Source organism: Balaenoptera musculus, chromosome 11, assembly GCF_009873245.2.
Source record: "Balaenoptera musculus isolate JJ_BM4_2016_0621 chromosome 11, mBalMus1.pri.v3, whole genome shotgun sequence".
NCBI lineage: Eukaryota > Metazoa > Chordata > Mammalia > Artiodactyla > Balaenopteridae > Balaenoptera > Balaenoptera musculus.
The window spans coordinates 102332272-102443628 of record NC_045795.1 but is presented as its reverse complement, the minus strand read 5'-3'; the positions used below and the strand labels follow the sequence as shown (position 1 = coordinate 102443628).

At 49.3% G+C, this 111357-nt stretch overlaps 2 protein-coding genes and 1 pseudogene across 2 annotated transcripts; 2 read left to right on the top strand and 1 right to left on the bottom strand.

Moving 5' to 3' along the window:
• The first annotated feature begins 53188 nt into the window (after positions 1-53188).
• On the top strand, positions 53189-57108 carry LOC118904308. The gene is made up of 3 exons (XM_036870205.1): positions 53189-53616; positions 53803-54668; positions 56856-57108. The coding sequence occupies exons 1-2, from the start codon at positions 53189-53191 to the stop codon at positions 54293-54295; spliced, it is 921 nt and encodes a 306-aa protein (XP_036726100.1). The 3' UTR covers positions 54296-54668; positions 56856-57108.
• RPN1 (ribophorin I) lies at positions 55416-72969 on the bottom strand. Its single transcript, XM_036868420.1, has 10 exons — positions 72639-72969; positions 69670-69734; positions 67928-68234; positions 64275-64484; positions 63064-63256; positions 61881-61980; positions 60952-61090; positions 60592-60711; positions 57115-57360; positions 55416-55984 (listed from the first exon to the last, which is right to left on the bottom strand). Exons 1-10 carry the CDS (start codon positions 72900-72902, stop codon positions 55802-55804), a joined length of 1827 nt encoding a protein of 608 aa, XP_036724315.1. The 5' UTR covers positions 72903-72969; the 3' UTR covers positions 55416-55801.
• A 10624-nt stretch (positions 72970-83593) lies between these two features.
• LOC118904307 lies at positions 83594-105818 on the top strand (annotated as a pseudogene).
• The last annotated feature ends 5539 nt before the right edge of the window (positions 105819-111357 follow it).

The following is a 111357-nucleotide window of genomic DNA, read 5'->3' as shown; positions in this document are numbered from 1 at the left end:
CCAATTCAGGCCCCTGGGTCAGGGACGTGTCCCTCATAGAAATACTGGGTGCTGTGGCTGTGTTGCTTTCGGCCTTCCTTCTCTGCGCGCTTTGGGGGTATTTCCAATATCTTTCTCCCTCCAGGTACTGTAAACCACTTAGTAATTGGTTAGTTAATAAGTCCAATCAGCACTTTAAAATGATGTGCTAGGCCACACTGTTTTGGACCCTGGGTGTACAGTGTTGAACAAAATGGCTATGGTACCCATCCATGGATTGCCTCAGGGAGCAAGCCGACCTGACATCAATTAATACATTGTCACAAATTGTGATAGGAACTGTGAGGGGGAAAGACCACAGATTTACAAATATTGAACCCAGGCTTTTTTGCAGAGACCTACTCTGGGCCAGGTCCTGTGCTGAGAGATCAGGGACGTGGACTGACACCGGGTATGGTCACTCTGTGCAGGCAGCTCACAGGGTGGTGGAGATGCAGGCACATCAAGAGATTCTGCTCATTCTAGTCTACGGGAATTGGAATCCCAGGTGCCTGCTTGAGGAAAGGCACTTAACCTAGTCTGGGAACAATATATAAAGAGTGTCTGCAAATCAATAAGAAAAAAGTACAATTAAAAAATGGGCAGGGACTTCCCTGGTGGTCCAGTGGTTAAGACTCCATGCTCCCAATGTAGGGGACCCAGATTCAATCCCTGGTCAGGGAACTAGATCCCTCATGCTGCAAATAAGAACCCTCCATAACTAAAGATCCTGCACGCCACAACTAAGACCCAGCACAGGCAACTAAATAAATAAAATTTTTTTTAAATGGGCAAAGGTATGAACAGAAAATTCATAGAAAAGGAAATAGAAAGGGCTCTTAATGAAAACATGCTTAATCTCAGTCAGAGAAATGAAAATTTTAAATACATTGACGGGGACTTCCCTGGTGGCGCAGTGGTTAAGAATCTGCCTGCCAATGCAGGGGACACGGGTTCGAGCCCTGGTCCGGGAAGATCCCACATGCCGCAGAGCAACTGAGCCCATGCGCCACAACTACTGAGCCTGCACTCTAGAGCCCTTGAGCCACGACTACTGAGCCCACAAGCTGCAACTACTGAAGCTTGCGTGCCTAGAGCCCATGATCTGCAACAAGAGAAGCCACCGCAATGAGAAGCCAGCGCACCGCAACGAAGAGTAGCCCCCACTCTCCGCAACTAGAGAAAGCCTGTGTGCAGCAACAAACACCCAACACAGCCAATAAATAAATAAATAAATAAATAAATAAATTTATTTAAAAAAATAAAATACGTTGACAGATTTGGGATGAGAGAAATGTTCTAAAATTAGATTGTGGTGATGGTTGTAACTCCATAAACTTACTAAAACTCATTGAAATGTATGCTTAAGTTAACTTTATGGTGTGTAGATTATACCACAATAAAGATGCTTAAAAATAAATAAATTAAAAACCACTTTGAGATACCATTTTATACCTATCAGTATTAGCAAGTATCAAAACTTCTGGTTACATATTATGTTCCTGAGGGGGTGGGGGAGACAAGCTGGCGGGGTGTCAACTGATGCACTCAGAGTGGCGTGGGAAATGTGGCACTATCAAATTTACAAATGCACTTACTCTTTGAGCCAGGAATTCCATTTATAGGCCTTTATCTGATAGATAGGCTCTTACACTTGTGAAATTTGTAAGGAAATTCATTGCAGCCTTGTACATTATGGCACAATTGGAAACAAAAGATGCGCATGTGGAACAGACTCTTAAAAATATACAGCCAAACAGTGGAGTGTTGTGCTCCTGAAGAGAGAGAGAAAGAAAGAAGGAAGGAAGAGAAAGAAGGAAGGAAGGAAGGAAGGAAGGAAGGAAGGAAGGAAGGAAGGAAGAAAGAAAGAAAGAAAGAAAGAAAGAAAGAAAGAAAGAAAGAAAGAAAGGGAGGGAGGAAGGAAGGAAGGAGAAAGAGAGAAAGAAAGGAAGGAAGGAAGGAAGAAAAAGAAAGGCAGGACGGAAGGAGAAAGAGAAAGAAAGGAAGGAAGGAAGAAAGAAAGAAACAAAGAGAGAAAGAAACAAAGAAACAAAGAAAGAAAGAAAGAGGCATAACTAAAAGAACCAAGAGAAAATGATATAAACAGAACAAACAGAGAAGGTATTTTATGAGAGAAAGGGAGAAGGGGATAAGGGAGAAGTCACTCAATGACTGAAAGTAAGACAAAGTAAGGAAGGCAGTCTTTAAGGGGGGAAGGAAAGAAGGAAGGAAGGCAAGAAAAGAAAAAGGCAGCTCTTTCTGTAATGGATATCAAATGATCCCAAGAGAGAATTAGTGGAACGGTGCAGAAGCCTAAGTATGGTGTGATTAAAAATGGGGATAAGGAGAGAAGATACATACAGATTTGTGTACATATTTATAGAATTTCTCTGGATGGAAAACAGAAGAAACTGTTAACAATGGTTGCACCTACAAAAGGATCTAGGTTTGTGGGGCTGGGAATAGAGAGAGGAGACTTTACTGTGTAAGCTTTGATCACTGTTGAAATTACACAGATGATAGTTAGATGGAGATTGAGACAGGGATAGATATACACACACATATACATATATATATCCTATATAAAAAATAAAGATTAAAAAACAAACAAAAAAATCTTTTGATTGAAAAATAAAGATGGAGAACCTGCTATATAAAAAAATAAATAAAATAAAATTCAAAAACAAAAAAATAAAGATGGAGAGGAACAGAAGTTTGCCAAGAAGGTAAGTGGAGGAGAAAATTCCACCACTGGCTGGAACACAGGGAAACAAGAATTCTCTGGCCCTCTTGGCTGGAATGTAAATTGGTACAAGTATTTTGCAGAGTTCTTTGGTTGTATCTAGTAAAGTTGAAGATATAGATGCACATGACCTAGCAATTCCTCTTCTAGGCATTTGAGAAGCCCTCCCACATGAGCAGAAGAGATGTGGACAAGGGTAGTCATGAGGCACAATTAGTTAAAAAAAAAAAAATTTTATAAAGAAACTCTGGATGCGAGCTAATGGCTTAACCCAAGAGTGGGACCTTCTTTGGATGGAACGCCGTGCAGTGGGGACCTTGTGTGAATGGATATGAAGCACAATGCTTCAGTCAGAGGAAGAACTGGCAGAATTTTAAACACAAAACAGAACTGTATATTCTTTATGGAAATGAAGCACATGAAGTAGAAGTATAGAGACACAAATGGGATTACATCTTCTGGAAGATTTCAAAATAAGATCTGGGAACTTCCCTGGTGGCGCAGTGGTTAAGAATCCACCTGCCAATGCAGGCGACACAGGTTCGAGCCTTGGTCTGGGAAGATCCCACATGCCGTGGAGCAACTAAGCCTGTGTGCCACAACTACTGAGCCCGTGTACCGCAACTACTGAAGCCTGCGTGCCTAGAGCCCGTGCTCCGCAACAAGAGAAGCCACCGCAATGAGAAGCCCGCACACCGCAACAAAGAGTAGCCCCTGCTCACCGCAACTAGAGAAAGCCTGTGCTCAGCAACAAAGACCCAACACAGCCAAAAATAAAATAAATAAATTTATTAAAAAAAAAAAAGGACTTCCCTGGTGGCGCAGTGGTTAAGAATCCACCTGCCAATGCAGGGGACACGGGTTCGAGCCCTGGCCCGGGAAGATCCCACATGTCGCGGAGCAACTAAGCCCGTGCAACACAACTACTGAGCCTGTGCTCTAGAGCCCACGAGCCACAACTACTGAGCCCGTGTGCCACAACTACTGAAGCCTGCACGCCTAGAGCCTGTGCTCTGCAACAAGAGAAGCCACCGCAATGAGAAGCCCACGCACAACGAAGAGTAGCCTCCTCTCGACGCAACTAGAGATAGCCCGTGCACAGCAACAAAGACCCAATGCAGCCAAAAATAAATAAATAAATAAATTAAAAAAAAAAAAAAAGATCTGGAAGAGAGCAAGCTGGGCCATGTTCTCAGATGGGAAAACTTAATACCATAAAAATGTCAATTCTCCCAAATGTTCTGCACAAATTTAACATAATTCAAATTAGAATACCAACAGGGTGAATTTTTAAAAACTGGATAAAATGACCTCAAAGATTATGTGGCAGAATAAATGCCTAAGAATAACCACGGAAAATTGGAAAAAGAGTAACATGGGGTTTTTGCCTTACCGGAAATAAGAACATACTATAAAGCCACTATAATCAAATCAATGTGGCATTGGCAGAGGAACAGACAATGGAAAAGAATAGAGAATCCAAAAATAGATTCCAGTGTACATGAGAACATAATATACGACAAAGGTAGTATTTCAGTTCGGTGGGAAGAGGGTAGATTGTGAAATAAATGGTGCTGGCACAAGTGAACCTCCATCTGGCAGAAAATGAAACTGGACCCCGCTTAGATATATCCAAACGAATTCCAGATGGATTAAAAATGTAAATGTAAAAAATAAATGACTAGCAATCTTGCAAAAAAATCTCGGAGGCGACACATGAGACCTGGACAGAGGAAGTGCAAAGGCCAGAGGGTGGGCGAGCTCAGACACTCCTGGAAAAGGCGCTGTCCCACGTGGCTGCACAGGGAGAGAGGCCCAGGTGTGCCCAGAGCCTCCCCAAAGCACAGTCACGTCCACTGCCATCTCAGGGCTTTCTGCCACACCTCTTCACCTCCTGTGCTGTTCGGTGATCATTTTCTTTAAATCAATTCATGTCTTTATAAATTAAATTGTTACTAAAAGATAATTTTATATTACTGACAAAATGATGGGTTCAATGGGCTAGTTATATATTTTCTGAATCACATGGAAACAAATGTATTGACTATTATGATGGAAAAACCGGCCTGGAGTTACCTTGGTGGGCGTGTTACATTTGCATTTTGGAAGTCATTCTGCCACCTTGTAAGCCAAGGTCACGGGGACGTCCCCCCCCCACACACACACCCGCCTTCAGTCTGTTATTCCAAAATCTGGCCATTTCCCAGCGTCAACACAGCTACTGCCCTGGTCCAAGCTGCCAACATCTTACCTGTATTACTGCACTAGCTTTCTTGATGGAAGCCTACAACTTCCCTACTGTCCACTCAGACCACCGCAGCAGAGGGACCCTGTGAAGATGTGAGCCTGGTCCTCCTCGCTCCGAGGAGCCCACACCATCTGGACCCGCGTTGCCCCTTGGATCTCATCCTGTTTGCTTGCTCACATCCAGCCCATCTGGCTTCCTGGCTGCTTCTCAAACATACCTGGCACACATCCACCCCAGGACATTTGCACTTGCTGTTGCTTTTGCCCAGATGTCCACATGGCTTCCTCACATACTCCCTGAGAGACTCCCTAGACCACTTCCTGGTGGGGGCCAAGCCAGCTGTGGGTGACAGCCAGGGTGCAGATGGGTCCTTACAGGCTTTCCAGAGAGAGAGAGACAGGGAGAGCGAGAAACAGCCATGGAAACGGGGCTGGTTTCTGCCTCCACTGCCCTCTGTCCACTCTCACTATGGGCACAGCGGCCTGCAGTACCACATAACAAGGCAAGGCCGGGGGAGAACATGACTGCTACTTCTTATTAATCGGGCCTTCCAACCCCCGGCAAGGGGAGGGGAGGTGACCACACAGTGCACACGACCCACAGCACATCTCAAGGCTTGCTAGCAAGAACCCTGGGAAACATGAGACAGAATCACCGTATTCTTTACACCAGCAGTCCCCAACCTTTTTGGCACCAGGGCCCAGTTTCACAGAAGACAATTTTTCCACAGACCGGGCCGGGGGTGGGGGCTGGTTCAGGTGGTAATGGGAGCGATGGGGAGTGATGGGGAACGGCCGACGGAGCTTTGCTCACTTGCCCACCGCTCACCTCCTGCTGTGCGGCCCCGTTCCTAACAGGCCGTGGACCAGTATCGGTCCGCGGCCGGGGGTTCTGGACCCCTGCTTTACGCCATCGGAGCAACGCAACTCCTAGGTATGCACCCAAGACGCAGGAAAACATGTCCACACACAAATGTGTACACTCATGTTCAGGATGGCCCCAAAGTGGAGACAACACAAATGCCAACCCATCAGCTGATGAATGGATAAACAAACTGTGGTCTGGCGATACGATGGAATATTACTTGGCCATAAAAAGGAATGAAGGCCTGCTACATGCTAAAACATGGAAAAGCAGATTAGTGGTAAGTGGCTTTTAGTCTGTTCACAGAGTTGTGCAACCGTTACCACAATCTAAGTTTAGAAGATTTGCATCACCCCAGAAATGCTGTATCCAGCAGGCACTCTCCTTTCTCCGTCCTCCCAGCCCCTGGCAACCACTAATCTGCCTTCTGTCTCTGCTATGGACGTTTCATGTACGTGGAACCACACACTCTGTCTTCTGCGGCCAATTCAATTGCCCCAGTTCTCCTCCCTGGGAGGCTGCTCCCTGCCCGCCCCGCCATGGCCATGTCTGCGGTGGGCATTGGAGTTCTTCCTCTCTTTAGTAAGTAGCCAGTTCCTGACGGTGCCGATTCCAGACATTAAAGACTGTTTAGGCTTAGAGATAACGTCACGTAGTCTTGTTTTGTTTGTTTGTTTTTGTGAGTTTGTTTTTACCAGGCCTGGAGTTTTTTCTGGCAGTGCAACCCCATCAAATATTTATTTGGTTTTCCCCTCTCTTTATTTCTTTATAAAAACGTATTGTGAAATATTTCAGGTACACGAAAGTACCTGAATAATATAAAAAATACCTGTGTAACCAACACCTAGCTGAAGTGTTAAAACATCACCAATATGGTTGAAACACAAGAATTCACTACATACTTGAAGAAAAGGAACAACTTTTTTTGGTAACTTTGAGGTAGGGAGGGGTTTTCTAAGCATCATGCAGAAAGCAGAAAATATAAAGGATTGATTCATTGGACTACAAAAAAAGTTTCAATTTCTGTATAGTTAAAGGTGCTATAAGCAAACTTAAAAGATAAACAATAGACTGGGAGAGAGTATTTGCAATGCATGTAAGGAAGTAACAGTCAATATCTGTAATATGCAAAGTGTTCCTAAAAATCAATAAGGAAAAGGCAAATAACTCAATAGAAAAACAGGCCATTCACTCAAGAAGAAATATCATGGTCAATAAACATATGAAAAGAAAGCATGCCCTCATTTGCAATCAAATAAATGAAAATTTAAAACAACAATGAGATACCATTGTTCGTTTAACAGACTGGCCACTCAGACAAAAAATTACACAAGCAACAAGAGTGATAACATCCATTGACTGCGAGCCCATGGGAAGGTAAGCACTCTCCTCCGCTATTGGTGGGATATAAATTGATACAGCCTTTCTGCAAGAGCAATTAGCTGGAAGCCATCTAAATGTAAAGTGTACATACCCACAACCACACACTTAGTAATAGATCATGCAGAAATACTAGCACGTGAGAAAATGAATGTACCAACATCATTTGTAAAGCTAAAATACTGCAAACAGCTTAATGCCCATAAATATGGACTGGTTAAGTAGATTTTGATACAGCCATTACTTGGCTTGTTATGTAGCTTTTTAAATGGACGAGTTAGTTATGCCTGTGCTGATGGGGAACGCTGCTGTCCACAATTTATTTCAAGTGGGGGAAAACCAAGTTATAGAACAATACGTATATTATAATCCCATTAGTATCTTTAAAAACCCTATATGATAATCGTGTATGCATTCCTTAAGGTTCTCTGTGAGTGGCGTTGTTTGAATTGTAATAACAAATATATTCCTTTTGTAATCCAAAAACAAGAAAGAACTTTTAAAAACCTAAGAATGTGTACTAAGTAGGTGACTTAAAAATAATAAAGACGAGGTCTATTTTATTATTTTTCTTTCATAGATTGTGCCTTTTGTGTTCTATTTAAGAAATCCTTGCCTAACTCGATGTCACAAAGTTTTTTTTTAATGTTTTTTCCTAGACATTTTTTTTTCTTTTAATATATTTATTCATTTATTTATTTATGGCTGTGTTGGGTCTTTGTTGCTGCGCGCGGGCTTTCTGCAGTTGTGGCAAGCGGGGGCTACTCTTCCTTGCGGTGCGCCAGCTTCTCATTGCAGTGGCTTCCCTTGTTGCAGAACAGGGGCTCTAGGCGCGCGGGCTCAGTAGTTGTGGCTCGCGGGCTCAGTAGTTGTGGCACACGGGCTCAGTTGCTCCGTGGCATGTGGGATCTTCCCGGACCAGGGCTCGAACCTGTGTTCCCTGCATTGGCAGGCACATTCTTAACCACTGCGCCACCAGGGAAGTCCCTCCTAGACTTTTACAAGTTTTAGCTCTTAGGTTTAGATCTCTGATCCCTTTTGGATTGTTTCTGAGTATGGTGCAAGGTAAGAGTTGGAACTCATTTTTTTCCATAACGATATTTAATTGTTCAACCACCATATGTTTAAAAAACAGTATTTTCCCCCATTGAATTACTTTGGTACGTTTGTAAAAAAAAAAAAAAAACCTATCAACCGGGGGTGGGGGGATAAATTGGGAGATTGGGATTGACATATACATACTACTATATATAAAAGATAACTGATAAGGACCTACTGTATAGCACAGGGAACTCTACTCAGTACTCTGTAATGGCCTATATGGGAAAAGAATCTAAAAAAGAGTGGATATATGTATATGTATAACTGATTCACTTTGCTGTACACCTGAAACTAACACAACATTGTACATCAACTATACTCTAATAAAAATTTTTTTTTAAATCAATTGACCGTATACATGTGGGTCTATTTTTTGACTCTTCTTTTTCATTGATCTATAGGTTTATCCTTACACCAATATCACACTGTCTTCATTGCTATAGCTTTATAGAAAATCTCGAAATCAGATTGTGTAAATCTTCTGACTCCACTCTTTCATTTTTTCAAGATTATTTTGGCTCTTCTAGGTCCTTTGCCTTTCCATATAAATTTTAAAATTCGGTTGTCAATTTCTCTTTTAGTAAAGCCTATAAGATTTTGATTTGGATCATATTGAATATATAGATCAATTTAAGGATAATTGACACCTTAACACTATTGGGTCTTCTGATTTATGAATATGGTATATATCTCCACTTAGTTAGTTCCCCTCTAATTTCCATTTATAAGGTTTTGTAGTTTTATTTTAGATTTTTTAAAATCAAGGTAACATTGCTTTATAAAGGTTTTTCAGTTTTGAGTGGACAGGCCTTACACATATTTTGTTAAATTTATCCCTAAGTATTTTGTCTTTGATGATGTTGTAAATTGAGTTAATTTTAAAATTCCATTTTTAATTGTTCGTTGCTAGTATATAGAAATACAGTGCATTTTTGTATATTGATTTTTATCCTGAAAACTTGCTTGTATTCGCTTTTTAGTTCTAGCAGCTTTTCTAAAAAAAAATTCCTTAGGGTTTTCTGGGTATACAATCATATTGTCTGCAAATAAAGACAGCTTTCATTTCTATCTTTGTGCCATTTGTCTCTTTTTCTTGCCTCATTACACTGGCTAGGATCTTCAGTGTAAATGTTGACCAGAAGTTGTGAGAGCAGACATCTGTGCCTTGTTCCTAATCTTAGCATTGAATCTTTCACCACTGAGTATGTTAGCCATTGGTTCTTCACAGACATACTTCATCAGACTGAGGTGGTTCTCTTCCATTCTTAGTTTGCTAAGAATTTTAGTTGTGAACTTGTGTTAAATTTTGTCAGATGCTTTATTTGACAAATGATCATATGGTTTTCCCTTCCTATTCTACTAATATGGAGGATTACATTAACTGATTTTGGACTTGAAATCAACTTTGCATTCCTGGGATAAGCCCCTTGTGGTAATGATGTATTATCCTTTTTGTATACTGCTATATTCGATTTGTTAAAATTCTGTTAAAGACTTTTGCATCTATGCTCATAAGGGATTTCAGTCCATAGTCCTCTTTCCTTACGATGTTTTTGTCTGTTTTATGGCATCATAAAATTAGTTGAGAAATGTTTCTTCCACTTCTATTTTCTGAAACAGTTTGTGTAGCATTTATATTATCTTTTTAAAATGTTTTCTTTGTGGGAAGGTTTTTAATGACAAATTTAATTTATATAGATTTATTCTACATTTCTATTTCTTCTTGAATCAATTTTGGTAATTTGTGTCTTTCAAGGAAATTGTCTGCTTTATCAAGGCTGTCAAATTTATTGGCACAAACTTGTTCATAATATTTCCTTATAATCCTTAAAATATCTGTAAGATCTGTAGTGGTGTCTCCTCTTTCATTCTTTTTTCTTTTTCTTTTTCTTTTTTTTTTTTTTTTAAGTTTTTGGCCACACCACGTGGCATGCGGGATTTTAGTTCCCCGACCAGGGATCAAACCCATGCCCCTTGCATTGGAAGCACCAAGTTGTAACAACCGGACTGCCAGGGAAGTCCGTCTTTCATTCTTGATACTGGTAATTTGTATCTCTTCTCTTTTTTCTTGATCAAGTTCATCATAGGCCTATCAATTTTACCGATCATTTCAAAGAACCAGATTTTGCTTTCACTGATTTTATCTATTGTTTTTTAAATTTCCCATTTCATTGATTTCTTCTCTTTTTTATTTCCTTTTATCAACATTTTGGGTTTAATTTGTTTTTCTTTCTCTAATCTCTTAAGGTTGGAACTTAGATCAAGCCCCAGACTGAGAAAAATATATATATCTGGTAAGGGTTTGTAACCAAAATTTATTTTTTAGGACAACTCCTACAACTCAATAATAAGACAACCTACCTGATTTTTTAAAGTGAACAATTTGAACAGCCACTTCATAAAATGGCCAATAAGAATATGACAAGATGCTCAACATCACTTGTCATCAAGGAAATGCAAATTAAAGGCAGTATATACCCACTAAAATGACTAAAGTTAAGAAGACTGACAATACCAAATGTGGAAGATGATACAGAGCAACTAGAATTCTCATACCTTGCTGATGGGGACGCAAAATGGTATGTCACTTTGGGAAACAGAGAGGGCTAAAACCAAGTCAATCAGGCCAAGCAACATGAATCCCAGGACTTCCGTTTAAGCATCTGGAAATAAGATTCACTTTCCCACTGAACTTTTCAACTTGGAGGTGTTCGTCCAGAACCGTTGCCGCTAACTTGCCACCTAAGACAAAAGCCTGCCTGAGAGCGGAGTCTCAGAGAGAAAACCAACAGGGTTTTGATGACATAATTTAAGCCCCTGCATCAAGCCATACCTAAAGACCATGCTTAGATTTTTCAGTTACTTGGAGCAGTATCTCCTCCTCCCCTTTCTTTTTTCTCAGGAAGGTTTGGGATCCCCAACTGCTCTGATGAATCACAGAAGGGCACTTGGTAAGTGGGTCAGCCCCGTACACGTGTATGAAGTCATTCCTGCTGGATGGGGCTGCAGATGGTGAGTTCTGGTTTTGCTCTGCCTGGAGCCGGTGCAGTCAGCGGTAACCTCTGCTGTGGGAATTAAAAGGCAATCAGGGGACTTCCCTGGCGGTCCAGACTCTGTGCTCCCAGTGCAGGGGGCCCGGGTTCGATCCCTGGTCAGGGAACTAGATCCTGCATGCATGCCGCAACTAAGATGTCCGCATGCTGCCACAAAGATCCCACGTGCCACAACTAAGATCTGGCGCAGTCAATAAAAAAAATAAAAATAAGTAAATAAAATATTTTTTCTAAAAAGGCAATCGGGTGATTTTCCTGTTCCAAAATAGTCTAGGGATCTCCAACATAGAGTAATTAGCAAGTGTTATACCCAAGCAAAACCGGTGTTCACTGTTTCTTCTACACTAGAAAGTCTCAGTTAGGCACTGATGCATCTTTAAGTCTCCTCTTTAGTGGTCAACTGCATTCTCTTTCCAAGCAGAGGGTTCTTTTCTTTGTTTAAGGCCATCAAAGGCTGCCCCGGCAAGGGTGGCCAGGAGAACAGAATTGGCTGGAGCGGACTCGCAGCGAGGATACAGCAGACGTTCAAATTGGTTTGGTCTACACCCTCGAGAACAGCAGGACTCCTGTGTGGCTCAGTGCACTCCCCTAGGTTGGGTCCCCGAGAGGTTTGTTGGGGAGCCCTGAGAATCGGCATCTCGTGAGGGAAGCAGGGAAGCAGAGAGAAGCTGGGCTAACATGCAGTCACCACAAAGGCTCAGCCAACTCGCCGGGGGGAGCTGGAGCCGGGGTGGTCCTCGGGGCTGCCCAAGTGGAAGTGGGGGTGGCTGGGCCTTTAGACCCCTGCATTAGCCAGCCATCGGATGCAGGTCTGGCCTCGGGAGAGACGGCTCTCTTTAGCTGCAAGTGACGGACTCAGCTGGGAGCCGTCGGCAGCCAGCAGTGTCCGCTGCGCTTCCTGACTCTGCCGAGAACCTTTTCAGGAAGTGGGAGCGTCCATGTCCTCTCTCCGCACTCGGCTCCGTTTTCCCAGAGACCGCAGGCTTTTGCTCTGGGAGCACCACGAAGCCGTCGGGATCACCTGCCAACCCCTGGAGCATCGGCCCACCCGGAGCTGTGGCAGAGGCCAGCCTCAAGGCCCTGGTCCGCCCTCGCAGCTGTCCTTGGCCAGCGGCGCACAGCCTGGTGGACTTCCTCTCTCTTGCTCCGTCAGCCGGTGGGCGCCCCGCTCCCCCCTCTTAGAACGACCCTTCCTCAGGATTCGCTCTGCCGTGCCGCACCTCGTGCACCGTGGGGTCTCTCCAGCGATGCCTGCAGGATGCTGCCTTCGGGGTGACGTGCGCGGGTCTCCCTCCAGTGTGGCTTCGGGGCCTATCTTCCCTTGAACACCAACAGGAGCTCTTGGCAGGTGACAGTGGCTCCTCAGATGCGCACACCTGCTGGGGCTGCTCCGTGGACTTGAAGCTCCCCGTTCTGGCCGGAGGACACTGGGGCCCCGGGAGCGTCCCTGCGGACGGAGAGGAGCAGGTCCTGCGGCTGACAGGTCCCGGGCAGCGCTGTCAGTGTGTTTCACTCTCAGACTTCCTCCGGCCTCTGCGGGAGGCCTGGCAGTGCCAGCCGACACGTGTGGCACAGCGGGCTGGGTTGCAAAATATATCCGGCATGGCAGTTGGTGAAAGAGTTATGCAATCGCCACCAACTTACGGAAACCACCGCGAGGCGCTCCTGGGAGGAGAGGAGCCTGGCCGTGCCACGCCAGCCACAGGCTCGGGGTCTGCGTCGGCCGCCCGGAGGGGTCCAGACTGGGGGGTATCAGGAACTGTGACGGATCTTCCCTGAAGTCACCCTGGGTACACGTGACCACTGGACCCCATGACGCTGGCATCTCCTCCCCCGAGGGACCCCGGGGCTCCTCTCTCCTTCACACTCTACAAGCTCCAGAAGACAGACCCCTCAGACCCCCAGACCCCCAGACAGGAGGTCCCACCTTAGAGAGGGACGGGGCCAACCTGGGGAGGGGGGCTGGAGGGGACGGCTGGAATGGGGAGGAGGCTGGGGACGCCTCCTGTAAGGACCAGAAGTGGCTCAGCCTGGAGAAGGTCCAGGCACCAACCCGCTAAGTCTCTTCAGGCCTGTCCCAACGTGGCGGAAGCAGGTGGCATTCGGGGGACACGTGGGGAAGTCCCAGGGAGGCAGATCCCAGCCCTACGTCAACGAACGTCCTGTTCAGAGCCCTCACGGGTGGGATGCGGTGACTAAGGGAAGTGTCCACCACACACGTCTCCCTGCTGGACGTCACAAAGGTCATCCAAGCAGTGTCTGCTGGGGCCACTCGCCCGCACAGGCCATCCCTGAGAAGCCAGGTGAGCAGTAAGACCCCGCAAGCTTCCCTGAGCTTCCACATTCCCCTCCACCAGCAGGGAGTGGACCCAGGATGGGCTTTGAAATCAAGCGCACCTGGACCAGCTCTGCTGCTTACCCTCTGTGTGACCCCAGGAAGCCATTTACCTTCTCTGAGCCTACGGCTTCTCCTCCGAGGATTACATGAGCTGAAGAACGTGGGGACCCCAGGCACACCGTTAGTGCTCAAGAAAAGGAAAGTTTGTTTAATTTTTTATTTATTTCAATCTCACCAGCCGACCACATTAAATCCATAGACTCAAACCTCACACTTAAGGCTCACCACCTCCAAAAGTGGCTTAAATTGACACCAGGTGGGAAAGCATCCTTGGAGACTTTCAGGTGCCTTTTCCGTTTTCTTAGGGAAGGCTAGCTATGACTGAAGCTCTATAAGTTAAGAGCTCTATAAGTTTGTGCGAAACTTCAATGTATGCACTCCCATCAAAGAGGGGATTATTAAGTAGCTGTTCTTATACTTTGCATATTATTCTGCACCTTGCTTTTTTCACTCAAAAACTTTCTAAAGCAAAAAGTGTGAGTCCTCCTACTATGTTCTTCTTCAGGATTGTTTTGGCTACGCTTGGTCCCTTGCAGTTCCATGTGAAATTTAGAATCAGTTTTTCGATTTTTACAAAGAAGCCATCTGCGATCCTGATACGGACTGCGTTGAATCTGTAGATCAATTTAGAGGGTATTGTCACCTAAACAATATTAAGTCTTCCAATCCATGAATATGGAATCTCTTTCCATTTATCTAGACTTTAGTTTCTTTCGACAATGTTCTGTAGTTTTCAGAGTATACATTTTGCACTTGTTTCGTTAAATTTATTGCTGAGTCTTTTATTCTTTTTGGTGCTATTGTCGACTGAACTGTTTTCTCAATTTCATCTTCAGATTGTTCTTTCCAAGTGTAGAGAAATACAATTGATTTTTGTATATTAACCTTGTATCCTGCAACCTTGCTGAATTTGTTTATCAGCTCTAATAGTCTTTGAGTGGTTTCCTAAGGATTTTCTATATACAATATCATTTCATCTGTGCATAGAAATAATTTTACTTCTTCCTTTCCAATACGGATGCAATTTTATTTCATTCAGTTGTCTAATCGCCCTGGATAGACCCTCTGGAACAATGCTGAATAGAAGTGGCAGGAGTGAACATGGTTGTTCCTGTAGTTAAAGGGAAAGTTTCCAGTGTTTCACCATTAACTATAACGTCAGTGATGTGTTTTTTTTGGTAGATGCCCTTTATCGGCTAGAGGAAGTTCCTTTCTATTCCAAGTTTTTTCGTGCTTTTATCTCGAAAGGGTGTTGCATTTTATCAAATGCTTTCTGCATCTATTGAGATGATCACGTGTATTTTGTCCTTCATTCCACTGATTGATTTTCAGATGTTAAACCAAATTTGCACTCTTGGGATGAATCCTGCTTGGTCATGGTGTATAATTCTTTTATATATGTTGCTGGATTCAGTTTGCTAGCATTTTTTTTTAGGACTTTTGCATCCATATTCGTAAGAGATATAGGTCTGTAGTTTTCTTTTCATGTGATGTCTCTGTCTGCTTTTGGTATCAGGGTGAAGATGGCCTCATAGAATGAGTTGGGAAGCCTTCCCTTCTCTTCTATTTTTTGGAAGCATTTGTGAGGAATAGGTATTAATTATTCTTTAAATGTTTGGTGGAATTCACCAATGAAGCCATCTGGCCCTGGGCTGTCTTTCTTTGTGGGTAGTTTTTAAAAAATTCTTATTATTGTAATTTAATCTCTTCACTTGCTATATAGGCCTATTCAAATTGTGTATTCATTCTTGAGTCAGTTATGGTATTTTGTGTCTTTCTAGGAACTTGTTCATTTCATCTGAGTTATCTAATTTATTAGCATGCAATTGCTTATGGGATGCCTTTATAATTCTTTTTATTTCTGTAAGGTCAGTAGTAATGTCTCTTTCATTTCTGATTCTAGTCATTTGAATTTCCTGTCATTTTGTCTTGGTCAATCGAGCTGAAAGTCTACTAATTTTCTTGATATTTTTCAAAGCACCAGCTTTTGATTGTCTCTGTTGTTTTTCTAATTATATATTTTCTGTGTGTATCCTGTCCTTTAGTTCCTCTATTCGTTCTTTACTGCTTTCGTCTGCATTAAGTGAAGGTGGCATTTAAATTTCTTTAATGATACTTTCACTGTATCTTTTTGAGGTATTTCTGACAGCTTCAGATTTATACTAACTTAATTCCAGTGAGATATAGGAACATTAGTCCTACATCATACTCCCTTTTCCTCCTTAACCCAACATCATGTTACTACAGTTATTACTTTATATAATTTCATATCTGCCTCCCCCGCACCGTCTATCCCCCTCCATGGAGGCCCAGGTCCTTCCACAGAGGGACACAGGCTCAGGTGTGGGGCTGATATGGACCGTCACCAAACTTGGATTGCACACCTATCAGTAAAAGCTTTTGAGCAAGCAGCTCGACATCCATGTATTTATTTACGACTTATATACTTGGCAACAGTATCTGCATTTCATGTATCAATAAGGCTTCACTAATTCCTTTTTTTAGATGAAGGCTTAAATAGAAATTCTCTGATTCTCTTCCCTTGTCTTTTATGTCTGCTTTGGAGACCTCGGGCGAGGGTATGGGTGGGATGGGATGCAGGTGGGGATGGGGCCACGGCCTGGGCTCTCCTTCCCGCTGCCCGCAAGTTGCTTTCCAATATTGTGAGTAAAAGGAGGGGCCCTGCCAGGGGAGGTTGGCTGATTCACCCCATGGAAATGTTGGCGCCCTGGGCTGGGGGGCAGGGTGGGCCCAGTTTCCAGGAAGGACTTGGGCAGGAAGCCAGGCAGGAAGGGGCTGGGAGTTTCTGGAAGGGCAGTCTGGAGAGGCCAGGCCGGGCAGCCCTGGGCCTCACCACACACTGCAGCTGGCTTCTTTCAGAGATGGGGAATCCTTGGCACTTCCTGGCACATGCCAGGGATGAGGGAGGGAGGGAGGGAGGGAAGGAGGTTCTGGGCCCGAGAACAGGACGGGGGTGGTGGGCCGCTCCTCAGCAGGCCTCCAGGAGGTATGGCCGTGGACAGAGAGGAGAAGGTGGGCAGGCTCACGGGGCAGTGACTGGGGCACCTGGCCCTCGCTCTGAGCCTACCCCCCGCCCCCCACCACTTATCCTGTCCTAGGAGCTGCACTTCCAGCCAGGAGGGACCTGACATAGGAAGGGATGGAGAGGGGGCCACGGGGGCTTTGCTTGGTCAGGGGCAGGGGTCAGGTTGGAAAGATCCTTGGGCAGAGAATCCACTGATGGGTGGGCAGGAGCTGCTCCCCGAGGCCCCCGTCTCCACTCTGTGCCCCAAGACACCCAGCCCCGGCGGTGCCTCCTGCCTACGTTAGTTAGATAAGATATAGGACAGAAATCCAGAGTGAGGGAGGTGCGAACAATATAGAGGTCGTTTCTCTCTGAGGACTAGCCTGGGCAGAAGCCTTCCGGGGCTGACAGGGTGGCACCACGTGTCAGAGACCTGGTTCTCCCTGCCTGCGGCTCCCCGGCCCCGCGAGGTCGCTGCCCATCCCCCGTTCAGAAGGGGGACGGGAGACAGCCAGGAAGCTGCCCGCGGCCACGCCCACCTGAAGGGATATAGGCTGTAGCATCCCTCAGAGGGTGGTCCCCTGCTTCGCTGCAGCTCTTACCCCCCAGAAATAGCAGAGCAGCTGTGGGGCGGCTGGAAGCGTCCGCCACGCCCCCCCAACACGCGAGCCCACACACAAGCCAACTTCTCCCTCCAAACAAGACCCCCGCCGAACACTGAGTGAAAGCCAGCTCCGGGGTCATCATGACAGGAAGGCAAACGGTCCAGCGCCCCTGCAGCCCCAGTATGGCCTGTGGCCTCTTGTCCCCCGGCCCGGGTCCCCGCACCCCAGCCTGAGCTCGAGGACCTGACTTAGGCCTCCGCCGTCCGTCTCCTCTGGGCACCTGAGGTTCAGCCCTGAGTCCGCTCACCCACTGGGCCAACAGTCAGTGAAAACCTCCGAGCCCCAGCCTGCGGTCGGGGTCCTGCCCCTCCGGACGCTGTGCTCCAGGCTGGTCCTTCGCGCACACGGCAACCGGTTCAGGGTAGAGCCGGGCCACTCGGGCGGCTCCAGGACTCAGGCAGGCAGCACAGGCCAAGGATGCAAACCTGGGAGAACGAGGGACCGGGGTGGGGGATGGCAGGGTGGGCCATTCGTCACCCTGCGGAAAACTGCACCGAGAGGACCCGACAGAGAAGGAAAGGGGCCCACGAGTCGCAGAAGGCCTGGCTCCTCTGGTGTCTGAGCCCCAGGGAGCAAGGGCTGCCCTGGCGGGAATGTTCGCGGAGGCTGGTTTTCTGCTGCCTGCGATCCAAGTGGGCGGCTGTCCAGATAGGGCACCAAGGACGCCCAGGCCTGATGGGTGAGAGGACGGTGGGAGGGCAAAGCCGTGGTGGGCGGGCTGCCGGCTCTAATCTCGCCCTCGTCACGCCACCTCCAGACCGAGATCCACCTGCCAGAGCCACCGGGGCCGTGGGGGCCATGGCTCTTGTAACTGACAACCGAGCTGAGAACTGAAGGATGAGGACACAGCCACGGGAGGGTGTGACGGAAGGACAGTCCAGGGAGCGGACAGAGGGGGGACGGCCGGGACGGAGCAAGCAGGGGAAGGGGGGAGGCGACGGGTCCCAGAGGAGGGCTGGAGGGGGCGTGGAAACTCTCGCAACCAGAACGTGTGATTAAGCAGACGCAGCCTCCACCTGCCACGTTTGCTAACAAGGCTCTTGCCATTAATTTGACAAATGAGCCAATAATGTGTTAAAATTCAGACCTTCTAAGTTCTGGTTCCCCACGAGGGCAGGAACCAAACACACCTGGCACCAGGGGCCAGACAAATAGCCGGGGAGGAGACCAGACTCAAAGACAGGAACCACCGGTTGCCAAACGCCAGGACAAGGGGCCAAAACAGGGCCTCTTGGACAATAGGGAGGGGAGGGCACGGAGGGGGGTGAGGGAGAAAACTTCCAGAGGGTTCCAGGTCAGATTCTAGATGAAGCAGGACTTTTCTGTGGCAAGTGACAGCGACCCAACCTGAACTGGCTTAATTAAAATGGGCACCACTGACGTAAGTACCTGGAAAACCCAGAGGTGGGTTCGGCCCAGGTGAAGAGGGTTCCAGACACCATCACTGTTGCCCCGCTCGGCTTCTTCCCACCTTTCAGCTTAGCTCACCTCCTCCGCTGACTTTACCCTCCTTCCGGTGGAGACAGCTGCAGCAGCTCCAGCCCTTACTTCAGGAAGCGGGAATGTCTCTGGTCGACTTTGGGTCATGCCCATCTCTGAGCCCCTTGCTGTGGGTGTGAGGAGCGGGAAGGGCCACTGCGGCTGGGGCGGGGGCTGAGGTCAGAGGGGAGGGCCGGGGAGGGAAGGCCCTCCCCCTGGACAACACGGGAGCCTCGGAGGGTTTGGAGCAAAGAGGAGACATTGGTTTAGAACAGGATTCTGCCACCTGAGCTTGCTTGCCGTGTGGAGAAGAGGTTGTGGTTGGGACAAAGGGGGCCGAGGAGGGAGGTGGGGGCCCAGGGAGGGCCAAGACTGGGTGGCGGCAGGGGTCCGGCGAGGGGGCTGCATCTGGGGAAGGTGAGCCGGCAGGATTTACAGACGGACTGGATGAGGGGGAGGGAAAGAGATAATCACACGCAGCTGAGAGAAGCGGGGCCCGAGCTCGTAAGAAACTTGCTGTGGGCTGAGTCAGCACGGCGGGCTGTGTGCAGTCGCGGCACCTGCCTGGCGTGGCGGCACCCACAGAAGGGGCTTCCTGGCTCTACTTTGCAGGTGGTGGCGTGCCTGTCTGCAGGAGGCCAGGTCCCGCTGCCTGGCCCACCGAGGACGGCCCGCTGGCCCACAGGCTACTGCGAACTGCCCTCTCACCCGTGGCCAGGAGTCCAGGGCGGGGCTGGGCCCACAGCCGGGGGTGAGCGGGGGGCGTTTCTCTCTGGAGAGAAACATGAGGGGCAGAAAGCAGAGGCTAGTGTGTTTTTCAGGAAGGAAATCTTCGCCGCTGTAACAGTCTGGGAGCCTCGGCCCAGCAGTCCGGCCCAGCCAGGAAGCGCCCCTCCCCCGCCTTCGGGTCAGAGGCAAACAGTTTTGAGGCCAGGAAGGGAAGAGGTGAGGTGAGCATCAAAGCAGCTGTGGAATCCGGGGGCCGGTCGGCCGAGGAAGGGGGTCCTTGCCATCTTACATGCTGATGGTGACTTCCAAGCCCCCAAACTGGGAACAGGCCCGCTGGGGTGGGAGTGGGGCGGGGGCCGGAATTCCTGCAGGACGCTTTGTTCTCAGACGGCAGCCCTGCTAGGGCCGTGAGGCCTGTGCCGTGTCCGGGTGGCCGGCCAGAGCAAGGCCCAGGAAGCCCTCAGCCGGCCACGGGCTGGGCACTGCCCCACGATGCCCACCCAGCCACCATCGGGCACCCTCCACCCCACCGGCGCCACCGCCCCTCCTGGGACCCCCTCCCTGGAGCCGCCTGGAAACTGGGCCCCGTCCAGCTGGACAGGCTGTGTAATTCCAGCTGGTGGGATCCGCTGAGGCCACCCCTGTTTCCTGCAGCCATGCCCACTGCCTAAAACGGAGACCACGTGTCCTGCTTCCCCTGTCCTCGCTAGGTCCCCCACCCCGGCCATAACCACCACCCCCTTCCTCTCCCCGCCCCCCCCCCCCCCCGCCATGGTAACCTCCTGGGCGCTGTGCTGGAGACGTGCCCTGGGTGGCTCACAGTGGAAACTCAGCAGACCCGCCCTGGTCTCCAGCGCACTGTGCAACATCAGGAAAGCAACTTAACCTCTCTGTGCTCCAGCTTCCTCTGCTTTATGGGAGGCCCCAGGCTCCACGAGGGGACAAACGTTCAACCTCAGGGAACTGCTTCACAATTATGCAATCAGAAAAGTCTGGAGGAAAATCCAGATTTCAGCACCGAGTTCTGATGTTACTTGGATTTGCCGGAATGTTTTTAAACAAACACACACGGCACTTTGCTCTGGGCACCACTCTCCACACTTTGCCTGTACGGGGGCGCCAGCAGCGGCCCCACCGCACCGTTTCACAGAGGAGGAGACCGAAGCTTGGACAGGCAGACAGGCTGCCCAGAGGTGGAGGCTGCAGAACTGGGGTTCAGCCCTGGCATCCGGCTCCAGGGTCTGGCTCGTAAACACTGCTCCGCATGCCGGGTCCTGAGGGCCGCAGACACCCTAAGCTGACCTGCCCCTGCCCACCTCGAGGACTAAGGTCCCCACTTCAAGAAGAAGTCGTTCTCCAGAACTGTGTAAGGGGGAGGCGTGTGTGCGTGTGTGTATGCCTGTGAGTGTGTGTGTGAGGATGTGTAGGTGTGTGTGTATTGTCTGAGTGTATGTGAATGTGCACACGAGTGTGCGTTGAGTGTGAGTTGTAACCGTGCGTAAATGTGAAAGTGAGCGTGTACTGTGAGTGCATTGTGTGTTCGTGTGTGTGTGTTTGAGAGGACGTGTGGGTGGGTGTGAGTGTGGACAGGAGGTTGGGGGTGTGTGTGCGTGTGTGGCAGCCTAGAGACTCCTGAGAAGAGCTGGCAAAGAAAGTGGGGGGCGGGGGTGAGACTTTGGGATGCGCCTGGAAAAATTAAAGAGCGATTAGTCAAAACTGAATTGTTTTTCTAAACTCCTAATGCAAACAACATGTGGGGCAGCGCCCAGATGGTGCCCGGGAGCCCCTGACAGGGTCCTCAGGAAACAGGTGCTCTTGGAATGTTTCCTGCCGCCGGCTTGTGGCAGGCGAGCGAGGTGGCCATGATCCTCATTACCGTCAGGCGGGCCCAGCTGCAGCCCCGTCCAGCTGGGTGGAAGCCGCAGGCAGCGGTCACGACAGCGCAGGCCTCAGCTGGGCCGGACCCCGCAGCCTGCGTGCCCGGCCTCACCAGCCGGCACGAGCGCGTCCCTGGCCAGGGCCGGGGAACAGGGCTCTGTTGACCCCGTGGGATTGCTGGCAAGGGGTCTATGAGCATCTTTACTTGGGAAAGCCATTGTCAGTTATTCTCCCAGGCACTGCACCGATGAACGGTCCCGCCAGCTGTGAACGTGCAGACCGGTCTCCCTACACCTTCCACAGACGTGGAGCCTCCGCCTCCTCTGCCTTCTTCATCCTTGTTCATCTGATAGAGGAAAACGGCATCTCCCAAGGGGCAGATTTCCAGCAGAGGAGGGCACAGTCATGCCTGTTTTAGGAAGACCATGATGGGGGCTAAGCTGATGACAGACTGTGGTACAGCCTGGATTGTGTTCAGGCACAAAAAATATCTCAGCAACTTAAACAAATAGGGATTGATTTTTCTCACATAATGAGAAATCCAAAATGTTCAATGGCTGAAGCATGCTTGGACTGAAATCTCTGTGCTTCTCTTTCCTCAGGGTCACAAGATGACTGCTGTAGCTCCAGCCAATAGATCCATGTTCAAGGCAAGGAGAAGGAGGAAAGAGGAAGGGCTGGACCAGCTGAGTTCATCTCTTTTTATCAGGAAAGAAAGACTTTCCTCAAAGCCACCCCCAGCAGATAGCTGCTAATATATCATGGGCCAAAACTACCACCTCTGGCTACAGTGGAGTCTGTGGAAGTCTTGCTTTCTCGCCTCCAAAGTGGAAGGCTCCAAGGAAGCAGAAGGTTGGGGATGGGTACTGGGCAGCCTGCGCCCCGCCCACCTGGCTCCGTGGTGGTGAGCCTCTAGCCACCCACAAACTGTGTGCCCCGTCCTGGAACCGGAGAGAACTCAGCCCACAACGACACCAGGAGATTTCTTCCAGCTCAAGGCAAGAAAATTGCCTCCAAACTCCTGGTGAGAGTCACAAGGCAACTCCTTGTCTGTCCCAGTGTGGAGCCAGTCGGTGGCGTATCAGGCCCCTTGACAGGCCATCTGCCATGGTCTCTGGGGTATCAGGCCCCTTGACAGTCCCTTTGCCATGGTCTCTGGGGTATCAGGCCCCTAGACAGTCCATCTGCCTTGGTCTCTGACACCCAAAGAAGTCCAGCCCTGTGTCTAAGAGACCCACCAGCTCCCACCAGCCTTCTCCCGGTGTGGCCTCCTGCCTTGAGTGCCCATCCTGGCCAACAGGCCGCTGCTCTGACCGGCCACCCTGCCCAGCCATCCCACCCACTTCCTGGGCTGGCCATTGCGCCGTCCACGCCCTGCCCCCCTCACACCCCTAAGAACGCTCCCAGACACGTCCTGCGCACAAATGTCCTCCCAGATCCTGTTTTCTGGGAAGACCGAGCACAACAAGAAGATGTCCACGAATGTATTCACATAATTAAAAAGCCAAGTACCCAGAAAATGGACCGGGGGTTGCAGGAGCTGGGGGAGGGGGAGGGGCACTTGGTGTTTAACGGGGACAGAGCTTCAGTTTGGGAAGATGAGTTCTGTACATGATGCTGGGGATGGTTGCACAACAGCGTGAATGTTCTTAATGCTCTGAAGTGGGCACTTAACAATGCCTAAGATGGGAAATTTTATGTTACATGTATTTTACCACAATAAAAAAAGGTCAAGTAGCCCAAACATAAAGTAAATATCCACACTGGTATCAGTAAATGATTGAGTACATTACTAAGAGCAGAAGAATTTCAAATAAGGTCTCAAGCTGTCCCACACCAAAGGAGGGAGCGCATGGGCTGTGACATCCTTCCCAAGCACTGGGCGTGGAAAGGGGGAAGAGTAACTCACATGGAGACACCTGACAACACGGCCTTGCCAGGTGGTCAAGGTCAACACCGACGGTGATACGACATGGTGACAGCAGGCACCCTTGATGTGACATGGTGAGAAGGCCCCTGACCTCTGTCGTCTTCCTCCCAAAAACTCTTTATCTTCCAGTGAGATCACAAAGCCAACACAGAGAGCTCTCATGTACCCCTCACCCTGTCACCTGTGTTACAATTCGCCACCGAACATTGACGTTATTATTATCATTAACTAATTATATTATTGTTAATTATTAACTCAAATCCATACTTTTTCAGATTTCCTTAGTTTTTCCCTAATGTCCTTATTCTGGTGCCTGCATCCCGGGGCTCCCAAACCTCGGTCACTGTCACACCACCTTCACACTGTTGCTGCATCCGTCCAGCACCGACCTGTACTATCATAACTTACTATTTATCCTTTCCACTGGCTTGCTTTTAAAATGAAAGTATTTTAAAAGAAAGCCTTTATGTCACTATCACTGTTTAAATCTTACACTAAGACACATTTAAACAAACATCCGTGTCCTTTGGCACACCACCGAAACCCTCTCCCTCACCCCGAGGTACCTGTCTCACACCTTCAATGTTAAATCATGTGACTTGAACCTCAGTTCTCCTCCGTGTATCGTAACAGCTCCGTGTGGCAGCTGCCTCTCTCCTACCTTCCGAGCTGCTCCTCCCTCGGAACTCCCATCCTGGCTGACAGCAACTCCATCTTCCCCATTGCTCGGGGAGTCACCCACACCCACCTGGCTGTCTGATGGGCCCCGCAAACCTCGCCTGCCCCAAAGTGTGGAGTCCGCAGTGGGATATACGAGTCTGGAGTCAGGGGAGAGATCAGGGCTGGAGATGATTCATCTGGAAGTCACCAGCGTGTACAGGTGTTTAAAGACCTGGGACTGAGTTCCCAAGAGAGTGAGTAAGACGGAGGAGAGGCCTAAGGACTGAGTCCTGGGGCTGAAGTTTAGCATTCCAGAACGAGGAGGAGCCAGCTCCGGGGCCTGACTCAGAGCAGCCAGCAAAGGCCAGGAGAGGCAGGAGAGAGTGCGCTTCCAGGGCTGGTGAGCCTGCCCGCTGAGCGCAGGCAATAGACAGGAAGATGGCAGACAGGCGATAGACAGGCGATAGACAGGCGATAGACAGATAGGTGATAGACAGACGATAGACAGACGATAGACAGACGATAGACAGATGACAGACAGACGATAGACAGATGATAGACAGACGATAGACAGATGATAGACAGACGATAGACAGACGATAGACAGACGATAGACAGACGATAGACAGATGACAGACAGACGATAGACAGACGATAGACAGACGATAGACAGACGATAGACAGATGACAGACAGACGATAGACAGACGATAGACAGACGATAGACAGACGATAGATAACAGATAGATGATAGATGATTGATAGATAATAGATAGATGATAGATAGTAGATAGATAGATAGATGATAGATGGATGATAGATGATAGATAGATACATGATAAATAGATAGATGATAGATATATACATAGATAGATAGATAGATAATACATGGATAGATGATAGATGATAGATAGTAGATAGATAGATAGATGATAGATGGATGATAGATGATAGATAGATAGATACATGATAAATAGATAGATGATAGATATATACATAGATAGATAGATAGATAATACATGGATAGATGATAGATGATAGATGGATAGATGATAGATAGTAGATAGATAGATAGATGATAGATAGATAGATGATAGACAGATAGATGATAGATAGATAATAGATGGATAAATGATAGATAATAGATAATGGATAGATGATAGATAGATAGATAATAGATGGATAGATGATAGAGAGATAGATGGATGGATGATAGATAGATCCATAGATAGATCCATAGACAGATGTACTGACTTGTAGTGTTTTCCAATTTCTATGGTGAAGCACTTCCACCATGGTTCATTTCAAGCTACCATTGTGGTGTCACTGAACAGGTTGTTGGCACACAGTCAACACTTGCAAGCTGATATGAGCTGGCTCCTGCTCAGCACTGCCAGGAAACCAAGTGAAGAAAGAGTCACAAGAAAGAATTAGAAGAACGGAAGAGTGATCCTCATATTAAATTCTGTTGACATGTCAAATTAGATGAGGACTTCTGCAGTGATGTATATAAAAATTTGTCATACAAAAATGTTAAACTTCATTCAGGCAAGATGCAAAAATAGCATGACCTCATACCCTGTTTGTAAAGTCAAGTTCTCCCAATGTGACTTAAAAACCAGAGAAAGGAGGAGAAATAACCGCTCAGCTCATTTATTTTCAACCTTTCCCCTTTTTTCTAATATATGTATTAAGGCTATAATTTTCCCTCTAAGCATGGCTTTAACTGCATTCCACACATTTTTATGTTTGGTATTTTATATATCATTCTCTCAAAATATATTTTTTATTGCCATAGTGTTTTTTCTTTGGCTCTTATGGTTTGGGGTTTGGTTTTTGTTGTTGTTTTGCTTAATTTTTTAAGCAAAAATCACTTAATATTCTTAAATTCAGAGACAGGAAGAGGAAGTATTCAAAGAAACAATGGTTTGACCCCAGGCTGATTCATTTTCACTTGGGCCCACTTTTTTCTTCAGTTTCTTTCTTCTTGATGGAATTACTCCTCATGTCTTGTGCTTAGTTAACATCTGGAAATTTTAGTCAGATTTAAAGTGACACACGCGGGACTTCCCTGGTGGCGCAGTGGTTAAGAATCCGCCTGCCAGTGCAGGGGACACGGGTTCAATCCCTGGTCTGGGACGATCCCACACTCCACAAAGCAACTAAGCCCATGTGCCACAACTACTGAACCTGCGCTCTAGAGCCTGTGAGCCACAACTACTGAAGCCCGTGAGCCACAACTACTGAGCCCGTGAGCCACAACTACTGAAGCCCGCACACCTAGAGCCTGTGCTCCGCAACCAGAGAAGCCACCGCAATGAGAAGCCCGTGCACCGTAACGAAGAGTAGCCCCCAGTCTCCGCAACTAGAGAAAGCCTATGCACAGCAACGAAGACCCAATGCAGCCAAAAACAGATAAATAAATAAATTTATTGAAATAATAAAAAATAAAGAGACACACTCAAATACTTCTCCATAATCTTTAGATTGTTTTAGGACGTACTGTTTTATTACTGCAAAAACTTTGAACTTTTCTACTGTAAGCATTAATAACATTTCAATTAAATGACTGTCTACGTAATGGGTAACATTTCATTTTTTTTAAAAAAAGGATTTTTTTAGTTTTCTTTTAAATCATTATTTCTAACTTAATTTTATTGTGCTCAGAGAACACATACTGTAATATTCCAATTCTTTGAAACTTTTTGAGACTTTCTTCCCAGTATGAGTACATTTTTGGTAAACTTCCAACGTGTGCTTGAAAAGAGTGTTTTCTAAAGTAGTTGTGTGTCCAATGTACTACACAGGTCCAACAGGTCAAGTTCACTGATCCTGTTATTTGAATCTTTTATATCCTTACTGAGTTTTTTCTGCTTGTTCAACATGTTACTGAGAGAGGTAAGAGGTGTATTAATACCTCCCACTATAGCTCTGGACTTAGCCATTTCTCCTTGTCTGTTTTCTGTTGTCTGTTGTTCCTCCTAGTTTCTGTTCGTGTGGTCTTTTCTCTGTCTGGCCTGGTTACTTTTGTCGTGTGCTTGATATTAAAATTTTAAACATTGTTGGTAGAAATTATTTGAGGCCTCGAATGCTGTTACCTTCTTTCAGAGAGGTATTTAAAGGTAATAAATACCTCCAGAAAGGTTTTTCTATAGTGCCTTAGACCCTAAACTCTAAATCTAGTCTTGGGGTTTGAGATTATGTTAGACTGGGCAGCAGCTCCTGCAGGGCTGGTGGAGGTCTGCCTGCAGGTCACCCTCGGTCCCGGAGGTGCTGCTTTAAGGCTCTGAACCAGCTTCACCAGCTCTTCCCTTCCTTATCCCCCCAACTGCCAAAAGCACTGCTCAGCTCCCGCACCCTCTGCCGAAATCGGCAAACAGCCTCAAGGAGAAGGTGATCCCAAATGTTGAACTCACATTTTTGGAATTTTTACTTTATACTAGGTTCTTGGCCCAGTAATTCCTCACGATGTTGTTAGCTCTCCAGTGCCTTCAAGCAGGCATTTTGCTTTGTTTTGTTTTGTTTTCTTTTGTCTGGTTTTTCTAATTGTCTTCAGTGGAAAGGCTGGTACCAATCACTCAGTCACCTTTACAAAAAAAGCAAAACTCTTGCCTCATTTTTCAAAGGAAAGAGTCATGGCTTCCTATCCCCCAGAAGAAGGAGTACCTTATTTTCATTCCCAGAGAGTTCTCTTCCATGATGAGTATCTCCACTGATGAAAATTTGAGGGAAGAGGTTTGCTAGTAAGGACTCTTAAAGGCAGACAGTATTAAGAGCACAATGGGCTACTACCAGCCAAAATGCTAAATGCAGAATTCTGTTTCCACACACAAATTGTTAAGCTAATTTCTTCAATTCCTGCAAACCTCAGCTACCATTAAACCCTGGAGCAATTAGGCAAGACGGAAATAGCACAGCCACTTGGTGACAGCATGTCCTAACTATAGGAAATATACCTAAGTGGGAACCAAAGGTCCAAAATCAACTCACAGGTTAGGACAACATCACTACAGGAGGTTTGACAGCCAAGCCCCTGCCTCAAAATATGACAGGGAAGGGATGATGTAGAAGACAGATCCTGGAGAAGAGAGACTCAGCACAGCCCCGGGCCAGCACCTCCCCTCCCCCGCACCCAGCTCAGCCCATCTGCCCACAGTCCTCACCCCTTAGCTCTCACCAGAGGGAGGGACGTATTGGCACTTGAAGCTCTAGGATCTCAGGAGAAATCTTGGTGGATATTTTAGCCCCTTCCTTACATTCAGCCTCATTCAAGATCTCTCTTCATGACGGCACTGTCCTAACCCACTTTCCCACTGATAAAAATACCACTTCTAGTTCTCGTCCTAACAACCAGAGAAACTTGGTGTTGGAACTGCTACTGGGAAATTTCTAGTGACCCTTCATGTTAAGAAAGGAGGAAGGGGAAATTCAGAGAGCCTGACCGACCTGCCCAAAGGCGCAGCCACTCAGGCAGGGCCGGGGGAGCTGCTGCCTGGCCATCGGTCGCCGTCCACGTGGCCTCAGTCACAACACTTCCTACCAGCCCAAGGCTTGGGGACCGGGCCAGTGGGCGCCGGGCTGGGGAACTGACTTCCCAGGGCTATTTCAGTAGGGTCTGCCGAGACAGAAGACGGTGTGGTGAGAGCAAAGGCGAGGGTCAGACCCCCCCCCCCAACCGGAACCGGTGAGGGCCTTACGCTCCCGCCAGCCCTCAGCCTGGCCTCCCGTGCCACCCGCCAGCGCCACAGAGGGGACGCAGCTGGACTTCAGGCACCCGGCACCTGGAGTCTACGGACTGATTCCCTCCTGAGCAAGACCTTTCCAGGCAAACAACAGCCTGGTTCCGCATTTAACTCGCTGTGTGACTCTGGGTGGGTGGCTTCACCCCTCTGGTCCTTCCTTCCCCCTCTGTGCCGTGGACACGGTAACAACACCCATCCACGAGTTATTGTGTGTCACTCGCTTGAAGCCGTGCCTGGCTCACAGTGAGTGCTCAGGGCATGGTAGCTTTGCTGGCAGAAAAGGAAAGTCGAGGGAGGTGTAACGCCGCGTGGGAAGGATTTGGTCAAACCCGGAATCAGCACGGGTCAAGGGCCTACCCCGGGCCAGGTATTTCTCTCAGTGGCTACTGTGCGTTCGCTCCTTCAACAGCCTCTGCTTGAACACCCTCAGGGACGGGGAGCTCACTGCCGGGCGTTCCATTTTTGAAGCCTTGATGGATTAGGAAGCGTTTTCGTCAGGAGAAATGTACCACCTACAGCTCCCTGGTCCCGGCTCTGCCATCCTGAACCACACAGCCTTTGCCTCCATGCGAAACAACAGTAACAGTAATAATAATAATATAACGGCGACAATTTTTTGAGTCGGTCTGGTGCGCTAATCGCCGTGCTCCAGACCTTTGAATGTATTATCTCACTTTAGTGCTGAAAACCAGCTATTGTGCCCAACCCCCCACCCCAACAAAGACAGGAAGTTCCCAATTTATGAACTAATTGTGTTCCTAAAATTCTTTCCTACGGCTGTTGTTTGGCCGGCGGAACCGCTTTCCCACATAAACAAGTTCTAAATGGCTGTGGGCGCCCAAGGAGGCCCCCGAAGCCTGGTTAACCCACCACGCCCGATGGGCCACCAGGCATCTGCGGAGACACAACGGACTCGGCCGGGTTACAGGCGCAGCCATTAAACAACGCAGGGAAAACGGACGTCGGGGGAAAAGACGTTTGTTCGTCTTCAACGCGGCTGCTTGACGAAGCGCCGGCCTGGAAGAGCACAGCCGACTTTCCACACCGGGAACCAGCCCCAGAGCCAGCTCTCCACCACTGAGAGACCCGGACAGCCATGCTGGGAACTGGACCCAAAGGCTGGCCCCTGGTGGTGGGCATGGTGTGGGGTCCCAGAAGAGTCGGCCGGCCTGGCTTTGCCACCTCCTGCACGTGTGGCCCTGAGCAAACTTCCTGCCATCTCGAGGGTCCTGCGTGGAAAGTGGGGTCACCACACACCTTCCTGGGGGCAGTTTTCACCCGTTCCCCAAGCCCCTCTGACGCCCGGCCTGCGGGGGTGTCTGGCGGCTGGGCGGCTGGGAGAACCCAGGTTTGTGGTCAGCAGGTCTGCGTGACTCCAGCAGGTCACCCAGCCTCCCTGGGCCTCAGTTTCCCATCTCTGCGCTGGGCACAGACATGCTTGTGTGTGTAGGGCTAATCCTGAGGATTGGCAATAATGCCTGTAAGGTGCCGGCACGGGGCCGGGCACACACACGCTCAGTAACTGGTACTTGGGGTTGGGAGTCGGGAGCTGGGAGAGGCCGCCCCGGCCAGCATGAAACAGAGGGACAGCCGAGAGCGGCCGAGAGGGCAGCCGTTTTCCCGGGGCAGCTCCTTCCCAGATGGCTCCACCCAAAGCGCACAGGTGCTTCCTGGAGGGGGCGCACCTTTCACCAGGGACCTGGACATGGCTTGTCACTTTAGCTCTGAAAAATGGGATGGAGGTTGTCAAGAGGAAATCCCTTCTTACCAGAGGTGAGACTAGAGCTGGGGAAACCCTCTCCTCTTTCTCCCCCCCCCCACCTGGCTCTGCCTGAAGCTCACCCCTGATGCAGCCTCTCCCAGGAAGACAAGGACGCTCACCTGGGGTTCAGAGCCTGCTGTGTGTTTTGAGCAAATCACTCGCCCTCTCTGAGTCTGAGAGCCTCATCTCTTACTACGGGGAGGAAGGTGACAACCATTCATTCATTCAGGAGATTTTTACTGAGCATCTACCAGGGGGCGGCGGAGGCGGCGGTGGTGGGAGGGGGTGAAACCACAGTGAACACGGTCGAGGCAGCCTCATCCGCACGGTGGACCGTCCAGTGGGAGAGCCAGGCTTTAGTCAAACCATCTGCAAATGTCTAATTGCAAAACCAAATATCTAGCTGAGAAAGTTGTGGTCAGGCAAAGGTTCTTCCAACAACTTTTTAGCAGCAGAACCCTTTGTTCAAATAAAGTCTTACACGGAAAGTGAGCATGGAAAATAGATCAGAGGAAAGCAGCTGGGAGGGCTCCGGGGCGGGTATGTCCAGGACCCTAGGCCTTCGAGGAGCACGGCTGGAAACTGTGCTGGCGGGGGGGAGGGGAGGAAATGTCTGCAGGTGGCCGAGTGGTCCTGGCCCGGGTGGCACTCGGGGATCAGTGCTGTCATCCCTCTCTCTCTAGGGGAGAAGAGGGCCGCACTTCAGACGGTAGTGGCGGCAGGGGTGCTGGGTGCCAGGGCAGACTCAGCCCCGGAGCCCAGTGTCTCTCAGCTGGCCGAGGGTGCCCTGGGGGCTGTGAGTCGGGGTCACCGGGTGGCGGGGACGCGTTGATGCAGGGGGACTCACGCTGGAAACCAGCTCCGTGCAGTGGCCGATTATCTGATGGAACGCTTCCTTCATCAGCGCTAATATCCATGTAGTGAAACAATGAAAGGGTTTCCTATCAGTTCCAAATAGGACGTGAAAAACTCTCAGTGCTAAGAGTAGAGGATGCTCGAATAGGGCAATGGGAAACGCCTGAGTCACCAGAGGGCTCTTTGATTCCAACGGCCAATCGGTGAAAGGAAAGAGAGAGAGAGAGTGGCTCATCAGTGGTCACGGGGAGGACAGGAAGGCCGGTCTTTCACGTGGGACCCCCGAGGGCCGAGAGCGGGAGGAGCCCAGCTGTGAGGATGCCCCCTGGAGAGAGGAACGGAGCCCCCAGCTTCACCGGCCCCCACCTGCGCTCCACAGCAGCTACGGGGGCCTTGTTTAAGGAGGAACTTCCAGGACATGCTCGTCTCAGAGCACCGCTCACCCTGGAGCTGGACGGCTGCAGGGCTGACCCGGGGCGAGGAGGCCAGTCCGCCAGTGCCTTGTCCTGGGGCTCGGGGCAGCCCCCGGGGCCTCACCCGCAGCTCAGATTTTCTGCAGGAGAAACGGGACAGCTCCTCAGGCCCGATTCCTGCCCAAACTTTTCGGAACCGACCTCCCAGCCCCCTCTGGCTGGACGCGGGCCGTCTTCTCCCCCTTCTCTAAGATGGCACTGGGCCATTTTTCCGGAAAAGACGAAGTGTGTACCTGCCCAGCAGGGCAGAATGGCGGTTAGCTTCGTGGCTACTGCGGGCACTCAGACCTGTGCTCCTAAAGTTAACTGCCTGTTAAAGTCAAACTACAGGCCTGGGTATCAGCCTGGGAAGTTACAGGGGTGCCTGGCGTGGCTCGAGCCTAAGGGAGCCTCAGCCTTCACTTTGCTTCAAGGAGCCGGCCTCCTCCGGGGCTTGCTTGGCCCAAGGAAACAATGCAGGCCAGAGTCTTGCTTACGAAATGATTCTCTCTGGGGTCAGAAATTACTGTAATGAATGACTTTCCCTTTCTTGCTGGTGATGTTAGACTGTACCCACCTTTAAGCTTCCCAGTGAGGCGAGAATGTTTGAACCTGCCCGTGGCCATATCACCTGGGGGTCTGCCTACACCTAGGTGCCCGGGGAGGGGCGCACGCAAGCCGAGCTCTGCTCTGCGTCGACAACAGCTCGTAGGAGAAACATTTGGGTGATCTGCTGGCACGGGTCCAGGTCCTGTGCACAGTAGGGGCTTTCTGAGCGCGCGTCAGATGAACCCGAGCCGAAGGGAGCTTATTCAACACGTGTCATCCAGGGTCTCCTTCCCCGGGAAATGGCATGTCGGGTGGAGGGAAGGCTCCTTGGGCTCCGTTCCAGATCAAGCTGGAGGCTCCTGAGAGAAAGGGGCCCAGCTCAGCGTCGGGCTCAGAACAATGCCGAGCGCTCAACGCGGTGCAGGTGTGTGTGTGCTGGAAGCTCCTTCCTGAAGCCTCTGAGGTCAGGGGCCAGGGCCCAGCGGGCTGGCTGCCTTTATTGTCCACGGTCCTGGCTGGGACGGGAAGCACTTTCTGTTCCCGATTGCTCGGGTGGATAATTTACAGTGGGAGCTCAGGGTCAGCGTGCCAGCACCTGCTTTCCCACCGAGAGGCCCGCTTCCGGACTCGGGGGCCTTCAGGAGGGGTCCCCCTCTGCACAGATACAGCCTCCCCAGACCCCCCCGGCTGCCCTCTCTGCCACGCTGGCCTGTGGGCCACCGGACCTGCTGGGCTGCGGCTGAGGCTGCCGTCGAGCCCCCCGCCCACGGGGGACAGTTCAGCCCACGGGGTACATGCCACACTGGCCCGGTAATGAACAAGGACCACCAAACCTCACAGACCATGTCCTCCCTTCTGTTGAGGACCCACTCCCGTGCCTGGAGCGGCTAGGTGACACACACACGCTCCTCCCCTTTTCACTTGATGGGGATTGTGGGTCCCATTTCACAGACGAAGAAACTGAGGCTCAGAGAGGCCACTACCCAGGTCGTAAAGGGAAGTGCTGGGATTCGAGCGCAAGTCTGTCCGGGGCCCTGGGTTCTCTTGCAAACTCAGATGCCTCCAGGTCCCAGGCAAAGCACCCCATGGGGAGGTACTGGCCGCAGGCAAGCACGGGGCAGTGGGTGAGGAGAGCCTGCTGTGACCCTGAAGCAAGGTAGGCCTGTGTGGCCAGATTTCTATGTGGAATCTCCACATGTTCCCATGTTAGTAACTGGCACTAAACACTGGGTAGGTCAGAGTAAGCCTGTGCGCCGTACCAGTGACAGCAGCGTGCACCTACTATATGCACAGTGGTCCCTCAGCCTCTCCATGCCCCCCTGCAGCTGGTTCCCTATCGGACAGACAAGGAGACTGAGGCCCAAGAGGCAAACCAGCTGACCACGGGCACCCGGCCAGTCCCGGTTTGCTCGCTGCATCCCTGCCTGATATATTGACATCACGTCCATCTAGAAACAGGGGAAGAGTTTAGGGGTCCGGCGGAGGATGGGGACGCCGACCTGTTTCCATAGGTCATTTTCCTGTTCCTGGGACTGGCCCTGAGACCGGCACCCAGAGCCCACACTAACCGCTGGCCGGTACCACCAGGACTGGCCCAGCAGAAGCTCGGCTCCCGGACTCCAGTGGCCCGAGATGGCCCCAGGCTCCTGCTCTCTGCCCGGGGCCCCTGCCCCTGGCCCGGCTTCCCCCAGCCCGAGGCAGGGTGGGTGCATCACCGCGTGCCCGGACCCAGGCCCGCCCGCTCCCCTGAGTGACGGGCTGCCCTTTGTGGAGGGGGAGATTAGGCGCGGGTGAGGGGGCCGCGCAGCCCTCCCGGATGACAGGGGCCGTCAGCCCTACACGCCACGCAGCCCAGAGCGAGGGAGCCTTGACAGGCCTGGAGGGGATCCAGGAGGGAGCGCGAGGGGGGCGCACCCCTCAGCACAAAGGCCGGGCCTGTCTTCACACCTGCGGGAGGATCCAGCCGGCTAGGGGGGTGGGAGGGGGGCTGGGGCGCATGAATAATTCGCTCTGAAAGAAGCATGTCACGGGGAGATAGCTCAGCCAGACACTTCAAATAAAGGCAAGCAGCCGCGGTGACAGGGGACATTCTTTCCCACCGATGCGCTGCTGGGACCTAAGTGCTGGGATGTCGTGAAAGAAAGGCGTCTTGAACCCTTCATAGTTATTTTTATTAAAAAAAAAAAAAAATGAGCGCCAGAGAGAAAGAATGAAAGATACCACCATGACGCACGGATGAGCCTGCAGCCCTGAGAAAGGCCAGATAACAAGCGCGGCACCTCCGTTCTGCCCTTGCTGGCACTCTCGCGGTTGGGGTCAGGCCCGCCCACCCCGGCGCCCTCCCCACCCCCGGCCCAAACCCGCAGACCAGCCCCGTGACCCCTCCCCTCCTGCTTCACAAGGACCACCCCGGTCAACCACCCCGCCTCCTCGCTCCCTCCTCCCCCGACACCATCATGTGGGGCTCAGGTGTGACCCCGTCGTCCACCCAGCCGAGCCCTCACAGCAAGGGCCCTGCTGCATTTTACTCCATGTCCCCCATCAAAGCACAGGGTCCTGTACACAGTGGCCACCACTAAATGTCAGCCGATGGGGACAATGGCGGTGGTTTCTTTTTTCTTGGGAGAAAGCGGCAATGAGCCTACAAATAATAATAGTGGCGTGAAAAACTGACCCTCTCAGTGTCCATTCATAGAGGAACTAGAGCCCAACGGGGGACCCCTCTGGGGCCCCTCAAGACTGAGGCAGGGCTTCCCTGGTGGTGCAGTGGTTGAGAGTCTGCCTGCCAATGCAGGGGACACGGGTTCGAGCCCTGGTCTGGGAAGATCCCACATGCCGCGGAGCAGCTGGGCCCGTGAGCCACAACTACTGAGCCTGCGCGTCTGGAGCCTGTGCTCCGCAACAGGAGAGGCCGCGATAGTGAGAGGTCCGCGCACCGCGATGAAGAGCGGTCCCCACTTGCCGCAACTAGAGAAAGCTCTCGCACAGAAACGAAGACCCAACACAGCCATAAATTAATTAATTAATTAAGTTAAAAAAAAAAAAGAAGACTGAGGCAGTCCTGTGTGTGTCCACGTGGATGAAGGCATGTGGGGGGGCCTTTTCCCCGAACCACGGCCTGGGGCTACCTCTGCCGAGTCAGGATTTAGTGGGAGAAGGGGGCTGAGGGACTTGCACTTTTTATCATAGGCACTGGGTATATTTGGATTTTTTACATTGAGTGTGTATTACTTTTGTAACTAAAAGTATATATTCTCAATCCCTGTGGTTTAGCAAGAGCTAAACCCTTTCCCAAGCTGGGTTCCAAGGCATTCTTTGCTGGCGGAAGAAAGAGGGGGTCTGAAGATGGTGGCTTTGCATCCACCGTCCTCCAGCCGTGATGCCTGGCGGGGAGGCCGGGAGGCCAAGACCCTCGTCCTCAGGAGGCTCCAAGAAGCCATCCTTCTTCCTTGGTTTCCTCCCTCCCACTCCAGCCCTGCGGGATCCCAGGTACGGGGAAGGACCTGGGAGGAGGCCTGCAGGATGTCCAGTGTCCAGCGTCCAGCGCGAGCCCCTGACAAGAGCTCTTGTGGGAACCCAGCGGGCAGGGCCGTGAGGTCAGGGGTCCTTTTTATCGAAGCCTTGCTTTCACAAAGGACCTCGAGTTTAGACTTCTTTTATATTGCCTCCAAATTAGGTTCCACTACAGAAGGCTTTTTGCTGGGGCGTTAATCTTTGTTATTTAAACAATTCATCACATGCTGTTCTGTCTTGTCTTCATTGTTAGTATTCTAGAAGGCCCCTCGCTCCTGGAGGGAGCGGTCTTGGGACACACCTCCCAGCGTTCCCAGAGGACACTTGCTGCTTGTACACAGGGGACCCTCGGGACTTAATGCTGTGCCCCTGAGGCCAGGCCCGGAGCCACCAGACAACCCCCCAGAGAACCGGGAGAGACCCGAGCCCAAGTGTAGTCATACCGAATTCTCCTTTTGGGGGGAGGCTCATCCCCAAGCCACTGTCCCTTCAAAGGCCACCAGGCCGGCCCTGGATGTAGAAGATGGGGCCCAGGGCGCCAGCAGCTGCACCGGGGCTGGGCCGTCCCTTCCCTGAGCGGTGGCTGCCCCCACGAGGACAAACGCGGGCGGCCAGGCATTTCCGGGGCAGGGGAAGCTGGCCGACGGGGGAGAGGGGAAGAAGGGCCCGAGGGCCGGACACACTGGGCTGTGAAAGGGGCTGAGCAGGGGCCCTTCACCTCACGCGTTTTAGTTTAACAAACTACAGCTGTTATGGGAAAAATTAAAACATGCCACCCGTGATTATGCTCACACAAGGTAATGAGGAGATTTACAGAAATACGTGTATATGGTTGTTTTTTTTAATTAATTAATTTATTTATTTTTGGTTGTGTCGGGTCTTCGTTGCTGCACGTGGGCTTCTCATTGCGGTGGCTTCGCTTGTTGCGGAGCACGGGCTCTAGGCGCACGGGCTTCAGTAGTTGTGGTGCGTGGGCTCAGTAGTTGTGGCTTGCAGGCTCTAGAGCGCAGGCTCAGTAGTTGTGGCGCACGGGCTTCGTTGCTCCACGGCATGTGGGATCTTCCCGGACCAGGGCTCAAACCCGTGTCCCCTGCATTGGCAGGCGGATTCTTAACCACTGCGCCACCAGGGAAGTCCCAAAGTATGTGTATAGTAACCTGGAGTCGCTCTAAGGAGTGAGTGCAACTGTGGAACACGAATCAGTGGAAATGCTGAGTGAGGAACAGCATCTTCTTTCAGCCCTGTCAGTGGGTTTCTGCAGTTGTGTTCAACCTCGTTTTTGTTTTTGTTTGGTGCTAATTTTTAAACGGCTTTATTTTTTGAGCAGTTTTAGAGTCATAGCAAAATTGAGTGGAAAGTACAGAATTGTAACATGGTACATTTGTTACAATTGATGAACCCACATTAACACATCATAAGCACCCAGGGTCCATAGCTTACATGCAGGTTCATTCTTGGTGATGTACATCCTGTGGGTTTTGATAAATGTATAAGGACACATATTCACCATGACAGTATCATACAGAACAGTTTCATTGCCCTAAATTCCTCTGGGCTCCACCTGTTCATCCTTCCCTTCCTGCAACCGCTGGTGGCTAGTGACCTTTTCACTGTCTCTACAGTTTTGCATTTTCCAGAATGAAATATAGTTGAAATCACACAGTGTGCAGTCTTTTCTGATTGGCTTCTTTCACTAAAGAAGTGTAGGTTCACTGATTGTATCAAACACTCTACTCTGTTTTAGTGAAATAGACCACAGTTTATACATTCATTCACCTGCCGAACGACATCTTGGTGGCTTCTATTATTATAAATAAAGCTGCTATAAACATACACATGCAGGGTTTTTGTGGACATAAATTTTCAACTCCTTCGGGTAAATACCAGGGAGCATGATTGCTGGATAGTACGGCAAGAGTATGTTTAGTTTTGTAAGAATCTGCCAAACCGTTTTCCAGAGTGGCTGCACCATCCTGCATCCCCACCAGCAGTGAAGGAGAGTTCCTATTGCTCCACATCCTGGCCAGCATTTGGTGATGTCAGTGCTCTGGATTTTGACCATTCTGACAGGTGTGCAGTGGTGCCTCATTGTTGTTTTAATTTGCCTTCCCCTGATGACATATCAGGTGCAGCATCTTTCCATGTGTTTATTTGCCATCTGTAGGTCTTGTTTGGTGAGGTGCCTGCTCAGGCCTCTTGCCCGTTTTTAAATTGGCTTGTTTGCCTTCTTATTGAGAAGAAGAGGGCTCTTATTGAGCCCTCTGTGTATTGTGGACAACAGCCCTTTACCAGATGTAAACCTTTTGCAAAGGTTTCCTCAGCCCGTGGCTTGTCTTCTCACCCTCTTGGTATTTCACCTCTTTCAGGGAAAACGTTGAAAGTCTGAGTTTGAGACCCACCCACATGCAGTATCATTGGGACCCCTGCCCTCCTCATGCCCGGTGGTCCCTGAGGGGAAGGGAGGGGCCTGTGAGGAAAGATTAGTCCTCACAGGGAGGGACAGAGATTCCTCCCTTGTGGGGGACGGACGTGGGGGAGAGTCGGGCCTGGAGGAAAAAGCTAAGTGTGAGGAAGGGGAAGTAAAAGGGTGCGGGGATGGGGGACACTTGGGATGGGCAGGGAGGCCGGGTGGGAAGCAGAGTCCACCTGAGGCTTCTGTCCCGGAGGCTGGAGTCCTGGAGACAGATGCACACGGACTTTCCTCTGCCAGGCGGGGAGGACCCTGGAGCCGGGGTCCTACGCTGTCACTAGGGGGCCCTAGTGAGCTGCTCCGAAACCTTGTCAAGGTGCCCTTGTCAGCTGAGACCGAGTGGAGAGGCCATCCCTGGTACTTTCAAAGGTCAGACCCTAAAAGGGCCCGTAACCAAATGCAAGGGTCAGATTTTGCTATGTTCACCCATGCCACGCATCCTGGGCATAAACCAGAATCCAAATTCAAACCATTCCTGAGGCCCGAGTTGGCGGGTAGCGCTCCAGGGAGAACCTTCACATAAATATTCCCTGACTTGACAAAACAGGCCACTTTAAGGATGTCCATGAAACTGCTGGCATTTGATTTCGCTTCTCAAAACCCATATCACCAAAAATAATCAAAGAGGTAAACGTAACGCCAGGCTGGAGCCCAGCTGGTCTCTGCAGGCCTGAGCTGTTGCCAATTTCACACAAATTCATCAACTGTCAAAGCAGAACTGTGGCTCCATCTCCACCTCCCCAGGAAGAACCGAAGTCGTCACCGGGCCCTGATCATAAGATCTCAAATCGGAAATCTTAGCCAAATTTCCTCAGCTCCCAGGTACCGAGAAATAAGCCCAATAAGGAACCTAAATTCTGACAGTCCTGGTTCGGGACGACTTTTTCGAATCATTAGCCCCTGGAGGTCCTCACAGGACCTCAGGTTTGGTCCTGATCACCGGGTGGGAGGATGTAAGAAGGAGAAGCTGGAAAAAGTGAAGCGCAGAAAGGAAGTAAGATAAACACTGAAGAGCATCTGAGTCACCAACCTGCAGATGTCACGGGCAGGAAGCACGCTGATACCCGCACCCCCGCCCCCGGACAACTGGGCAGAGACCCCTGGGCCTCCGGGCACCTGACCTCTGTGGGGACGTGTGCCCCCAGCAGCACCCGGAGCCCCGCCCCCAAGGCTTTCTCAGTGCCTGTCCTGTGCCCAGCATCCCACCACTGAAGGCTCTGATCTCCTCTGGGACGCACACAGAGACACAGGAGTCCGCCTAGACGGACACAAATGAGAGACGGCTCAAACAAGTGACGGTGCCTACATCACAATGGAACGTGACACAGCTGTAAAAGAGAGGGGAGAAACTCATTATTGGTGGGTCTCCAAGAGACATCGTTCAGGGAAAAAAATCAAGGTGCAGAACCCTGGTGTAAGAAGCAGGGAGACAGAAATACTATTCAGCTGTAAAAAAGAAGGAAATCCTGCCATTTGCAACAACATGGATGGACCTCGAGGGCGTTATGATAAGTGAGATAAGCCAGAGAAAGACAAAGACTGTATGATCTCACTTATATGTAAAATGTTAAAAACAAACAAACAAACAAACAGAAAACCTGAACTCATAGAAAACAGAGATTGGTGGTTGCCAGAGGTGAGGGATGGGAGGGTGGGCAAAATGGGTGAAGGGGGTCAAAGGGGACAAACTCCCAGTTATAAGATGAATAAGTCCTAGGAATGTAATGTAGAACATGGTGGCTATAGTTAATAATACTGGGCTGCATATTTGAAAGCTGCTAAGAGAGTAGAACTTAAAGAAAGATCCCAAGAAAAAAAAATCTGTAACTATGTGTGGGGATAGGTGTTAACTAGACTTACTGCAGTGATCATTTCGTAATATATACATATATTGAATCATTATGTTGCACACCTGAAATGAATATAATGTTGCATGTCAATTACATCTCAATTTAAAAAGAGGATCTAGGAGACTTCCCTGGTGGCGCGGTGGTTAAGAATCCACATGCCAATGCAGGGGACACGGGTTCGAGCCCTGCTCCAGGAAGATCCCACATGCTGCAGAGCAACTAGGTCCGTGCGCCACAACTACTGAGCCTGCGCTCTACAGCCCGAGAGCCACAACTACTGAGCCCGTGTGCCACAACTACTGAAGCCCACGTGCCTAGAGCCCGTGCTCCGCAACAAGAGAAGCCCGTACACCGCAAGGAAGAGTCGTGCCTGCTCGCCGCAACTAGAGAAAGCCCGTGTACAGCAATGAAGACCCAATGCAGCCAAAAATAAATAAACAAATTTATAAAAAAATAAATAAATAAAATAAAATAAAAAGAGGATCTACAGACACATACACTTGTTCCTAGGAGAGCTGTCTCTAGAACTCACCAGGGGCCAGTGATGCAGGCTGTCTCTACAGAATGTAACTGGGGGACAGCGGGGGGGAGGGGGCTTTCCGCTGTGTGCTCTTTTGTACCTTTTGGATCTTAGATCACATGAATGTGTTACCCTTTAAAACATATTTGGATTTTAAAAGGAAGGGAATGGAAAAGATCTCCATGGAGAGACGTTGAGAGTGATACAGATTCATGATTAAATGAAAGCTGTTAACAGGGTGTCCAGGGTGCATCAACCTGTGTTTAAAAAAAAGAAAAAAAAGAAAAAAGAAAATATTCACAGATTTTCTTTCCTTTCGGAAAATCAAATTGATGGAGCAGGATTCTGTAGTCTTTGAGGGCGTCCCTCCCACCGTTTCCTAGAGCCCCTTCCCTTTAAGGAGGAAACACCCGGAAAGACAAAACTGTTCACCTAAGAACATCACCAGCACGCCCCTTTCCAGGAGAGGCCTCACTGGGGCCGCAGTCCCTAACCCTAAAGAACACTTCCTGGCCCACACGCCCTCCACGTGTACACGTGCTCACCAGTGCCACAGCCCCCACCACTCCCTGTTGCACCCTGACACTGAAGCTGAGATACTGCTTTCATCTCTAAAGGCCTTTACACAGTTGCTCTTCCTATGGTGGAGACATAGCTCGTGGTGCCACATCTCCATCAAAAATTGGAAAATAGAAAGTACCACGGGTGTTACTTTACGGACACGAGGAATATGCACATGGAGTCAACCTGCACACACCGTCCTGTGCCTGCTTACCACGTGCATTACCAGCTCGGCCAGAGCTGCCTCATCAGGTTGTCAAGGTTGTGCACTGCTCATTCCAGGGCCCCGTCCAGTACGGTCTGCCCGGAGGGCAGCTCCTGGAGCCCACCACCTGCACAGCTGACACGGCAGAGGCCCAGGTCCCAGCCCCTGTCCCCGGTCGTGCGCTTAGGACTGTCTCTCTGTGTGGTCTACACTCGCCCTCCGTGGTGTGCATCTGTCTCACGAGAAATCCCAAGGCAAGGCCGAGTTTGGCCATGTCGGTCTCTACTGGGCCCTCGCGCTTCCTGAAATGGCCTCAGATAATGCAGTGCAGATGACCATAGCAATAATGACGCCTGGGACCTCGGCACTTCCCATCAGCCTCTGAAAAGTGATCTAAGATACAGCTTCTGATCTATGACACCCACATGCAGCCTCCACAAACGGGAATTCCCTTGTTTAAGGCTGGGCTTCGCACGAGAGCTGCCGGGAACCATTTGGAAAATTCTTTTAATTTATCCCCCTTGCCTTGTTCACCTATTTCTGGAAATCTAGCCTCAGAAAGGCATAAAAGAAAGAAAAAGAGGAGAGTGGGAGGGAGGGAAAGTTACATTCGTGAAAACGTCCATTGGGCAAAAACACGTCCAATGGTCATGACGGGTATGTAGTTGTGCGGGCAAAGATTTTGTTTATTCGTTTTGTTCCTGTTACTTTGAAAACTTTCTGCAATGTTATGTTAGTTTGATAATTCAGACTAAATCGATGCAACCTTACAACCTGATGTGCCTTAAGGACTCCAGGCTACCCACGGTCCCCAAGGGCAGGACTCCGGAGCTGGACGGCCTAGGCCCCTGGCGGCTCCTCCACTCCCAGACCGAGTGTCTCCAGAAGTGCCATTTTCAAATGGGCACAATAACAGTATCTACCTTGTAAGGTTGCTGCTAGCATCCAATGCGTTAATAAAGGTGAAGGCACCAGCGTTAAATAAGTCCTTCTCAGTTGCTATTAGTGGTGATAACAGTGGGTTGTGCCATCGTTCCCGACCCACCGGCTCTGCCCAAACCCCATCACTCCCCAGCACCAGCCTGGTCATCCTGCAGCCCCAGGGTGGCCCAAACACAACTCTCCCATGAAACGCCCGAAGCACTGGCCTCCAGCTTCAGGTGACTGCCCAGGAGGGAAGACCCGGCGCCGCAGGACCGCCCTGCACCCCCTGCCGCCCCCTGCAGGGCCCTTCGCCCTCTCCCCACTCCCTGCACCACCTCCTCACCTCCCCACGCCCTGACTTTGACCAGCCCCCCCCCCTTCAGAGCCTCCTCTTCCTCAGCCTGTCCCCAACCTCATGACCTACGTTCACAGTAGCACTATTCATAGTAACCAAGACATGGAAGCAACCTAAACGTCCATGGACCTAGAGATGATCATACTAAGTGAAGTAAGTCACACAGAGAAAGACAAATACCATATGACACCACTTATATGTGGAATCTAGAATATGATACGAATGAACTTACTTGCAAAACAGAAACAGACTCACAGACATAGAAAACAAACTTACGGTTACCAAAGGGGAAAGCAGGGAAGGGATAAGTTAGGGGCTTGGGATTAACAGATCCACACCACTATATACAAAATAGATAAGCAACGAGGACCTACTGTATAGCACAGGGAACTATATTCAGTACCTTATAATAACCTGTAATGGAAAAGAATCTGAAAAAGAATATATATATATAACTGAATCACTTTGCTGTACACCTGATACTAATACAACATTGTAAAACAACTATACTTCAATAAAAAGCTGTTTTGTTTTGGAAAAAATACACATATATAACCGACATTCACATTTTCTCCAAAATAGAGGGAAGGAGTCAGATGCTGCAGGCTGTGTGGTACGCACACTCTGTTATTTGTGGAAAGGTCCACAGCCATGGATCTGAGCCCAAGATGTGCAGACCAGCTAGGCAAGCACTCAGAGGGCAGCAGTGGGCGTGGGGTGGTCATCCCCAACAAGAAGATAGATAAGGGGGTGGGCTCTAGCCTAGTTAGCCCTTGGGACTTGCCACAAGGATGGGACCTGGGTCTGCTGGGACCATCCTGACTTCACATGCTGCCTCTGTCACTCTTGTCAGTGCCCTAGACGTGGCCATCTGGGACCCCAAGCTGGGCCTTGCCAACTGCGTCGCCATAGTTTGGGCACGCGGCTACGTGGCCCCCGCAGGCCCTGTCCTCCCCTCGGGCCCAGGCAGGAGGGCAGGGCTGGCCCTGGGCCTGGCTCTGGACCTTTGCATCAACCCCTCGTGCTCCAGCCCAGCCTGGGCAGTGCTGCCCGGGTGCGTCTTGCTGAGCAAATGGCCCAGAATCCTGGACGCTGTGGGGAGCACGTCCTGTGCCAGCCAAGCCTGGGCCTCTCTATCGCATCCCACCCAGACAAGGCCTCTTCACTCGTGGCTGGCGGGAAGCCTGCAGAGGAGATGTGACTGGCCCTCCAATCTCTGCCCTGCTCAGGCCCCCCTGCTGGCAGAGGGGCCAAGACCTACAAGAGGATTCGGGGGAGCAGGAAGCGGAATGGGGACCCCTTGCCCCGCCACTTTTCACTCCCGCCAGTTGGGGCCAGAGTAACAAAGACGCTTCTTCTCAAGGGCACAGCCTGGTGGGTTGGCAGTGCTGGCGGAGCGCTGTGAAGGGGAGGGTTCTGAGGCCCTGTCCGGGCTTGAAGGAAAGAGCGCAGGGCTGATCTACGGGCCACGTCTGCACGGCGTGGAATGGGAACCTGGGAACGTACAGACCATGCACTTCCATCCCCAAAGCGGGGTCTCTCCTTTTCCCCAAGTTGTAAGCATGACCTCAAGTCGGGGCGGGGGGCCTTTAGGAGAATGATTGCTACGGTGACTCCTGTTACTATTGTGAGTAGTGTTACTACCACTATCATCACTCTCCCTAGAGCTCTCGCTAGAGCTCGTTGGCAGTCCTCCGAGGCAGGCACCTTACAGGTGCGTCCCCGTAACAGTCCTAAAAGTGTTAAAGAATTAACGAGGGCTGGAGTCCTACTGTCTCTGAGTATCTATTGAACTGAGGGGTGAGCGTCATAACCCCATTTCCAGATGCGGCAACGGAGGCTCACAGAGCACTTGCCGGGGTCCCACTGCAGCAGGGGGGATCCCAGAGTGGACCCCAAACCTGGCTGCTTCCCCCCCCCGCCTCTCCCCCGTCCACCCTTCCCATCCCAGGGCCTGGCCCCGCGCTGCCTCTCCTGAGCCCCTACCCTGGGCCTGAGACCCCTGCAGACACGGGGGACATCTGCCTGCAGGACCTCGGGTGCCACTGGGCGGGGGGGGGGGGCGCAGCAAGATGGGCGGGGACTCGCCGCCCCTGCAGGCAGTGGACCCGGCCACCCTGCATCCGTTACGGCCCCCGGCCCAGGCTCTGCCCACCACACAGCAGTGATAGATAGTTTGTGAAATACCCCGAGTTTGCGGTTGACCAGAATTCTGAAATAATTCCATTGAGACCGGAATTCATGCAATGTTCTGTATCCTGATGTGGTAAAGAAGGCAGCCCGCGGCGGGGGTGAGGGGGTGTGAAGGCCAAGGACGCTGAGGCAGCCTCCAGGCCCTGCAGTAGGGGCTCCCGCCGCCCCCCTTCGCCCACGGGCTCCGGAAGGCCCATCTGACAGGAGCGGAACCCTGATAAGCACCACCTGACCAGGAGGCCCCAGGCAGAGAGATTAATGCACAAATTGCCAACAGCCTCCCGCTGCCCCCCACAGGGGAGCAGGGGCAGGTGGGGGGCACGCCGGGAGAGGAAAGCCAGACGGGGCCTTGGCCAGAGCAGGCAGGAGGGCGGCCCAGCCTGCCCCACGCCTCAGCCTCGGCCTGGCTACCCGGCCTGCAGCACCAGCCCTGGCACCCCGAGTGGGACGAGGCCGAGGTGCGAGGCCAGGTGAGCATCACGGCAGCCCCGGTTCGCGGCCCAGCTGGCCCTCGCTGCGCGTGGGGAGGGGTGGGAGCCGGCAGAGACCCCCTCGGCCTGGAAGCTTCCCACGGCTGGGTTGACGCCTGAGCCTCCGTGCCCAGCACTGGGGCCTCAGGCCGACCGGGGCTCCACCAGGCCCTGCCAGCTCCTTGGCCAATGTGCTGGAAGGGGATGGGGGCTTCTGCTTGGCTGGGTCTCCCTCCCAGTGCTGAAGAACACCCCTCTACGTCAGCAGCTGGGCAGCGACCCCAGGCCTGGACTTGACGGGAGGAGGGCAGGCCCGGGGTGGCTCTGGGGTCACACCACGTTCGGGGCCCCCCTCACAGCGGTCGACAGGCTCAGGCCGATGGCACCTCCTCTCCTCGCCGGGAAACCAGAAGCCTGAGGGCAACCCAGTGGGTTTTCCGTAAAGCAAACCGCATTCGTGCAACGGGCCTCCCTGTCCTCTGAGATTAGGAGTATCCCCCTCTTTAGGGAAAAAAAAGAATAAAACCTTTTCTCAGAAGAAACGATGGTGCTAGCCATCAGACACGGCAAACCGAAGGCCCACCGGTATGTTTAGTTTCCTATGTGGGTTTCCGTCTTTAAATCTCTGAGTCCACTCTTAAGTTATATTTCCAGCTTCGTTTTGGAAGCTCTGAGCCCCAGGCCCCATCTCAAACTTTTAGGGACTATCTCCTGACTTTTAAATGTGGAAAATGAACTCAACTTTCCATAGTGATAATAACATTCTGCAAGAAAAGAAAGCACATCTGCGTCCAGCAACAAGGTGACTCACCAGATCCCAGGCTGCACACAGCCAATCGGTGCCATGAGGATGCAACACCAGCCCTAGCAATATCTTCTGAGCAGCCCCGGGCACCCACGCAAGGCAGCCCCCATCCCAGACCTCGGGAGGTAGGCATGGAAGGGTGGACAGAGACAGATCATTAAAAAGCAGTGAAGGGGGCTTCCCTGGTGGCGCAGTGGTTGAGAATCTGCCTGCCAATGCAGGGAACACGGGTTCATGCCCTGGTCTGGGAAGATCCCACATGCCGCGGAGCAACTAGGCCCGTGAGCCACGATTACTGAGCCTGCGCGTCTGGAGCTTGTGCTCTGCAACAACAGAGGCCGCGATAGTGAGAGGCCCGCGCACCGCGATGAAGAGTGGCCCCCGCTTGCCACAACTAGAGAAAGCCCTCGCACAGAAACAAAGACCCAACACAGCCATGAATAAATAAAAATAAATTAAAAAAAAAAAAGCAGTGAAACAGCATGAACATTCTTGTGCAGACGTGGAGAGTTTCCTGGGGAATTTACAAGGAATTGCTAACAAAGTTTTCCCCTGGAAGGGAGGTTGGCCCCTGGGGGCTGGTAAGAAGGTGGGAGCTTCCACTTTCCCTTTCAACACTTCTGATCTGCTTAAATGTTTACCACGAGCAGGTATTACTTTTACAATTTTTAAAATACAGTGTACATTTTTTAATGAATCTGAATGCAAACCAGTGCAGCGATACTGTTATGACACTGTAACTCAAATGTACAGAAAGCCCAGCGAGGCAGTAACTGTCTCAATATAGGAGAGAGGAGGAGAGTGGCATTAAGCCTTCCCAGGGGCAACGCTGGCAGCTGGGTTTTAGAGAATGAATAGGAGTTTTTCCAGGCAGACAAGGAGGGAAGCTTCCCTGCAGGCCAAGGAAATCAGTGGCTATCAACCACCAGATGCGGTTTCATGGAGTTAATGGCGGGACGGGCTTCGGCTGGATCTTGGCGGATACAGAGGATTTGAATGAGAGCAGTCAACGTGGTGGGCACAGACCGAGCATGGACACAGAGGGAGGAATGAGCCTGGCACATGTCAGGGGCTGTGGGCTCTAGCTGGGCTCCAAGAAGGCCATCTCCTGGACCACCTATTCCAGCACCGAGCCGTAGCCTCCAAGCTACCACAGGGCAGTTCCGGAGCAGGGACCACAGCCTGAGGACGTCCCCAGGTCCCCACAGGACCTGGCCCAGAGCTGCCACCCAGAGTCCAGGAGGCCGCCTTGGGCACTCTGCCCACAGGTGTGTCCCGGGCTCTCAGGGGAGCCTGGGTCGGCAGCAATGGTTGTTGCAAAGGCCTGAGCAATGTGGCATGACCAGCCCCCAACTGGGAGCCAGTCACTGGGACCGAATCCCAATGGGACCCATACTCGGCAGGCGGGACCCTGAGCTGACTTTCCCTAACCTCCAGTTTCCACGTAGGACCCTCCACCCGTGGGGCAGCTGTGAGGACCCAGGGGTGTGAGGACCCGAGTTCCCACCGCAGGACCTCTCCTGGAACAGGTGCCCAGCAATAGCTGCTGACACGTACCCAGCGCCCACCCCTCTAAGAGCTCCACCACCATCGGCTCGTTCCGTCTGCACAGAGGCCTGTGAGGCAGCTCCCGTGACAATCCTAGGTGACAGGTGAGGAACCAAGGCAGACAGGACTGCACACATCTGGGGAGTGTGTGAGAGGACCCGGCGGTCGCCACCTCACCCGTCGGGCAGGCACCACGCTGCTTCACCCTCCCAAGTAGAATCCGTCCCCCCCAACAGAGCTCCTCGGGGCACAGCCCCCGCAGGCGGCACAAAACGTGCGGCCCCTGTGCTCTGGGCAGCTCTGCCCGCCTGTGTGCACAAGTGTGGATTTCCTGGGCGGGGGCGCCCTCTAGAGGCAATGAGGCCACAGTCTCCGCCGGCCTCGGAGGGTCTTTGGAGCAAAGAGAGGCGAGTCCAGCCCTTACCTGAACCTTGCTCACCACTCAGGGGTCGGGGTCCAGCCGCCCTACTTTGCAAAGGGGAAACCCAGGCCCTGAACACCGAGCAGTAACTCTGTCCAGAGCCACAGAACACGTCCCTGGAAGGACGACAGGAAGCCAGATGGGTGTCCAGCGGCCGGCCTGGGGGCTGAAGTGAGACTCCAGCATTTATTGAGCGCCCACTGTATGCTCTACAACTATGGTCTCCCATGACCCCTACCAAGGAAAAAATTATTCAAGGCCCTTGTTAAAGACAGTAAGGAAGACTGTTATCAACAGGCCCCTACAATGGGGTCTTGCAGTGGGAGAGTGATGGGGCCTAACCCTGAACGCAACAAGGAAAAGGGAATTTACCGCCCAGGAGCAGGTGGGGGCAGTGGATAGAAAATGACCAAGAGGAAACACCGGGGGACCGGGTTTCTGGCTAAACCAACCTCACAGGATTCTCGCTGAAGGCGGGCCAGGTGATCAGACAGCAGCTGCGGGAGGTGAGGGGTGAGGAACCGATCAGATATCCAGGGTGGGGGAATTCCAGCTAAATTGACCTAGCAGGATTCTTGCTAAAATGGGACAGTGCAGAGAGGGACACAGAAGCCCGAAAGTCAGGGCCTAGGTGAGAAGAGGGTTCAGAGGACCCCGACTGGAATCTGGTCAAGGAGAAGGTCCCTGTCGCACCCACAGCAATCCTGGGAGTATCCCATCCTATGTTTGAGACCCAAGGCTCCGAGGCCAGGCTCCCAGAGAACCGCCTCTCAGCTGCCCCTGTGTCCCCGGGGTGCAGGGGAGTGTGGCACACGACAAAAGGGACTCAGTTCCCCTCCGCAATGGCAGCTAAGTTAGAGGGTGTTTGGTCAGCAGTCGACTCCCCCTTCACAGCAGTGCCAGATGCTCACACCGCCCCCCCCCCCCCCCCCCCCCCCCCCCGTCTAAACGTTCCCATAGACAACAGACCCCACCCAGCACTTACTATTGGCCACCGCCCAGCCTGTCAACTCCTGTGAGCCTCACAGCAACAATGACTCTCAGAGTTAGGAATGAATATTACCCCATTTTATGGATGGGGAAATCAAGGCACAGGGCAGTTGAGTACCTTGTCCTTGGTCACACAGCTAAGTGGTGGCAAAACCAGCAATCCACCCCAGCAGCCTGCCTGGAGCTCTCTGCCATCTCGCACCCTCCCTACTCCGTCTGGCGGGTCTCTAGCCTAATTTAGTTTCAAATGAAAGTTTGTATCCCTACCGTAGTGGAAAGCCAGTTTCACTTGCCTAAATAAAAAGTAACTGTATCCGCAACAGGAGGGGCAGCGATGGTGAGAGGCCCGCGCGCCGCGATGAGGAGTGGCTCCCGCTTGCCGCAGCTAGGGGAAGCCCTCGCACAGAGGCGAGGACCCAACACAGCCAAAAATTTTAAAAATAAATAAATAAATAAATAAATAAATAAAAGATTACTATTAAAAAAAAAGAAGTAACTGTAAAGAGACACTGTGTTGCCAGGTGTGAGACTCACACCACCCCAGGGTTTCTCTCATGTCACTCGGCTGCTGCACCCCCAGACTCTCTTTCCCAACAGCGGGCATGGCTGCTCTCTGGGGACCCCGATACTTCAGAGCAGCCAGGAACTTTGCAGCGGCGCCCCTGTCTTGGGTCAGGCAAGGCGCAGCTCCCAGCGCTGGGCGGGTGGCAGCAGGTACCAGTCATTTTGCAAGTCCCTGCTGCCAGCCTGGCGCCTGACCCGCCTGATGGTCGTGTGGCCCCAGAAGAGCCACCTCTCCTCCCTGGGGTCCTGTTCTCATGGAAATGGAAATGAGTTACACCCCCCTCCCCCCAGGTCTGCTGTAGGGACTCAACAGATACAAACTGCACAAAGCAGGGGGGACACGGCTGAGGAGGGGCCACACCGTGGCCATGCTGGCAGAGCCTGTGAGCTCCCAGTCCCCCTGCAGCCTCCTGTGGGGCACAGGGAAGATGGACCCAGCCTGCAGAGTGGGGTCACATCACTGCAGGCCGGGTGGTCAAGAGGCAGAGGACACACAGCAAGATACTCCGGGATAGGACATCCCAGATGTACACACGGCAACGTGAATCGACCCAAAAACCTGACACAAGTGAGACCAGCAAGAAACAGGGTGAGCTCTAGAGCCAAGTGGACACACACGTGTGGAGACATGCCACATACTTCACCAGGGTGCACGCACACCTGCACCGTGGGCCCTGGGTAAGGCCATGTCTCCGGGTACCTGTGTCCACGTCTGTCAGATCAGAGCCCTGCGGCAGGGCTGCTGTCTGTGCCAGGTCCACAGGCGGTGGCTCTGGGACCTGAGTAACAGGTGGGCTACGCACCTAGAACCAAAGGACGGCCACGCTGGGACGGGCCTTCGAGACCAGCTCTGCCAGGACCTGCAATTCACAAGCCTGGAAAGGGCCCCAACACCCTGCCCCGACACACACACACAAATAAGTCACAACTGCCCTGTCAAGACGCCTGCTTGCACACTTTTCACCCTCATAACACAGGTATTATGTGGTCTGTAGCCTGAGTCAGGAAATGTGTGCAAAGGACCCAAGTGACTTGCAGAACCAAGACTCAACCCCAGGCAGGTCTGAGGCTCCCCCTTCCAACTGGCCCAGCTGCTGCCCACAATTTGGCAAAACAAACAAAGCCCCATGTCTCCTCCCTCCTCAACAGAGGCTGGGCCAGCATCCCTCCCAGAGTCAGGGCAGAAGGACCCTCAGACATGGGCTTGTGCAGGAAGACGTCAGGCTGGGGAGGGGAAGGCACTTGCCCAAGGAGAGGCAGCGGGGGGCACCCCGAGGGAAGACTTGGAGGCAGGAGGTTCTGCCGCCACCAGGGCCTGGCTGGGTGGAGCGGAGCAGACGCCCGCAGGACGCAGCAGGGCTTGGGGGGCTCGCTGAGCCCTAGCGCCAACCCTGCCGCCGCCTCCTCCCAGTGAGCCGCCCCAAGCCTGCAGGCTAAACCCACTGATCACATCACCGTATTTTATTTCCTCAATAGCACTGCCCGCAGTGATTTATTTTCTAGTTTCTTGTCCTCCTGAAAGTCACACAGGACTTTGCCTACTTGCTGTATCCCCAGTGTCTAGAACTGTGCCTGAGACAGAGTAAAGATATCTGTGAAATGCATCAATCGCAGCCTCGACATGCTGCCTCTTCAGCCCCGCAGAGAGACAGCTCTCAGGCTAGGGCAGCAAGCAGTTGCTGCACCTCAGAGAGCAGTGCCGATTGGTGTAAGGTAGGGGCCTCCCAGCCACCTGGGGAATCGGGAAGGTCACCTGGGAGGCAAAGCTGGACGGGGTCTCTGCCGCTTTCCTCCACGGAGCTGGGGGGAGGCACGGCCAACTGCTCAGAGATCTCCCTTGAAATCCCCGTTCAGCCCTCAATCCCGTCCAGTCCTGCTGTTCGGGACTCCTTCTCTGGACCGGCGCCTTCTCTCCTGGATCTGCAACCTTTCCCTCCCCATGACCTCCTTCCTTCCCTCCAGCATTGAAAGGGGCTCCTGTCTTTCTCATCTTAAAACATATCTTTCTGGATTCCACCTCCTGAAGGAAAGGCAAAAAGGGGGCTGGAGTCTGGGCCCCTCCCTCCCCATCATCCCCACCTGCAAATCCTCCACACCCTTTGACCACTCCTCTTAACTATGTCCCATGCGGCCTGCTCTTCCCCACGGCCAATACCGTGGCCTTCTGTTCACTTCTGTTTCCCTGCAGTTGGTTCCGGGCCTGTCACAGTGACCATGGAACCAGCGACGGCAGGGACGCTGGGAATGTAGACGGCTGGGTCGGGGGCACCACGAGGGCTTGGCCATGGGAGGGAGAGGCTGCCCTTCCTCTGGCTCAGGTCAGGCCCAGGCCGCAGGCTCCATCTTCCCTCCATGTCACCTCCAGGCAGGTGACAGGTGGGTCCCCAGGTCCGGGTCCCGGTCCCCGGCCACTGGGCTCCAGCCTGGCCCCGCCGTCGGGGCAGCAGCCGGCGTAGTGAGGCCGCGGGCCGGGCGCGGGGGCCTTTCCTGTCTGGGCCGCGGCCCCAACCGCTGGCAGCGCTTCCGGCGGGGCTGCGGCCGGGCTGCACTATCAGCTCGGCGCCAGATGCCCGGCCAGGATACTTGTGGTGAAACTGTGAGGGCGCACTTGGCCCTCTGGGGTTTCTCCGTGTCAGCCTCCAAGACAAATGGAGGGGGAGACTGACACCCGGCCCTCTTCTTCAGCCACCTTTTCCTCCCTCTGACCACCCGCGGCCGTGGGCAGCTCGAGGCCTGTCCGTGGAGGAGGAAGGCTGGACGATGGGGCTGGACAGCGGGGCTGGAAAACGGGCTGGACAGCGGGGTCGGATGATGGGCTGGACGGTGGGGTCGGGTGATGGGCTGGACGGCAGGCTGGCCTGGGTGCCTAGACCACACGTGGCCCAGGAGCGCCCACTCCCCACTGTGGGCCCAGGGAGGAGGCTGGTCCGCGACCAGTGAACGTGTCCGTGTCTTGGGCACCTCGCCGCGCACCACGGGCCAGGCCAGTCCACCCTCGCCCCGGGCTTAGGAGGGGGAACCAGGCCCCGCTGGCCACCGGGGAATCCAGGACCAGGTAGGAACAGGGGGGCCCGCGCCCCAGAGCTGGGGATGCGCGGAGCTCGGGCAGCGGGCGCGCAGGCCTATCCCGGGCCCCGCTGGGGTGATGGACGAGGCCCTGGCTCGGCCCAGCGCAAGTCTGGTCCAGGCCGGGAGGAGGCTCCCGGCCCCCGCCCCTAGGTGGCAGCACCGCTAGAGCCCTCGGCTTCACCGTGGGTGCGGCCTTGCGCATGCGCGGCTCCCCTAGCCGCGTCTCCCCGGCGGGCCCTCTGCGCCTGCGCACCCGGCGCAGCCCGTGTAGTGTCGGCGGGTTTCCGGGAGTCGCGCGGGCGCCGCGCAGCTTGCTCCCCGGCCTGCGCGCGGCCCGCCGGCCCAGCAGAGGGCGCTCGCCGGCACGACCCTCGGTTTCTGCCCCCGGTTCTTCCCTTCCCTGCTCCGAAGTGAGGGATTTACCCGAACTAAGCGGGCGGGGAGGCTGGAGAAGAAGCTGCCTAACGGCCGGCCGAGGCGGCCACCGCCTGAGGGGAGCCCGCCCTGCAGCCCGGGGCCCCGGCCGAGCGCAGCCCCGCCTGCGGCCTCGAGAGCGGGACCCGAGGACCCGGCGCGGCCAGAAGCTCTTCGGAGGAGCCAGCATTAAGGCCGAGGGAGCGGCCGCGAGGTACCGTCACCTGTTCCCTCCCGAGGGCTAACCGAGCGCCGCCCGTCGGTCTCTCAGGCTCCCCGAGACCACAGTGCCGGTGGGCCCGGGGGTCGTGCAGCCCCGCTCTGGAGCGAGCGTCTTCCGTACCCTCCCCGACCCCCGCCTCAAGCCCTCACACTGGCCTCCACCATTTCCTCTCTTCAGTCTCCCCCTCCCACCCGACACTCCGCGACGGCAGTTAACACATCTGAACGCGCCCATCCTCAACCTGTCAGTTGCACCGGGAAGCCTCTCCCGCGCCCGTCCCCACCGCCCAGCCACGCAGCTCTGCAGTCACCACCTCAACGACCCGCTCCGAAACCCCACAGCCTCCTCTTGGTCGACCCGAGACACGCACTGCCGAGTCCACGCGGTCCTGCGCTCCCTTGCCGCACCCGCCGCAGCGTCGCGCTCCAGGCGGCCGCGGCACCCTGGGGCCCTAATGCTCAGTCCTGGGTCTCCACCACCCCACACCTTTCCCCGGCAGCGGACCCGCAGCCTCCAGCTCGCCGTTTCCGCAGCCGTCTCCACGCCGAATATCCAGCTCCCACGGACGGTCCCACCGGGCGGCTCAGGCACACACCCCCTCACCGGGTCTGAAACAGAACTCATCACCGTCTTCCTCGAAACTGGCCTCGTGCAGACTGCCCCACATTAGGTGAATGGCACAGCCATCTCGCCACCCTCCCCACCAAGATGTAAGCCACCAACTGGGTGTCACACGCTGATCTGAACGTCTAGCTGATAACACAAGGGTGAGCGTATCAGACGAGACCTCTGCCTTATCAGGGCTGGTCCAGTGATCGCACACGTTCCGACCGCGCTGGACGATGTGGAGGACGGGTACAGGGTAGCACAAGAGGGCACAACAGGATGGGTCCCAGAGGTCGTGGAAGGCTTCCCGGGGGCCGTACTTAAGCTGTTCCCTGAAGGACGAGCAGGACTTCACTAGGTGAGGATAAGGCGTCCACCCCAGGCGGAGAGGAGAGTGGAGTGGAGGGAGTTGATCACTCGGCAGCCGATTCCCCCACGTAAGTCTCTCCACTCCATCCGTGTCCCTACATCACCACCCTGGCCCACGCCTTCAACTTCTGCCTGGGTTACAACAGGCTCGCAGGCCTTCTCCCACATCTACTTATAGTCTTCAGTTCGTTCTCAGCCAAAACCAAAGCTAAGCATGCCTCTCATACACGGGTCGGTCTTCCCTTGACTTTAGGGTCAAGCCAAAAGCCTGGGCGGACCTATAAAGCCCTGTCTTGTCTGGGCTCTTCCAGCTCTGCAGTCCTGTGTCATACACTTTATACCCCACTCTCTGGATTCCCTTCAGGTCCTCAAGCCCCAGGGCCTTGGCACATGCCGCTTTCTCAGGGAAACTTTCCCCAACTCCCATCCCCATCCAGTGCTCTCCTGTATTTACCATCAGAGGACCCTGTCCCTCTTCCTTACAGGGTTATGTCAGTTTGTGACCATGAGTCTGTGTTGATCACGTGACTGTTCTCCACAAGAGCCATCTCTGCTCTGCTCATTGTTTCCTTAGTGCCCAGAAGAGCCCATGACACAAGCACTCTGACACCCCACCACTCTGTTCTGGGACCTTACCTAGGCCACTTTACCTTTGTGGCGTCAAGTGTTCTAATATGTAAAATGTAACCAATACTCGCCATGCAGACTTGCTCTCAGGAGCGAATCCATTATTTAATGGATAAAAAGCACTTGATAAAAGTACTATCCCCAAAGTTAAGAAATAAGTTATGAGAGACTTTCAACAGAACAGAACAGATGTTCACAGTTCCAGCTTTATTTTCATTCGGTCACACATGCTTTAAAAAACATACACGCCTGTAAAATACCCAAACATCAGGAATTAGAAGGGTATAAAACAAGGGGCTTACAGGTGGAAAGAATATCCTAGGCTTCAGAACAAATAAAACCAACTCAAAAATTTCTTTGTTCAAAACACAAAAATATTTTGTTTTTAATGACATTTAAGTTTGTTTTTGTTTTTTTTTAAAGGAACATTTTAGGGACAAAAACTAAGCTTCTTGTATTGCTTGAGGCAGAGCCTGGCTTCTTTCTTCCTTGAAGGCCTTCTGCAAAGTACAGAAGCCAGCATTTTCCGGCCTTGATGTTCACCACTCTCACCCTGTCCTCTGGAAGTGCAGGGCTACAGGGCATCCAGGATGTGGTCGATCTTGGTGACCAGCTCCTGTCGCTTTCCCGAGATGAGCTTCTCGTTCTCGATGTACGTGTCTTTCTTGAGCTTGCCAGCCACCAGCCGCTCGGCCTCCACTGCCGACTTCAGTACCAGCTCCTTGACCTGTGCGTCCAGTTTCTGCATTTCGCTCACCTGGCCGAGGCAAGAGCAGGGCAGGGCTCGAGTGTCCTCCGCGGCCCTGCCCCACAGACCCACCACCTCCCGGGGCAGAGGGGCTGCTGTGGAGGGAGAGGCCAGCTTCACCCCCTGAAAGGCCTGTTCCTGCAAGCTCTGGCCCCTGTGAGCCAGGCCCTTCACCACCCCCGGCCCCAGATGTGGAGAGACTGTAAGGACCGAGTGTGGAAATATCGACACCCCCCAGCACAGTGCCGGACGCACGCAGGCACTCGGTGAATGTTTGTTCTCTTCCCTCCCACGGCCAAACTTGGCCAGGGACTTGATCAGGCAGAGGGCCAACGGCAGCGGGTGGGCGACTCCTGTTATCACCAACTGGGTGTCAGGCTGAGGCCTTTTATAGCCACATTCATTCAACACTCAACAAATACTTGTGAGCCATGAAGCCAGGCATGACTACGCTCTGGAAAACAGCAGTAACGACACGGGAAGCTGACGCACAATAAATACTTAAGCACACGAATATGTGGTTTCACAAAGGAGCGGGTGTGCGGAAGAAAACAGCACAGGGTGCGGAGAGGGAGCAGGAGCGGGTGGGGGCGCGTGGAGAGGGTGGTCGGGGGCTCAGAGGGGCACCCCGGGGGCTTTCAGCCTCATTTACAGGCGCCAAGAACTCATGCAGCACGTCCTAGGCAGGATTCCCAGCGCTTCACATGCACTAACTCATTTCACATGACCGCCGTGAGCTCAGTAAGGATTAACAGCTCCCCCATTTTAGAGATGAGGAAACTGAGGCACACAAGTTAGGCAACCTGCTCAGGTTCAGAAAGTCTGAATCACAGCCTGGATTCAAACCCACAATTCTAAGTCTGGGTGCTCCTCCCTGCAGCCCGAGCAACCTGGAGCCTCGTCCAGTCTGGCCTCCAGGAGAGGAAGCAGCTGCTCTCAACACCAGTGCTGTGGAGGCCAGCAGCGCTTCCTCCAAATCCAGCTCACAACCGAGAGCCCAGACCTCGTTCCACCCCAAGGGTCGGCACCACGCGACGCGGCCACCACTGGGCGCGCTCACCCCACAGGCCAGCGGCGAGCAAGGCCACGTTGGGCGAGGCAGGAACGAGCCGGGTGACTCGGCGACGGCAGGCACTTACTCTGTCGCACAAGTCGGAGCCCTCCGTCTTCAGCCTGGACTGCAGCAGCGCCACCTCGCTGGCCAAGGCCTTGTGCTCCGTCTCCAGGCTCTTCCTGCCGCTGTTGAGGGTGGACACGTCCCGGGACTGTTTGTACCTATTGACTGTCTCGTCAAAGTGACGGTAGAGACCCAGTCTCTTGTTGACCAGGGTCAAGACCTGCTCTGTGATGCAGGCCACCTTCATCCTGGCTTCTGCAGCCGGATCCTGGGGGAGAGACACCGTGTGTGATGACGTCCAGGCCTGAGCCCACTCCGACCTTCTCCTCCCAAGGAGCACCCACCACTAGCACACAAACGAGAAAAGCCGCCATCTTGGAAAGTCAGAGAATCACACTTTCACCGACACTGACCCTGGAACGGTTCAGCCATGGGCAGGACAGGACGGGAAGATGAAGCAGACGTTCACGTCCAAGTCCAGCAGGACAGACAGACTCGTATAAAAGGGATACTAATGCCAGGGTGCACCGTGAGGGGTATGAGGTACTGAGGGAGGAGAAATCCCATCTCAGGCCGGGGAGGGCTTCCAGGACGTGTTTCCAGGGCCTAAAGGGTGAAGCCCAAGCTCCTTAGCCAGCCATGGCCCTTTAGACGCGGCCCCATGTACTCCCCAGAATCCCTCACCAGTGGGCCACTGCAAAAGCCCTAACTGGGCATGCTCAAAGGCTGACTCTGGCCTGCAGAAGGTCGGTTTGGCCCACAATTAGTTTTTCTTTCCTCAACAAATTATCAAAGCTTTAAAATAGAGATGTATACACAGGAAATCGGCTGAATAAACTATGACCTATCCATACAAGAGAGTCCTCTGCAGCTATAACAAAAAATAAATAACGAGGAAGAAAGCTCTCTATGAACTGATATGAGTGATTTTCAGGATACATTAGTTAAGTGAAAAAAACAAAGTGAAAAGTAGATATGCTGTTGCTACCTTTCGTGTACAAAAGAAGAAAATAAGAAATATCTGCCTGTTTTCGCAAAATCAGAAAGGCTACCTCAGGGACTGATGAAATTGTTCCCTACAAGGCAGGGTGGGACAGGGTGGAGGAAACCGCACCATTTTCAAGTTCTCAATTTTGAACTTTGTTAATGTTTTACAGTATCACAACCAACATTAAATATTTCCAATGATGGAGGAAGAAACCAGAATAAAATTCAAGCATAAATGAACCTAACTACCTTTCAAATGAGTAACATGGGAAAGAAGAACAGAGCAACTACCTTGGGATCACAGTACTTTGACACTATAGTCTCAATCTAAAGACAAAAAGAGGGCTTCCCTAGTGGCACAGTGGTTGAGAATCCGCCTGCCAATGCAGGGGACATGGGTTCGATCCCCGATACCGGAAGATCCCACATGCCATGGAGCAACTAAGCCCGTGCACCACAACTACTGAGCCCATACTCTAGAGCCCGCGAGCCACAACTACTGAGCCCACGTGCCACAACTACTGAAGCCCAGGAGCCTAGAGCCCGTGCTCCACAACAAGAGAAGCTACCGCAACGAGAAGCCCATGCGCCGCAACGAAGAGTAGCCCCTGCTCGCCGCAACTAGAGAAAGCCCGGGCGCAGCAACGAAGACCCAATGCAGCCAAAAATAAAAAAATAAATAAAATAAATTTATAAAAAAAATAAAGACAAAAAGAACTGCCAAGAAACCTGGCGCTCTACTGGTAGGTTTGGTGTTTGTCGTGGTATGAGTGCAGCAACTGTGGAACTGTTTTGTTTTGTTTATAGACTTCAGCAAATAAACACACTGATGTTGGGATCCAGGCAAAGAACCCTGCGGTGTTAGACTGGAATAACTCTTATTTCAAATACCACATGTATTTATCTCCCGGCTCTGTCTGCTGAAAGGGCTGAGGAGCAGAGATGCTCCAAAAGCAGTCATCACAACCAGCTCCCAGATCATGGTCTCCAGGTACCATTCTGCACTGAAAGGAACCGGAGCTCCTTGGAGAAAGTACAAGATATGCCGGAAACGTATTGCTGCACCCTACAATAAGGAAGTGCTCAAAAATACGATGTAGACAGAAAGACAGTCAAACCTGGGACACTTGAGCATCAAAAGGAACAGCACAGTGGACAGTAATCCAATAACACATGAATCCAAACGAATAATGAACCAACCAACCAACAAGAAAAGCTTTTCCTTACAGTAGGAAACCACCTAGTAAGGTAAAACGCACTATAGTTTTTCAGCCACCACAACTATCAGATTCAGATAAGAATTAGTAATAAATACTGTAACTAATGGGTGAATATATATGATATTTATATAGACTCAAACAGATTATATATTAATTGCAAAGAGAAAAATAGTAACTTTACAGTGAATAAACCAAGAAAGGCACCAACTCAACCAAGGAGAGTCAATATCACCAACCCCGGACCAAATGACATCAGGTACCTCCCGACTTGATGCACTGCAGACACAGCACCACTTTATAATGTTCTTGCCAAAAATGCATCATCTGAATTTTCAAGGAGAAACATAAGAAACCTAAACTACATACAAAGGCTGAGGAATGTCCCAGAGTAAAGCGGACTAAAGAAATATGACAACTAAATGCAACGCATCATCCTCAACTGAATTCTGAAGTATGAAAAATAACGGCTACAGAAGTTACCCTTGGGGTGATCAGGAAAATTTGAGCCTGGACCGGGTGCTGGTTGTTACTAGAGCAACGTCACGTTCCCGACTTCAATCGTCATGCTCTGGCTGTGAGAGACGGGGCCCTCGGGGTCAGGCTGTGCACACGCCTAAGTATTCAAGGGATGTGGGCAACTTACTCTCAAACAGCTCAGGAAGAGTACACACGACAGAGAGGCCAAATGTCAACCACTCCGTCCAGGTGAAGAGTGCACAAGAGTTCGTTTTACTCTTCTTGCAAAATGTCTAAATGCAGAATCATTTTAAAACTCGGCATTTTTTAAATTAATAAAACAAAAGCAATTTTTATAGCGTAGAAAATGGGGATATGTCACAATAAAACCTAGACTCAGCCCTTCTGCGTGACAAGGCTAGCAGCTGCCCCGGTGGCACCCCTACCCCGGGGCAGCCTCGCTGGTCTACGGAACCAGCCAGGCCAACGTCCTTGCTCGTTCGTACCAACTGCCACCCACAGGCCCCAGCGAAAGCCTGCCATGCTGTCCCACAAGCTGCTCCCTCCAGCCAAAGGCCCCGCCCCACCTCTTCTGCCAGTCACTTCCCCAGGAGCCTTTCTGGGCACACGCTCTGCCCACCGCCTCTCCCCACGGAACTGGCCGCCAGCAGCAACCTGTCTCCTTCAACAGCGCACGTCCGTGACCACAGCAACCAAAGGAGGGGTCTCTAAGGTAACGGTCAGCTGAGGCCACAGGCAGGGCAGAGGCGTATGTCGCGCAGCCGGGCGCTGGGAAAGCGAGTCAAGCGCACTCTGCAGGCGGCCGAGTTGGGTACCTTTGTGATGGAGAAGTCCAGCCTGACGTAGACGATGACGGTGAAGAACAGGATGTAGAAGGCAGCCACCACCAGCAGGGGCTCCTGCAGCATGAGCACCTTGTTGAAGGTGTAGTGCACCTGGGGGGAGCCAGGAACACACGCTGACACACAGGTCCGCCCGGACTCGGACACCTGGGGGCGAAGGGGCCTCACCAGGCCTACAACTGTCCGGGCTGCCCCCGCCATCTGCCCCACCCCCGCCCCCAGAGGTGGCTGTGCCGAAACCACGCCAGGCAAGGAGGAGAGGATGGCAGGTCCCCGACCCCGCAGCCGCTCTGCAGGGAGGAGGCCTGGGAGGCAGGGCTGTGGAGCGCATACCACCATGTCCTGAATGTGCTGTTCCACCAGGTTTTCCTTGTGGGCCACGATCACGGGGCGGCCAAACGTGTCCAGGTAGGTGTAGTGCAGCTCGTCAGGGGCTCGGCTGATCTCATAGGGGCTGTCCACTTGGATGTTCCTAGATGCCGATGGGGGGAAACTGAGCCTCAGACAAACCGCACTGACCAACTAGGTTCACAGTGAGGATCCAAGGCCCAAGGGGTCTTCCCAAGTCATGAGTTCTACTCCACTCTGCTCCCCTCCCATCACAGGGAACACCCGACCCCCTGAGACCGCAGACCCACTGTCAGAAAGCCCTGAGTATGAGAATGTTTTGTCGCCCATGCCAAGGGCAGGTGGCCCTGTGAGTGTCCACTGGTTTCTGCCAACTGGACTCCTAGAGATGCCGTGGCTCTGTCCTTTCCCAAGCCTGGTTCTTCAACTTAGGCCAGCATTTGATGAGATCCCTTACCCTTCCAGATTCCTTCCTTTCTGCTTAAGCTGGCCAAAGACAGCTCCCTCTGTTTATAACCATGGAACCTGATATACCATCTGAGACCACCCTCCCCCCACCACCTTCTGAACCTGGTGTGACACGCCCAGGACAAGACAAAGCCGTCTCCACTATCCCTCCCCTTCCTAGGAGCACAGCCCAAGGCTACCCAGCTGCCTCAACTCTGCATTCTCTCCTTTTGCCAGTCACCTCACCGGACTCAGGCCATCACTCTGGCCTGCTGTGAATCCTGCCCCTGTCACAGAAAGGGCTGTGTTGGGATAGCTCATAAGTGAATCTTGTGCCCTCACTGAGTCAAATGTCTCAGTTTAAACTCCGCCGGAAGCCCCTCCTCTGCGCCCTAGAACCCAACGTCCCCCTGAGGTGCCAAGAGGGCACCACCAGGAAGGGAGACAGGAAGGGAGGTCAGACTCACTTGGCCCCTTCTGGCAGGATGATTTTCACAGTCAGAGAGTCTATCACTTGTTCATCAAACACGTGGTCCACAAGCCTCATCTTCAATGCATACTGGTCTCCTGGAGGGTCAAGCAGACACAGCTGTGACTGGTTTTGTGCGTGTCTTTCTCGTAAGTAAAGTACTAGAATCTAGGCCCTGAACGTCACAGAAGGAGACACCAGCCACCACCGACTGTGTGCCTTCAATGAAAGAACACGTCAGCTGAGTCCTGCTGAAAGGATCGACCTGAGTCTGATCAGGCTCCAGAGACAGCTGTCAATGGGCTAGAAATACGAAGACAGAGGCATGTGCTGCCCTGCGCTCTGACCCGCAATCAGCAAAATCCAGACCATGGGCTACACTACAAACAGGGTCAAGTTCTTCAACAGATAAACCATGAGGAAAACAGATGGAGGAGGAAACTATGGATTACTAGAGGCTGACAAGACATATCAACTTTTTTGAAAAACGCAGAACTAGAGTATCTAGAGACATACAAGTGGGTGATAGAACGATGAAGAAATTCAAGAAAGTGGCTCCCAAAAGTCAGGACGGTGATCGCTGTTGTGGGGAAAGAGGAGGTACACGAGGGCCTTCTGAGTGGCTGGCAAATTTCAATTTCTTGACCTGAGTGATGGTTACAAGGTGTTCCTCTTATAATTTACTGAGCTTTGCATTTGTTTTGTGTGATTTACTATATTTTATTTTGCATTAAAAAGGTTTTAAAAAGAAAAACTTGGAAATATGACAAAATGTTTATAATCAGTAGTTCTGGGTGCTTGTGTAAAAGTGTTTATTATTCTCTGAATTTTTTATTTTTTAAATATTTCAAATTTAAAGAATTTAAGCAGTTCCTTCTTATGCTAGAACTCGGGGTAAGAAGAAGCTTTTTACTGTCCTATGTGAATTGATTACCGTATGCAGGTATCACTTTTACAACAGTAATTTATACCCACCCATGAAAAGTTGTTGCTGATATCCCAGCCTTCCTAAGAATGATAAAAGAATACCCTCTCCCCATCTAAAAGGACTGGCAATTATCACACACACACACACACACACACACACACACACACACAGACACAACACAAAACAAACCCACAGGAAATTAAAGAAAAAGACAGTCTTTCTCTTTTCAACTCTCTAACAATTGAAAACTGACCCAAATTATAGAGGTACTCATAGCTTGGGAGGTTGTAGCCGACGATGTAATGGGTCTTCCACCCGCCAAAAAGAGGAAAGCGAGGCCGGATTTCCATCTCTACAGAGTCATCCAAAATAAGAAGGTGGCTGGTGGAAACATTGCCAATCTCATCCCGATAATAAACATCCTGTGCAGCAGCAGGAAGGATGGTCTGCAAGACAGTGAGTATACCTTCTGAAGACTCCAGAAACTGACGCAGAGGAAGTGATCCTAAGTCCAGAAAAGACTTCCTGCACCAAGCTCTTCATCACACTACTACTTAATAGTCTCCAAACTGTGAACAACCTGAGGAAAGTCTAACTTCCCCCCAAAGGCTTCAAAATATCTAGATAGCTCATCTGCTTCTCAGTCAAGGTTGGTAAATAGCCAAATTTTTCTAAACAGTAAATAACAGACTCAAAAATACCTTTGCAAATGCTAAAGACTTAATACAAAGGTACAAATAATCTGTAAGTTATTTTGCAGGAAAGCAAACTAAAGATGGAGGAAATCACATGAAGTCACTAGGTGGTTTATGGTTTACTTATGAAAGGGGTTTCTCCACCTAATATTTTTAACTTATTTTTTTAAATCTTTACTTATTTTTAATTATTTATTTCCAAATCTGTAAGCATATTTTGATAATCGAGGGGAAAATGTAATGCCTTTGTTCGCACAGTGAGCACTTATGTAATACTTAAGTACATGAAAATGCTTCTAGGATTTCACTGATAAGACAGAAAAAGATACAAAACTGTATATGCAATATGATCAAATGTTTTTTAAAAACAGTATTATAAAAGAAAAAGGAAATACATAAAAGAGTGTCAGCAAAACTAGTGCCTGGGTTTCTTTTTCCTTTTTCCATTATTCAAATTTTCTTTAAAAAACATGACTTACTTATATAAATGGGGGCTTTTTTTTTTTTTTGGCCTTGATGCTAGTTCCCCAACCAGGGATTGAACCTGGGCCACAGCAGTGAAAATGCCAAGTCCTAACCACTGGACCAACAGGGAATTCCTGGGGGCAATTTTTTTTTTAACATTCTGTTGGTTCTAACACCATCACTCAACTACCTGAACACCAGTCAATCCCAACGACTGTCCATAATTAGCTACTTTCAAAAAACAAAAGAAAGGACAGATGTGATAGTCATGGTTTCCCTTATGTCCAAGTCCAACAGTCCATACCTTAAAAGAACGGATGGAGGAGACTCCACTATCTGGCTGTCTCTGGTAATCATAGCGCGAAAAAGGCCCCTTCAGCACAGCCCCCGTGTGCTTCAAGTCCACGTTTTCCTCCACAGCAATGTTACCCCAGTGGGAGACCTCGATGACTCGGGTCATGCTGGTGATGGTCAGGAAAGGGCTGTTGTTCTCAGAATGTACTTTAAAAGTGTCCTGGAGAGGAAGGAAACAAGCAGCTCAAAGTTTGGTGACAGAGGAATCAACACTAGCTTAAAGCAAATTGATTGGAAACAACCTATGCATCAGTACCAGGACGGTTAAACTGTGACACGTCTAATGTATGCAACAGAATGGTTAAATTGTGCTGTCTCTAATGTAATGACATGGAAATCTTCACGATATATTATTAATTGGAAAGATAGAATACACAAAGCTGTTTTAGGTTCCAACATAAACATCATTTGTTTTACAAACAAAATTGCTATACTTATTATTTTATAGTGACTATGTGAGAAAAAGAAAACAGAACCTGAACTGAGACACATGAGAATGTCAACACAGATAGGAAACAGAATTACAGATTATTTCTACTTTCTCCTTGTAGTTTTTATTTTCCAAATTTCTGCAAATGAGCTTTTTAAATTGATTTTTTTAACCAATTTTTACAGTTTTAAAATAAAATAAAATCTTAAGCTGTAAATAAAGAAAAACTGTAACTAGGAAATAAATATAAGATCTAATGAAGACATAACCTCTCACCAGTGAGCTAACAAATAACTCATAACTGAGGGAGACACGTAGCATTACTGGATTTTTCTAACCTGAAGAAAATTCATCTGGAAAAGTTCACAGAAGAGACTTTTTAAGATAACATTTATGGAGTTAACATGTATGTATGCATCAGGCACTCTTTATGAGCTCTGAATAAGCACATAATTTCATTTAATCCTCAAAACATCACAATGAAGTAATTACTACTTATCCCCAATTTTACAAATAAAAAACCCAGAGGCCCAGCAGTTAGTATTAAGAAATCTTTCTGGTCACAGATACAAAGAACAGATTGGTGGTTGCCAGAGGCATGGGTGGGAGAAATGGGTGAACTGTTTTGTTTCTTTTTAATTTAAATAAACTGAATAACAGATTTTTTAAAAAGTAAAATTACAGAAAGACCAGAAAAACATCAAATTAAAAAGCTTTTGTACAGCTAAGGAAACTACCAACAAAATGAAAAGGTTGCCTACTGAATGGAAGAAGATATTTGCAAATGATACAGCCAACAGGGGATTAACATCCAAACTGTACAAAGAACTCCTACAACCTGACATCAAAAAACAAAGGACCCAATTTACAAATGGGCAGAGGATCTGGATAGACATTTTTCCAAGGAAGATATTCAGAGAGCCAACAGGCAAATGAGAAGATGCTCAACATCACTAATCATCAGGCAAATGCAAATCAAAACCACAATGAGCTACTATCACTTCACACCTGTCAGAATGGCTATTATCAAAAGATAATAAATAACAAGTGTTAGTGAGGATGTAGAGAAAAAGGAAACCTCATGCACTGTTGGTGGGAATGTAAACTGGGGCAGCCACAACAGAAAACAGTATGGAGATTCCTTAAAAAATTAAAAATACAACTACCATATGACCCAGCAATTCTACTCCTGGGTGTTTATCCAAACAAAATGAAAAAAAACTCATTAGAAAAGTTATATGCACCTCAAAGTTCATAGCAGTGTCATTTACAACAGCCAAGATACAGAAGCAACCTAAGTGCCCATCAACAGATGAATGGATAAAGAAGATGTGAGATACATACACACATACACACACACACACACACACACACACACACACACACACACACAGAGTGGAACACTACTCAGTCATAAAAAGAATGGAATCTTGCCATTTGTGACAACATGGATGGATCTAGAGGGTACTATGCTAAATGAAATAAATCAGAAAAAGACAAATACTGTATAATTTCACTTATATGTGGAATCTAGAAAACAAATGAACAAAACAGAAACAGAGTTATAGATATAGAGAACAAACAGGTGGTTGCCAGAGGGGAGGGGGGTCAGGGAAGGAGAGAAATAGGTGAGGCACATTAAGAGGTACAACCTTCCAGTTGCAAAATAAATGAGACAAGTATGAAATGTACAGTGTGGGGAAGTCAATAACTATGTAATATCTTTGTATGGTGACATATCATAACTGCACTTATTGTGGTGATCGTTTTGAAATGTACAGAAATACTGAATCAATATATTGTATAACAGGAATTAACATAGTGTTGTAGGTCAATTACACTTCAAAAACCAAAAACCAAACAAACAAACTCATAGAGAAAGAGATCAGATTTGTGGCCCCCAGAGGCGGGGGCGGGACGGAGGGAGAATTGGAGGAAGGTGGTCAAACGGTCCAAACTTCCAGCTGTAACATAAATAAGTACTAGGGATGTGACGTACAACGAGATAAATATAATTAGCACTGCTGTACATTACATATGAAAGCTAAGAGAGTAAATCTTAAGAGTTCTTATCACAAGGAAAAAATTTTTTTCTATTTCCTTAACTTTTTTTTTTTTTTAATTTCACAGCCCCTCGTCCCAAATAATTTATATATGAAGCACCAAAACTGGAGCCAAGGTCTGAACAGGTATCTATTTCTTTAATTTTGTATCTGTATGACATGATGAATGTGTACTAAGCTCCTTGTGATAATCATTTCATGATATAAGTCAAATCATTATGCTGTACACCTTGAACTTATTCAGTGCTGTATGTCAATTTAATCTCATTAAAAGTGGAAGAAAAAAAAAAGTTAAAGGACAAAAGGACCAGAAAAACACCTTTCTTTCCCAAAAGTCCAAGAAGTGGACAAGATAAGGTTATTTTATTTTGTTATTTTATTTTAATTGTATTTAATAGCATTTAATGCCAATACCGGCACGGGTATGGGGAAACTGGCAGTTTCATAGTGCTGGTGCCATAATAAACTGGCTAAATTTTCTGAAAAAGCATTTGGCAATACTGCAAGAGATTTTTAAATGTTCATATGCTTTGATTTGAAAACTTGTACTTCAGAAAATCTATCCTGAAAGTACAGAGCAAAGAAAAGAGAGAGAAAGGACGGCTGAAGCATTGTAGCAATAGCCTGACAACCACTGAATCTCAGCGACAGATGGCTGTCCGTTTTACGATACCTTATACTTCTGTATGTTTGAAACGTCCCATAATAACTACATCTTTTTTAAACCCTCATCGCTCCCTCTGCCTTTAAGGCCCACGCCCTAGGCTCAGCAACACCACCAGCAGCTAACCCCAGCCACCAGGGCCAGCACAGCTCACGTTTTCCCATCCCCACGCCTTTGTCCCCCCATCGCCTCTGCCCAGAATGCCTTGTTTCCTGCTCCCCCAACTCCGCCTCCTTTACAAAGTCCTCCTCAAGCCCCAGCCTCTATCTGAACTCCCAGAATGAGGACAGTGAGCCCCATGGAGTCACTTCTCGGCAGGTTAAAACTCTGGGGATGATCTGACATAGTGGTTTGGATTCCCACCCAAGCCCCTCAACGTGCAGTCACCCCCGCAGGAGATATGCTCTGCAGCAGACAGGGGTGGCCTGGACTCCACAAGGGCCCACCTGACTATAGGCAGGGACATCGCGGAAAGGTCCGTAATCCAGGAGGTCCTCGGAGCGCGTCGGGTTCCCCAACTTGGTGTAGCTCTCCACGTTTCGGGAGGCGAGTTTCACACGCATGGTTTGTGTCTTGGTCGGGTAGGGAGAGTAGAAATAATGGTTCCCCTCAAACACCACAAACTGTTTCTCTGACTGGGTGATCTGGGTTGGATATGGCTGAAGCACATGGGTATAAACGGCTTCCACAATGACTGAAATCTTGGCCCCGGGATCAAGGGCGACTGGGAGCCTGACGGTGAAGAATCTCCCGCTGGAGCAAGAATGAGGAGAAACAATTAAGAGAGATCAAGAAACTGAAAAGAGAAGAGCAGCTTAAAATCACAGCAAAATTTTGTACCAAGATAAAAGCAGTTACTTCTAAGAGATTACCTTCAACCTATTAATTTAAGCCTTTTTTTTTTTTAATTTATTTATTTTATGTTTGGTTCGGTTGGGTCTTTGTTGCTGCGCGCGGGCTTTCTCTAGTTGCGGTGAGCGGGGGCTACTCTTTGTTGTGGTGCGCGGGCTTCTCGTTGCGGTGGCTTCTCTTGTTGCGGAGCACAGGCTCTAGGCGCGTGGGCTTCAGTAGTTGTGGCTCACAGGCTCAGTAGTTGTGGCGCGCACAGGCTTAGTTGCTCCGCAGCATGTGGTATCTTCCTGGACCAGGGCTTGAACCCGTGTCCCCTGCATTGGCAGGCGGATTCTTAACTACTGCGCCACCAGGGAAGTCCCTTCCTGCTTTTTAACGTGTGTTTGAAAACTATCCTTAGTAAAGTGTTTTAAAATAAATAACAAGTGCCAGGCCCCCTGCTAGGTACTGAGGTTAAAGCAGAGAAGAAGGCAAGTTCAAACCCAGGCTTCATGTTCAAAGAGCTCAGTCTACCTCCCGTGAAAAAGCATCACTTTTGGGCTTCCCTGGTGGCACAGTGGTTAAGAATCCGCCTGCTAATAAAAGAGACACGGGTTCGAGCCCTGGTCCGGGAAGATCCCACATGCCGTGGAGCAACTAAGCCTGTGCGCCACAACTACTGAGCCTGCATTCTAGAGCCCGCAAGCCACAACTACTGAAGCCCGTGCACCCTAGAGCCTGTGCTCCACAGCAAAGAGAAGCCACCACAATGACAAGCCCGCACACCACAACGAAGAGCAGCCCCCGCTCACTGCAACTAGAGAAAGCCCGCACGGCAACAAAGACCCAACACAGCCAAAAATTTTTAAAAATTAAAAAAAATAATAAAATAAAATAAAAAGCATCACTTTCAGTGCCCTGAAGGCTGGCGAGGAGGTGTGGTAAGGCTGTCTACCCCTTGTAAACAGGACGGTAGCCAAGCAGCGATGGGAGGGTGTCTGCTGAGGCAAGCAGCCTGCAGGTCCCACCCACCAGTTTCCCATCTATTGACTGGGGATCCCTACCCCCACAGATTAGAGACCTGACCTGGCATGGAAGTAACTACTTTCCTGTTGTGAAACACACTGCCACTCTCAGGGGAGTCCAATTTCAGCACTAGGAGTCAGAAAAGACATCATAAATGGGTCCAGAATGCAGGGAGCCTGTCGCCTGCTACCACACACTCTATTAACTGAGACAGCCTCTAACACGCTGGGCCCATTCTAAGCGACTCTCCTAGTTATGATTCCAGCCCTGATATGATAACCTACAACCAGACAAGGCAAGACAGACATAGATATTCTGACTGTTACCTTACCTTTTACCCTTAATTTTGGTTTCACGTACTTCCAGATTGTTCTCTTCCTCATCCTCTCCCTTCACCTGTAAAAGTACAAAGGAAGTTATTCTTGTCTTTTAGTCTCTAAATTTTGAGTTAACAATTAACTAACTGCTGCAGAATTCCACATTAAAACATTCAAACCACCAGAACTTTGCAAAGATTGAATTCTGGTTTCAGTAACAATTTTTCAAGTGAAATACAAGAACACTGTCAAAAGACCTACTTTTGCACTGAATAAGCTGTATAATATGCCCTAGAAAATCATAATATTTTCCTGAATGATCAAATACACAGATACAAATTAAAATTACGCTTCCAAATACAGTTTACACTTACAAATAGAAAGGCCAGAAAGGTTTCTTTCTGGACGTTTTCTTCTTCATTTACATTCCAATATGCCTATGCATAGAATAAGTCTCATTATTATTTATTATTTATTATTTTTAACTTTTAATTTTTAATTTTGGCTGCGTTGGGTCTTCGTTGCTGCGCAAGGGCTTTCTCTAGTTGTGGCGAGCAGGGGCTACTCTTCGTTGCGGTGCGCAGGCTTCTCATTGCAGTGCGTGGGCTTCTCATTGCAGTGGCTTCTCTTGCTGCGGCATGCAGGCCCTAGAGTGTGCGGTGCGGGCTTCAGTAGTTGCGGCGCATGGGCTCAGTAGTTGTGGCTCAAGGGCTGTAGAGCGCAGGCTCAGTAGTTGTGGCACACGAGCTTAGTTGCTCCGCAACATGTGGGATATTCCTGGACCAGGGCTCGAACCCGTGTCCCCTGCACTGGCAGGTGGATTCTTAACCACTGCACCCCCAGGGAAGTCCCTATTTATTGTTGTAGAAGAAAAGTCTCATGCATAACCAAAACTGATTTTACTTGCGCAAAAGAAGTTAACAGTGGCAAAAGCAATGGCCACTGTGTGGCACACTCTTTTATTCTTATCCTTCATTGCAACCGGCTGTGCAACCAGGAAAAGGATGCCAGCTCCGGCAGGCTGCAGGGTCTTTCTGAGAAAGAGTAGGCATCTTGAATGAGACTGTGGAACAGATTCTAAGGAAAAAACTTACACACACAGCACTGATCTCTTTGCCAACCCAACCTCCACCAAAAGAAAAAAAATTTAAGACCACCTTTTAAGACTGGAGCAGTGAATCCCAATAGGGTATACAAAGCTATAATGAGAAAGCTATTTGTAATATTTCAAAAAGCCTAAAAGTTATCATACAATCATCCTCATCAAAGCTGTACAGCCTAATAAAAACAACAAATTTCACTACTTTTGCTAGAATCCTATCACAGTGGGAACATTCTAGTATACTTGTGCTTATCAGGAACTCTCATTGTTCAGTTATATGTTGATTTGTCTTAAGAAATATTTATTATCACTTCTAAATATTTACTAGAGTCACTGTGTAATCTAATAAAAGGTTAGAGAAACAAAATATTTCAAATATAGGATCCAAATGAAAGCAAAAAAAGTAAGATGAGTATTTGGTAGTAAAAAGACAAGGAACCACTGGCTCCTAGTCAATAATCATCACGGCCTCCTCTACCAGTTCCTAAACTTCTACATGTAGTGTTGAAGATAATTCACTGAAACAATTTCTAGCAACCTCACCAAAGCCTCCCAGGCAGTTGTTGGAAAATACACATCTTCTTGGTTAGGTTTATCATACAGTTACGTTTCACATTGGGACAGGGGTACAAGGGAGCACATACACCCGTTTAACTCACCTCACTCTTGGACTACAAATCAAAAAATGGTTCTGAATAAACCTGGTGATGGGACTACAGGTCTTATACCCCCGACAGAACCCTACCTCACACCATCTAGGCCAGAAGAGGCAATGTCGTACAGTGAAGAACGCACACACACAAAGCATGAAACAAACTAACCTGACTCTTTATTCTAAGACATCATGTAGGAGGTTAAACAACTTAACCTCCCAAACTACAGTCCTCACCAGCAGTAACAGTACACCTCGAAGGACTCTTAGGAGAGTTAAATGAGAATGTACTTAAAATACCTACCACAATACCCGACACAAGGTAAATTCTCAATAAGACACCAGTACTGTAACCCAGCTTGTAAGCGCTCTCCGGCACGATGGCCAGATAGCTTCTGCTGTCATCTTGTTATACTGTGGCAACCTCACTAAATGAGAACTAGCTTTTATAAAAGAATGGGATTTAACATTCAGAACATTCAAATGAAGTTTTAATCCATCCTTCCACAAACCTTTAAGTAAAACTGCGTGTTTCATTATGGACAAAGCATGAGAAGGGAACAGGAGTCATTTCAGAAGCATGATCTCTATAAAGGCAACTCTACAGCTCCAAGTTCAGCAGTCAGGTATGCTAAGAAGAAATACGACACTGGAATGACTATTCTCCAAACCAATAACTGGGTAATCACTTAATGGACGTTGTTTAAGGAAAACAGCAATAGAACGCAGACCTCTGTATACGTATATTCCCTCTATTCCCAAAGCCAACACTGTTTCCTTGAGAGGCGTAAAAATGACCACTGAAATGCCTGGAAGAACAGAAGCAAACTTGGGAGGCATTTATTGCTTTACTGTAAGAATGAGAACCGGTCGGCGGGAGGGAGAGAACTGGACTTTCCCTTTCTGTACTGTATTACTTGCACGAGTTTTTAAACTAACGTTAAGGAAAAGGAAATTTTTTGAAGCGTCGGTTCGCAACCGTAAGAAATGCGTTATATTAACAGCAGTTTCAAACGATTCCAAACTTGGAAGCAGGGGACCTGTTCCATTTGCGATCGCACTGGACGGAGCCCAGCTCCCCGGCGAATCCGCGCTCCGGCCGCACCACCTTGCGGCGCCCCCGCAGGCCCCGGACCCAGCCGCCCGCGCCGCCGGCCGGGGCTGACGTGTCCGGGGCGGGGACGGGCGCCGGTCCTCCCGGCCGGCCCGTGTCCCCGGGCCCCGCTCACCTGCACGCCGAGGTACGCCAGCCGGGCCTCCAGCTCGGGCTCCAGAGCCAGAAGGAAGGAGGCGACGCGGGGCGAGGAGCTGCCGCCCGCGTACGCCAGGACCACCTCGGCCGTCACCTTGGCCAAGTGGCTGCTCAGGTCCACGGTGCGCTTCACGTCCTCGTTGACCAGCGGCGGCGCCTCCGCGGAGGCGCGGCCCGGCGTCGGGGCCCAGGCCCCGATCAGCAGCAGCAGCGGCACCAGGCAGGCTGCGGACGCCTCCATGGCCGTGAATGAGCTGGGCCGCAGCTCGCCCGCCCGCGCGCGCACCCCGCGTCCGCCACGGCGCAGCCGCCCATTGGGCCCGCCGGCGCCCCAAGATGGCGGCGCCCAGGGGCGAGGACCCCGTTTCCGTGGCAACGGGCGGCCCGCCAAGCGCCTGCTTACGCGCCCTAGCCGGTCTCAGGTCCCAGGAAGGCTCCCTGGCCGCCCCACCGCTCTCCCACAGAGGTAACACTGGCAGAGATAAAGGAGGAGGAGCACAGGCTGCGTCTGTCCACAAGAAGTGCTGATGATGAGTGAACGGTATGTTACTTTTTAGCTTAGAAAACACTGCCCCCAAATTCTCCGTTACACATGAAGCCATTTTCATTCTCTTTATTAACTCATCCTTTCACTCCCTCAAGAAACATTTATTGAGCCTTAAGTTGCATACCCATCCGAAAGAGAGGCAGTAAAACATCCTTTTAACAGAGAACATACTTTTGATGTGGAAGAATGAGAGAGAAGATGTCTTGTAGACGGTGAGCAGTCCGGGCCACAGAACTCCACAATCCTTTTGAGGAACTTGCATTAGTTCCGTTTGGGGGAACAGTCAAAGTGCACCAAACACCACAAGTGCACGAGGGGGAACGAGACCCAACCTAGGCCAGACTCGCTCTCCCCGAAGCTGGAATCTGAAGGCAGCAACTACACCTGAAAACTGCAGAACTGATTCATGTGCGCTGGGAGGCCTGCAGAGCTGGCCAGGGTCCCGCTCCGATCCCCAGCTTCTCCGTGTCTGCTTCTTCAATGCCTCCCACTCTGGGAGCACAGGCTCTTCTCAAAAATAGAGGAGGAAGGAACTCATTCCACGAGGCCATCATTACCCTGATTTCAAAACCAAAGACATTAAAAAAAAAACAGAAAAACAAACAAAAAAATAACCAAAGCCATCACAAGTGAAAAGAAACTACAGACCAATATGGGGGTTTTTGTGTTTTTTTTTGATAAATTGATTTATTTATTTTTGGCTGCGTTGGGTCTTCGTTGCTGCACGTGGGCTTTCTCTAGTTGCGGCGAGCGGGGGCTACTCTTTGTTGCGGCAGGCAGCCTTCTCATTGCGGTGGCTTCTCGTTGCGGAGCACGGGCTCTAGGCGCGTGGGTTTCGGTAGTCGTGGCATGTGGGCTCAGTAGGTGCGGTGCACGGGCTTAGTTGCTCCACGGCACGTGGGTTCTTCCCGGACTAGGGCTCAAACCTGTGTCCCCTGCATTGGCAGGCGGATTCTTAGCCACTGCGCCACCAGGGAAGTCCCCAGACCAATGTGTTTTATGAATATATATGCAAATTTTCTCAACAACATATTAGCAAACCAAATCCAGCAACATATAAAAAGAATTATATGCCATGATCAAGTGGGCTTTCCCAAGAATAGGAGCTTGGTTTAACATCCAAAAGTCAATTAATGTAATACACTATAATAATAAAATAAAAATGAAAGAGAAATGAAGATTCCCAGGTAAACAAAAATTGAGAGAATTTGTTGCTAGCAGACCTGCATTCCAGGAAATAATAAAGGGACTCTTTCAGGCTAAAATGAAATGACACTAGACAGTAACTCAATTCCAAACAGCGGGGGCAGGGGAGAAGAGTACCAATCAAGGTAACTACGTGGGTAAACATAAAAGACAATATAAAGTATTTTGTTTGTAGGTTTTTTTCTTTCTTTTCTTTCTTTCTTCTTTCTTTCTTCCTCCCTCCCTCCCTCCGTTCTTTCTTTCTTTCTTTTTTATTCTGATTTAAAAGACAACTGCATAGAGAATTCCCTGGCTGTCCAGTGGTTAGGACTCAGCGCTTTCACTGCGGGGCCCAGGTTTGATCCCTGGTTAGGGAACTAGGATCCCACAAGCCGAGGGGCACAGCCAAAAAAGGAAAGACAACTACATAAATCATTAATTATACACATTATGTGGATACAAGTGCAAAGGCCTGATGTTCCTGTTTGCTTTGGTTTGTGTTGTCCAGCATGAATGTCACTCATAACATTAAGGACGATATTAGACAATTTCAGTGTTCAACAGAAAAATAGGATGAGGTTTCCTTCCGTCATTTCTTCCACGACAAGGCAATAATACCTGCGCATTTGCACACCTGGCTTAACAAATCTCGTCTATTTCCCAAGGACAGAAACGGCATCTTCCCTGGGTCCTGGCCTCTCGCCCAGGAGTGTGATGAAGATGAGGATGAAAACTCTCAGACTTGCCCTTAACTACACATACCGCCATTAAGGTGCTAACTCCTCACCTATGTGGGAACTGATACCAGATATAAAGGTTATTTTTGCACTTTAAAGAGAGGTCTCCTGAAGCCCTGGAATGCATCCAAACAGGAAGCTACCCTGATGGAATAGGAGGTGGTCTGATTGGTGGATTGAAGCAGGTAGAGCAGGTAATGATATCTAAAGAGTCCTCAAATCACTGTATTTGCACTTATAAGTGCTACGCATCTTGGAAGTGTGAATCCCAAAGACATCTATGAAGGAGGACAAGCAGGAGCCCTGCAAGGGAAGCCAGGCTGCCAGACTCCTGCGACAGAGCCAGGGCTGCCTCCGGGGCACTGCCCAACCAGTCAGGTCCCTGAGGGCTGAGAGAGCTGATAGCCAGGTCGTACCAGAACACCAGCCCGTGGCGACCCATCACCGGCCACAGATAAGGGACAACTTCTGGGTGGGCCTTGGGATGGTGCTTCCCTGGGCCGTCTCCATAACCACTGCCGTCTGCTTCACGAACCCCCTGGACACCCTCCAACGTGTCGCTGGCCTCGTTCAAATGAGCAGGTATGTTCATGCCTCGTCTGCTCCGCGGCTGGCCCTCTGCAGAAGCTTCCTCAGCTCCCGTCGTTAATGTCCCCACCCCGTGCACCACGCTGCCCTCACTGTCCTTTACCACTTAAGCGCTCCCTGCCCAGGAGGATCCTCCAGGGGACCTGTGCAGACCCCGGGCAGCCCAGGGGCCATCCTGCACAGGGTTGTTGTTATCGCTATCACCGATGGAGAGGAAACGGACGTTAAGAACCAGGTACTGTCATCCGAAAACTCAGTCCTCGCAATAACCCCCCATTAAGTAATGTTACCCATTTTACAAAAAGGGGGGACGGATCTCCAAGCCATCTTCACCGGGGTTTAGCAGAGTGGGCAAGGAGGGCGCGTGTTCTCACCCGTAAATGATAACAATAGCACGGGCCTCCCGGGAGGGGCCGAGGTAACAGACCACGCAGACCCTCAACCCACGCGATCCCCGCCCGCAGCCCCACGCCATCGCCGTTGCGCACGCTCGGGTGCCACCCCAGCCGCGACCCTGCTCGGCGCTCACGTCAACGCCCCACCCCCAGGAGACCCGGAAGCAGAATTCCCCGCAGGTCAAAGCTGCCGGCGCTACTCCGGCGCCGCCGCCAGAGGGCGCTCACGCCACCTTTGTTGGCTCGCGCCTCACGGGTCAAGTCAGCGGCCGGTCCCGGAAATGGAGGGCTTTGCCGTACAAGATGTACAAGATGGCGGCTTCCCGTGTGGCGGTACGGCACGCTGAGAGGCTGGCCTGTTTCTGGGACACGCGGGGATTGTAGCAGGCTCCTCGCGAAAGACGGCTCCCGCGGAGTTTCCCGGCGTCTTTGTCGTCGGGTAGGTGGCCGAAAGCACAAGATGGCGGCCCCCACTGCGTGGCCGGAAGTGGAGGCGAGCGTGCGGCGTGGCCCGTGGCCCGGCCGCCGGCGCAGGGCGCTCGTGCTCTGCCGCGGTGGGGCGGTCTTTGCGGCTCCCGGACCTTCCCGGGCTCGGCTTTGGGCCCACAGTGCCCCGCGGCCACGTTAGGGGTTCCCTCTCGGCCGTTTAGGGAGGGGTGCCGGTGCCCTCAGCTGCCTCGCGTGGACACGAAGGCTGACCTTCTTGTCTTGACCACGAAACCAGGAATAAGCAGGTGACATGAGTTAGTCTCTCCTTTCAGAGGAGTGACCTGCCGTCGCTAGAAACCGCAGTACGGTTCCTACACTAATGTGGACCCAACCCCTGGAGACACTAAGTGACAAAAGCAAAGCGCGGAAAAACGTGTGAGGATGTGCATTGTTGGCGGGTTTTGGGTGTTTTTTATAAAGACCCACGAGGGTAGAGATGCCCACGAGCTCGCACAGGCAGAGTCCCAGCCGAAGGGCCGAAACGGGCGGCGAGGAAGGCAGCAGAGATGGGAGGACGGGGACAGGGGCGGGGGAAACAAGTTTGGGGATATTTGAGTGTGTGATCTAAATACACAAAGTCTTTTTATGAGGTTATCACATCATAAAGCGAGAAGGCAACGTTAAAAAAAAGTAGGTTTTTTCAGCTGGAACCACGGTGGTTAATAGATTCATGAGATTGAATTTGTGAGGATAAAATTTTAAAGGTCAGTACTGTAGTATCAATACTTGATGCAAAGGTTTCGAATCGATGAGACGACCTGAGTCTTGAAAGCGAGATTTTTGTTCTTGTTTTTGTTTTTATTTTTGAGGGGGGGAGGAGGAGCCGGGCAAACAGCAGGCGCTCAAGACCGTTTGTTGAATGAATGAATGAATGAATAAATGCCTTTCTGCTACAAGCACACATATTTTCAGTAGGTTCTGTTGCTGGTATATCTTCCTGTGTTTTTAGGGTTAGTACCATGGAACACAATGGCACATTGACTTAGAAACTGAAGCGAGTTCTGCCTTAAAATCATCCCGAAATGTCTTCTTAATGTTTAAAAAATAAAGTAGTAGCAGTTTCAGAACGGGTATTGGTTTTGGGAATCACCTATTTGAATGTGAGAGCAACGTCCTCCTTCCTGAAGCAACTGACCATTCTTGAGCTTTCCCAGTGTGCCGGTGCTGGACAAGTGGACACCCTTGCACGTACCACTCGGGCCTATGGTATACACATAATGCCATAGCTCTGGTGATGGAACTAGAGTTAGCCAAGTTCCTAAGCTGTGCTAAATGCTCAGGAAAGAGCATTTACTGTTTGGGGGCAACCCTGAGTTGCTTGATCCATTTTTGCCTCTGGGACCTTATAGGGGCTTTAAAAATATGCTAGTTGCCCTATGGATCTTACTTTTATTTTTATCATCTTAGAGGCCATATAATGCAAAGAACTTAGCTCCTTACTGTGTATCGTTGAGTAAGTTACCTAACCTTTCCAGACTTCAGTCTCCTCATGAGTAAGATGAGAATCACAAGACTTCTTTCATAGGGTCACCGTGAAAATGATCAGAGACAATGTATGTAAAGCACCTTGCGCAGGGCATACAGCAGGCACTCAGTAGTGGTCTCTAGTTGTGCAGTATTTCAACCTCAGGGCTAAGGAACTAATACTGCACTCAGAAGCAGGAGAATTTCTCCGGAGGGTGAGGAGCAGGCGGCCACAGGGTGACAGTTAACACAGGAAGCCTGCAAGGAGAAGTGGGGGTCAGCAGGTCTGCTGGCTTCAGGGCCCCCGGCTTCCCGTCTCCAGCGGGAGAGTGCGGATATGGTCTGCAGGCCGTTTGCGGAGACGCCGCCTTGCTCACAGCCTCCTGCACTGTTCAGCTCACAGGCGCCTCTTCGGAGCGTCTCCCAATGCCTCTCAGAGGCGTCAGCCTCCATTTCTGCGGCTCATTGCTCATGTTTCATTGCTCATTTAATATGAAACACGTACTGCGTATGTTGAAATTTTTTCTTTTAGTTTAATAGTGGTAATGTACACATAATGTAGAACTCAGCATCTTAATATTTTTAAGTGTACATTTCAGTGGCGTTAAGTACATTCACACTGTTGTGTAAGCAATCTCCAGAAGTCTTTTCATTTTACAAAAAGATGAAACTCTGTACCCATTAAACAATACCTCTCCATTTTTCCCTCCCCTGAGTCCCTGGCAGCCACCATTCTGCTTTCTGTCTCTGTGAAGTTGACTGCTCCAGGGACCTCATATAAGAGGAGTCAGAGTATATTTTTGTGACTGGCTTATTTCACTGAGCGTAATGTCCTCAAGGTTCACCCACTGTAGCGTGTGTTAGAATTTCCTTCCCTTTAAAGGCAGATTAATATTCTCTTGTGTGTGTATAGCACTGAAGGGGAGCAGAATATGCTACCCCAAATGTGCCACCTTGTCATGTGAATTATTTTGAGCCAAAGGCTATCAAGACCCAGAAGTTTCAGGAAAAATTTTTACCTCTTCTTTATCAGCCTAAAAGAATTTAAATAAGAGGCCAGCCCCTAAAGAAAGCAATTACCAGAGATGACTTTTTTATGTTAAAGACTTAACCTGCGTGGCAGGGCAGACATCTAATCACCAGACATCCGCTCTTCTCAGGTGCTGTGAATGGCCCTCCTCGCCTCTGCAGCTCCAGCTTCCATCCCTTTCCTAGTTCAGGGATGCAGATAAGCCTCAATTGCCTGACTGCCTTTGGGTCTCATATTTTTATGGGGCTCCCGTACATATGAAATTAAGTCTGTTTTTCTCCTGTTAATCTGTCTTATGTCAGTTGAACCATTAGACCAGCCAAAGAACCTAGAAGGGTGGAAAGAAAATTTTTCCACCCTGACACCACATCTTGTTTCTTCCTCTGTCAGTGGACACCTGGGTTGTGTCTACCTTTTGTCTGTTGTGAATAATGCTGCTATGAACATGGGTGCGTACGCCTTTTAGCATGAAGTAATATCTGATAGGATTATAGAGAGTAGAGTGTGTTTCATATAGTTGCATTTGACCAAGTAATTCTGAATCATAAAAAATGCACTATTAAGCTGTTTACAAGGTCATTAGAAGATTTAAAAGATGTAGTTAGTCATTGTGCATCATGGGCCATGACGTGGCCCGGTGATGGGACACAGGTTTAAGGTACTGTGATGATCGTGGATTCCCTTCTGCCCTGCCAGTGGGTTTGGGGCATTTTGTGGATAATCGTATTTAGAGATGGCATCGAAAACCTAAGGAATAGGTGCACAAAGATAGGAATCAAAGACCTTTAACAAAGGATTGTGAAGTGAAATATTGGAAGCCCCTAACTAAGGCCTAATGTATTCATGTGTGAGGTGTGGATAATGAGAGTATTCATCTCAGGGTATGTTTTGGGGACAGTAGAGTCACGTGGATAAAGGGCTCACCTGGCCATTAAAAGGAAGCAGCATATCTGGGTGAAGGGTACACAGGGATTCACAGGGGTTCTTTTTACTATCCTTGCAACTTTTTTGTAAGTTTATATAAAAATAAGTTGGAAAAAACAAAGACATCAAAATAGCATGTAAAGTAAAACACAGCTTTGAGGAAAAATTTATGCACACAAAAAAGACATGATATTTTTATGTTAAAATTGCTAATCGTGGTTATCTCTGGGTGGTAGAATTACATATTTCCCCCTCCCTTGGTGTTTTCTTGAACTTACCAAGTTTTTTTGTTGTTGTCACTGTTATTGTTGTTTCGTGCATGTATCAGTTTAATAACTGTGGAGAAAAAAACATCAGTACGTAGTTAAATAAAAATCTTGAGTCTAGTAGTTATCTAATACTTGTCAATAGAAACGTCTGAGACCTTGCATGAAATTGAGTACCATCCAAATGGCCCCTGGCTTCTATGAAAGACCATAGCATCAGGGCAAGGATGGGGGCCCGCGACTCCTGGTCTCACTGTTGGGTGGGTTCTTTTTCCAAGGTTGATAACGTCACACTTCAGAACCAAATCAGATGCTTAGAATATCAGCAGCTCAAGGTTTGAAAGATCCTTAACAGTCACGGAACCCACTTCCCGCTGCTCGGGACCTCTCCCTGCTTCTCCAGCACCCAGTCTCTGCTTGCACTGCTCAAGGAGTGGAGTGCTCCCCGACGAGGGGGCCTGTTCCTTTCTTGGACAGCTCTGACCGTGACAAGCTCTTCCTCATTTGTAGTCCAAACCTGACCCCTGCTCTGTTCCTCACAGATGGTCAGAATGTGTTTGTGCCCCACCTGAGACCAGCAGTGAGGGACTCTGAAGTGTCCACCCTGAAGTCTTATGACCTGTCTTTTTTTTTTTTTTTTTTTTTTAATTTACTTTTGGCTGTGTTTTGGCTCTTTGTCGCTGTGTACGGGCTTTCTCTAGTTATGGCGAGCAGGGGCTACTCTTCGTGGAGGTGTGCAGGCTTCTTATTGCGGTGGCTTCTCTTGTTGCGGAGCACGGGCTCTAGGTGTGTGGGCTTCAGTAGTTGTGGCTCATGGGCTCTAGAGCGCGGGCTCAGTAGTTGTGACGCACGGACTTAGTTGCTCTGCGGCATATGGGATCTTCCCAGACCAGGGCTTGAACCCGTGTCCCCTGCATTGACAGGCGGATTCTTAACCAGTGTGCCACCAGGGAAGTCCCTGACCTGTCCTTTTCTAGCCCGGCTCTTTTCCCCAAGCTCCAGACCCACACCTCCTGCTCTCTCCTGCTTCTCTGTGTTTGTCTATCCCACTGGCACCTCACACTCAGCATCTCCAAAGCGTGACTGTTCTCTCCTTTCTTACCCAGGACCCAAGAATAATGCATGTTACTTGTCTCTGCTACAAGTGATGAACAAATTAGGGCTTCATTTTTCTCTTTTGTAAAAGAAGTTTAGATTTCTGCTAGAGTGGCTGCCCCATGGGACCATCACGACCCAGACTCCTATCTTTTGATAGAAAACCCAACCCATAGTGCCTTAGCTGAGCATAGATTTCCCTTTTCTCATGGATCGAGAAGTTCTGAGAAGTACAGTCGATGCATGAAGCCATCAGAGGCCGAAGCTACTTTTGTCCTTTTGCTCACTCATCCTTACCCTGTGGTTTCCATCCTCATGCTTGTCACCTCAGGGTCACAAGATGACTTCAGGCAGGATGAAGGGGAAGGGAAGACGGCAAAGTATACTTGCCTGCTCAGTCAGCTTTCTTGTTATGAGCTGCTCAGGAAGCCCCACCCAGCAGCTTCCCCCTCGTTGCCTGGAGTCCTGTCACCTGGCCACCTCTAGCTGCAGGGCCTGCTGAGAAACGGAGTTCTTTAGCTGGGCCCATTGTTGCCCTGAACAAATCAGGCTTACATTCTAGGAACCAAGGGGAGACTGGACATGTGAGCAGTGGTGTCTGTCACAATAAAGCTTCCTTGGGACCTCCCTGGTGGCGCAGTGGTTAAGAATCCGCCTGCCAGTGCAGGGGACACGGGTTCGATCCCAGGTCCAGGAAGATCCCACATGTTGCGGAGCAACTAAGCCCGTGCGCCACAGCTACTGAGCCTGCACTCTAGAGCCCGTGAGCCACAACTACTGAAGCCCGCGCGCCTAGAGCCCGTGCTCTGCAACAAGAGAAGCCACTGCAATGAGAAGCCTGCGCACCGCAACGAAGAGTGGCCCCAGCTCGCCGCAAGTAGAGGAAGCCCGCGCGCAGCAACGAAGACCCAATGCAGCCAAAAATAAATAAATAAATTTATTTTTTAAAAATCTTAAAAAAAAGCTTCCTTAAGCAACAGTAACCGTGTTGCCTAACTGCAGGATTTCTCAGAGCCTCTCAAATTCCAGGGAGAGCACTGTGCGTCCACAGAACCCTTTTTACAGTGGTCGTGTCTCAGGAATTGTTGCATGGTACGTGTTTCAGGAAACACAAAACGAGCCATACTCTCTCTTTAAATCTTTAAAAGAAAAGTTGGGGACTTCCCTGGCAGTCCAGTGGTTGGGACTCCGCGCTTTCACTGCCAAGGGCCTGGGTTTGATCCCTGGTCGGGCAACTAATCCCACAAGCCGTGTGGCGCGGCCCAAAAAAAAAAAAGTTATATCTGAATTCAGGATGGATTTGTTAAATATATCTTTTTTACTATCATGTAGTAAGAGTGGCGGTTTTAATGACTTTGATGGTAATTGCATCATTTCAGTTTCCTAATCTAGAAAGCTTCTGGTCATTTTCAGCATTCCTTTCTCTTTCTTGGTACTTAGGTTTCTTACCTGGAATCTTGCAACAGAATCCTCACCCTTAACGTGTTGAAGTATTTCCTTCTAGTCTTTTTTCTGTGCATAGGTATATGGTTTTTTTGTTTGTTTGTGTTTTTGGGCTGTGTTGGGTCTTCGTTGCTGCGCGCGGACTTTTTCTAGTTGCAGCGAGCAGGGACTACTCTTCATTGTGGTGCACAGGCTTCTCACTGCAGTGGCTTCTCTTGTTGTGGAGCACGGGCTCTAGGCATGCGGGCTTCAGTAGTTGTGGCACACGGGCTCAGTAGTTTTGGCTCACGGGCTCTAGAGCGCAGGCTCAGTAGTTGTGGTGCACGGGCTTAGCTGCTCCGTGTCATGTGGGATCTTCTGGGACCAGGGCTCGAACCTGTGTCCCTGCATTGGCAGGCAGATTCTTAACCACTGCACCACCAGGGAAGTCCCGGGTATATGTATTTTTATCAATAGTTGAAATTATATGCATATATGCAGCAGTAAGAGCAGTGTTTGTTTTCCATCCCCTGTTCTAGAATGAGGAATACACTGAGATGAGTAAGAGAGGGAGGTCTTTGGTCACAGTTGTAGCCTCTTTTGGTTGACACTCCTCACTACCCCCAAGACACTCCTTTCTCCTCGCTGAGGCGCACTGGTGAGAAAGCTCAGAGTTAAGAAATAGATACAGCTGCTGTGACGGAGATGCAAAATAACCGTGACTTTGTTAAGGGGAAAGTGTGTCTCCACATAAAAGTCCAATCTTGGTGGCTCCAGTGGCCAAAGCATGATGGGTCAAAGTCAGAGTGGTGGTCATGGTCTTGTAGGTGGCAAAAGGATTACAAAGACAAGAAAAAGAACTATGACCCTCCTGTACCTATGGAGTGGGAAAAAGGAAACGGAAATGGGGACCAGATGCTGCCGGCAAACTGCCCCCGGTGCCCCGCACACTCAGTGCCGGTTAAAGCTATTCGGGTGGGAGAGGGGTAAAGACTATGTTCTCTGGTGGAAGGACTCGTTAGAATTCAGAGGAAAGTGAAGGCGTTAGAGGAAAAGCAAGAGGAGGAGAGATCAAAGGTGGGTGATCTGAGGGGACGGCGGTGTCGGCAGGAAGCGCGGAAACGTGATTGTTGTGCATCCCACCGTCACATCTGTACCTGTCAGCTCAGAGCAGCGCGACAGCTTTCTTTCACTTGTAGACAGGGTGCTGTGGAAACCGGGCTGCTTGGCCCTGCTCACCCACAGGTGCATGCCATGGTAGGTGTGCTGATGGGTGACACGGAGCTCCAGGTCACAGTGGTGAAGGTGGGAAAGGTCCCCCAGCAGACCTACACTGATACTGGGGGGTGGACAGCCGAATCCGGGAGGTTAAGGAGTCTGCAGCGCTTCCTCTGTCTCATCCTGAATATTAAGAGGAGATGAGTGTGAAGTCACTCATTCTGTGTGGTCAACCCAACACAGGTGAGACCTCACCAGCCAAAGCAATAAGAGTACATCAAACCTCGCCACTTTCTGGAGGGCAGTTGGCTCTGAACTTACTCAGAAGCACCTAGTGATGGGCCAAACTCATCCAGGGATTGTTTCAAGTGGCTGAAGAATATGCACCATCCATCCTCCTCATGGATGAAAGTGATGCCATAGGGACAAGAAGATGTGACTCAAATGCCGGTGGTGAGAGAGAAATTCAGACAGTGAAGTTGGATCTGTTGAACCAGCTGCATGGATTTGATTCAAGGGGAGATGTGAAAGTTATCACGGCCACAAACGGAATAGAAACTTTGGATCCGGCCCTGACGAGACCAGGCCAGGTGAACAAGGGGACCGAACTCCTCTGCCTGAGTAAAGAACTGAGGAGCACTGTTCATACAACAGGATGAAGCTGGCCGATGACGTAGTCCCAGACCACCTGACTGGCGCCGACGTCAAGGCACTCTACACCAGAGCGAGTCTGGTGACCTTGAGAGGACATGGAAGTAACAAATGAAGACTTTTTTAAAATCTGAGGAAAATTTTCTTTATAAAAAAGAAGGCAGGGGCTTCCCTGGTGGCGCAGTGGTTAAGAATCTGCCTGCCAGTGCAAGGGACACGGGTTCGAGCCCTGGCCCGGGAAGATCCCACGTGACGCGGAGCAACTAAGCCCGTGCGCCACAACTACTGAGCCTGTGCTCTAGAGCCCACGAGCCACAACTGCTGAGCCCACGTGCCACAGCTACTGAAGCCTGCGCTCCTAGAGCCCGTGCTCTGCAACAAGAGAAGCCACGACAATGTGAAGCCCGCACACCGCAACACAGAGTAGCCCCCGCTCACTGCAACTAGTGAAAGCCCATGCACAGCAACGAAGACCCAACGCAACCAAACATAGATAGATAGATGCATAGATAGATACATAGATAGATAGATAGGTAGATAAGGCGGGGACTTCCCTGGCAGACCAGTGGTTAAGACTTCACTTTCCAGTGCAGGGGGTACAGATTCGATCCCTGGCTGGGGAGCTAAGATCCCACATGCCTCATGGCCAAAAAACCAAAACATAAAACAGAAATTGTAACAAATTCAGTAAAGACTTTTTAAAAAATGGTCCACATTAAAAACAAAAATCTTTAAAAAAATAAAATAACGTAAACAAGAAGGCACCCCTGAGGGCTCTCTCTGTAGTGAATCATGGTTGCCTTCGAGGAAATGGCTGGGAGTCCTCCTGGGAGGGATAAGGTTGGGGAGGTTGCCCAGAGGAATCCATGTTCCCGTTGATCTTTTTCAGCAAAGCACCCTGTGTGTCTTCTCGAGCATGGTGGTCAGGATGCCTGTTGAGCTGCCTTCATCTGTTGGTCACATGCAGTGCTCTCTTTCCAATAAAGTGTGCTCTTCCTCAAAAGGAAAAAAGAAGCCCAAGCTTTCTCAACAGCACCGATTCTCAAAATCACCAGGCACCCAAGTTCCACCTGTCTTGTTGCTTGGTCATCTCTAAAGAGTTTCCATCATCTAAATAGTCTACAACTGGTTGCCACACATTTGGTTCCAGCCGGTGGAAGGAGGGAGGGATAAAGGGGGTGCAGCCTGATTTTAAGGATCTGATCTAGAAAGCTCTCATCCACTGGCCACCACTTAAAGCTTTATTCTGAGCATCCATGTGTTCTTGACCTTTGCCTTCCTAGAGTTTATATTCTCCTGGGGAACAAAAGGAACAATGATAGCAGTGATACATGCTAATAAGAAAACAAACTCGGGTTGGCGTAGAGATGAAGGTGGTCGGGAGTCGTGCGATCAAGGATCTCCCGGAAGAGGGACCAGCAAGCACAGATGCCCTGCAGTGGTAATGTGCTCGGCACGTGGGAGGGGCAGCACGGTGTGGCCAGTGCACCTAGAGTCGTGTGAAGTCAGAGGAGTGTAACTCACATCAGGTGGAGCCCGGTAGGCTAGGATAAGGTAATGATTCTTAATTTGAGTGAGATGAAAACCTCTGCAGATTTGTGAGCAGACACGATGGCATTTACATTTTAAAGATCGCTTTGAGGACTTCCCTGGTGGCGCAGTGGTTAAGAATCCGCCTGCCAATGCAGGGGACACGGGTTCGATCCCTGGCCTGGGAAGATCCCACATGCCGCGGAGCTGCTAAGCCCGTGTGCCACAACTACTGAGCCTGAGCTCTAGAGCCCACAAGCCACAACTACTGAGCCTGTGTGCCACAACTACTGAAGCCTGCATGCCTAGAGCCCGTGCTCCACAAGAGAAGCCATGACAATGAGAAGCCTGCGCACTGCAGTGAAGACCCAACACAGCCAAAAATTAATTAATTAATTAATTAATTTAAAAAAAGATTGCTTTGATTTAACAAGTTATGAACTCTGCATGCTGTGGATCAAAGACCTAAATGTAAGAGCTAAAACCGTAAAACTCTTAGAACAAAATATAGGGCAAAAGCTTCATGACATGGGGTTTGGCAGTGATTTTGTGGATGTGACACCAAAGACACAGGCAATGACAGAAAAAATAAGTCGGACTTCATCAAAATTTAAAATGTTTGTGCATCAAAGAATACAATCAACAGAGTAAAAAGGCAACATATGAAGTGGGAAAAAATATTTGCAAATCACATATCTGATAAGGAATTAATACCCAGAATATATATAGAACTACTAAAATTCAGCATTACCAAACAACCCAATTCAAAAATGGGTAAGAGTTGCACAAAAATATGAATGTATTTAATGCCACTGGTACATTGAAAAATAGTTAATTTTGTTATGAATATTTTACCACAATTTAAAAAATGAATTTTAAATAGAATGCCCAAAGGACTTGAAAAGATATTTCACCAGAGGAGTTATCCAAATGACCAATAAACACATGAAAAGATGCTCAACATCACTGATCATTAAGGAATAGAAATCAAAACCACAATAAGATAACACTTCACACCCATTAGGAATCATCAAAAAAGCAGAAATTGGAACCCTTACACACTTCTAGTGGGAATGTAAAATGGTGCAGCTGCTGTGGAAAACAGTATGGAGGTTCCTTTAAAAAAAAAAAGAAACAGAATCTCCATATGATCCAGCAATTCCATTTCTGGGCGTATTCCCAAAAGAACTGGAAGCAGGTACTCAAACAGGTATTTGTACAACAACGTTCACCACAGTATTTTTTTTTTTCTAAATTTATTTATTTTTCTTTTTGGCTGTGTTGGGTCTTCGTTGCTGCGCGTGGACTTTCTCTAGTTGTGGTGAGCAGGGGCTACTCTTCGTTGCGGTGCGCGGGCTTCTCATTGCGGTGGCTTCTCTTGTTGCGGAGCACGGGCTCTAGGTGCACGGGCTTCAGTAGTTGTGGCTCACGGTCTCTAGAGCGCAGGCTCAGTAGTTGTGGCTCACGGGCGCTAGAGCGCAGGCTCAGTAGTTGTGACGCACGGGCTCAGCTGCTCTGCGGCATGTGGGATCTTCCCGGACCAGGGCTCGAACCCATGTCCCCTGCATCGGCAGGAGGATTCTAACCACTGCGCCACCAGGGAAGCCCCACACAGCAGTATTATTCACAGTAGCCAAAAAGTGGAAACACGGCAAATACCCTTCAGTGGGCAATGAATAGAAAGCAAAACGCTGCCTATCCACGCACACAATTGAATATTATTCATCTGTAAAGAGCAAGGAAATTCTGACGTACTCCACAACATAGGTGAACTTTGAGGAAATTACGTTAAGTGAAGTAAGCCAGAAGGACAAAAGACAAATATTGTGTGATGCCATTTTTTATGAGATCTCTAGAGTAGTCTTAGAGATAGAAGTAGAGCAGTGGCCCCAGGGGCTGGGCGTGGCGGCGGGGATTGAGGAGTTCATGTTTAATGGGGACAGTTTCAGTGCAGGATGATGAAGAAGTTACGCAATGGATGGTGGCAATGGTCGCACGACAGTGAGAATGTACTTAATATCACTGACCTGTGCACTTAGAAATGGTTAAGATGGCCTTTTTTTTTTTTTTTAAACAACAGCTCCTGTTTATTTTTTTATTTTTATTTATTTTTATTTATTTTTTATTTTTATTTATTTTATTTATTTATTTAATTTATGGCTGTGTTGGGTCTTCGTTTCTGTGCGAGGGCTTTCTCTAGTTGCGGCAAGTGGGGGCCACTCTTCATCGCGGTGCGCGGGCCTCTCACTATCACAGCCTCTCTTGTTGCGGAGCACAGGCTCCAGACGCGCAGGCTCAGCAATTGTGGCTCACGGGCCTAGTCGCTCCGCGGCATGTGGGATCTTCCCAGACCAGGGCTCGAACCCGTGTCCCCTGCATTAGCAGGCAGATTCTCAACTACTGCGCCACCAGGGAAGCCCTAAGATGGCCTTTTTATGTATATTTTACCACTATAAAAATTTAGTTTAATTTTTAAAATTTAAATCTACCTACTCAAATTACCACATGGTCATTTAAAAAATTGGAAGACCTTTGACATACTGTTAAGTAAAAGAAGCTGAATGCAAGGAAAATCAAAGACTATCCAAGAAAGGAGATGTAACCGTAGTACACTGCTTGGTTGTGCAGGTAATAATATTTCTATCGTGCTAATCATATGAGCAACATTTATTGAGAGAGTCCACCTGTCAACTCAGCAAGGAAGACAATTATGGTTACAGAACAACATAACACATTATCAGTTTGACAGTGTAAAGTTATAGTTAACAGAAGTAGACAGGTGGGTGGCAGGGTGAGGGAAGGAAAAGGTACAGAGCTGGAGCTCAGATACGGCCAGAGTGGAAGTTACAGAAGGACTCCAGATAGTGTTGAAAACCCTTGGAAACAGTGGAGGAGGGTGTAAGTGAATTAAATCCTCACACAAAGCAGGAAGTCAATGTACCATTCATATACCCAGAAATAGCAGGATAAGCGTGTTATTTAGAGCTATAGGGGTAAGCACCAGCAAAACAAACAGTTAAGAGTGATTGCTCTGAGAAGCAGCCTTGGGGTCAGGAAGGGGGTGGGAGTGTTGGCTTTTATTTAAGCCCTTCAGTACTATTAATTTTTAACCATATGCATATATTGCTTTGATTTTAAAAAAAACTTTAAAAACTATTTTAGAAATCAAGTTGTAGGGTAACATGTAATCTATGACCCTGTTTTTAAAAAGAGGCCAAACCCCAGCAAACCATGCATCTGTGTATAGATGATTATCTGAGCCCAGAGAAATACGTGAAAGATTGTGCTTGTGTCTGGGAGGTGGCAGCAAAGGGTGTGGGAGAAAACTTCACCTGTCCTCCATGCTCTGTTGTCTGACTTGACCATGGATTATTTAGGTAAATTTTTTGCCTTTATCATTCTCTCTCTCTAAACCACTTGAGAGTGAATTGAAAACATCTTTGTGTTTAACCTCTAACTTCAGGGTTTATTTCCTAAATTCAGAGGCATTCTGGTACAAAACCAGAGTACAACTATCAAAATCTGGAAATTCAGCATTGATACCATCTTGTTATCTAATTTACAGCCCATATTCAGGTTCTTCCATTGTCCCAATAATGTCCTCTTTATGGTGGTGGTGGTGGTGGTGTTTTCCTGGTCTAAGATCCATTCCAGGACAATGCATTGCATTTTGTTTTCATGTTCCTTAAGTCTCTTGATCTGGAACAGTTTTCTTAGCCTTTCTTTGTCTTTTTCGACCTTGAGGTTTTTTGTTGTTGTTGTTGTTTTTAATTAATTAATTTATTTATTTTTGGCCGTGTTGGGTCTTCGTTTCTGTGCGAGGGCTTTCTCTAGTTGCGGCAAGTGGGGGCCACTCTTCATCGCGGTGCGCGGGCCTCTCACTATCATGGCCTCTCCTGTTGCGGAGCACAGGCTCCAGATTCGCAGGCTCAGTAGTTGTGGCTCACGGGCCTAGTTGCTCCGCGGCATGTGGGATCTTCCCAGACCAGGGCTTGAACCCGTGTCTCCTGCATTGGCAGGCAGATTCTCAACCACTGCGCCACCAGGGAAGCTCCGACCTTGAGGTTTTTTAAGAGCATAGGCCAGTTATTTTGTAGACTGTCCCTCAGTTTGGGTCTGCCTGATGTTTCCTTCTTATTACATGCAGGTTTTGCAATTTTGGCAAATACTGTATGTGATATTGGGTCCGTCTCTGTTCGTCTTGTCAAGAGGTCCGTGGTGTTACTTTATGCCGATGTTGCCAATGTTACGTGAGACCATTTGGTTACAGTGGCGGTCCACCAGTCTCTCTCCATCTGACTTACTTCACCTAGTCTGATAATCTCTAGTTGCATCCATATTGCTGCAAATGGCATTATTCTGTTCTTTTTGATGGCTGAGTAGTAGTCCATTGTCCGTATGTACCACGTCATTTATTTATTTATTTGGCTGCGCCGCGTGGCATGCGACATCTTAGTTCCCCCACCAGGGATTGAACCTGTGCCCCCTGCAGTGGAAGTGCAGAGTCTTAACCACTGGACTGCCAGGGAAGTCCCGACCACATCTTTATTCATTCATCTGTCAGTGGGCATTTAGGTTGTTTATAAATTTTATTATTTTAATTGGTTATTTATTTTTATTTATTTTTAAAATTTTATTTATTTTATTGTTTTGCACCTGAACAGGGACTTGAACACTGGGCCCTCAGATTAAAAGTCTGATGCTCTAGGAGACTTCCCTGGTGGTCCAGTGGCTAAGACTTCGCGCTCCCAATGCAGGGGGCCGAGGTTCAATCCCTTGTCAGGGAACTAGATCCCACATACTGAAACTAAGAGTTCGCATGCCACAACTAAAAAAGAAGATCCCACACATAGCAACAAAGATCCCACGTGCTGCAACTAAGACCCAGCGCAGCCAAATAAATAAATAAATATTCAAAAAAAAAAAAAAAAGTCTGATGCTCTAGGGGAGTTCCCTGGTGGTCCAGTGGTTAGGACTCGGTGCTTTCACTGCCATGGCCCCAGATTCAGTCCCTGGTGGGGGAACTAAGATCTCACAAGCCACATGGCTGGCCAAAAAAAAAAAAAGTCTGTTGCTCTACCGACTGAGCTACCCAGGCATTCTCCCAACGTGTATTTTTAAGCTAGGCAGGATTGACAAGGAAGCACTTTACAAGAGGGTTTGGTAAAGGCCAGCGTCTGGAACCCACTGTCCTTCCTGCTCACCTGGTTCCCCAGGCCCCTCGGTCATCACTTGCCATCACTCCTCTATCCCATCCATTTCTGCCCTGGATATCTTCAGAGGCAGCGTGGGCCCGGTGCACAGTTCTTCAAACCTGAGGCCTAGGAGATGCTAAGGCAGTGGTTCTCAAACTGTTGTCTTTTGTTTTTAGGCCACACCATGCGGCTTGCGGGATCTTAGTTCCCCTACTAGGGATCGAAACTGGGCCCCCTGCAGTGGAAGCACAAAGTCCTAACCACTGGACCTCCAGGGAATTCCCCCTCAAACTGTTTTTAGAATGTAAAACAGATGAAATGGAAGTTGTTTGGGTTGCAGAAGAGCAGTGAGCTGCAGCCGTGCCCAGAAGACCTTCGCCTTCCTTGCTGGTTGGCTTCTGAGGCCCCCAGCTGGCGCCCTGGACAGCGTTGGAGCCTTGGGCACAGGAGGCACACCAATGGCCACTGGCCCCTCAGGAGGGCTGGCTAGAACAGCTCTGACCCTGAGACCTGGGCCACACGAATCACCGGCTTTTGAGAAGGGACTCTCAGCCTGTGCCCAGGCAGCATCCCAACCCCCCACACCATCCCAGCTGCACTTTCTCGTTTGTTTTCCTGGGATATCAATTGCAGCCCAGAGAGGAGGCCAAGAAGAAGCATGAGAGACCCAGCAAGGGCCCGCCCCCCGCCGCCTCTGCCCTGAACCTGAAGGCGGCTGCTTCCTTCCAGCCTGCACCCTGGAGGAGGCAGCCTGCTCGGATGTCCAGGCCACACCTCCTGAGCTCTCCCTGCAGCACACCAGCCCCATCAGAGGGGAGCCGGGATCCTGATGGATGACCACAGCCGCCAGGAGGAAGTAGACTGGAAGAGTTCTTCACTTCTCCAAAGTTATGCTTACTGGTGGCTTTCGGAGTCTGTATAAGGTAGGGGTGGGGGTGGGAGTGGGGTGAAGACCATACCAGCCGGGAATGAATCCCAACTTTGTCACTGACCACTAGCAGCCATGTGACACTGACAGGTCATTTCAATTTTCTGATCCTCTCCATTCTAAAGTGGAGGCAAAAATTAAGCAACTCCTACTGTTGTCACAGGGACCAAATGTCATCTTGCAGTGGGGTTTCCAAATCTTAGGAATTGGCATGCCACCCGCATGATTTTGGCCATATCTTCATGCCAGTTCTACTATTACTTACCTAATTATCCCCCCGATTGGTTTGCCTTTTAAACATGTCCTGAAGAGATACTGCTCATGAAATTGGGTTTGTTTCACATGTTATATTTTCCTACTCTACCTTAAAATAAGTAGACAATGATTAAAATTTAAAATGTTCCCGTGTGTACCACAGTCAGGTAACGGGTGCAGAGTGATGGCCCTGCTCTCTGCTTCCACACCACCAGCAGTCCCCCTCCCCCACCCTCTCCCCAGAGTCTCCCATTTAACTTCACGGCTTTGTTTGTAGGGAAATGAAGGAGGACCCAAATCTCTATGATGATAGGTATTTTAACTCCTTCCATGTGTTGTTGCAGACACTCAGTTGGCCTGAGCAGTGGCTAGGATTGTACAGCCCCTACCTTTGGGTGTGGAAGGAGGACAGATCTGTCAGAAGCAGGATCCCTGCAGCGAAGGCTGTGTCTGTGCTTGCCCTCAGCTGCTCTCAGAAGTGGTCTGTTCTCCACTGAGGCAGGCCAGGTCAGGGGAGCTTTTTGGTGGTGGTGGGGGTGTCCATGCTTCTTCTTGGGCATAACAAGAAGAGGCTCTCCAGAATGTAAGCCAGAGCCTGGACTTGAGCCACATTTTAGGTGGAATGCGGTTGAATAGTCAGTTTTAACGGCAAGCCTCTGCATTAATCAGAGTTCAGTTAGAGGAAACAAGCCATTCTACCAATTTTAATCAGAAAGGGATTTAATCCAGGGCGTTAGATGTTTACAGAGTCATTGGAGGGCCTCAAGGAATGTCTCTGAGTGGGCCTTCAAGAATGCATCCAGAACAACACAGCAGAACTGGCCTACTAGGGGAGCTGCAGCCTCTCCCACAATCAGGAAAAGGGGGCATCACTGGAGCTATGTTCCAGATATAAGGGAGCCTCTGCCATGGCTGCAACTCTCTCAGCCTCTTAGTTCACACAAAGCTGAATTGCTGGGCTTCCCTGGTGGTGCAGTGGTTAAGAACCCGCCTGCCAGTGCAGGGGACACTAGTTCGAGCCCTGGTCTGGGAAGATCCCACATGCCGCAGAGCAACGAAGCCCATGCGCCACAACTACTGAGCCTGTGCTCTAGAGCCCGCCAGCCACAACTACTGAGCCTGTGTGCCACAACTACTGAAGCCTGCGTGCCTAGAGCCCATGCTCTGCAACATGAGAAGCCACTGCAATGAGAAGCCCACGCACCGCAATGAAGAGTAGCCCCCACTCACCACAACTAGAGGAAGCCCATGCGCAGCAACGAAGACCCAACGCAGCTAAAAATAAAATGAATAAAATAAATAAATTTATTTTTTAAAAAAACCTGAATTGCTGCTGAAACATAGTGTTTCCCTGGCTGTGCTAGCCAGCAGTAGCAACCATAGAAGCAAAAAGATGGCCATGACCTCACTCCTAGCTGCATCAGTGCACTTAACTGGTGGAGCTAACTCATCCAGAATTCTAGCTGCAAGGAAGACAGGGAAATGTAGTTTTCAGCTTTCTGGCCTCAGCAGCCTGTGAAGGCACAAGAGGAAGTGGAAACGGATGATGAGAGCCAGTTCACATACCACCACAGTCGGACAAGTGAGGCGCCTTCCCCTCCAAGACCTGGGCCCAGCATCGTCTCTAGCCACCATCCACCCGGTGTTCAGTTGAGTTGCTGGTGTGCCTCCAACGTTCAGTGCCTTTGCTCAAGATTTTCCCATTGTCCAGAAGGCTCTTGTTTTTTTCTGGATGAATTTGGATTTCCTCTTCTTAGAAGCTTTCTCTTTCCTCCTGGGAGAAGTTTGGTTCTCGGCTTCTATAGCTTTTTGTGTTTTCCTTCTGTAATGATTTATTTACATGTTTGTCTCCCACACCAGACCTGGAAGGCAGAGACTAGGTCTCACCTGTCTTTGTTTACACATCTGAGCAAGGTCTGAGCCAATTCCTTTTAGCTCCTGGCATATAAAAAGAAGAAGACTGAAACAGGGTAGCACGTTTTCTGGTACAGTGTAAACGTTTCAGTTTACCAAACTAACGCTTTTAACATAAAAATGATGATGCAATATAACTGGGGTATTTTTAAAATAAGTACAGAAAAAAAGTATTAATTCATTTTTAAAAGGTATTGGAAACTGTAGGAGAGAATGCTAATTTTGCCCCAAATCAGTTCTCTACTTTTCATGTTATCATGGCCCTCAATTTTTAGCTGGATATATGGTCAGCCAGATCAAATGCTACATTTCCCAGATTCCCTTGCAGCTGTGTGAGCCGTATGATTAAGCCTGGGCTATGGGGTATGGGACCAAGTGCTCTGTGCACTTCAGGTCCCCTGAAAGGGAAGAGGCCTTTTCCGATAGGCAGTCAGCCACATTGGGCCATGCAGACCGGGGCACCCCAGGGACAGTTGAGCAACAGTATGTATATTTGCAGCCTGGCTCCTTGATACTGCAAAGCTGGGCTATTAATAGATGAGAAAGAAACCTGTCAAGTGCACAAGTGTTCTGGTTCTATTCGAGCAGCTGAAAGTACATCCTGATTATTCCTGGTTTGCAACTATGCAGTTATATGATGAGCACCGCTGTCTTGCAGATACGACTTAATCTGTACACAGCATTAAAATCCTAAATGTAGTTACCTGTTTGTGAATGTGTGGTGCAGGTGTGTTCTTCCTGAGTCCCTGTAATAGGGAGTTGGGCCCAGAAAAGACATTTACTGTGTAAAAGAATTAATGATCTAGGAGGTCATGTGTGTTTTTTACTCTGTCTCAGGTGTTCTTTTGGCAAGGTAGCCTGTTCCCAGCTTTAAAGGAGTTTCAACAAGATACAGAAAGCTCATTTCATGGAGATGTTCATCACCGTGAAATACTGGAAATGAAGTAATAATAAATCGACATGGGAGGGAATAAAGAAATAATTATTCATTTAGTCAAAGGAGAATTGCAGCCATTAAAATAATGACAATTATGTGTTAAGTATAATATGCTTTGAAGTTATGCTAAATCAAGGAAGATTATAAAATAAGGTTCAAACTGGGAATCCACCTATGTCAGGAAGTGTGTACACGAAAAGAACAAAAAAGTTTTGATCACCTACTGTGTACTAGGCCTCCTGCTGAGTCTTAAGGATACACAAATTAATAAAACGTGGTCCTAGGCTTCCTTAGTGGTCCAGTGGTTAAGACTCTGCACTTCCACTGCAGGGCACAAGTTCAGTCCCTGATCAGGGAACTAAGATCCCACATGCCACGCAGCCAAAACAAAACAAACAAAAAAACACATGGTCCTATTATGGCTCTCTGTTATGATATCTGCACCCAGTGATGTGCAGTTAAATGCTTAAAAGCTGCCTGTCATTTGTGGGTGGGGGGAAATATTTTGTAATTTTGCCAGTTTCTGTGGTGTAAGCGTTTCCACCATGGCTGATTTCAAGCTACCAATGGAACTTTACTGAAGGAGGGAATTGGGAAGAGATGTACACAAGTGGCTCTTCAGAGTTAGCACAAGCTGGTTCCTGCATGTCCCTGGAGCCTTCCACCACCTAATGTCTACCAGTTGGGAGGTGGCTGTTAAGTAAACAATAATGTATTCATAGAATGGAATGCTAATCAGTCATGAGAAGATCATACTTTGGAATAATTAGTCATATTTGAAAAATTTCAAGGTTTAGTTTCAAGTTTCAACACAAGTAGGTGTGAGTGAAAATGGCAGTGTGAGGATTACAGAAATTGCTTCCTCCATAAAGTCAACCAGAAAATTGGCAAGAATTGTCAGAATCAACTTTTTGAGAAGTGTGGAAACTAGCCAAAGTCTTGAAACAAGCTGGAGAGCATTTATTCAAGAATAAGGGTGAACACTACAGATTCAATGCAATGCCTATCAAATTACCAATGGCATTTTTTACAGAACTAGAGCAAAAAATCTTAAAATTTGTATGGAGACACAAAAGACCCCGAATAGCCAAAGCAGTTTTGAGGGAAAAAAACGGAGCTGGAGGAATCAGACTCCCTGACTTCAGACTATACTACAAAGCTACAGTAATCAGGACAATATGGTGTTGGCACAAAGACAGAAATATAGATCAGTGAAACAGGATAGAAAGCCCAGAGATAAACCCATGCACATATGGTCACCTTATCTTTGATAAAGGAGGCAAGCATATACAGTGGAGAAAAGACAGCCTCTTCAATAAGTGGTGCTGGGAAAATTGGACAGATACATGTAAAAGTATGAAATTAGAACACTCCCTGACACCATGCACAAAAATAAACTCAAAATGGATTAAAGACCTAAGTGTAAGGCCAGACACTATCAAACTCTTAGAGGAAAACATAGGAAGAACACTCTTTGACATAAATCACACCAAGATCTTTTTTGATCCACCTCCTAGAGTAATGGAAATAAAAACGAAAATAAACAAATGGGACCTAATGAAACTTAAAAGCTTTTGCACAGCAAAGGAAACTACAAACAAGACGAAAAGACAACCCTCAGAATGGGAGAAAATATTTGCAAACAAATCAACAGACAAAGGATTAATCTCCAAAATATATAAACAGCTCATGCAGCTCAACCTTAGAAAAACAAATAACCCAATCAAAAAATGGACGGAAGACCTAAATAGACGTTTCTCCAAAGAAGACATACAGATGGCCAAGAAGCACATGAAAAGCTGCTCAACATCACTAATTATTAGAGAAATGCAAATCAAAACTACAGTGAGGTGTATCACCTCACACCAGTTAGAATGGGCATCATCAGAAAATCTACAAACAACAAATGCTGGAGAGGGTGTGGAGAAAAGGGAACCCTCTTGCATGTTGGTGGCAATGTAAATTGATACAGCCACTATGGAGAACAGTATGGAGGTTCCTTAAAAAAACTAAAAATAGAATTACCATATGACCCAGCAATCCCACTACTGGGTATATACCCAGAGAAAACCATAATTCCAAAAGACACATGCACCCCAATGTTCATTGCAGCACTATTTACAATAGCCAGGTCATGGAAGCAACCTAAATGCCCATCAACAGACGAATGGATAAAGAAGATGTGGTACATATATACAATGGAATATTACTCAGCCATTAAAAAGAACAAAATTGGGTCATTTGTAGAGACTTGGATGGATCTAGAGACTGTCATACAGAGTGAAGTAAGTCAGAAAGAGAAAAACAAATATCGTATATTAACGCTTATATGTGGAACCTAGGGAAATGGTACAGATGAACTGGTTTGCAGGGCAGAAATAGAGGCACAGATGTAGAGAACAAACGTATGGACACCAAGGGGGGAAAGGGGCGGGGGTGGTGGTGGTGGTGGGATGAATTGGGAGATTGGGATTGACATGTATACACTGATATGTATAAAGTGGATAACTAATAAGAACCTGTATAAAAAAATAAATAAAATTCAAAAATTGAAAAAAAAAAAAGAATAAGGGTGAACAGTGAGTGTTATGACATTTTAACTTGCCCTAGACTCATCCTCTGTTCTCCAGGTCCACAGTAGCCTTTAAAAATAACAGCCTGCATTTCTGGTGCCACATGGCAGCTATCAGAGGAAGAAGAATGGAGCTGGAACTCTAAAGACACATTCTCAAATGGATGCCATTATTTGATCAGTCTGGTGGTTCCCTGGAAGCCCTCAGTTGCAAGGCTGCCTTGGAGCTCTCTCAGTGTGAAAAGTCTTCTCTCTAGGGACATTTAAAAAAAAACAATTACAGGCAAGTTTTTTAACTATGTGATTGTTAGAGGCAGCAGGTAAGAGTTGGGTCAAACAGTAGACCTGAAAAAAAAAAAAAAAAACAAAGCTTAAAAGAAAAGTTTAGGGAATAGAGTTCCATAAGGGCTTTGGAAGCTTTGACGTGTTCCGGGAAGTCTGGGTGGTCATGCACACGTGTGGGTCTGTGTACCCAGGGATGTGCACTTGCTCAGAAAAGAACTCAGAAAGCCCTAAGCTCTCACCTTTGTTGACCTTGAAGCATTGCCCACGCAGGAAATGAAGTCTAAGGTGGAGTTGTAAACTGCCTGTCTGCACCCTGAAAGTCTGTCCTAGCCACACTCACAGCCCCTTGGCAAAGAATGGGAGATTTATTTGTTCCAGGCATTTAAAGAAATCTGTGTCCTGTCATTAGCTGACCATTAACTTAACTGAATAGAGACTTCAGTGACCTTATGTGACAAAGAATACAGACACTATAGAATTAGTTCAGGGTAGTTACTTAACTACCACAACAAGCAGTAATGACAACAGACCTTGGGGACAGAGAAAATCTTATTTCTAGAGCTGTACATTCAACTATTTAAAATGTCCAGTTTTCACCAAAAATTATGAGAACACTTCCCAACTCATTTTCTGAAGTCAGAATTACCCTGACACCGAAACTAGACAAAGACATCACAAGAAAAGAAAACTACCGGCCAGTATGTTTTGTGACCGTAGACACAGAAGTCCTGAACAAAATACTAGCAAACTGAATCCAGTAGCATATAAAAAGGATTATACACCATGACCAACTGGGATTTATCTCAGGATGCAAAGCTGGTTGAACATATGGAAATCAATTAATGTAATATACCATATTAATTGAACAAAATGGGAAAAAAACACATGAGCATCTCAGTAGATGTAGAAAAAGCATTTGACAAAATCCAATACTCTATATGATTTTTAAAAACCACTTAACAAAATAAGAACCGAAGAGAACTTCCTCAAATGGATAAAAGGCATCTAAGAAAAATCCATGGCTAACATCATATTTAATGGTGAAAGAATAAGAAGTTTTCCCTGAGATTAGGAATAAGACAAGGATGTCTGCTTTCATTACTTCCTTTCAGCATTGTTCTGGAAGTTCTTGCCAGGGCAGTTAGGCAAGAAAATGACATAAAAGGCATTCAGTTTGGAAAGAAAGATGACATGATCTTACATATAGAAACTCCTAAGGAATAAATACACACACACACAACATACAGTGCTAATAAACAAGCTTAGCAAGGGTGCTAGATACAAGATAAATATACAAAGAAGTTTTATATCTGTGCACTAGCAATGAAGAATCTGAAAATGAAATTAAGAAAATTCCATTTGTAATGGATTGAAAAGGACAAAATACTTAAGAATAAATTTAACAAAAATGCAAGATTTATACACTGAAAAGTTCAAAACATTGTTGAAAGAAATTAAAGAAGATCTAAATAAATGGAAACACACCTTGCATTCATAGATTGGAAGACATAATATTGTTAAGATGATAATCCACTCCAAAGTGATCTATAGATACAATGCAATTTGTATCAAAACCCAGCTGCCTTTTTTTTTTTTTTTTGGCAGACACTGACAAGCTGATCCTAACTACTTGGAAATGCAAGGGACCCAGAATAGTCAAAACAACCTTGGAAAATAAGGACAAAGTTGGAGGACCTCACACTCCCCAATTTCAGAACTACTGCAGAGTAACAGTAATCCAGACAATGTGGTACTGGCATCAGGATAGACATGTGGATTAATGGAACAGATTAGAGAGTCCAGAAATAAACCCATACATCTACAGGCAGTTGATTTCAATTAGGGTGACAAGCTCATTTAATGGGATCAGAATATTCTTTTCAACAAATGGTACTGGGACCACTGCAAAAGAATGAAGTTGGATCCCTAACAATACCATATACAGAAGTTAATTCAAATTGATCAAAGGCCCAAATGTAACCGCTAAAACTGTAAAACTTTTATAAGAAAATGTGGGAATTCCCTGGCAGTCCAGTGGTTGGGACTCCACGCTTTCACTGCTGAGGGCCCAGGTTCAGTCCCTGGTCGGGTGGCTGTGATCCTGCAAGCTGCGTGGCCAAAAAAACAAAGAAGAGAACGTAGATGCAAATACTTACGACCTTAGAGTACACAATGGTTTCTTAGCTATGACATCTAAACCGCAAGCAACCAAGGAAAAAAATTAATGGGATTTAATCAAATTTTAAAACTTTCATGTGTCAAAGAACACTGTCAAGAAAGTGAAAAAATCCACAGAATGGAAGAAAATATTTGCAAATCATATATCTGCTAAGGATGTATTACCCAGAATATATAAAAAACACAATAATAAGACAACCCAACTGAAAAATGGACAAAGAATTTGAATGGACGTTTCTCCAGAGAAGGTATACAAAAGTTCAATAAGCACATGAAAATATACAAACTTTATTAGTCACTAGGAAAATGCAGATCAAATCCACAATGAGAAACCACTTCACACCCACTAGGATGAGTACAGGAAAACAAAAATGGGCAATGACAAGCATTGTCCAGGATATCAGGAAATCAGAACTCTCATACACTGCCAATGGGAATGTAAAATGATGCAGCAGCTTTGGAAAATAGTTTGGCAGTTCCTCAAAAAATTATACGTAGAGTTACTGTATGACCAGCCGGGTTTATACCCAAGAGAGTTGAAAACATAGGTTCACAAAAATGTGTACGTGAGTATTAATAGCAGCATGATTCCTAATAGCCAAAAAAGAGAACAAATATCCATCAACTGATGAATGGATAAACAAAATGTGTCTCTCCATACAGTGGAATCTTTCTTGGCCATAGAGAGGAATGAGCACTGACGACACACTACAATACGGATGAACCTTGAAAACATTATTGCTCAGAAGCCAAAACACAAGGCCGCATATATATGCAACTCATATGTATCCATATATGTAATATCCAGATAACTGCATATATGCATTTATGTGCAGTATTCAGAATAGGCAAATCCGTAGAGACAGAAAGTAGATCACTGGTCTCTGGGGCTGGGAAAGAGGGCATGGGGAGTGGCTATGAATGGCATGGAGTTTCTTTATTGGGTCATGAAAATGCCCTGGAGTAAGTGGTGCTATTTCCACAACCCTGTGAATATACGAAAAACCACTGAGTTGTACACTTTAAAACTGGTGAATGGTAAGTTTTGTGGAATATGAACTATATCTCAAATAAATGAAAAATAAGTAGGTTACAAAATAATGTTTCATATAAGTGGTAGGAAGGCAGCCTCTAAAATGACCCCCAGTGATTTTCATCCCCTTGTGTATCCCTTGGTCTTTGGTGCGGGCCAGATTTAGGGGCTCACTTGTAGCAAACAACACAGCAGAAGTGATGAAATGTCGCTCTTGATACTAAGTTCTAAAAAGATGGAGTCTCTCCATCACCCTTCCTCTCGCACGCATCCCTCGTTCTGGGGAAGTGGCTCCAGGCCCTGAGCAGCTCTGTGGAGCTCCCGGGTGGGGAGGAACTGCCGTCTCAGACAAGCCAGTGCAGACCTACGCCTGCCAACAGCCGCGAGAGTCGGCATCCAGCTGGGTCCTTCCCCCGTCAAGCCTTGAGGTGACTGTAGCTTCAGCCAGCACGTCAACTGCCTCCACATACACGCAGCCAAGTTACCCCTGGATTCCCGACCCTCAGAAACCATGAGATAATAAAGGCTTGTCATTTTCAGCTGCTAAGTTTTAAGGTGATTTTGATATTTTCTGAAGGTAACTACTGCAGTGTGTTATATCAAACGTAGACAAAAGACACAAATGATGTATATACCACATATTGTTTTACCAGTTGTCTCTAGGTGGGATGATTGTTGGTGCCTCATTTTCCTATTCACAGATGCCTGATTTTTCTAAAATGTTCAGTAATGAATATATGTTGTTTACATAATCAGAGAAAAAGTGTAAGTGATAGCTGATTTTAGGATGCTTAGGAACCAGTTGGTAACATAAGTGCATTTGGTATAACATTAGGTAAAATAGGCAGTATGAAAATGGTCCATAGGGAATTTCCTGGCAGTCCAGTGGTTAGGACTCCGTGCTCTCATTGCCAACGGCCTGGGTTCCATCCCTGATAGGGGAACTAAAATCTCACAAGCCACGCGGTGCAGCCAAAAAAAAAAAAAAAAAAAGTCTGTGTACTAATATTATTGCATAAAAATTCCATCTGCATCTGGACAAAGCCTGGAAAGGAAAACTCAAAACAGTTAGTTCTTTGGAGTCTCTGTTTTGAATATCAAATTAATTGTTATCACGATGTTTAATTATTGAGTTCCATTCGGCTGAAACATTGAAAGTAAAGAAAGATCCCTGAGGCAGAGTGGAGGCCAGACCCCAGTAGGAGGGTGGAATCGTGGTGGGTGCTGTATGGGATGCAAGGTCAGGCGTTGGGATGGAAAAAAGGATGAACCCAGGAGAGGAATAGGACGCCAGATGGGTGGATCCTGGTGCCTGGTTTAATGAAAGGGCAGAGAGATGATCCAGATAATGGTCCCACACTTGAGATACCTCCAGAGAACACGGAGAAGGAAAATGAGGCTACTCTCTCAGCATTATTAATAACAGCTTTCCCCCACTATCCGAAAATAAAGCGTTCCTAAGAAACCTTTCATAAGCCAAATGGCATAAAGCGAAGGAGCAGTTACCTTAGGACACATCTTGCTCACAGATGCACAGAATAAATCAGGATAAGATGCTTGCAGACACAGTTTAAAGCGTGTGGCGGCTTGACGCTGAGGTGCTGAGTGTGTTTCCTGGGGGAAGGAGCTTGGCGGGACCACTCCTGCTCAGAGCGTGCACTGCCTCTGTAACAGCTTGCTGCAGAACACACGATGAATACTATTTCTGCTTTTTGCCTTTTTTTCGTAAAAGTGAAAATCCTCTTTAGAGATCTTTTGGTTAGTGAAAACAGGTACTAACGTAGGTCTTTCGTAAAAGCGAAGTGGCATAAAGTGAACTTTCAAAAAGTGGGGAATAGGGCTTCCCTGGTGGCGCAGTGGTTGAGAATCTGCCTGCCAATGCAGGGAACACGGGTTCGAGCCCTGGTCTGGGAAGATCCCACATGCCGCGGAGCAACTGGGCCCGTGCGCCACAACTACTGAGCCTGCGCGTCTGGAGCCTGTGCTCCGCAACAAGACAGGCCGCGATAGTGAGAGGCCCGCGCACCGCGATGAAGAGTGGCCCCCGCTTGCCGCAACTAGAGAAAGCCCTCGCACAGAAACGAAGACCCAACACAGCCATAAATTAAAAAGTTAAAAAAAAAAAAAAAACAAAGTGGGGAATACCTGTATTAGGTTATTTTGAAAGTTTTACTTAACAGTTTGTGTTCTGTTTGCCTTGTTTCTTCCAAGGATGGAATAGAGTCCTGGCCTTTTAGGTTGCTCACTAGTGCAGTCAGTGGGAGAGAAATGTCTAAACGGTGTGATAATGGTCATTAATATTCAAATACTGTCCAAATATTCAATGCTGTTCATTAATACTCAGACTATCATCCTTTCAGGGTCATGGTAAGATCATGCTTCCCTGCCTCATGGAAGTTGTTGTGACCAGGTGATAGGCTTTGTCTAAGGAAACATGAACGGAGACATCATGTTTTACATGTGGGCAGAGGCCTTGAAGAGGCGAGCAGGAGTTTCCACACTTGCGCCCTGGAACGAACACAGCAGCGGGTGGTCTGCAGTGGTGGAGGCTGGCGCCATCGGCCCGGGTTCCTGAGTAAGGACGAAATTAAAAAACAGTCTGGTGGTGGATACACAGACCTACACAGGGGATTCAGTTATATAGCACGTAGCATGCACGCGCATGGGCGCACGTGCATGCGCGCACACACACACACACACACACGCAGAAAGGAGTACAAGTAAGACTGAGGAGCTCTGAATATGACCAATGTCAGTGTCCTCACACTGAAGAGCTATAGCTTTGCAAAAATGTCACCCTTGGGGAACATTCAGTAAAGTGTTCAAGCCATCTCTCTGGATTATTCCTTACACCTACTTGTGGATCTACAATTAGCTCCAAAAGAGAAAAGTGACAAAATTATTCCTTTTCCAGTTATTTTCCAATCTTTCTGAATACCTCAAGGAGAAATTCTAAGTATGATAGCAGTGCGTATGTTGCATTTCTCTGACACTTGCGAATACACATTCTGAACAAAGTAAGAGCAGGCTTCCTTCAGCAGACAGTATCTACTTATAATTCAATAATGCTTATTTTCATTATACTTATTTTGCCAGTTATCTTCTATATATGTCAAGAGTGACTCATTATCCCCTTATGATGGTGATACAAAGTTTTTCTTAAAAAAAAGTTTAAAAAATTTCTAAGTCAACTCCCTTTCCATAAATAGCAGTATTGATGGCATGGGAAGATGGTATGTAAACAGTGGAATTTGAGGGAACACATACCCCCTGGGAAAAAAATGTAAAATTAAAAAAAAAATTTAGTGTTAATTGTTTGAAGAATCTCAATGCCTTGTAATATAAGTATGAAATATGCTCTGGGTAGCAGATTTCTTAATGACATTAAATATTTTTGAAGTGTAACATACATAGGAAAAAGCATTCAAATAATAAGTAAGTGTACAACTCAATAAAATTCTCCCCAAGTGGAGTATAAATGCCGTGCAATTCCAGTCTATATTCTAGCAGAATTTTTGGGGGTGGAAATTGACAAGTTGATTCTAAAATTTACATGGAAATGCAAAAGGCCAACGATAGCCAAGGCCATCCAGGAGAAGAGGAAGGAAGTTGGAAGATTTACACTGCCAGATATCGATATCTATAATGTAAGTATAGTGATTAATCTAGTGTGGTACTGGCATAAAGATGGGCAAACAGATCAGTGGAACAGGACAGTCTAGAAATAGACCCATAAATACCCAGTCATCCGATTTATGGCAAAGGTGACACTGGAGAGCAGTGGGGAAAGGGCCATCTTGTGAACAGATCTTTCAGGTCCCAGCTGCTCCGTGAGCACTGCCATCTCTGTTGGGCCTGCATCCCGCACGGGCCATGTGTGAGTTAGCCGCAGAGCCCTGTGGGGCCGTCCCACAGCTCAGGTCCGTGATGAGGGAGGGCCGACTCAGGCTTGAACTCTTCCTGCCCCTTTGGCTCATCGTCTTAAGGTGCCCCGTCCCTGGCCAGCCCTCCTGGCTGCGGAGCCAATGAGAGAGCTGTGGTCTCCAGCCTCCACGTTGGCCCCCGTGATTCTTACCGCCAGGGTTCACGTCCTTCCGTGGTCCCCTCTCCCACCAAATGGGAGCTGACCTGTGTGACCAGCTGAGTTCTGTGGAGGTGATGACATAGGACTTCTGAGGCTCGGTCCTATCCGACGTTACAGCGTCTACCTCAGCCCTTTGGATAGTTTTCTCAGGGGGACGCCAGCTGCCGTGTTGTGTGGGCACAAACAGCCCTATGGAAAGAAGCTTCTTGGGCAGCACCAGTCGGCCAGCGTGTGAGCGAGCCCCAGGCAGGCCTTCAGATCATCCTAGCTCCCAGCCTTCACGGGTCTCAGCTGAGGCCCCAGACAGCACGGAGTAGAGGTAAGTCATGCACATGATCTTCAGTCTGACCTCCTGGCCCACAGGAATCATGAGATAAGAAATGACCCCAGGTTTATGGCACTCAGGTTTGGGGGTGTTTAGTTTTGTAGCAGTAGATCGCTGATACAGAGGCTCAAGCCTGCTGCCCTTTGGACCAACCCCTTGGCTCTGGGAAGGGCCCGCCTAGTGGCTTTACCCAAGCAGGATTGCAGGCAGCTGCCCTGCCGCCTTCTCTGTGAGCCCCTCTCCTGTCCCTGCCAGGAAGGCAGAGGGCAGGATCCACACATCTGCTGCCGACGACGCAGAGGTTCCCCTGGGAGATGAGATGCTAGTCCGTCCTGCTTCCCCCGCCCCAGCTTTACATCTCACCTTGGCAACGGCGGGGGAGGGGAAGCCCAGCACTCTGGGCTCGGCGGCCCTGTGACTGCAAGAATTCCCTCTGTCCCCTCTGCCCACGATTCTGCTGCCGCTGGATGCGGGCAGGGGAGGAGGGGAGCCGTCGTGGCGGGGCCAGTCCTGCCGCTTCTCTGTGCGTGTGCCCCCATCTCAGCCGAGGTCCTAGTCATCGAAGTGTCAGATCCTCCATGCTTTTTGCCTCAATTTTGGGTCTTGGCTGTCAATACGAGGAAAACAGGAAAAGGCCCCGCTGACATCCGGATCAAAGGCGTTCACGACCCACCGCGACCCAGTCTTTGTGCGTGAGTTTCCTTACTGCTCCTGCTTCCTTCCCTTGAACTCTGGGGACACTAACTCTCCAGGGACACTAAGCCGTCAGCAATTTCTGGAATGAGTTATGTCACGCGCTGTCTTTTCTCTGAACGTTCGCGCCCAGCTATCCCTCCCAAGCAGTCGCCTTCCTCTTGGCCCAGCAGGTTCTTAATCATCCTTCACGAGTCACCGCAGCACCTCCTGCTCTGGGAAGCCCTCCTTGACTACTCTGCCTCCCAGGCTACCTCAGGTGTTTCTCCTGGGCCACCCTTGCTCCTCCACTTCCTGTACCCAGCGATCACCACGCTGTATCAGCGGCAGAGGCAGACAGCTCCCCAGCGAGGTTTGCTCTCCCTCTTCTGGAGTGCACAGCTGTTGCCTCGCCTGGGCCCCTGTTTCGTAGGTCCTTTTGCATCCAGGTGTGCAGCATGACTAGCTCTTACCAAAGTAACATGAGCAGAGGTGGCATGTGTCCCTTGCACACCCAGGCATTAAGAAGAAGATGTGCCATCTCCACAAAGTTCTGCCCCTGCTACCAGCTCTATCTAGACAATGACAAGCCCCTTGGGAATGGTGTGGCCACAGGGGAGAATGAGCCCGGTCCCCACGTCAGTGTGTGGAGGAAAGCCGCCCGCTTCTGTTTTGTTTGACATCTGACTCATTTGGAGGCCTATTTGTTATAGCAGGTAGGGTTGCCTTCTGTAACACAGTACTGTGATGGTGTGTTTACCAATATATTCTTTTTTTAAAAAAAATCTTATTTATTTATCTTTGGCTGCGTTGGGTCTTCATTGCTGCGCGCGGGCTTTCTCTAGTTGCGGAGGGCCGGGGCTACTCTTTGTTGCGGTGTGCGGGCTTCTCATTGAGGTGGCTTCTCTTGTTGCAGAGCACGGGCTCTAGGCGCGCGGGCTTCAGTAGTTGCGGCACACAGGCTCAGTAATTGTGGCTCGCAAGCTCAGTAGTTGTGGCTCGTGGCTCTAGAGCGCAGGCTCAGTAGTTGTGGTGCAGGGGCTTCGTTGCTTCACGGCGTGTGGGATCTTCCCAGACCAGGGCTCAAACCCGTGTCCCCTGTGTTGGCAGGCGGATTCTTAACCACTGCACCACCAGGGAAGTCCCTACTAATATATTCTTGATGAACTAGCCTTAAAGGAAAGGGGGGAATTCTTTATGTGAAAGGAGAGGAGTAGGGGGATGGGAGAGCAATGAATTTATCAGTCATTCAGTGAATATTCGCTGAGTATCTGTCATGTCCCAGGCACTGTTCCAGGCGTTGGAATCACAGCAGCAAACCAGGTAGACAAGGTCCCTGCTCTCAGGAAGGGGGAATTCTAGGAGGAGGGAGAATTTCCCCATAAAACAAGGAACATTCTAGCTCCGCCTCAAGCAGGCTCTGCTCTCCAAGTGACAGGAAGCGCCCAGCAAGTCTAGGCCTGGCTGACTCTTTCTCCTGGGAAAAAAGTCTTCTTTCTCCCCACAGGTCTGCTCCCTCCACCCCGCAAAAAAGACCGTGATGCTCTGGAGGTGGTCGAGTGCCCGTCCGTGAGAGGGTCACTGTGGGCAGAGGGCTGCGTGCAGCCTCGTGGGCAGGAAGGCTCTGGAAAGCAGCCTGTGGCTAGTTGTCGGAGGAGAAGGGTCTAGTGTGACGTGTGGTTGTCTTTTTGTGGGTGTTCCACACACACACACAGCCCACTGGCACCTCCTGGAGCTCAGGGACTTGGGCTGGTTCATCTCTGTGTCCCTGTGGTCAACCTGGAAGCTGATGTTTTTTTTGTTTTTTTTTTGGCTGTGCTGTGCGGCATGTGGGATCTTAGTTCCCTGACCAGGGATCGAACCCGCACCCCCTGCAGTGGAAGTGCAGAGTCCTAATCACTGGACCGCCAGGGAAGTCCCTAATTGCATTTTTTTAAAAAATATATCTATTTTATTTATTTATTTTTGGCTGTGTTGGGTCTTCGTTGCTGCGTGCGAGCTTTCTCTAGCTGCGGCGAGCGGGTGCTACTCTTCGTTGCGGTGCGCGGGCTTCTCATTGCGGTGGCTTCTCTTTGTTGTGGAGCACGGGCTCTAGGCGCACGGGCTTCAGTAGTTGTGGCTCACGGGCTCCAGAGCGCAGGCTCAGTAGTTGTGGCAGTCCCTAATTACCTTTGAATGAATGGATGAGTGATCACATCTTAAAGAAAAGTGCCTGAAGCCACCACCCAGAAACCGACATGTAACTCTGGTCTCCCCCCACATGTGATGGGGCACTTTGTAAGTCACTTTCACATCTGAGTCCCACAGTGACCCAGAGAGGTGGGCTTATCAACACCATTTCAGAACGAGGACACTGAGGCCCAGGAGCTCAGGAGAGTACCTCAAAGGCACAGGGGCTCCGGCTGAGTGCTGGGGTCAGGGGAAGTACCAAGAAGGGAAGACTAGAGCAGGGGTGGAGGGCCAGCCAGCCTAACTCCTGGACTAGTGAAAACTGCCAAGGGTGGAACCCTTGAGCCAAACCAGCTGTGTTTGAATAGAAAATCTCAGAGAACTTTATAAATCATGCAAAGCTGCATCACATAGAAAAATTCAACATTTGACCCTGCGTTGAATTGGTCAGACATGTACCCAGCAGGTGCTGGGCCACTGAGGCAGGCCAGGGCAGGTGCTGGTCCCCAGGCTGGACGAGGAGGGAATGAATCAGCAGACATCAAGCAAGCAGTGTCCTGGGGCTGCGGCGGGCCTGGACGGGCCATGGGTCGCCGTGGGAACAGGGGAAGGGCCGCAGTGAAGCGGCCTGTGAAGGGAGACACAGCTCACACATAGACACGCACACGCTCTGCTTCAGACCCTCCCCGGGCTTCTCCTCACACGCAACACACATGTCAAAGGCCTTCCCACCACCCATGAGATTCCGCGTGAGCCGGCTCTGCCCGTCTCCCCACCCCCTCTCTCCACTCTCTCCCTCCTTCTGCCCAACCACACTTGAACAGGACACCTTGTCTCTGCACAAAGCTATTGCCTCCGCTGTTCCCTCATCCCGTAACACCTTCTGCTCAGGTAATCTCAGCATGGTCGCTCCATCTTGTCAACAGGTCTCTCTGCTCAAATGTCACCTCCTTAGGGAGCCTTTCTCACCACCTGTGTCGAATATCACCTCTCCTCCAACTTCCGTCACGTCCGAGAAGCCCATCTTATCGCTTGCATCCCATTTATCACCCTGTGGATTTCTTTTCTTAATCTAAATATTTTTTAATTAAAATAATTTTTAAAAATTAATTTATTTATTTGGCTGCACCGGGTCTTTGTTGCGGCACGCGGGATCTTCGTTGCCGTGTGCGGGATCTTCAGTTGCGGCGTGCGGGTATCTAGTTCCCCGACCACGGATCGATCGAATCTGGGCTCCCTGCATTGGGAGCGCAGAGTCTTAACCACTGGACCACCAGGGAAGTCCCTAATTTAAATATGTGGTAGTTAATACAGTCCCATAGTTAAAACTTAAAGATAATATAGGGACTTCCCTGGTGGCGCAGTGGTTAAGAATCCGCCTGCCAATGCAGGGGACATGGGTTCGAGCCCTGGTCCGGGAAGATCCCACATGTCGTGGAGCAAGTAAGCCCGTGCGCCACAACTACTGAGCCTGTGCTCTAGAGCCCGTGCTCCGCAACAAGAGAAGCCACCGCAATGAGAAGCCTGCGCACCGCAACGAAGAGCAGCCCCCGCTCACCACAACTAGAGAAAGCTTGCGCAGAGCAACGAAGACCCGACGCAGCCAAAAATCTAAAAAAATAAAAATAAAGATAATATAAAAGATACGCACAGAGGATCTAGCCCCCGCGCCTCCCATTCATCAGCTGTGCTGGCTTTGTTGCGCACCAGCCACGCTGGAACTACATTTCCCAGAATGCTCTTCCCTCTACAGCTCTGTGTTCACATTGGTCGTGTGAGACATTTGCCTGAGATTTAGAAGGCAGAAGTCAAACAGCAGTCATGTTGTTTATGCTCTGAAAACCACGACCGGCCCCAGACACTGGGATCGCCTGTGCACGGTGCCCCTGGTCTGCTGGTCTTGGGGCCTTGGGGTAACCTCCAGACCCACAGCCCTCCAGCCCTCCAGCCCCCCATCAGAACTGCCCCTTCAGCTTCTCTGAGTCCTGGGCCGAGCGTGGGTGCAGCTCCGTGGTACAGGGCAGCTCGCTCTGCACAGGTCACTCACACACGGCACTGATGCTAGAGGTGGTGAGAGACAGACATGGGTTCCAGCTGGCCCTCGTGGGTTCTCGTTATCCTCACGGGGTCCCGCGTGGCTGTGGTTTCCTCCCCCTCCAGCTTTTCTTGCTGGGCTAGCTGACCTGTAGTGCGTGATGTTGGGCTCAGCACTGGAACAGAAGCAACAGCCTGCACAGACTTTCTACCAACCATGACAACGTGCAAGTTCTCACCCTGCCATGAATGCCTTAGTCTACCTTCTCTGATTACATCTTTTTTTTTTTTTTATAAATTTATTTATTTATTTTTGGCTGTGCTGGGTCTCCGTTTCCGCGCGAGGGCCTTCTCTAGTTGCGGGGAGTGGGGGCCACTCCTCATCGCGGTGCGCGGGCCTCTCACTGTCGCGGCCTCTCTTGTTGCGGAGCACAGGCTCCAGACGCGCAGGCTCAGTAGTTGTGGCTCATGGGCCTAGTTGCTCCGCGGCATGTGGGATCTTCCCAGACCAGGGCTCGAACCCGTGTCCCCTGCATTGGCAGGCAGACCCTCAACCACTGCGCCACCAGGGAAG

Coding starts and splice junctions, on each gene's coding strand:
- LOC118904308 (XM_036870205.1), top strand. CDS start 53,189: ATGCGCGGCTCCCCTAGCCGCGTCTCCCCGGCGGGCCCTCTGCGCCTG. Junction 53,617..53,802: donor GCCGAGGGAGCGGCCGCGAG/GTACCGTCACCT, acceptor TCCTCTCTTCAG/TCTCCCCCTCCCACCCGACA.
- RPN1 (XM_036868420.1), bottom strand. CDS start 72,902: ATGGAGGCGTCCGCAGCCTGCCTGGTGCCGCTGCTGCTGCTGATCGGG. Junction 61,981..63,063: donor TGAGTACCTCTATAATTTGG/GTCAGTTTTCAA, acceptor TTGACCCTCCAG/GAGACCAGTATGCATTGAAG. Junction 60,712..60,951: donor AGCACATTCAGGACATGGTG/GTATGCGCTCCA, acceptor GGCTCCCCCCAG/GTGCACTACACCTTCAACAA.